Source organism: Perca flavescens, chromosome 12, assembly GCF_004354835.1.
Source record: "Perca flavescens isolate YP-PL-M2 chromosome 12, PFLA_1.0, whole genome shotgun sequence".
Taxonomy (NCBI): domain Eukaryota; kingdom Metazoa; phylum Chordata; class Actinopteri; order Perciformes; family Percidae; genus Perca; species Perca flavescens.
This window is the reverse complement of record NC_041342.1, coordinates 15,556,662-15,700,840: the sequence shown is the minus strand read 5'-3', so window position 1 is coordinate 15,700,840 and position 144,179 is coordinate 15,556,662. Positions and strand designations below refer to the sequence as shown.

The 144,179-nt window shown below is 39.7% G+C and overlaps 4 protein-coding genes and 1 long non-coding RNA gene across 10 annotated transcripts in view; 3 read left to right on the top strand and 2 right to left on the bottom strand.

Annotated features, from left to right (window-relative positions):
• The window catches only part of LOC114564823 (ankyrin repeat domain-containing protein 13C), a 9,835-nt gene extending 9,376 nt beyond the window's left edge, over positions 1-459 (bottom strand). Inside the window, exon 1 of the mRNA XM_028592415.1 lies at positions 1-459. This exon is cut by the window's left edge and continues 574 nt beyond it. The gene's annotated coding sequence lies outside the window, so the exon portion shown is untranslated.
• Positions 328-1,981, top strand: znf830 (zinc finger protein 830). The gene has a single exon (XM_028592417.1). The coding sequence runs from the start codon at positions 447-449 to the stop codon at positions 1,473-1,475; it is 1,029 nt and encodes a 342-aa protein (XP_028448218.1). The 5' UTR covers positions 328-446; the 3' UTR covers positions 1,476-1,981.
• efcab14 (EF-hand calcium binding domain 14) lies at positions 1,719-9,653 on the bottom strand. The gene is made up of 9 exons (XM_028592416.1): positions 8,868-9,653; positions 7,977-8,125; positions 7,680-7,825; positions 7,338-7,436; positions 7,124-7,231; positions 5,439-5,591; positions 4,767-4,866; positions 4,548-4,679; positions 1,719-3,209 (listed from the first exon to the last, which is right to left on the bottom strand). Exons 1-9 carry the CDS (start codon positions 9,041-9,043, stop codon positions 3,031-3,033), a joined length of 1,242 nt encoding a protein of 413 aa, XP_028448217.1. The 5' UTR covers positions 9,044-9,653; the 3' UTR covers positions 1,719-3,030.
• LOC114564826 (uncharacterized) lies at positions 8,875-12,115 on the top strand. 3 transcript variants are annotated; one of them, XR_003693846.1, is made up of 4 exons: positions 8,875-9,740; positions 10,490-11,208; positions 11,312-11,369; positions 11,533-12,115. It is a non-coding gene; the product is annotated as an uncharacterized LOC114564826 (long non-coding RNA). The 3 variants fall into 3 exon arrangements; XR_003693847.1 differs by having other exon boundaries at positions 11,283-11,369; XR_003693845.1 differs by having other exon boundaries at positions 11,312-12,115.
• Positions 12,116-50,299: 38,184 nt separating this feature from the next.
• adgrl2b.1 (adhesion G protein-coupled receptor L2b, tandem duplicate 1) lies at positions 50,300-136,039 on the top strand. Of its 4 annotated transcripts, none has more exons than XM_028592652.1 (22): positions 50,300-50,912; positions 70,424-70,637; positions 87,868-88,081; positions 91,735-91,844; positions 95,503-96,303; positions 106,383-106,679; positions 108,150-108,250; positions 109,917-110,102; positions 111,488-111,526; positions 115,382-115,565; positions 117,078-117,200; positions 118,461-118,666; positions 119,154-119,327; positions 120,600-120,809; positions 121,491-121,711; positions 122,475-122,541; positions 124,781-124,872; positions 126,008-126,176; positions 127,040-127,168; positions 129,158-129,254; positions 130,262-130,387; positions 134,024-136,039. In XM_028592652.1, the coding sequence occupies exons 2-22, from the start codon at positions 70,562-70,564 to the stop codon at positions 134,884-134,886; spliced, it is 4,485 nt and encodes a 1,494-aa protein (XP_028448453.1). In that variant the 5' UTR covers positions 50,300-50,912; positions 70,424-70,561; the 3' UTR covers positions 134,887-136,039. The 4 variants fall into 4 exon arrangements, with proteins under 4 accessions (XP_028448453.1, XP_028448450.1, XP_028448449.1 ...); XM_028592649.1 differs by lacking the exon at positions 111,488-111,526 and adding an exon at positions 59,279-59,307; XM_028592648.1 differs by lacking the exon at positions 111,488-111,526.
• The last annotated feature ends 8,140 nt before the right edge of the window (positions 136,040-144,179 follow it).

Below are 144,179 nucleotides of genomic sequence, written 5' to 3'. Positions count from 1 at the left end.
CTATCGTTACCAGTAAAAGGTTCGCTAGCTGGCCCACAACAAAAAATGAATACGGTGGGTGCGGCGATCAAAACAGAAAATAATGCTAAACATAACACACACGCACTAAATTAACATACAGCTAAGAATTAAAACGAATAACAAACGACTACATAGTTGTCTCTACCGCTCCTCAGATATACGTTTTAAAATGGTATAGATTCAGTTTGCTTTGCGGCAAAATTCAGGCGGACTAGATGGTATGGTCAAAGATCCTCTATACTAGACTGTAGCCAACAGAGCAACACATCTGTTAGCTTGGCTGCGTGCGGTAAATCTCGCGAGATTCTTCTACGACGCACAGCGTGAACGCGAGTTCATGCAGTTTATGTCATCTTCATGAGACGCATTTTGACTTCATCGCAGGCAAGTAGCTAGCTGGCTAACAAGCTGCGTTGTTTACAAGAATGGCATCCTTAAAGAAGGGAAAGAAAGTTGTAAATCAGGAGGAACTACGACGCTTAATGAGGGAAAAACAAAGGCAAACCACAGACAAGAAGCGCGTCGAGTCTCCTTTTGCTAAATACAACAGTCTCGGGCACCTCAGTTGTGTCCTGTGCAATGTGCAGGTGAAGTCTGAACTACTGTGGCCGGCGCATGTTCTTGGAAAACAACACAAAGAAAAAGTTGCTGAGCTGAAGGGAGGAAAGAGTCAACCAGTGACACCACAGTTTCAACCAGTAAAGAGGAAAGCACCGGACAACGAGGACGTTAACGGGAAAAAGGCGAAACCCTCGTCGGATGCAGGCCAGTCTGCGTCGTCAGGGCTGCCAGGAGATTTCTTTGAGAAACCCAGCGAAAAGGGAGCCTCCTCTACTCAAAAATCCGCAGGTCTGAGTCTGTTGGCTGAAGGTTATGACGAGGACGATGATGAAGAAGATGCTAAAGAGGCAGGAACCACAAATCCCCCTTCGCAAGAGGCTGAAGCTGCAGGACTACCCGCTGATTTCTTTGACAGCTCCATCCCATCAACTCCTGCCATCTCCCATTCAGGATCCATCCTCAAAGCAGACGTGCAAGAGAAAAGCACAGAAACGAAAGAAAACACAGCCGAGGCACTCCCAGAGGGCTTCTTCGACGATCCTGTGAGAGATGCTAAAGTGCGCAACGTCGACGCACCCAAAGATCACATGGACAAGGAGTGGGACGAGTTTCAAAAGGAGATACGACAGGTAAACACTAAATCAGAGGCCATCGTGGCCGAGGACGACGAGGAGGGCCGCTTTGAACGACAGATTGAGGAAATCGACGAACAAATAGAGTGTTACAAGAGGGTTGAAGTACTGAGAGACAAGCGGGATGTGGCAAAGAGCAAGCCTCTGCCCATTATGGAGGAACGTATGGAGGTAGACGCCAGCGATGAGGAAGAAGAGAATGAAGAGGAGCTGCTGGGGCTTTTGTCCCGGGACTGGAGGGCTAAAGGGGCACTGGCCTAAGTCTCTCTAGATCTCCTACAACTGGGAGAAAAAAAAGCCATGTGTGTTTCTTTTTGTACAAGTCTGTCAGCAATCCAACACTTGTAAATATGTTTGGTAAAAGCTCTTCACCACCTTTTTTTGTTGTTGGTATATTTCAGACTGGATTAAATGTGATGCAGTGATGCGCAGCGTTCTTGTAAAACATTGTTTAGACAGTGTTTCTCAGTTCATTACTTAAAGCAACCAGATGGACAACAAATCAAACCTTTTAACTTTGTGTTTATTCATTGGTGCTCACACAAACATTCATAAAATCTCCATGTACAGCAGCAGCATGGACCCAAAATCTGTCATGATGGCCAAAGCTGTTACATTGTCCTCCAAAAACAACTAGTCGACTATGTTAAGTTCATAAATAATTTGTTCATGTTACATTATAAGCAACATGCAAAGCACAACATAATTATTTAAGAAATGTTCAATGTTGAGATTAAGACAATAAAAGCAAATTTAACCAAACCCAACTCCTTTCACAAGATCATTTGTGAGAATACATTTAAACCATTTTTACAGAGTATAACAATGTTTAAGTATGACAAATTTTGCTATGTAAATACACAATTATTAGTCCCATTAAAAATGGAATAAAATGAATCAAGTAAAGAGTGATGGTCAGTGCTTCTTATACTACCTGTTACACATTGTGAGCTAGGTGTGCCTTCTGTCTACTGCAATTTTAAACAAGCAATATCTGTCATTTTGTTATTGCTACATATGCCTCATGAGTTACCACTTCAAAACTATTTCTAAATGATTCAAAGTTTTCATAGCCCTTCAAAACTTGTAGAACTGAAAGCTGCAAAAATGTACAGATGGACTAAACACATCAATCAAAATGTAGCAACTAAGTGAAAATAGAAGAAAAAAAAACAGCAGAAAGGAATCTGAAACCGTGTTGAGCTTAGAGATAATTTCTCACTCGTATGCTCAATTGTGTGTTTCAGTTAAAGTTAGGAATCGGTCTCAAAACAAAACAGAAGACTCACAAAAACAGTTTCTAGTAGTAATTTGTAAACATTCCTAAAATTCTATCTCAGGCTCTATAAATACGGTTCAGGGGAGTTTCATCAGGTGTTTTTGTTGATGGGCGAGGAAGTACACTGATAAATACAGCCTACAGAGAAGCTAAATAGACAGACTAACAAAAAAAAAACAGGTGCTTGAAAACAGCAAGTCAGAATTAAAGATGGAAAATGGGATTCAAAATAACACCTTTTTTCCACCGTTTATTTCATATAAATCATGGAAGTTGCTAAAATAAGAGCTGATTATTCCGCATAGAGGTACTCCTATAGCTTAAGTTTAAAATGTAAGCGTATGTTTTGTGGACGAGGAAGTGTTGGAATAGACCGGGGAGAGGGAGTAAGTATGGGGCATGCCAGCGCCACTGTTCCACAATCAATATGATAAATATTCAGTTCACAAAAGTGCAGCAATTACAGAAAAGGGTCCGGAACTTCGAACCCCCAGACCCTGCTGGGTATTCAACACTCTGCTGTCAGTGATAATGTGCTCACAAACCTACAGCAGCTCTTAGCTCCATCAGGGAGTACCTCTGGTCTCCATCATTGTCAAAACACTCCATGGTACGAACATTGGGAATCGATGTTCCAAATTCTTTCCTCATGCCGCGGTAGGTCAACCCGAGTAAATTACGTCCAATGCCTGCTTGCTGAAAGATGTCTTCCAAGTCTGTGAAAAGAACAGTTTTATTCAGAAACATGCACACAACTGTTTGTCTATGAGACCCTACCAATCATAAGGCTTAGGAGCAGCACCCAAGCTGTTTGGCTGATTTAAGGAGGACCCCTAAACCTCCCGCCAAATATGTGCACCTAAGTCTTCCATATACCTAGGGAAACCACTGGTGAGGGCAATGCAAGGGGGTAAGCCTCTCTCCACAACACGTGGCGCCATTTTGATGCTAACAAGCACTCACCCACTGTTAGCATTCCATTGACTGCCATTCATTTTGACGTCACTTTGACAGCGAATAACTTTACATCTGAAGCGTTTAAAGACTTTTTGTCCATTGTTTATTTCTAAAACACGACAATGTATAAAAGGCTCCATTACCATGTACCTCACGTTATAGCTCCGTAGCAGGCGTTTTTGTAAAAATAGGCTAACGATTGTGTCATAACCAAGTGACTTACTGTCGCACAGTAGAGGAATTACCGTATAGTACAGGAGAAGCTCGCAGGCAGTTTCAACTTACATTAGCTGTTTAAGTTTAATTACTAATGTTAACTAGCATTTTAGTTAGCAATAATTAGCCTGTGCTTATGTTATCTCCTTACTTACTTACTCCTTACGCTCTCCGTCTCTGCAAGATTGGGAGTTATTGAAATTTCTCTTGGCACAGCTACCAGAAGACTTACAACTTTCAGACAAGTTGCTCACGTCCTCGAGCTCAGTTGGAGGCTGCGCAGTTACACTCAGCCATCACCGGAAAAGTGCTTCTAATAGACTTCACTGGTCTCCGTCCAGAGCAACGGGATCTGTTGGTCCATTTCTTTTAATGTCTGTGGGGCAATGCCCTCTTGAAATGGCCCTTTGCAAAACTGAAGATATTCACAATACAATTTGCAGCCTTTCAACATTTTGTGAAATATACCCATTTGCTTTTTTGCTGAGAGATTGATACCACTCTCATGTCTGTGTTAAATATGCATAGGACTGGAAATCTGTCCAAAGGTACAAAAAAAGAAATCCTCCAATCAGCAGCTCTAAAGCTCACTAAAGAACCCTTTTCTCATTTGTTTGTATGTACAACTTGCAAGTTAAAGTGTTACAGTGATTTGTGTGCAGAGTATTTCTTCACCTGGAGCAATAACTTCCTGAAGTCTTGTCGTCACCATGAGGTTGCCAGGCAACCAGTGGAGACTTTATAAACTACAGCCTAATATTTCCTGGGAGACATGAGAGTTGTTTCGATATCGGCAAGAAAGCTAATAAGTGTATTTCCCAAAATGTCAAACTATTCCTTTAATGAAAGCTGAACTATACAAGTGGAGAGGTAATGTGCACCTTTTAGAGAACTGACACCGGGCAGGAACACCCTCTTTGGGCAAGTTGTCTCAGCATTTCTCTTAGAGCGGTTTGGATTTACGAAGCGTGGGCGTCTGCTTGTCTGAGGCTCTGTCAGTGGTGTGGATAGTTCTGGGGAAAAAAAGACAAAAAATATATTAAAATGTCACACTGGGAAAAGAAAACCAATGTAATGAACTGCTTTATCCTACACCGTACCGTGCACATCCCCAGGTGTTGCTTTGGTTGTAGTAGCTTCGTTCACCGTCACAGTCGCTGGACGTTCACTAGTGATTGCTGCTGCGTTATTGTCCTTTGGCTGTAAAGCAGACGGAAGATGAAACGTAAAATACATTTAGTTGTCTATTACTGTCTCGGCTAGAGATGGCCCGATACCATTTTGTGCTTCCCGATAACGATTCTGATACCTGAACTTGCGCATCGGCCGATACCGAGTACCGATCCAATACCAGTATTTCATATATTTTATCATGTTTTATCAACTGTATACTACTATCCCTGTATGGATGTGATATGATTTCTATCTTTGTTGTCTGTCTGGCTCAGGTTAAACTCTTTGTGAAACATGAACAAACACAAACAATGAATGCCACAGAGCTTTCTTTTATTATCCAGTTTGACAGTCAGTTATAACAGAAAAAGAAGATAAACTACTTTAACATAGATTTTCTTTAGGGCTTTATTACGTGGTATCGGATCGGTGCATAAACTTCAGTACTTCCCGATACCGATACCAGCGTTTTAGGCAGTATCGGAGCCAATACCAATACTGGTATCGGTATCGGAACATCTCTAGTCTCAGCCAGAGACTTCCAACCAACTTGTACTTTAAAAATGCAGAAATAAAGTGTGAAGCTTCAGATTACTCACGCTTTGCGTTGACCCGTTCTCTAATGACGCCACTCTCTGCTGAAGATCTGTGACCGTAGAGAGGAGGATTCGGATCTGCTCATCAGTCTGTGTAAGGTGCAGCTCCTCTGTCTTGTTAGCCTCACTCACTGCTTTTCTCAGGTCAGTTATGTCCTATGACAAAAAAATTTAAAATTAAAAAAGATTCACATGCACAGTAAAGCAACCTGCAGTTTACTGTTAGATGAGATTTTTAACAACAGCCTGTTTCTCAGCCTGAATATGAAAACTCTCTCTGCTTCTTCTGGGGGAATTTCTGAGTCTCAGTTGGCAAATCTGCCCATATTCCAAAGCCAAAAATTGATTGTGAACCCAAATTGATATACAGGCCGGATCTAAATCTGCAAGGGGCCGGATTTGGCCCGCGGGCCTAGAGTTTGACACATGTGATCTAGGCAATCGAAAGTTTCAAGAATATGGAGATCTCAGCCAGCTAGCAATTCATCACTGACCACATACATATTAAGGTCACTTTATAAAAATAAAATATCAAAGTGTATGATTATTTGCTGATCCTCTTTGCCCATCCTATTTTGCTTATAAAAAAATAAAGTGGAGAAAACATTCTGCAGTTGTCTCAGATATTTGACCTAGTTTCACTCAGCAAACTGAAGCATCTAAGCTCCCAAAATAGATTGGCACTGGTTTCATGTATTATGAATGAAAAGCCAAAGCATGGATCCAAGAAAGGACAGGACCTTCTTAACCCGACGACGCTGTCAATGTAAGCCTGACAAGAACTGCCAAAACATGAATGTGTGCGTGGGTAAACAAATAAACAAATTAATCTGGCAGTGGCAAAGTTCACCGCAGCTTCTGGTTTGGATTCCTGCCGTAGTTAAGCAGATCAACCAACATTTCATCAACAGACTCATCTTGGCATCTTGAACATTTGCCTCAATTCTAAGTGAGACAAATGTGCAAAAGAAAAACCACAGCTTAGAACTGAGACGTAGAACATTAGATACTGGCACGCCAAGTTGTTCAACTAATTTGCAAATGCAATGTTTTTTTAGATTATTTTTGGGGGGGCTTTTCCCTTTATTTAGACAGTGACAGTGGATGGACATGAAAGGGGGAGAGAGATGGGGGATGACACGCAGCAAAGGGCAGCAGGTCAGATTCGAACCCGCGCCACTGCAAGACTCAGCCAATATGGGGCGCACGCGCTTACTGGGTGAGCGCTGCTAACTTGTTTTATAAACACTACTCCCATACATCATGCATGAATAGTAAATGAAAAAGCAATATTTGCAGCGAGCATAGAGATGTAAATAAACAAAGACAAGCTGTCAAACTAAATAAGTGAAATCTAACTTTGACATCAACTCATGAAAAATCCATGGGTTTGCTGATGTGAAATACTAGAGCTTGCAGCCCTATATACTATTTACAAAGGAACACAGCTTCTGGTTTCTCTGTGATGTTTGTCATCTGCCCAAAACACTGTATTGATGTTTCAGTATTTTAATATGGATTTGAAAAATCCTTCTGAAAGGTATGGTGTGTATTTAGAGCCATGTAAAAGACTTTTAGGTTTTCTAGCCCTGCTATCCTATTTCATCTGAACATGTTACCATACCAAGAGCCAGCTGTTTGGTGCCAAAACAAGAAAGTGTTACAAATGTCACTAGCTTGAGTTTTACCATTGTCTTCTTCAACTCATCATCTTTCTTCTGATTTTCCAGAGCAGCCTGCATAGTTTTCACGTCGTGCTGTACACTTGTTAGTGTACTGCCAATTGTAGCGACACTCTGGAAAAGAAAAATACTCTCCGTGGTTATAATCAGTACAACAAAAAGAATATCAATAGATAGATTCTCAGTCAAATTTCATCCATCCATTTTACTTTGCCTTTACCTTTTGAAGCTCTTCAACTGTAGTGGGAAGGCTGATTAAGTCAGCAGCTGATTTTAAGTTGGTCTTTAAATGGTTTACCGCAGAGTCCAGCAAACTGATCTGCAGGAGTAAAATTACACAAACTCTTCAGTTATACCTCTAAGACAGAATAACTGATCTATTTAGCCACTGCCAGAGAAAAGTAAAACTTGCACAGCATTATGTTTGGACAAAGGTAACTCAAGTATGACCAACGCTGCCAGTCTAGATATTCTCAAACACATAGTCATGAGCATTGGTTAGTGTGTGACAGTGTGAATGTTAATGTGGCTTCAAAACCTCTGAGCAACGAAAACAACAGACCTTTTTGTTCATTTCTGTTAGGTTAGACCAGAGCTTGCTCAACCCCTTGTCCCCGTTTTCAAGATCATCAAGCTTTCTCTCCTTGTTTTTCAGGTCCTCGCTGAGTTTTGGTATTTCACTTGATGAGACTTTCTGGCTGGATTCCACTGTTACAAAAACATCACAACAACATGAAAGCAGTGTTAAAGACAAATTAATGCATATGTAACTGGGATATAACAGGTTTAAGTGTTCAAAGGGCAGTGAGCTTTTTATGAACCATCACAAGGTAACTGTGTGTGTGATAGTGAGTCTTACTGCTGTGCAGCTTTTCTTTCAGTGAGTCTAGATCTTCTTTCAGAGCAATCTGCATCCATATGAGTCCAGCACAGGCCATAACGCAGGCAGCAAGTATGATGAACAGAAACAAGGGGTAGCACACATTGCAGCACTGCGAGTAGCTTCTTCTGCAAAGAGAAGAAACATGATAATGTTAGACATTACAACTGCACAGTCGCTTTCATTATTAATGAAGGAGATATTTTCAGAAGACTGCATTCCGTGTCATGGGAATTACAAGGATTACTGTTAAATAGCGGTGCTTCGAATATGGATTATATCATCATATCATACTTATGCTGAATGTAGTATTGATTGTTTCTAATTTGGCTAATATCAATCTTCAGGAAGAAAAAGCTTGACCACCTTCTTAGTATGCAAGATGGGTCATACTGACCTAAGCACAGAAGAAGAGCTATTAACATCTGCACAATGACTACAATATAGATGTGCTCCACGGCAGAGGAAAGTGGGACTCTTTCTGCCTCTTTGATTCGAAAATTAAGATATTTCATTGTAATTCTCCTGCACATGTGAGTGATAAATTATATAGTATGGTTGCAATGTGTTGGCAACCTAATAATCTATCAAATTAAATCAGTAATAAAATAATCTACGAGGTAAAAACAGGAAAGTAACCGTTGTTTAAATTCACATTAAAAAACTGAATTCAATTCACATAGTTGATGTGAAGTGCCAAATGTTCACAAAACAATATTTTCAGCCTCCTTATTCCACTAACGTTAGTTTACTTTTGCTCTACATTTTCTTTGGAAATGTAAAGACAGTTTTATGCAGTAAATTAATGACTGAGTAAAAACACACTCATCATACCATATATTACACTTATTTATTAAACTGATCACTCACTTTCCAAAGCTAGCTCCGCTGCTCAGGTTGTTGAACTCGTCATCGTCCGAGCTGGAGTCGGACTCCGAATCCGGCGGTTCGGTTCGGAGAAGTCGGTGACCGGACCCCTTTTTGGTCTTCTTTCTCTTGCTGTCCCCGAGTCCGATCAAGGCATTCAGCTCCTTCCTCTTCTTCATCTTCTTCTGAGGGGTCAGCGAACCCGCCGAGCCCGATTTAAACCCGACTAAATCCAAAGTTTTGTCCAGTTTGATGGATGTTGTTGTTTATGTAGCAGCTAAGCTAGCTAACTATTCAATTGCTAGCTTTAATTTCAACCACGCAACGTTGCTAACGGATATAAACACATCGGGTTTTGCCTGTTGGTTTCCTTGTTGATTTACAACGAAAACAAACAAATGTTCAACAGCTGATCGGCATTACTTCACTTTCCCAAAAAAGCTTCTCCAAAACAACTTCGACTAGCTGCCGGGTCACATAGCTAGCTACGTTAGCTGACTAGGCTAGCATCTGACACCTTGCTAACGGTAGCTAGCTAACAGGCTGGATATCGTTACTGTGCTAGCTATCACATCGTCTCAGCGAGTTTTGAAAATACGTGCCTCGACATCGCTCATTTTGGAAACACTACAAAATGTCTTTAAGTAGACAAATAAAACCTGTCAATCGTAAAATCTAAGTATGCGGCACTGTATATTTCCAGCGATCTGTCTGTATTGTTTGGGCAGGGCGTCCAAGTAACCTCACAGCTGATTGGTGCAACGGGCAGCTAAAACTTCCTGTATTCTTTCTGGCAGGGAGCGACACAGAGCACAACACCGTTCACACCGGACAACTGTTTACATCGATGCTGCAGAAAGTCAAGAACAAATATAAGTAAGTTGAATTAGCAAAAGCAGAATGTGATGTATATCATTGAAAACATGTTAGATTTAACTAGCTAAAGACGACGAGAAGGGCTTCCGGCGTGCAACCGTGCAAATGAATTAACGTTACTAAACCATTTGTCTTTTGCCAAATAGCTAGCCATAGTCAGTCCCAAAGACAATTTTATTTTAAAGTATGTCCCCTCTCCTTTCAAAGTGTTTAATTATGAGGCTAATTTCAAGGTCGAGTGAAATAAAAATAAAACATAGTGAAAGAAAAGTAGGTAATTTGTATTGTTGTTTTCTTTCCACGTTTTCCTATTTGCAGTAATATAACGTTAGTTTATAGACTGTTTGTTTGCTGAACAATATTGTGATTATGATCTTATCATGTTACCGTTTTCCAAATTTCTGTTGTTTAGCTGCATTGACGATTCTTAGCAAAGAACAGAGTTTACATAACAGTGTTGTTATCGGAATATTGCTTTGATTATTATTTCACATGGGATTTAGCATGTGGTTGCCTTAGCTCCTTCGGAGCCTCTCTGAGTGTGAAAGCCTGGTGGCCCTAATTGATTTCAAATGAATCAGTTATCACAATTGCTGTAATTTCAGTACATTGATTATTTGACTAATCGTTGCAGCTCTAATTTGCACATTTGTAGCTATTTATATGTATGTGTATATAGGCCTAGTATAGATACAGGTTATCCCTCAGGTCTTTGTCATATTTTTGTTTCAATTTGCCTCTTCCCGCAGGGGTCTGGCAGAAATCCAGCTGACCCGGAGTGCCATTGGGCTGACCCAGCAAGATACACGGGCTAAGTCGAAGCAGGGTCTCTGCAGACTGGACTTTAGCTCTTTTTCAATGAAAATGGACTCCCACTGGCCTGCTTTTGGCTTTGCAAATATGTTCCTTTATTTGCTTTGCCCCCCATACTACCACACCACAATACTAATAATAATGACCCTGAATGAAAATCTCCACACTGGACCAATTTACAAACTCGCAAAGGAACATCTCAGTATGAGTTTGGTTATTGAGTTGCAAGAGATGAGGTCTGCTGCTGATGCTTTATTATCCTCAGAAAATAATTTCTCAAGGCAATGCTTGTCAGTTCACAAGAATAGCATGATGCCACCCACACAAATACAAAGCTAATCTGTCTGCAAGACAGATGCGCCTTCCCTTTTATTTAAGTGCATTAAACTGGGATGCAGCTACTGTATTGTTTTGAATCCAGCAGCGGCATGTAGGTAGCAGAGCAAAATTCAATCAGTAGCTCTCTCTACTAAGAACACCTGGTGAGGGGACAAGCATCACGCTGAGGGCCTGCGCAGACCCCCGCCAGCAAGAGGCTGCAAATCAAAGCATCAGAGGTGTTTCATCTCTTCGCTGGAGTCTCAGTTTTTCATCTGGGGTTAAGACTGAAAGGCTGACACTTAAACTTATGGCTCCTCACATCTACAGCCACAAGGTAGGGAGCATCAGGCATTAGAAGCCCATTACTCTGGTTACTACAAAACACTTGTTTTCACACTTTGTTCACAGCAGGTTTTTTTTTTATATATTCCCACCAGGAGTGATTCCTGCAACTCTCGGACAGGGTGGAAACTGCCTCGGGTGCTGACTGAGAATGTAAATAGTGGTGGTGGCATAATAGAAAATACTGAATAGAATTGCCTGCTAATTGAAGTCTTTCGTCTGACATGGCAGACTGTGTGAATACAGATTACAAGCAGTTGGAAGCAGGGCTGCTGTTAGAATACAAATTTCTCTTTTTTCTCTGTTTTTTATTTAGAACATTTTGACCATTATGTTGGATGGCTCAACAAGTAGACATGAAAATTTCATCATGAAATATATGGTGGCTGACCGATGAAATGGGACCCACATGGTATTGAGTGACACACTCTTGAACTTTTGAACTTCATCTCTGACAGCCGCAGACTGATGCTTTGTATGGAGACAAACGCATCATTTACAGAAAAGCATAAGATTTGTTTTTATTTCATAAGCTTTCAATGTTTATTTTTAATCCTTTTTTTCTTTCATTAAAGGCCCGCAAAATGTTTTCTTAATAATCTTCTTACTATGAGGAATGGGGACTTACACAAACACACAAATTTGTCCCAAAGTTAGAATCGTTTTGTTTCTGTCTGTGCTGTTTTGTCTGTAGCCTGGTTCCAGACCTCTGAATAACTGATCTCACCTCTGATTCGTTTAGCAATTCTAATAAGTATAGTATAAAGAGCCTAAGTCATGACGTCACATCTACTTTTCATATTTTATGATTACGACACATTTGCCATCATCTATAGCAGTTGCAATAAGTAATTGAAACCTTCATGATTTTAACTTAAACATTTACTTTGTGATCACGGTAAAACGACCGCTCCCATGAAAAAAAACTAAAAGCACAGCAGTGCAGGTACCTGCGCCATCAAAAATTGGTTTTGTCCATATCCATAAAACTCACCAATGCTCTTTTCTGAAGTAATTATTTTTTTTTTACTTCCTAGTTTTAATTTCAGCTGGACTCACCTCTTTTGTCAGGTGGCAACGTTTAGTCTGCAAACTAGTCTAAATAAATATTGTTTGTTAAAGGCTGCTAAAAAAAACATCAACACCCAAAGATGTTCAGGTAACTATCACATAAGACAAGCTTGAACTAGGTAACATTTTGCATCTCTGTTTGAAAAAAATACTTAAATGATTAATCGATTATCAAAATAGTTTCTGGTTAATTTGCTGATTGAAAAAAATCAATCAAACAAAACATAATAGCCTACTTCCACCTCTCCCAAATGACAATCTGCTAACATAAACACAATGGGAATAAAAAAAGTCACGTACTTCCATGTGTCAACCAGGATTTAGCAACATTTGAATCAAAATGTGATGACAGTTAGTGGTTGTTTGCTCATGTTGTCATGACCCCCCCCCCCACACACACACACACACACACACAGTCCTGATGGAGCAGATGAGCTCAGTTTCCAAGTCTTTTTCCACCCAAACTTTTTGATTGTGTCTTATTTAGTCATGAATATTTCATGTTATAAAGAAATATTACAGATTTAAAGTTTTCCGGTTGCTTTAATGATGCACTGAGAAAAGCACTGAATCAGTTAGTATGTTTTCATTATGTAATGAATATATTTAGGATATGAGTAAATTATTTAGACCACTCAAACTTCATTCTATATGATTTCTCCAACCATTTTGGTCTGGCGGAGTCCAATCATATGTCAGCAGCATATCCAGAACATGATACACTTGCTGCTGGAGATGAAACTCACATGACAAATGACACCAGAGTTGTGACATGAGAGTGAACCAAAAAAAAATTGTCAAAGCTAAGAGTGATCGCTCTGTGGCATTCGAGTGACCTCATCCCACATGTCTTCTGTCAGTCAGCTGGGCTGATGAAGACCTCTGATAGTGTACATCGGGGAATCAGCAGGGGGCAATGTTCTCACATCAAACAATCCTAGACATGCAGCATGACGGCAACACTTGAGTCAAGGACAGATGAGCTCAGAATCACCGGCCTGGCTCAATCTAATGGCTGCAATGCAAGTATCTTTCATATCCAGCACAGCAGTCATCATTGATATTTGTTGTGCTGTGATATTGACGGCAGCATCCTGTGCAGAGCTCTTACAATTGTAAAGGGCTTGTACACCTAAATATTTTACACACTGCCAGACTCAACGTTAGCCACATACATACACAGTTAGCAATGTTTAGGGAGCAAAAATGCATTTGGGATCATGTAACCATTAATAATTAACACAATTGTACATCCATTGTGGGTTGCCTGGAAATATTTTCAGCGTAAAAGCAAAGACGGAGAGTGAGATGACAGTTTGACGACTATTTGCAGCTTTTTTTTGTAACTCCCTCCGTGTAGAAGTGTCAGTTAAATGCCTTAAAAGTACAAGAACATTAGACATCAGACAGGAACATTATGATTTAGCCATTCATTCTCTGCCTTCTGCAAGAAATCATACTGTGGCGACACTTAACTGTATAGGCCGCCACTGCCGTGACACAGCAAAAGTCTGATATAATCTAAAATAAATTAAAGGGAATATATTAATATATTAAGGAAATAAAAGGGGCGAGAGATAGATAACTTGGACAGGGATAGCACTCTTTGATTGAATTTTGTGGAAAGTTCAAACCCTATGCGCAATAAATTCAAGAGGCTTCGGAGGTTATTCGTTATCGTAAATCTTTTTTTTTTCTTGGCGGTTCAATCTCAGGCTCCTCTGACCACATGTCAAAGTCTTCCTGAGTCTCGATTGAACCCCAAGTTTCTCCCTGGACGCTGTATAGCTGTCTACTGCTCCTAATACTAGGGTGGGTTAAATTGCAGAAATAAAATTTCACTACAATGTGTGTGTAAGTGACAATTAAAAATAAAGTGTTTTTTGTTAACTCGTTCATATATGTCAACGTGGAAGCTTATACAACCCATCTCAATGCTATTAAAGGACAATTCCGGCGCAAAATGAACCTAACACATGGGTACCGAGTCGACCGTTCTCTGGGATATGTTTTCATGCTAATCGAATGTGACCAGTTTTATCGCAAACCGCTAATTAGCCGAGTAACCAGTAACATAGCTCAAGCAGGGCGTTCGTCGTTTGACTGGTCATGACTGTTTTCCCACGATGGCGCCTGCCTGTATACCGAACTGTACTGTCTTTATTTACTATGTTTTTAATAAACTGTCTGTACACTTACAAAGTTCTCAATGCTTTGGTTTACATGTAGAGAACCTGTACCGTTATGATGCCTCTCATTATGCTACCGTGGAAGTGTGGTGCTATTTTGAGCCTTGTTAGTGATATAGAAATAGCGATTTCTTTTTACTTTTGCATGCCCCGACAACTAGCTTTATAAGCTAATTAGCAGTTTGGGCTAAAACTGGTCACATTCGAATTAGCATGAAAACATATCCCAGAGAACGGTCGACTCGGTACCCATGTGTTATTAACCCCTAGATTCATTTTGCACAAGAATTGTCCTTTTAATAAGCAGTTGTACTGATAGGTCTCCCATGTTGTGTAAAACAGCTGAGTATAAGGCAGAGATATCAGACATTTTAAATTCAATGAGATTTAAGGATTGGTTTCACAGACAGCCAGCCAAAGTTCTCTTTTTCAGTGTATTAGACCAGGATTAGTTTAATCCATGTCTGTGAAATAGGCCCTTCATTTTTCTGGTAACGTCTTCTGTGCACTAGGTGTCTTCTTCTCATTCTTTGGGTTGTGTGTTATTTGCTGAGGAGGAGAAAAAAATAGTGATATATCCAACATAATCACATTTTTGGAAATGGTTTCAAGCAAGTTTATGGATTTGCAAAATAGTCAAGAGAGGGCAGAAGAAGAGCAAAAGACAACAGAAGAAGAATCAAGGCAAGCAGTGGAGGAAGAATACATGTTGACATGTGAAGGAAATCAGGAAACGTAGAGCATCTGACGCGGAAAAATTCCTTGAAGTTTTGCAGATTTCATTAAAAACGTATGTGAGTGATTAAAGCATGACAGAGAGGGAATTGATTTTATTGATGTGGCAGCATGTGGGCAGATTAGGGGAAGACTAGATCAGGGAAGACAAGAACAACGGCTGTTTGCCACAACTGTTTCAATAAGGTGGAAGAGGATTTAGTTGATATGTACCTGCTTTTCCAAGAAACCCCTCAAAGTGCATGTTGGGGGTAAATTGTGGTAAACAGAAATACTGCTCTGGTCTAGATTTCTCACACAGCGGCTATTTCCTTAAGTACATCAAGCTTGCAGCAGACCAGGCTCCCTTTACTGCAGCTCATCTGTGACAAGGGCTGATGGGTTTTGTGCTGTGAAATGCAGCTATGCAGCAGTTGCTGTATTTTCAGAGATGGAAATTCTGTAGTTTTATTATATTGCTAGACGTGTGATGGTTGTATCACTTTTCACATTTCTCCCCACAACTCCTTGCTTATTTGGGTCCTCTTTCTAGAGTTTACCTCAAAATCTACTATTAACGGCTTACATCTGTCTGTTACACACCGGGTGGTTTTAAAAAAAACATCTACAAGGCAAATACAGAGAGTTATTTTTTTCCTCAAAGACAGGGAGTGAAATGTGACATCCTATCCCACACACTGTAATTTGTAAGTTGTATTGGCAGTTGAATACTTGCACACACACACACACACACACACAATCCTTTTGAGTCAGTGGTGGCAGTACTTAGATCTTTTATTTAGGTAAAAATAACTATACAACAGTGTTCTGTTACTCTGTAAAGTCCCACATTTAAAATGTACAAATGTAATACAGAAGTATTAACATCAAAATATGCCTAAAGTACCAACAGTAAAAGTACTTGTTATGCAGAATGTCTGAATCATAAATATTATATAAAATGATTGGTACATTAATGTGAAAGCATCACTTTGATGTTGCTACTGGTACAGGTGGGGTTAATTTTAACTACTTAACATACTGCTGGATAGCTTAATATATAATAATATATCAATGTGTTAATTCTATTTTGTATTAATAATCAGAATCTGCAAAGTAACTACAAAATAAAGTAATAGAGGAAAAAGTAAAATCTCTAAAAAATATAAAATAGAAATACTCAAGTAAAGTACAAATACCTTAAAATTGTTCTAAAGTACTTACTCTCTTTCCACCACTGTACTGTACTGTAACAATAACTTCAAAGAATGAATAATATATCTGTTGTGCATATATTGTGCATAGTCCCTCTAGATTACCTCTATTTCCTGTGTTTAACTTGCAAATGAAAATATGCCCTGTGTATGTAACTGTGTTGTGGCGTTAGTATCACTTAATCACATTATTTCCCCCTTTAAAATCTAGTTATCCTCATCTTATTTTAACAATTCCACTAACTCTCACACAACATGTGTAAATGTGAGAATTTCACATATATTACACTCTTTATTCATACTGTCATAATTTTGGCTGTTTTCTGTTTCATTCATAAAGACTTTACACATGTGGGGTTTGAACAATCAGGAACATCTGCTCAGTGTTAATGCAGCGCGCATCTGATTGGAAAAAATTGAGAGTGTTGGACCTTGACTGAGTAATGGTCTAATCACATCCATACACGTGGTCATGGAATAATGTCAGCCTATTACAGTATTTACTTTCAATTAACTGTAGTTTAGCCTGGTATTATTGAAGAAAACATCTAAATATCTGTTGTAAACCCAGTTATTTTATACTTTTTATTATATTTATTGATTTTCAAAAATATGTATGAATAAGATGAATCGTAGAAATTGTTCAGGATGTTTTGAGCAGGCCAGTTCGTGCTTCGTTCCATGTAAACAAACATGAAGTGGCAAAAAAAGATTTTTTTTTTGCCTTCTGAATGTCAGAAACTGATACAGCTGTGTTTGGGAAAGAAAAAGAAAAAAATCCCACAGGCGTTTTAAGCTTGTCTCCAACATCATGCGGTTCCTCTATCTGAATGCCGTACTGTGCTGTTTTTTTTTATTTCATTTTAAACAAACAAATTGAAATTTGCTTGTTTGTGGGCGACCCTTTCACTTTCTCTTTTCCTGCTGCCTCCCTCAGTCTCGGCCATTTATGAGCTGGGTTTCTTTCCCCCCCGAGCTATTGTTGACTGGAGGGTTTGCTGGTTGTCCAATGCATGAAAAGCGCAGGAGGGGTGTCTGTTTAAGAGATACTGGAACCATCATGCCTGGAAATGACAATCACAGCAGCACCCTCAGTGTCGCTTAATTTTACAAAGCCTGCTTTGTACTGCAACTCACAGCCATGTGCCTCTGATTTACTGAGAACAAGAAGTGTTTCATTTTCATGAATGTATCTAATAATACTCTCTAAACTGTTCCTGATCATTGCGAAGAGTAACAAGGAAGTGTTCCAGTTATGAAACAGTAAAGTATTATTGTTTTCTAAAGATAATGTGAAGAAATCAAAAGGGAAATTTGCAAATGCTGTTATGTACAAGCATCATTTCTCCTCAGCACATTGCACGCTAAATGAAATGTGCTTCCAACTTATGTTGAGGTGCAGGCAACGCTGTTTAGGCTCTTTGTGCTTGGCTGCATTCATCTACTGTCAAGCTGAAGTTGATCTGGAATTCTCTTTGTAGCAGATCCTCTCGCAGACGCACGAGGGAGAAACCTTGACGAGGCGCATGAGAGGAAAACCAGCACATTTGGGTATGTCTAAAACCTTCAAAGCATTCTCCGTCAGCCAGATCCTTTTAGTGATTCAGCCTATAGCACAGACTAGCACATGGAAAAAGATATCCTATATTTTTTGGCAGCATGTGTTTTTTGTGTTTCTCTGGACCTTGAGGTTCATGTAGCCCCCGCAAAATGAAGTGAGAGCTTGCAGCAGCTGCCAGACGGCATGTAATATGGACATACTACCTCCTCTGATGAGGTCGAGAGGAAAGACAAATTTTCAAAAGGAGAACGGAAATAAGAGGATTAGAGCTTATAATGTGTGTGCAACCTCCCACTAAGACAAGTGTGCCTTGTTGCAGATTACCTGTGACTCATGTAAGGGCTGTTTACAATGGATAGACAGTCACAAGACAAAGGAGGAGCATTTTGATTGGTTGGTGCAGACTGTGTTGGTGGCAGATGTGATACTTAAAAAGCTGAAGGTCATCAACAGTACCTTTTTAATGTTTTCCTGAAGTGCATATTTTTAATAATAAAAGGCACATTCTGAATCCCACTGTCACTGAACCCCTTTCCTTATTACTACCTAATTTGTTGTTATTCATTCTAAATTGTAATTAAATGTGCCGCAACACCTCGGCAGCAGATGGGCTCCTAAAGCGCACAGAAAATAATTAAAAGGGGATTTTAATGACATTAATAAATAACCTGTGAGTGTGAGAAATGATCTAAGAAATGTCGTTATCAAAGAAGATGTGCATTGTTGGCCTATGTTAGTCACCATGTGCAAAGGATTTACTTGCAATCTAGTGTTTGGAGTACTAAAACAAAAAAAAAAAAAAGATTAGGTTAACTTGGTCCGAATTTTGAAATTGAAGTAATTAGTAAAGAAAGTGGAACACGTTTATTTGCTCAAAAACACCAGACAGAGTAGCCAAATGTAGTGGAAGCAATGCCAAAAAAACACAACTGTTCCCACATTTGCCCTATTATCGTATCCAGGTTATAAAAGGTTTGATTGATGGAGACGTTGGCAGAGCAGCGAAAATTGCTCTCTTGGCATATTTACATGTGGTATATCACTGCCTACAGAGTGAGTGACTTGGCATTTGTGCCATCCGCAAACATTAATAAGACATAAATAAATAGAATGAGGGAAAGGTGATTATGTATGTCTGTTGGGATTTTGGAGCAGGATGCTTCTGACAAAAGAACAGGCTCCCTCGCCAAGCCTCTATCAGCTTCCTAAGTCATATCAGATGTTTGGGCTTTATTGGGACTTGAAATAGTTTTAAGCCTGAGCACCCGCCCTGCTGGATTTATCTCCTGCGAAATAAAGACACACACAATAATGAGTACCGCTTAGAGTGATATCTGTTTCTTCTTCTAATTTTTTTTTCTTTAAATCTAAAACTACACCTTGAATTATGACAGGCAGGTGAATGGTAGTTAATGTAACAGGCAATATATCTCTTGACAAGACTAGTATCCTTGAAATTCATTTTTTTACAGAGCCAGTCTTGTTACAACTGGACTGCTAAAATGTCTTCTTCAGTGGATTAAAGAAAAACCTCCATCAAACAATGTACAACACAGCCAGTGTGGCTCTGAATAAAAACCTCATTGCCGTCGAACAGTGTAGATGTTTTGCTCAGCCTGTACTGAAAACCTTCGGCAGCAGGGATTAGGAGAGAAGATGGAGCATTTATGCCGTCCACTGCATGTTTCCTAAATTACACTATGCGGGTCATTTCCATAGGGGGGAAAAAGTAGGCCTGCGGCGTATCTAATTTGTCTATAATACCAGCAGAAATAGAGAATCTTCTGCCAAGCAGCATCTCAACTTCTCCCTTTGTTTGACATCCCGTTGCCGGAATTGCAAAACTTTGCCAATCTCCTGCCGATATTCCATGAAATCAGCCGAAAAAAACAAAACAAGTCATGCACTGGAAAGATTGTTCTATAGATATCCAATGTGTTTTAATTTACAATTCCTGAAGTATTCAGTTGTTAAGTTTTTACTGCAAAAGTATTTCCAAAACACATTAAACATGAATTATTTTTACTATTTTTGTGCTACATCAATAATTGACAATTTACTAAAGTGGGTAAACATGTAGTTTTTTTTAGCTTTTTAAATCAACTGCACTAAATCTGATTATAAACCTGGTCAGCAGTAGAGTGTAAATGGCTGTGGTTGTACAGGTTTGAATGTGTAACTGTATAAAAGTGTACTGGGGACTTATATTTATCTTATTAGACAACATAAAACTGTATTCACCCTAATCCCAAACATGTGTGCCAAACGATGTTAATATAGCTTGTATTATTTAAGATATTTTTTCAAAATAATTATGAAGTGCACTAATGAAAGAGAATACTTAAAAATTATAAATATTCAGGCCTACTTTGATAAAGGGTATTTGATAATACTATTTAAACAACGTAAGGTTAAGTGTTTTATGTCTCTTTGCAGCATTTGTTTCTTTAATAAGGCTGTATGTGTGAAAACATCTCCACTCTTTTGTTGTGTGGCTCTGACATGTATGAATTTCTTATATTTCTCTCCTCCTGCAGTTGGTGTAATGCCTAAGAACAAATACAAGAAACCTTGGACTCCATGGAAATCCTGTTAATTGGCAACAATAAAGAGAAAAACGTTTTTTTCTCAGGAGGGGAAATAATAATAATAAAAAAAAAATTCATTCTTCTGCATGGTCAGAATCATTATTCAATTTAACACTGCTACAAGAGTGTAAAAATATTACTCAATAAGTACAGTGCAGTGTTCAGCCTGAATTTGTGTTTAAGAAATACGATCACTGCTGCTACTGATGCTATCACTGTTTCTGTCCTGTGGGTGCAAAGGGACAATAAACCTTGGCAAAGGTTTCTCAAATTGCAGTCAAGGCAAACTGCGCTAAGAAGCGTTTACCATTCAGGTGATGGTCAGAGGGTTGGATGTGCTTGACTATTTCAAATTGATTACAGGGTGATGGGTGTCTGTTAGACCTAAATTCAGGAACGCTTTCACAAGTGAGATCTGAGATTTTATACTTTTTTTTTCATAAAGGCTACAGTCAGACTGCTCCCTTTGCTCAGGGTTACGAGCTGCTTCTCTACTTGTGTTCAAAGTTAGGCACAGAGCACAGATCATACCTAACACACACTGACAGGGAAGCCAAAATACTATCAGGCTTTTGTCAAACTAATTTCGAATTGAGTTTTGTAATTTTCTAGGGACGTTATACATCTAATTGTCTGTTCTTTGATTATCAGTGATGGTGCATATTTCTGCTGTAACCTCCTTTTAGCCACAGATGAAGGTTAACCTCTGCTTGATGAGAAAGAAAATAAGAAGACGATACATTTTTTCTTCTGTTCCTGCTTCCTTTGTGTCCTAGTTAACATGTCTATTATAGATAAAAATAAAACCTTCCAAAAATAGACAAAATAACCTTTTGTTCTAACAGGTAAAACAGTTAAACACTTCAAGCCCTTATGACAGTGTAGAGTTCAACATCTACTGTAGCTGTTTCACGGTCTATTAAAATATAGTCGTGGTATTAATAGCAGTTGTACTTAAATTTGATGAAAATGAAGATGGAAATCTGCTAATCTGTTAATTAGAGCAGAGGCAAACTGTGTATCTGCACTCAAAGAAATAAATAAAAAGACGACATTACAGGAAATAAAAATCATGCTTTTTAATATAAAGAAAATGCAAAACTTCAATATTACGCATATAACCACAGTTTCTAAGACAATTGCTAAAACTTGTCACACTCCACTTTATTCTATGTACATATTTCTGTAAATATACACCCAATGCAGTCTACTACCATCATGAAGGTTATAATGTTGGAGAGATGTTGATTTATGTCATTTTGGAGGCTTTTTCTGGTATTGTTGAATTGCATTGTACTGAGAGGACACATTTTAATTTATGTTATGAAATGAGAGTTTGGATATAATTGTTTTCTGATTAGGTAATTATCAATTAGTGTGCCTTATCACCCACATCTAAATATCTACTTTAAATTTAAATATTAGGGTGCCTGGGTAGCTCACCTGGTAGAGCACGTGCCCATAAATAGAGGTTTACTCGGCCGTGGGTTCGACACCGACCTGTGGCCCTTTGCTGCATGTCATTCCCCCCTCTCTCTCCCCTTTCATGTCTTCAGCTGTCCTATAAAAATAAAGGCCTAAAATGCCCAAAAAATTATCTTTAAATATTGTATTTATTTCAAATAGCCATACTCAAAATATGACATATTAATAATTTCAAGGTGTTCAAGTTAGAATATTTCAATATTCGTTAACGTCATAGAAATGAATCTTTTGTCCACTAAAGTAAAGGATTATGTCAATCATTTGTTCATGATTGACATAAGCATAAGCCAGTGAGTTAATAACAACTTGGAGTTTTCAACAGTGGTAACAAAAACACAATAATTGTGATTGAAATATCTTTTGACACAATGTTTCAGGCGACCCAGGACTCAGCGCCATCATCCCTGCCCTGCTTACGTTCTTAAATGTGTTGCTGCTGTATAATTCACACCATGCCACTGCTGTGTTACATGTCATGTTGATAATGACACAACGCATTTGTCAGTTCACACCCTCTAGTTTGTCCCTCCCATCATCCTGTGTTTGGATAAACATTTGGGCCACTTAGAAAGACAACTGTCGGCACTGTAAACTGTGTTCGGATGCTCAATAGCAATATGCACAACGCCACTTAGCATTATTTAGCAAGACAAGTAGTAAACGTCAGCCACTAGGAGCTGGAACATGATCACTATAACACAACAACACCGTCCAATTGACTTATATTAGTATCAGGCCTCTTGTTAACACAACCGTGGTGGTCTGTTTAACCGCTGTGGGTGCAGACCCTATGTAAAAATCCATATCGCTGCATGTTGTCACCACATGTCTTTTTCACAGTAACGTAATTCCTATAATGGGTGTCTGGTAACTCTGGGTGCCGACTGTATAATCAGTACAGAAACATTCCTAGGTGCTCAGTTCATTGTATACAATGAAATTCATCTTGATATGTCAATCTCAAAAGAGTACAACTGGGCAGGGTTGTTGTAAAATTGTGGTTGTTACATACTTTCTGTGCATCACTCACTGTGGATTTCTATCACTGAAGAGTTCATTTTGTCACACTTCATGGTGCTTAAAAACAAGGAAAATATAATCTGCCTGTCTGTGGCAGTATGGTGCAGAAGGACCTGCTGCTTCCCAGTGCAAGAAAATTCAGACACGTAGAAAAAATCAGCAGAAGAAATCTGTGCCAGCGAGAGAAAATAACACATGTTGGTAGGTCTGATTCTGTCAGACAAGAAAACATAATGCCTAATCAGCTAATTGGGTCCAGAAAAAAACTAAATTAATTACCCGACTGTGTCAAAGTCAGGGATAACCATGCAATTTTGATTTTAAAAACATTGATATTTTGATGAGCGTCTGTAAAGCTCTAACAGATGTGGGCAAGCTAGCCCTCTTAATTATACTTACTTATAATAGATAACCCAGGGAGAAGTCATTCTGTGCACGTTGCCACTCTCTGCTGCTGTATTTGTCAATTTGAATTTAATTTGAGTCCCAAATCTGACAAAATATAGTTATTGTTGTCAGACAAGACAGTCAAAAAATACAGCTGAATACAGCAATAAATACTATTGTTACATAAATAATTGAAATTGAGGTATACACTTGCCCACACATTCAGTTGGTTAAAAAAAATGTATTATTACTTTTATTTATCTCTCACTAGCTATTTTTGTTTTTCCAACTCCTTCATTTTCCTATTTTTTCATTCATCATTTATCGATTCCCTATTTTCTCCATGCAATATTTCCCATTTTCCTCACCACATTCCCATTTTTCCTAAAGCATATATTAATGAGATGGGCACATCCATGTATGTCCAGAGTGATTGGTCCAGGGTTTACGTGTGTGTGTGTGTGTGTGTGTGTGTGTGTGTGTGTGTGTGTGTGTGTGTGTGTGTGTGTGTGTGTGTGTGTGGCTAGATACTTTAACTGATAACACTAGTGGCTAAAAAAACATGAGCACCAGCCTTTTCAGCTATCCAGCTAGCTAAAGCTAACTTGCATGCAGTGTTGATGCTGTACTGCATACTGCTGTAGCATTACTGTGTAATGAAGAAGCATGGTGTCTGTGAACCTAAATAATGTTCTTCCATTAGGTCTTTTTGACTTGTCTGATGAGCATTTACTGCATTTTACTGCTGTTTCAGGGCTTCATAAATATATATATATATATATATATATATATATATATATATATATATATATATGAAATTAGGTTAAACAAAACATACTTTTCAATTCAGCTTTTAGTCGTCCAAATTTCCACTTGCAATTGCACATCTACATATAATTTGGTCTATGTAAAATTACATTTTACTTAAAAAACTACTCAACTAATTTCCCAAATTGTTTACTGAAACTTCAAAGCCCCATTGAAAATAAAACGACAGGTTTCATCCTCTTGCTGTTTAGTTAGTCATGTTTTATGCTCTGCGGAAATCTAATTTTGCAATGAAACTCTTCACTTGATACAGATTCATCCAATTATTATTTTTTGCTGTATTGTAATGAATCAAGTTCTGTTCAATATTGAGCAAAGAGAGAATGTAAAAGAGTTTCATCTGTTCGTGTCATTAGGTTTGACAGTGAGGATTGCTCACAGACTGAAAAGTTGCATCTCTGTCGAGACCTCTGGGCATTACCATAAGGAGAAATTAACCCTGTCCTCTGCTGTTTGATGTGGTCGGATGATGTAAAGCGCCACAGTCAACAGTGTAAAGATACAAGCACCAGTCGCCATGCTTGTGAGTTGTGTGTGAGGCATGCGATGATGGCATATGAAGCATGCTCTCTGCTAGCCTTCTTCCTAACAGCTTCCAGCCACGGATGATGTCACTTCTTGCCCTGCAGAGGAGTAATCAGTCTCATGCATGCCTGAAGGGCCCCTTAGGAGTTATCAGTCTTTGATAGTTGTCTCTTTTGCAGCTGATTCAATCTGTAACACTTTAGGCCCTGCGTGAGCATATAACAAACATACTTAATCATTTCTGTCGTTAGATGTGCAGAAAGTCCTCCTAGTTATGTTCTAGTTGCAGAGTATTAATATCAGATCAGACAAAGTACTACGCCTTGCAAGAGGTATGATTACATACATGCACATGACAGAGGGAGACGCTGAGCGTCAGGTTCTCACACACACACACACACACACACACACACACACACCCGCAGGCTGATAGAAGCACACTGAGGCACACACGCACAGCTCAGTGTGCCACTTCCTCATCTCCTGCTGCTCTGTCCTTAAACCTCTTCACCCTCCATGCAGGGAGTAGACACTGTGCTCTTTTCTCTTTGTCATGGTAATAACACTAAGCCTAACTGTCCCCCATTTTGCCTGTCAACTTGCATTTATTTAGTTTTCCTTTTTTTCTTTTCTTTCTCCGGCATGTACTGTTAGGTTTCTTGGGGTACGTTTAAGTCCCTCCCTGCGTCATTCACTGCTCCTGGAACCAATTATATTATCCGGCCGGCCCTTTCAGTTCCTACAGAGGGAAGGACAGAAAGAAATCTAGATCTATTCTCTGTGCCGGCAGCATCACACCTTTTCTTAAGATCTCATTCCTCGCTGTGCTTTCTCTGTTCCTCTCAAACTCTTGCCTCCGTAGTTTCTCATTCTTTCCATGAAGCTTACACTTACAGTGTGAATAAGGGTCTTGTTGTTTGCGACACCAACATACTGCTGTGTGACACAGTATCTGCTGTAGTCTGCCATTCCAGCAGGATGCTTGCCTCAGAGCCTAACCGTATTGTCTGAGCTTTCACCTCACCCCTGGCTATCTGCTGTGCTCTGGCTTAAGGCTTATCCTCAGGCCTCTGCAGAGCTGCCGGGCCAATGAACACTAACAACTTTCCCTTTGTATGCTGTGAGAACCTCTCTACCTGCTCTGGCACATTTACTACTACTATCTACCTGTAATACTGATATTATTTTGTCTGTATATTAGTGGCACAGCAGCACATTGTATTATGTTGGATTGTTGTGGACAAGCCTCTCATTTCAATACATGTGGTGTTCTGAACAATTCATCACACATCTTGTTCGAAATCTCTTGAACAATGCAGAGCTGGTTGTTTAGATGAGATCACATCTCTTGTTTTTGATACCACATCTGGTGGTTTTGCAAAGTGATGCACACACTGCCTTTTGTTATATATGATGCAGAGAAATGCAGTCTCAATGGGTCAAAAATGATCTGTCTATCTACCATGGGCATTGATCTGTAGCCAAATCAGACTCCACTCTTCTGTAAAGGCTTTCCGCAAGATTTTGGGATGCTGCCTGCAGGGAATTGCTTTCATTCAGCCACAAGAGCATTAGTGAGGTCGGGGCACTGTTGTTGGACAATAAGGCCTGGCTCACAGTTTCAATTCATCACAAAAGGTGTTGAACGTGGTTGAGGTTGGTTGAGACTCTGTGAAGGCCAATTTAAATTCTTCCACACAATACTCAGAATATCATTTTTTATGGACATGGATTTGTGCACGGAGAAATTATTTAACTCTATCACTCTATCACTCTGTCTGTCTTTCTATCTATCTATCTATCTATCTATCTATCTATCTATCTATCTATCTATCTATCTATCTATATCATCCATCCATCCATCCATCCAGGGAGTTGATTTAGTCATTTTAGTCTGTCGAGCTATCTATCCACTATCTCTGTTTTGCAGCCCAGTGGGTGTTAACACAAGATGTGTTGCCACCGTAATGCCACAATGTCCATTTGACTCTCAGATGCCTCTCACATTTTTTGACACCACTTAAAGTTTAAAGCCATCTACCCCACATGCAGTGCTGTTTCGAAGGCATTGAGGTAGACATCACATGGTAAACTATTCTTTCATCTTCTCACTAGCTGCTATTGCAATCAGACAAGGCTTTGCCCGTATAATCATTGGCTTTGATAGATGCAGTTCCATTGAGATTTGTGTATTGTCAATTCTTTTTATGTTGCGTTTCTCAGCTGCTTGACATTGGTTTCCTTTGAATGCAAAGTGAAGCTTAACTTCAGATAGATTTCATATAAAAATTAGTTTCTGACTCTCCTATACAGAGAGGTGAGATCCTGTGTATACGACTGATTGAAATTCCAGTGCTACAGTCAAAGTTGGCCTCTGTTTCAGCTGAAAAGCAGTCCAATGTAATTATCCTAATCGCAGTTTTAAAAGCAGGGGAGCTGTCAAAAACTCCCATGCAGGATAATACACCTATTAGCTAAGAATGAACCACCATACAAGGACAATTATGTGTCAGGAATGTCATTAGCTGAAAAAAATGCCCTCCATTGTTGTTCTGTGACACCTGTGGCTACCTTTTTACAGACAGGCTATAATTAGGTGTTCAAAGAAAGATGTAGATTGGGAATATATATATATATATATATATATATATATATATATATATATATATATATATATATATATATATATATATGTTAATGTATCTACTTTATATATATATATATATGTTAATGTATCTACTTTAGTATTTTCAATTTATTTATTGTGGCTTACTATCTCTTATTATTGTTGTTGTTGTATGTGTGTCTGTTTTGTATGCTTGTTGCCCTGAAATGGCTTATTGTCATTGTTTGAAACCTTTAAATAAATACAAATGCAAAGAATGAATGCATTAATGCATACAGCGGTGAAAAACAATCAACTAAAATGTGGCATTAAAACCAGTTTAACATTCATAGGTAATTTAAATTCTTTTTATCTATTTCTGAATTTCCAGAAGCAGACAGCTAAACGCAGCAACCATGTTGGAGGCTCTGTGGCGACCTGGAGGTCAGCAATACTCTAAAATGTCCAGAAGACATTGCATTGATCTCAGCAGAAAACTATGAAATTTGCCCCTCCAAACAACTGCACCGTGATGTATAAGAAACACTGAGAAGGCTACTGAGAGGAAATATGGATACCTAGCACTAAATTGTGCTTTTAATTTAACTGCTTTTTATTAACAAAAAAAAGCTATAAAGTTGGAATCATGGTTCTTCACGTAGGCAAACGAACACTTTGATACGTTCTTCTATGTAGTATGGTTACATCTGTTTTCGTACTGTTTTGATCATGCCTCCCGACAGGAGTTGAATGCCCCATCACCTTGCTTCACATGCAGGTCCGCACAAAGCTTAGTTGAGATTTCTGAACTCTGCAAGCCACTTTGACCTACAGTTACCCATAACCCCTTCCCCTGTGCATGTTCGCAGATGTTTACGTGTATCTCAGAGAAGCATTATGCCAGTTTAACAAGAACATGGTGTAAAGATGATCTCCAGGGAAGGAGCTTTTTTTTTTTTTTTTTTATTGTTTGGAAAATGTTTACAATGGAATAATCAACCAGCCTATTGGGTTAAAGGAAGTATTTTTTGTGTTTAAATATGAAACTATATTGGCACTCGGAGAGTGCAGACCACCGCCAAGACCTATGGTGCATTCATGTGCTCCTCGGATGGTCCCATTACCCGAGTTGGGAAGTTGTTCATGAGCTTAAAGTTTAAAGCGCCCATATTATGCTCATTTTCAGGTTCATAACTGTATTTTAAGGTTGTACCAGAATAGGTTTACATGGTTTAATTTTCAAAAAACACCATATTTTTGTTGTACTGCACAGCTCTCTCTCACTGCTGCAGATCCTCTTTTCACCTGGTTTCTGTTTTAGCTACAGAGTGAGACCTCTTTTCATCTTCTTCTGTACTATCTTTGATTGCACTGCACATGCGCAGTAGCTCAGATGTAGAGCATGTCAGCTAGCTAACTAGACAGTAAAAGAAAGCCTGTTTCTCCAACTTTGGTCAGTTAGGCAGGATTAGCTGGGAGACTTCTAAATGAGGGAGCACATGTAAGTAGTTCTTTTGCAGATTATGGTGAACTTGTGTGTGTTGTAGCAGTGCTTTGCTATTGAGAACGACGTAGCATGCTAGCTTTAGCATTAGCGTTAGCATGCTAACGCTAACGCTACGAGCTAAGGGTTGTGGTTAGCCAGCTCATTTCAGACTGTGATTTCACAGTCCGAACTGATTTTGAACAGCTCACCAGGAGACTGAAGGCAGGACACATTCAGAAACCGTATCTCACTCAAAACAGCATGGATGGATTTTTTTCAAAGTTTGTATGTGTGTGGAAGAACCAGAGACACAAAAGAACACCCCAAATCCCAGAAAAAGTGTTTTTTTCATAACATGGGCACTTTAATGTGGATACAACATGGATGCTACAAGAAGATGTGTTGTGTTGCTCAGAGCTGAAAGCTGTTACCAGTATTTTCGTGACAATGAAGAGCAAAGCAAATTAATCAGGTGAACCCTAAAAAGATGAAATGATGATGATGGTGACAAACTTTTCAAATATTCTGAATCCACGTAAATGCAGCACAAATGCCCAATCTCAAATGTTAAAAAAGGTGAAAAAATGATTTGTGCATCCGCCCCGTGATTCTGGTCCACTCCCAAATGTATTGGGTTCATTCTTGGCCCATGCAAAAATGAAAATCTGACCTTTTCCTTAATCCTGCTGACAAACACACTGAAAAAGCCATACCAAAAACATAACTTACTTGGCAGAGGTAATAACTGGAAAATAATCTCTTCCAGCACCAGACAGACAGGCAGGCTTCTAGTAATGTTTGAGGTGTTTAATTTCAGACCTAAATGAATGATGCAAGATGCAGATGGGTTGGGAGGCGTGCAATACGTGCTGACTGAAGCTTGGTTGCTCATGCAGAGTGGTGCTCATCTCTGCACAGCATCCAATAGTGTATTGATCAGAAGGTGAAAAGCTTGTGATTGTAGGTGTTCTCATGACAAATTCAAAACCAGCTGCCCTGACAGCATGGGGCAAAACAGGCTCCTGGTGAGGTTTACAACCCCCCTGTACATACTTGGCCACAGAGCAGATTCAGCAGGAGCTGCTCAGGTCACTGTCAGTTCAGACTCCCAGATTTCTCGTCCTGCAGTGTGGAGCTGCTGCTGAGAGAGGAGGCACGGATAGAGACTATAGAGCTCTGCAGGCACAATCTTATTTATATTCAGTGTATAGATTTACCCTGACTCATCATGGTGCAGGAAGAAGTATTAAGAGTGCTGCTGCATATCACTGGAAGAAAAGATATCTGCTCAGTGATATCAAACTAACCAAAAGCAAATCAATCATTTACATATGACAGTTGGTTATGAAACAGAACGAAACTTGTGTTTGCATACTGACTTCACACATTGCTAAAATGTATATTAATCCCAGTTTTGTTTTTTCAAAAGCTCCCTCGCAAAATGGCAATCAGATGTCAGCATGGCCTCATGTTTATACAATATAGATTTCTTTAATAGCAACAAAACAAATGCGACATCACCAACTTTCATCAAAGCCACCTCAAAACAATCGGATTGCTCGACTGAGTTTGCATATCGTCCTGTCTGTCTGCTGCATCGTTCTCAAGTGGGATGAAACCATACTGAAGAGGGATGTTTCATCATATCAGAATAACAACTGTTAGTCCTGATGCCACAAGCCACAGTATAGAAAATTCACAGCTGCCTGTGTTTAAGGCCCTATTAATTCCAGCCATGACTGCTAAAAGATGAAACAGCTGGCTATAAACTATCTTGACAAAAAAAAAAAAAAACATACTTAGACAGTCTCTGTGTCAGTGATTTTTTTATTTCCTCTACCGTCGCTTGTGCTACATTTCCTCCAACTCTGCCAGAATCATCACTTCTTCAGAGGAAGGACAGAGAGCATATTTAATTTCCCAACAGTTCACTTAGGACTTTCTTAGGATTCCTCAAGGACTTTACAGGTTGCCTTTTTTCAGTGGTTTAGTGCTTGCTTTGTACTTCCACTGACATGAAAAATTAAATGGATCCTGCATGAAACAGTTGGGACTTACAGTACCTTGAACCTCTTGTCTAGATCCCTTGTCTCTCAAACAGCAGTACATCATAATGTGAAACTGTTGAAATCTAAACTCAGGCCTCATCAGCCTAAGTGGAGTTTATGTAACACACAAGCTATTAGAGGTGTATTTGAAGATTGGCCTTGAAGATGATTCCCCAATTCCTGCCATGAAGCCAGCACCTCTGGGGGGCAGTAGAGGCATCAACACTTCCTTTCATCTCATCCTGGCTGCAGGAAAAGGGGCAAGGTCAGAAGGGATTTGAGCTTGGCTCACCACCACATGTGTCTTTGCTTGCCCAGTCTTGCTTCAGGCATAGATTATCACCATATACCGGCTACCGTTACAGTCTACCTTAGTGCCTTGTGTGCCACACCAGATCCTGATTGGCATGTCAGGAGACTCTTCCTACCGTTCGTTTCATATTTATGCAACCAAAGCCCTTTCTTCACTTCACTGATAACAATATACAAACACATCAAACAAATGTAAATAGCCTCTTAAAGGATTTTTTTCTACCAAAATATACATCAACAAAGCTAGAGCTAGAAGCCATTTACAGAGTTTTAGCTGGAAATGCTTCACCTGTGTGGACTGAATGTTTAGCCCTATCTTTACTTCTTATTTGTGTGCTACTTCAGCAATTAAAAAAAAATAGAAACTTTGATACCATTTTCACAATTATGATTTCCAGGCAGGCATTCAACCGGACACCCCTTTAAGGACACTGCATGTGATAAAAGATTAATAAAGCTTTGGGAATGCTTGCGGTCTCCTTTGACGACACATTCTTTACATGGTCTGCATTTTTTCTTTTGAATAGTTGTATCATAAACACAATGAGGGCTCTCTGGGTTTGCAATGGTCTGCAAACTGGTAGCGTGTGGCTTGATTGTACTGATGATTTGGCAGGGAACAGGAGTGTCAGGCAGAGTGGGACTGAAAGAGAAATCTTCCAATGAGTGAAAGGAATTAGAAATTCATTATGTTTCTGGCGAGTGAGGACTGTGAATAGAAGATATGTGGGATGGAAATTAATAACTTTAGGACTCTCGCTACTTAACATGTCACCAATCCTGCCATTTGAGGAACAGGGTAAAATTGACAAATATAAAGGTCTGTAAAAGAAAATTAAGAATATGTCGGAAGAATTAGTTTTTTAACACCTGATATTGCTACCTTTACTTTTCTCTGTTAAAAGAACACGTGAATTTGATTGGTCGACAGACCATAATATACTCAAAATAAAAACTCCATTAAACTGTTGTTGTTTTATGGACTTATTCAAGTCTCATGAGGCCTCAGGAGGACTTTGCTTAGAGTCCCTGTATGGCGAGGTCGCAGTCATCCAGCAGTGGCCTCCGTCTGGCATTTTACCCAGAGCACATCCTGTGGGAGCGGGAGCTTTGGAGCCGGCTGTGCGACCACATCAAACAATGGCTTTTTGTTGTAAACAAAGCCAGGGCAGCTTGCCGGGGGCCCTTTCTCTCTCTCTCTCCTCCCGCTCAGGGCCGGATCCAGTCTGCCTACTATAATTCTGTACTGTCAGACAAATGTGCGTCAATGCACCACAAGTCTCTATTTGCATTTGTACACAAAGACCATAAACCTGGCAGTGAAACAGACAAATTCAAATGTGTTTGAAAATAGTAAAACACGATGAAAAGCAAAACTAAAGGTTGGCCTCAAGAGGATAGTTAAAACACAATCACCTGAACAGTTGTTTGAGTGCATGGCATGAAACATAATGTCCTTATGTTTGTTTGTTGTTCAGTATAACCACTGCTGCAGCCACTTTGTCCAGGGGATAGAGTAAAAGTTTTGCATAAAATGTTTTATTTGTGTCTGTTTTCCTGAGATATACTCTCACATATGCTTATTTGCAACTTATATATATAATATTTATACATTATTTAGAATTTAATACATTTACATATGCTATTTAATGGTAGAACATGAATTCCAATAGTCACTGCAGAGTCACTGCTACACTGCTACGTTACCTTTAGCAAGAGTTTAGCTGGGTAGTTTTTTTTCCATAATAATTGAATTTAGCTACTGCTTTATTTGGTTATGTGGAATACCTAATGGAATAACCAAGATGTTAAGGCTAGCTGTGGCTATCTCACCAGCTAGCTTTAGCTTGATAAAGCATTCTTACTTTAGCTGTATGTTTTTAGCTCTGTTTTCGTAGTTTTTGCAAATATAAAAACAGATTACACTTTTTTGTGCTATATGTCTTTTTTTAAATTGTAAAACCACTGTAAAAATGTCAGATTCAGGTCTTTACTCATTTTTGACCAACTATGTTGAGACTGTGTTTTGCCTCTGTAGGGCAGAATAGATTTCCAGTTAAGCTCAGTTGGCACACTGACCAGTGTAACGAACAAGCCACACTCACCATGAAATTACACTTAATAGCTACCCTAAGGTGCTGGACTACAATGTCACATTACATCGGAAAAAAAAACTTAACTTTTCAGGATCAGGACTGATTCAAAGAACTAGCAAATGCTGCATTGTGCTGCAACCCCTGCTGTTTCATGTTAGTGCCCTTACCTTTCATGCATCTGGCGTGTACTTGATCAAAAGTGACAATGCAGAACGTTTGCACAGTAGGGCTCGGGCTGATCCCAGTGATTAACACCATGTTATTGTCAGGGGTGTTGATTGCACTTGCTTGGTATATACCAGCTATCTTACCATAGCTATGATAATGAAAGGTTTTCCTGCTAATTGAAATGCTGGTGCAAAGCAGCAGCTGTAATGTGTGCTTTGCTATTAACACTACTAATAGTTTGGATCGGAAATGGAAACAGGAATAGGGAAAGGGGAGGCCCATCTCTGTGTCCCAGGAGCATCGGAGACCCTCCGAGGCTGTTTGTGTTTTCCTATTATGGCACCTAGTTATATATATTTTATCCAAACTGATGTTCTGTCAGCAACTCATGCAGAGTTGAATTTGGAGAGCTGGTTAATTGCAACGTTTGCAGATAATTGTTTCATTAATTCTAGCTGGCTCCCATTGTTCCTGGCCAGGCACATGGGTCCAAGTCTACGCAGAGCTTGGCAGTAGTTTTTAAATGAAGGGGAAATGGAACAACCTGCTTCACTGCTCCCGCTGATCCCTCGGGTTTCAGCTAGTTTTTCGTTATTCTCTCATACCTAGTTTGTCAAGGGCATTCCCCTGTTTCCAGGCTTCTGGAAACCTGCAGAGGACAATCATTGTAAAAGCTGGTGAAGGTGCGCAGCAGGGGACCAGATTTATGTACTCTCTCCATATTCCCTTCGACAGATTGTCCAGGACGTTTGTTCTTAATAAATACTAAAGCTTTTATAATCCTGTAAAATATTCTCTTCAAAGAAAATGTACACTGTAAGGTTCAGACATCATTTGTTTTGTTTTTGACAAAAGGAGGATTAGCATGCTGTTAACATTCATGTTCTGATTCTGCTTCGTATGAAGTGGAAATGATAATGGATTGAATTCTTACCAAGTATGTGCATGCTAATCACACCACTTTGCTATTTGAGATCCACATGGTGACTGCTGAAGGGGAAAGAAGCGCCTATTGACTCTATTTGAATCCATTGGTGAGCACATGTTCCAATCTTAACACTGAGAGCTAGGGTTATAAAGTGTGGCGATGGGAAGTACACCAGAGGGCAGAGGCCACTGGCTTCATTGCTGTTTGAAGCACTGCTGTGTGTATTTGAGGCTTGAAAAGTTTGAATTAGATCTGCTTCAGCACATCTCCAGCTGGGAACTATGTAAATTGACAGTAAGGAGCCTTATCTGTGCAAGAATAGTTAAAGCTCTACAGCTACGGGCACTAGCATTATATCCTCTACGCTGAGTGACTAGTCTATAGATTGTCATGTACCAATGATTGAATAGAGCTCCTCTTGTTATCTTGTGGCCATCAACAGCCAGAATGTAACCATATGAGCGTATCCTGCTGATAAAATCTATTTCTGGTTTGTTCTTTGGGACTGGACCTTTTTTCATTTGAGGGAATTAACCCAGCATGAAAATATTTTTCAGTATCTTTTTGTTCTTAAAGAAAAACAGGATGTCCAGGCTTTTCAATTCATGTGCAGTTATTCAAAATAAAGGAAGAATCCAATCCCTTCAGCGTGAAGCTTAGAAGAATACATTTCAACTTTGAATCAGTAATTTCTGTGTGCCGCAGGCTGGTGTGGCCTGTAGACGCAGGGCATGGCTCTACAGTGAGAGACAACAATCCTTCGTCATGGCTAGTGGACGTTTTGTCTTGAACTGCAAAAACACATGAGGAGCCGAAGTGCCTCTGTGTAGGAGAGAAAAAAAAGGATTTAATTTATTATTCAAATGAAATGAGGTCCAGCAGATGGTGGAAGAGGGGCCGTGGGCATGCAGCTGAAAACCTCCTGCTCTCTACCTCTGTGATTTCAGTCAGCCCGTAACGAAATAAAAAGTTCAAAGGGAATCAGCGATCGTGACGGATCTCATTAGCATATTTCCAATGAGCAACATTAGAAGCAGAGATGGGGGAGTGGAGGGGTGTATCCCATTCAGGAACTAATCAATGTATGTTGTGTATAATACTTCACTTAAATATACTTAATTTACTATTTACTGAGTACGCTATTTTAACTTTATCCTGTGTCAGATGATCCTTGGTTTCCAACAAGTAAAGGCAGTGTTGCATAAATGTAAATATTCTGATCCACGGTTCAAACTCGTGAAGTCAACAAGTTTTTAGTTATAAGGACTTATGCTCTGTTTTTGAATAGTTTGCTTTTGTCTATTTCTGGAAATTTGTAAGCATTTGCAACATCTATTGTATAAAATAGGGGCTCAGTTTTTCTTAGACATGAGTAGGGGGCGCGCCAAGGAAAAAAGGTTGGGAACCACTGGTTTAATCCGTACAAAAACAAAGTGTAAGTAACTTCATGGAGTCTCTGTTGATTGACTGAAGTCACTGTGCAAGAAATGGTCCAGCATAACCCGCAAGGCCAGTAGTCTCATTTAACACTTAGTTGTTTGTAAGCATTAAACAAAAAAGATATAACATATTAATTAGTGACAATAATTCATTTAGAGGTGCTGGTAGGTGGATTTTGTTACCTTTAGGTAGAGACAGTCATTATGCTAAGCTACATTAACCTGTTGCAGGCTCCAGCTACATATTTACTGTACAGATGTGAGCGTGATATCGATCTTGTCATCTAACTTTCTGCAAGAATGAGCATATTTCCCAAAATGTTAAACTATTCCTTTAACAAGCCTTGTCAAAATTGAGTTGAGTCTCCTTTAGGCTCTATTCATTTTTTCATTCTTTTTTTTCTCCAGTTTTTGACAACATACACAGTCCCTGGCATAACAACTTCAAAAAAGATTTATACTACACAATATAGTATACTGTACAATAGACACGCTAAATAGTTATGCTTTTTCAGAAACCCACAATAGCTCTATTCACTCATTGGACACTGTAGCATTATAGAGTGCAGTCGCGTCATGCCATTTGCCCGAGCACTGTAAAACACCGCCATGTGTGGGGTGAACAAACCAAGGCTGGGCTTGTAATAAAAAAGCAGAAAACTCTTAAGCTGCCCTTCAGACACATAAGACTTCAGCACCTGTTAAGGGGTTACTTAAGTGTCAGCCTGTGACCATGTGCACCCAGAAACCCACAGTCAGTCTATCATACATGGAGCTTCATGTATACTTTATTCTGTGGGAGGCCATTCACAATTCTTTACTGAGCAGAGTCCATCTCTGATTTGAAATATTGGGCCTGGAGATGCTCTTGCTCTTGCATCTCCAGGCATGACTGTTTCAAAAGCTGAAATTTGAGTGTGTTTTTCTGAAGTTCCCTGTGGTGCTGTTCTTCTGGACCACAACAGGCCACAGATCTGGCAGCAGTAGCTTTTTTTTCATTGAAAATATAGAGGAACATCTACCCATTAAAGCACAAGAGGAATTTGGTTAGAGAAGGAATGCAATAAAACATATAAAAAAAGCCAAATTTGACTTTACACAAAGGATCTAAGAATGTCGCAGAACCAAACGAGGGATATAAAAGGAACAAATAGATCACAATCTTTTCATTTATGGGTTATAAAGAAAGGGGCGGTCACATCCCGGTTTTGGTTATCGCAGATCATAGGAATGTTCTGTCTGCAGAGTAGAAAGAAAACTGATGTACATAAAAGCATGCAATTTGTTAATCCTAATTTGGAATTGATCGTGGAAACAGTGGGCTAATATGTTGGCAGTTTTACCACTTGTTATTTGCATACTAATTATAATAATTCAAACACAGTGCCCTCCTTTTTTAAATGAGTTACATTACATTACAAACTGAAAGAATTGTAATGGAAGTCTCTAAACAGAAACATTTGGACATTTGGTTTGGCATCACTTTGTTCCTTTGTTCAGCACAGATGAAAAGTGTCTTAAATACATTGCAGATTAATATAACAAAAATCCCATTGCTGGGAAAACACCCAAATCTTGTTTTATTGGAAATAATCATGGTTTTGAATGTCTGTTTTGAAGATTAATGACTAAGGCATTTTTTTTAAAAGAGACAAAGACAGAACAATTGTGGAGTAAATTGTAAGTCTTGATTTAAGAGGGACATCAGTGTTAGAAGCTCTAACTTTATTCTATCCACTTCCTGGTGCCAGATAAACCGAGCCCTCACTGCTTTTTGGAGCTCACACATGACATCCTTGCAGTTTGTGAATCTCATTCCTCTTTGCATTGTCACCTTGTAAATTCCTCCCCCCTGCTTTAAATCCATTTAGTGCTTTGAAAATCAAGAGACCACCATATGCTTGGAACATACCTTCGCTCGCAACAGGTTCTTCTTTTTTTCTGACTCCACTCAAACACTCAAACACTTGCTCCTCTCCACTTGGCGACCAGAATAGAAGCAGCAAAGCGACATTGACGAGCCCTCTGGGCCTGCAGGCTGACGTTAGCCCACCCTGGGATGAGGCTGGTGAAGGACCACCCCAGCAGGCTGGTAAGCCCCTGGTGCCTCGGACAATTTATGACACTTACAAGGTGAGATTGCACTTTAGAAAGCAAGTGGCTGAGTCATAGACCTGCTCATTGGCTTCCTACTTCCATTTAAGGGTTTATTGTTTATTATGCCAACAGATTTCTTTGTTGCCATTATTGCTATCCTGGCCTGCAACAGTCACATATTGTCTTTCATTCTTACTGTATGATTATTCATTTTCCTGTGCTTTTTTGGTCACTTCAAGCTCGAAAACCGTTTATGCTACATATACTCTTTGATTTATATCTCCTCTTACAGCTGCAAAGATAATTTTCTTACTAATAACAGTGAGATTTTTATGAATTATTAGAATTTAAAAACCATCCCATAAAGACATTGTATTCATATCTTAGCCACTGTTTACGATACCGACTCCATTGATATCTCTGAGCGCTCAAGATCACACACTGATCAAGTGTACATAAGCTCATTATGATAACATGTACAGTTTCTGAGTTGCCTAATGCATTACTGTCTATGGTGCCTAGTTCACCTCCATCTTTGTCATGGTAATTAGTACAACTCCACACAAATTTAAAAATGTTCAGTTTTCTGCAGTAATCAAGTGTTAATACGCTCATTATAAGGACATTTACAGTTTATAAGTAATCCTGAGTTGTATAATGGAGGCGCATTTAGTCCCGTTGTTTTCATAACATATTTTATTATTGACTCCTGAAATTGCAGTGAGCCTTCAAAGGTATATACAGTAATCAGAAGCACTCCTCAGTCTGACTGCACAAAAGCAGTGAAATTAAGACCAGACTGTGGACCAGGCTTAATCCACAGCAGATTCTTCCCCCTCAGCTTGAATAAAGCTTTGCAGCGTGGCTCTCCACCATGTCTGCCTGTTCTGGTAACAAGCCTCTTCTGTGAGCGGAGAGAAAAAATTCATAAGCAAGGCAAAGGTAGGGATAACCCCCCCCCTTCCTCTTCAAATACAGGCATGCCGAGCTTCACCGGGGAGAGTGGTGGTAGGGGGGCACAGAGGAGCATTCAAGCCCCTCTCCCCCTCACTGCTCAGTTTTTAACCAGCCTTTTCCACGACCCAGTGTGCACGCAAGGCAGGCCAAAATAGATAATGAGGAATGTCAGCCTAGAAACAGAAAATCACCTCAACCAAGACCAAGCTGTTCCAGAGGACTGGATTGCATTCCACAGCAACTCTGAGTGATTTATTACAACCAAAAAAAACAAAAAAACAAGTCCCCCAAAAAGACATCTAGCTACACAGCTGGTTAATGCCAACTGGTTGTGACTTGTGATGAGTAATGACATCCCTTTGAGTCCGTCGCTTTGTTCTGCTGCGTCTGGATGATGGATCATTCTTTTAAATCCGTTTTCAAGATGTGCAGATTGTCCGGTTCATAATTATTATTGTTTAAAAACGGAGCCCAGAACTCTAAGAAGTCATTTTCCCCTTCGTCGGGTCAGTTGTGTTATCACGTTTCTGTGGAGAGTTGAAGCCGTAGATGTCCACTTTTCACTGTGCTCATCAACAGTAGATCTAGGGTCCATACAAACCCAATTAAGAATCAATTTGAGCCAGTGTCAGACAGTCTGGCGCCTGGAGAGGGGTAAATGCTTTTAATATGAACATTTTATCGTTGTCTCACAGTCTTCCATCGCCTAACAGTCTGGCATGTGTAAAGTATCTGTCATGAAGCCTTATGCCTGAATACTACCACAGTAGTACGACCACAGACCTCCACACATGGCATGCATATGAAAGGAAAGGTAGAAACACTGATATGTGAAACAATCCTACTTGAAAGCCATAAATCATAAAATACTCCAGGACAATGAGAGTTTGGCAGTAGCCGTGATTGGCATATTTATTTTCTCTGCTTTTCTCTCTAACCCAGTATCAATGTAGGCCCAAGACAAATGTCATAGCATGAAATGCACTCTTGAATCATGTCAAACATATTTGACATGGGCCCAGATTGATGTGGTAGCCATGCTTTGAAAAACTGACACCTTTGCAACTCTTATCTTGCAAATAGCCTAAGTAATTCCCTCCTATGCTTCCTCCCACTTCACATCTGTGACAGTAAGACTAATGGAGTTGAGTATGTATGGATCTGCATATCATAGCATTTGTTGGTTATTGTCATAGCTTCATGGAAGCAAGCGTGGATGTTTATTTTTTCTTGATATTGTCAGTCAAAAACACAAAACATAAAAGCAATAATGACCTATATTTAGGTATAGGTATATTTATGTGTAGGTACAAACACACAGACACACACACACACACACACACACATACACACACACACACACACACACACACACACACACACACACACACACACACACACACACAGACACACACACACACACACACACTGAAGGCTTTGAGTTGCCAGTGCAGCATCTTTTCAGGGAGAGTTGTTATTGTTGTCAAAGATTTCCGATTTTTGTGTAGTGTAAAATCACAGATTTCAAGAAGAAATTTAAACCAGGAAAATGTATACTTCTAAGTGTGTTTTTACGCCACACATGCATTTATGATGGAGCTATTAAATCACTAATTTACTATAATTCTGCCTTTGCTCCCAACAGGTTGCACACTTACTATATGCATTTTCCATCAATTTGCAGCATTTCAGATATCAAGAGCCTGAATTTAGAGCACACGGCACACACCTCTCCCTGGCGGCTCTCTCCACACTGACATACCTGTGGCTGTGAAATGTCATGATTACTGTTTGATGCAACACTGTGCAGAAAGGAGCTGTGTAGAGATGTTGGCTTCTGAGTGTGGCTGGGTAGCTGAGTGGCAGTCAAGGAATGAGTCATGTTTTTTGACCTTATTCTGACCTGAGCATGAAGGTAATTTTTTACACAAGTCATATATAGCAGTAATTTTTTTCATGCCATTATTGATTCTTCAGTTTTGTGGCCCATTGTTGCTCTGTCTACTGTAGTGTTTATTGATATTTTGGATCAAAATGTTCACTATCTGAAAGGGTCTTGATGACCTACTGACAACACTCTGGAAAACCAACTTTCAGGCTTAGCTTGTTACAAGCTACAAGCGTTTTCCCATTAGTATATCTTTTATTGCTCTTTGTGGAAAGCTAAAACACAATACTGTGGTTTTCTGTCCATATTAAACACACATATACAAACACCTTTTGTTGTGTTGGCATTAAACAACTACAGCTTCCATGAGGCTTTGAAAATAAACCGGAAGAACAGGAAAACGTATTGTTATTCCAAGATGGTGACCCAGACTTGGCTAATTCTATAATGTTACTAGTAGTGGTTTGTTGTCAAGTGAAATCAGATACAAACAAATGGGGTACAAATTAATTAGCTATGTTGACTGAATTTAAGTTAATTGATTTTATTTGATTTTAGTTGATTTTGTTTTGATGTAATTGCTATCAGAATACCTAATATCTCTCAATCGAAAATACAGCTGGAATGTGACGACTTTTCCTACTTAGCTGCTCGTAACCCTAACCTTGAACGATGTGTGGGCTGGAAAGTAAGAATGGGATAGATCAGCGATCACATTTTTGGACGACTTAAGAGATAGTTGTATGAAATGGTCATGTGAGGGTTACATTTGTGCATTGACAGTATGGGGTTATATACTGTAACTTGAGTTTAATTACCTTGAACAGTGGACATTGGCTGACCTGAAGCATCCATATTTGTTAGCTTTTTCAGACATTAACACATTATTTAGCGTGTTTACGTGAACGGAAAGCGTATTGACAGAAACCTACATAATGCAGCATATGACTCATGACAAATGTTATTATTTAAAGGCCCTGCCAAACAACCACATCCACACACGCAGGTGTGCCTCTGTTCAGGTTTAAGTTGGGTGGAGCAATGTTGGTAATTACGTGAGTTTACTTAACCACCAAATAAAGGTAGTAAAGGTGTGATTTGTCCTACCTCAACAGGTGCAAGACAACTAGCAGGAGAGTGAGGTAGATTTCTATTGATACTAACAAAGCCCTGAGAAAATGTGTTTTCAACCTCCCAGTGCTTCAGCTTTTCAGAAAAAACAAACAATTACAGACACCATGAGAAGTATATTAGGTAAGTGGAACAGAAGCTAGGTTGAAATGGGGGAAGAACTACATTCAAAGTCCCAAACCACCCTAAAGATTGCTTGTGTTCCACTAACATCTATTCCTATGTGTTTTTGGATTTATTTTACCCCGTTCATCTTGTGAGCTGCTTTGCAAATTAATGACTTCCAACCAACCCTTGAGAGGATAATATCTTCCTGTTTGGTAGATTTATTATTTATTGCGTCTGTGTTTGTGTGAGGGTTAAAATGTATGGTATGCTTCTGAGCTCCATGTGCTAAAAATAGAGGCAGTCCCAGAACTCCTACTTGAGTGACAGGATTCCTTTTACTGGCACGCAAAGATGACCCATTTCCTCATTTCCTAAAAGGTTAACCACCACCTACTGCATTATGTTATGCGATACGTGTACTACTTCATTCAACTATGGTATTTTCTGGCAGACCAGTTGTTTTTAGTACTATATAGTTTATTCTTCTGTCTGTATTTCTTCAAAGAAAGATCTGACTTGGCAAGTGAACAGTAACAATGTGAAGAAAACTTAACTATCAGCTACCGTTGAATGGAATCAGGAGATGCTGTAAATCTTTTTTTTTCTTTCTGTCATTTTTTCTCTGCCTTTTCACGCTGGAACAATGAGCATCTGTTTCAATGTGTCAGTGTTTCTGCCTCATATGTGGAAGAGGGTAGACTCGCTGCACAACAACAGAGGAACAACACTTATAACTACACTTTAAGATAAACATTCACCATTGGAAAGTAAGTTAAAACAAATGTTCCTAAATGCTTTACCAAGTGCTTTAAAATGTTCAAGTATAGATTGAGATGCATTCTTCAGATAAGCTTGCTTTTGGACTGAGACACAAATCACATAGCTGGAAAGCAGTCACCCTAGTACATTACTTTTATTTGTTCAATGTTTCCCCCCATATAAGAGCATTTTTACAGATGTCTCAAGGACAGAGAAAAGGTGAAGTTCTCTGAGCCAAAAAGATCTAGAGAGGAGACAAGTCTGGATCCATGTTGCTTATCAGATTGTATCTATTGTAGAGAGTTGAATTCCCTTTCTGTGCTTGATCTAACTTCTGTCAGCAGAGTCTGCAGTCAACACAAGTCTCATGGGGGGAAGTGGAGGACTAACTTCCAGAAGGGAGAATATACTTACGGTTCGGAAATTCAAAGCCACCTCCAAAGCAACTTTAAAGGACCAAATTAATAATTGAGTATGCTGTCTATACTATGACTAACTATGTAGCTTCCAAATTAGGTTGCTTTTGCACTCTGCAAAACCAAATGCCTTTAGGGGACAAATAAAGTTAAAAGTTGAAGTTTTAGCTATTGTTTGAAAACATTTTTGTAAGAATATAGACTAGTACTTTTTTTTTGCTGAACACAAGACATGTCATTTAAGAAATAAGAATTTTCTGTGTGTCTTTTAGGTAGCCCTAAGATTGGTTTCACCAATTCAATGTAAGTTCAAACTTGTAAACTAGTTTTTACTAAATGTTAACACCCAGTAACTGCTAGATGTTACTGATGTTTAGCTAATGTTAGCTAAAACTAACCTAAGCTTGTGAGTGAGAAGTAAAATAAGCAATATGACACATGGTCAACATTCCTGACTTTAAACTTTGATTGCAAATATGTTAAAAAGCATTGTAAACTGGGAAATTTTAAATTACATTTCATTGAAAATTACAAAACATTAAGCTGATACCATCAGGCTAATTGTCAGTTACGTTAGGATACTTAAATATTTTCCACTCATTCTAAAATGCATTCACCGCTAACTCTAAGACACATATTTCTCCATGGATGCATGTATTATATAACAAAGTAATACTTATATCAAATTACTAAATTAAAACGAGTTGCGACACACAGAACAGTTCTTATGATTAGTTTTTACTAAATATTTCTTCCAGTAACTGCCAGGAGTAACTGTTGTGTAACGTTTGCTAAAATTAACGTTAGCTTGTGAGTGAGAAGTAAAAAAAAGGCATCATAAAATATGGTAAACATTTCTGACCTGACACTTTGATTTAAATTTTATTTTGAAACAGTATACACTGGGAAACTTTAAATTAGTTTTCACAAAAATAACACAATACTTCAAAGTCAAAATCGTTAAGCCAATAACATCAGGCTAACTGTTACTTTTCCGCTAATTCTAAAATACAGGAACACTACTAACTCTGAAACTTCTGGGTTCATGTTTAAAATAGAACAAAGTAATTTACATTTATAATAGATTGGCAGTTAGGTTTATTATATTCCTTGCCCCCAAACACTGTTATATTTGTAAGTTATGTTATGTCTGTTGAGTGTGAGGTGCTACAGATGTTTCCTGGTAACTGATTAACACATTGTTGCTGACAAATTCTTTACGTTTTTATTAGTGGAAACTAGCTGAGTCACTAAGTTTGAAACTATCTAGTAGTTCCTAAGAATTTAGGAAAGATATACACACAATCAAAGTAATGGATTTATGAATAGCTGGTGCAAACTAATCCTCCTGGTCCTCATTGGATTAAGTCATTGTCTTATCGTGAATGTGGTAGAGTTCACTTGTGGTTGAGCCTTTTAATCGAGCCCATTCCATCATGGGAACTGTCATTACAAGACCATCAAGATCATAATTCCCACCCTTTTTCATGCTGCCCTATGATTACAAAACTATAGAAAGCTACTCCATACAATAAGCTGGGAAATGGATGCCGCAAAGAATTAGCTTCCTCTCAATGCAGAAAGAACAGACAGTGTTTCTGTCTGTGAGCAACAAGAGCATTGTCAATTCCCATAGAGAATGCTCAAAAAACTCAGTTTCGATCCTTTGATTTCTCTTTTTTCAATACCCTTTAAGCTCTGAGATTGCCTTTGAATTTGTGGCTTTTGATCTTAATGAGTAAAACCACCTAATAATTACTCGAGACATATTTACCGCAGCATTCCCAGCTACCCTCTTTTTTACCACATGAATGTTTGTTGAAACACCCCACATTATTACATGAGGTTTTTCCCATAATGTGAACGGCACATTTGGAGGAAAAACACACACACAACGCACGAGAAGACAAAATCAAAAAGAACATGTAGAGGTGAAGGGACTTGAATTCTGACACTCTGTCTCTCTGTGGGGTCTCTGTGGCTGCAAAAATACCACAAAAACGCTACCCCCAAAAAATTTAATTATCACTCCTATAATCCAGTTTAACATCTGAAGTTTGGATTCACAAGAAGTGGAGTTGACTTTGTGTTTGAAGGCATGTGGGCTGCTGTTTTCTTGTGTTTCTGGAGCTTATTTTCAAGTAAAAGAATCAGCAACAGTATTATAATTCCAAAGCAAAAACGTAATAACCAATAAAACGAATAAACATCTGTATGTACATAACAACCTAACATAACCACAATGTATTCTCACAAATGTTGCATGTGTTGCTGAACAAGGTAAGCCAGTATGTTTATTTCTGTCCTACATTGAAGCAATAGAGAACTTTTCTCGCTTCGGTCCCCCTACAGGTTGGAAGCGGAATTGTCCATTACATTACATTATGCAAGTTTGCCAGATCGGTAGCAGATCTGTAGTTCGAATGAACTGGACAATGTAATGTAATGGACAATTCCGCTTCCAACCTGTAGGGGGACCGAAGCGTGAAAAGTTCTCTAGTGTTGCTTTAAGCTATAATGCAGAGAAAAGCATGAGCAAAGACAGGTGAAGTAATGTTTATGAATGGATGGTATTTATTCTCCCCAATGTTAATTAACACAAATTGAATCATCAAAAGCTATGGTCAAATGTGGAAGTTAAGCTTTGACAAAAACTGAGGGAAGTAGGCTATACAGTAAAAAGGGAGCGTGTTTTTTCGGCGCTGCTATAAGTTCAATGTGGATTAAACTGGAGGCTCATAAAGACCTATGATTTACAGAAAGGACTCTCTTCTAATGATGAAGTCTGATCTCTCGCAGTAAAATGTATTTACTCTCTTTAGATGAGTCAGCAGCAAAACTGAGTCTTGCTTTTTAGCTTTTTTGTGCTATTATTAGGGGTTTTGTTTGCACAATGAACGCAGACTAGAATGACAGGCTGAAGCAAAAAAGCAAAGCCAAGCATTTTCTGACAACTTCATCGTTCCTCAAAAAAAGAAGAAGACGAAAAAACAGAGACATGGGCCGGCTGTGTGTATTTACATATATACTGCATTGACCACAATGAATAAAACACCAGCAAACCAGGCTCTCCTGGGTCAGTTCAAATGAAATAGAGAGTTTACACTTTCAGTAGTAGGCCATACATAAACATTGTTTCTCTAAATAAGAATATGTGCCAGGGGATCAGCATCATTACATCTGTTTTCTTTTTACTCTTCTATTCTTTATTATGTAAAACTACGCCTCAGAAAACATGCGAGCTCTGCACTAATCCTCTCACTTTCCACCTGGTGAATTTGACCCAAATTCACATTTCCCCTATGCGGCCAGGGGACTGTTTTTTATTGAAGCCACGTGTAACGGAGACCACTGACCCGACTATGTACTTTGGCTCATGAGAGGAAGAGAAGAGAACTGATATTTAGGACATTAATACTTCCAAACTTAGAGATTATGTGTTTGTTCTTAGACATACTTTTCTCAAGCAAAATATGTCCTAGGGCAGAATTTGCACCAATGAGGTAGCTCTTTTATTACAATGCTGAAAAGTAACAATCTAAAAATAGGCATATTGGGGAAGAATGAAAGCTCCTACTCACAGTATAATATCATGTTCAAAAGAAAGCTGCATGGGGTGGAACTTTAGAAACCTGAGGAAAATGTTACCATAAACCTGCTTCCATCTGGGCAGATCATTTTCCTTCCAGTACATTGATTGTTGAGAAATGACAACAGAAACTTCACATGATATTTAGAGGTAAAATGACAGAGCTCAGACAGCAATAAACATTGCATGTCACATTGGCAGAAAGGCATCAGTGCAGAGACATGCTCACAATGAGGACACAGCTGGTAGTACAGCACAGGTAGACATTACTCCTTTCATGAACCATTAGTAAGCTGTGTTACTTTGGCTTATCACAGGTGTAATGGTTTCTAATGATAGCCTCAATGAGGTGACTGAATAAATCAGAACATTATGAAATACAGTACATTCATTTCTTAATGTTCTTTTGTTACAGTTATTCCAAGACAGAAAATATGTAGCCTGCAGCTGGCATATCCGGAGCAGTCAACAAATCACGACTAAATAATTGGGAATCTGCCATGCTTAAACACACTGTTGTCCAGTTTGTCATTGAGATTATATCATATTTGTTCACAAATGGCAATTTAATGCTAATGTTTTGCAGCTTCCAGTGAAATCCTAATGGGCTTTCAGCTTTGAAGTGTAATGTCATCGACAAACCCAAATCATTTCCAGCATGTTTTTTTGGGGTGCCAAGTCAGTTACAATTCTGGTCTCCATTCACAACCGTAATATCAGGATTCAATTTACCCCTTTTCCATTGTAAGCAACAGAGCGCAAACATGGTGTGCTTTAAAAATGAAGGCAGAGTCAGTGCAACAAAATTCCTATTTGCATCATGAATGATTTCTTCAGTTAAATACAAGCATCTGTGGAAACTGTTGCAATATATTGCGCATAAATATATCCATAATGGTATTCTTCCATTAAATAAGAAACACACTGACCAAAAATATAGAACCATAGTGTGAAAAAAAAATCTATATTCTTTAAATATTCCTTTGAAGACTTGTAATGTGCCTGAAGGACAAGATATATATTTCTTTTATCTCCTAATTATCCTTACAATATTAAAATAGGACATTATGCAGTTTATAGAAATGTCTGATCCACCAAGCCATTTTAAAGAATAAATATTAGAAACTCAACATCTTCCAGCTCAAATTCAATAGCTATGAAGTAGGTTGTTTAGGATGTTTAAGTACATATGTATTACCTTACATAAAAGCATCACATGTGAAACACAACCTGAATTTGGAACATGTTATATTTCAACACATTTGGACCCTAATATTACAAAATTAAATTTCTTTACAGTAAATTGCCATGCCATGCTTTTCATGGATTTTCATGTTTCAGCCCATTTACTACAAAAGCTGTACACTGTATATCAAAGCTAACCAATTTATAAAACACGCTACTGTATTTTAGAAATTGTAATGTATTCATTCAACCATTCCTGGCAGCCATTGGTTTCTATTCATATATATTCATATAGAAGTCAGTAAACAAACTCCTGAAGCTTTCTTTAGTTGTGCAACGCATCAGTCAACATTAAGACAGCAGAACCATTTTTCTTTACATCACATTATTGGTGAGCGGATTGATTTAAAAGTTTGCACTGCATTACCTCACAAAAATAATAACATTGGCAAAAATGAATACAGATTTGTTGTTGACTGTGATGGATTATTGCTCAAGCTAGGCTCAAGAGTTTGATACCATTCACCACGTACAGAAATGAATGGAAATCAATGGCTGCCTGAAACATTAGGAGAAATACAAACATGCATTGGAAAAATGTATAAATAGTTTACCTGATTTGAACTTTAGGAAGTAAAACTTGCAAACACATATGGTCCTTTACGTTTCCACATGTGAAACAAGTAACCATGTTTATACATAAATATACTGCAAAATGGGGGTATAATCATGAAAATGATATTCATAAATGCATTTTATCTGTGACGTGAAAAATACACTTTGATTTGATACATAAATATTAATTGGTGAGAGTTTTTAATGTATAGAAAGCTGCGTGTGTCCAAAAAGCTTTAGTGATTTCAATTCACAAGTGTTTTTTGTTTACATCCTTTCTAAGGGACTGTAAATTAAATGTATTTAAATATATCCATAAGATTTCAGTGGTGCATTGTGAAATTTCGTGGTCTAAATCCTGTTTCAGATGCTTTTCCATGTCAACAAGAATAACGTTTTAAGCGAGGCACTGAGCATTGAAATGTCTTTCCATTAACATATGGATGAACACTGAATGTTTGAACACAACATGTTTCAGCATCTGCTCCCTGATTAAATATCACTATATTCTAGAAGTTTAGCTGCATGTTTGTATGAATATGACTATTGGATTTATTTTGTGCAAGGTAAAGGTTGAGGGTTAAGCCTTGTGATTGTATTGCCGTTTTCCTTCAGCCAGTACTATTTACACTGTACATCTCACATACTTGGTTGCTGGTTATATTATACATGCCATAGTACTCTTTCTACACATCACACTTACATTACTGACATACCGTAGCTGGATTCATTTGTTTCATATACTTTGTATGTTGGTTATTGTTTATACTGTAACCTATATCAAAGTTACATCCCTTCTCACTGTCTCTCATTGGTTGATTCTGGTTGACATTTTCATTATCAACTAATCTTTAGTTTTTTTGTTTTTTACCAATTGAGGCATCATTTTATCTAGGAAGAGAAAAATACTTTGCACATCTATTACATGAGACAGGTGCGTGGGACGAGTAGGTCAAAAGTTGCAAAGAAACTTCTGCACACTGTCTAACTTGCAAAGATAAATTTAATGGCAACATTTTGGTACTAGACCTTCATTATGAAGGTTGTTAGTGCTTGTTAGTTGCAGCCCTATAATTTGGCATTTGCCTGATGAAGGTCTATGACCTTAACGTTGCCATTAAAGACCAAAAGCCCAATTTAACACCTTGAAATTGCTTGATTTGTCTGTTCAACACTCCAAAACCCAAAGATATTCTGTTTAATGTTAAATTAAGACAAATAAAAGCTGCAAATCCTTACAAGTAATAAGCTGGAACAACAGAATGTTTGACTTTTAAACAAAAACTTTTTTGTTTGGCATTCTACTTTATCTGTGGACTCATCCAATTAAAAAAAGTCTTTTTTTAAGCCTCATTATATCAGTGTTTTTATCATCATTATCAGTAACATGTTTTTTGGTAGGGTAATGAATGGCCTTGCACCTTTTTTGTTGCCTTCCTGATTAAACTTGGGGCATCCTGATTAAAATACTGTGCAACATGGGTTGGAGAAAACACAGCAGAACGTGTTGTGCTTATGCATGAAATCTGACCACACGAGATAACTGGGTTTAATTTTAGCTTTAATACGGTCTGTCATAATTAGCATTAGGATCCATTCCGTGCCTTGCCAGTAATCCGCTTCAGGTTTTGTGTGCCGCCCTCGACAGCCAGCTGCTGCAGAGCAGGGGACCGCTGCGCCGTTTCTCCTCGCCTTGTTTGCCTCCAGTCCGGCTGTAGCTCCGACTGTCTGCACGGCGTGTGGATGAGTCGCAGAGGTAACAACCGGCAGCGCACCGAAAGCTAGACTGAAGAAGTCATATTAGCCTATATCTCTTCGGGCTGTATGTGAACCAGGCCGCTGGAGACCTGCAGACAGACTTGACGTGCTCGGAGTTTGATTTTGTAGCGAGACTGGGGTGCATCTCGTCTCCTTCAAGTGCTCTTTTTTTTAAGCAGTCTATCCGTAGCGCTCCCGTCCGAAGGAGCCTTGGTGCACGCACAAGAGGGAGTTGGGGGGGGAGGTAACGATCATTACTTTTGGACAGACTTCTCGCCATGGAGCTGTTCGTCCGGTCCCGGGCGTTTTGGCTTGAAGAGGAACAGATACCTGCCACAGGAAAGCCCACCATCTGTCCACTGTGAAGAAAGTGGAGCATGCAGCCGAGCCCCAGCCGTCTTTGTGCGACCCGCTGCTTAGTTTCTGGGGGCCTCTTCTGAAAAAGGGAGAGGAAGGGGGCTCCTGTTGTTGATCTGAAATTTAGCCTACACTTCATACCGGGATCCATATTTTGGCACGGCGTACCACAGTAAGTAGCCTTTAAAAGCGGATGTTTTGAGTCTTTCAAGGGAGATGCTGGGTTATGCCTCTGCTGAATCAATACCATGTATTTACACTCAGGATATCATAAGGCAAATGTCAGAAAACGGGCCCGCGGGCTCCTCCAGCAGTTCAAAACTGTTGTTATGAGATCAATACATAGCATATAAAGAGCATAGTATACGATGTTATTCTGTAGCGTCTGGAGCCTCAAGACTTTTGATTAACATGAAGTAGCATGGCTATTAGGGTAATTCCATGTGGATTCAAGTATATCGCTATTTAATTTAAATTAAAATCCCACTGAAGGATGTATTCTTTTGTACGTGATAAACATTTGTGAAATGCTTATATTATCATATGTTCAAGGTGTTTTCAGGTTGGATTGGATTTTTTTTTAAATGTAAATTGGATTATTTTGTATGTAAGATGAACACTCTGACAAGGAAAGTCCTGGATATGGATAAAAAGGAAAACCCTGGATATGGATAAAAAGCAAAGCCAAATGGGAGTGGATTTATAAAATAATCAGCGTGATAAAATGGTGAAAAAAAGTAGAGCTCACACAAACATCTCCACCCAGTTTCAGGACACCAGGAGCTAAGTAGTTGGATGTCAGTTACTGTCTCCATTTACTTCTCCATTTTGCGGCTATAAAATAAGATCATTTCACAGAGCATGTATAATTCACAGAATTGAGCCAGCCATGTGTGATGATGACACACACACACACACACACACACACACACACACACACACACACACACACACACACACACACAGTTTTTACAGGCGAAAGGGACCATATCTCAGTCTCACGTTAAGCTTTTAGAGATAGGGCCGCATAGACTTCAGCTAGAAACCCCAGGAGATCATGACTGTGGCGGACTAAAATATCAAGGTTAAATAACATTTACACACAATCCATACTGTCAATGCCATATCTGGACAGTGGTGCAACCTTATATAAGCCATACTGACAAGTTAGGAAACTGAGCGCTTCCCCCCTGCATTTACTTATATAACAGCTTTCATGCAGGGAAGTATAGATGATGACTCTGTCCAAATCCAGTTGTTTTTGGACATCAAAGCAAACCAAAAGCATTTTTCTGTTCAGTTTTGATCTAAGAAAACGGCAACATTATATAAGACATATGCACAGTGTGAGACATTTCCTCGCCACCACACAAATCCGAGCATTTTCAGACCGTGGCAGGGAAGTTTTTCTGTCATGCCAGCCATTTTGGAGGACTAGATAAAAAAGTCTCCTTAGCTGGGATGATGTTGAATGTGGCTACTTGATAATGAAACGCCTGTCAGTGAGTCCTGAAGATGAAAAGGTCCCCCTGCCAATGGGCCATAATGGGATGTTTTACTGGTGAATGTAGATGTTGCACTTTGAAAAAAATCCTCCTCTGCATTTCATCTAAGTCTATTTCTTGAAGCAAATGCTGGGACAGTGGGTTTTAGGAATTCAAATAGAAGAGGGGGACAAATGTTCTCCCTCCCTCCTCCTCCTCCTTCTTCTCTCCACCCTCTCTACCTTCACTCCATCTCTCACCCGCCCCACACTTGCTGGTTTGGTCCATTTGTCTGTGTTGTCTTGGGAGGAAGTGCCATCTCATCTCACATTGCGCAAATGGTTTCAATGCATGCTAGTGTGAATTCTAGCGGGTTTTTCTAGCTGCCAATTTCCATATCAAAGTGTCTGCATTTCAATAGGGAGAACTTGAGCTACCAGCCCCCTTCCTCTAAGCAGTTTTGTTCTGATAGTGTTGCTGGTGGTGGTGGTGGTGGAGGCTTCTGACAGGATTGCTGGACACTGCAGTTGTTTGTGTGTGTGCGAGAGTGTGTGTGTGTGCGTGCGTGTGTGTGTTGTGTATGTGTGTGTGAGAAGCAAGTGTTTGTGTTGGAAGCAGATTTAGTGTGGATTGGTAGAATTTCTTGGCCAAAAAACACCAGAAGCCATGTATTTAGCGGAAATGTTAGACGCCGTTCAGGGACGTGGTTATGTTAAGACGATTTTGTCCTGTTAAAACATTTTCCCCAGTATTCCTAAGCAAGAGCATACAACATTAAAACAAAGAAAGGTCTGTATTGTGTTATCTCCAAGAATGAGAACCCACCGCGTCCATCGCGGGAGAATAAGCATAAATAACTTGATGAAAATCTGTTTACATGTTTTGACTGGTATTTTAAGCGCAGCAAATGCTCCAAAATAAATCATTCTTCAGGTGTAAAATAAATGACTTAATTCCACATTCAGTGAGTGTAGATGTAAAGACAGAGAGCATTCAAGCTTTGTGAGCGACTCTGAGTACCTAGCAGTGTCTGATTGTTTTTCTGTCGCAGAGATAATATTTATTCCCCATTCTGTGCAGCTGTTGTTTGTCAGTGAAAGAATGCGGCAGACACTGCTTATTTTTGATGGATTTTTTTGTTGTCTTGTGATACATGGCATAATATTGTCTGCAATTTTAGACAGGTTTAGTAGAAGAAAATAGTCATTTTGAGTGAGCACAAAGATAAACGAAGAATAAAAAGTGCTTTCTTGCTTTGTGTGTGCCCTTACTTTAGAAGTAGGATCCGCATAGGTTAATAGTGAAAGAAAGTGCAGCTTGTGACATGTTACATTACACAAAGACAGGGAATGTAAATGCCATTGGGAGTGCAGTAGGGGTCGGTGGTCCCTTCATGGTCCTGCTCCTGGGTAATAACATCAGCCAACTGCTCCCCACCCTGCTAAAGAAGAGAGCTTGCTCCTTCCTTTGTTCGGACAAAATAACATCACAAAACTTAAAAAAGAGCCAAGAAAACCCAGAGAGCAGGAAGGGGGAGAAAAAAAAAAGGACTTCACCTGCCATCTTCACTCACGGCGGGCGGGTTTGACAGCTGTCTTGTTCAGTTCCTCTGACATGCTCACCCTAAAAAGTTGGACAAATAAATGGACAGAGACAAGAAGTGATGAATAATGGTAGATGAGACATGATGATTGCAATGGTGTTAGAGGAGAAATAGTGCATTTTCTGATGAATTGTGTAGGCCTAATTCTTTTTCCTGACTTTGCAACAGTCTTCTTCTCCTTCTGACAAAGTCAAGACAATAGGCCTCCCTCTGCATTGTGTATGTGTAGGAGGATATGGCAGGAGCAATAGCAAGTGTGATAAGTATGTTGAGTCGAGAAAAGGTGAGTGGAAACCACGCTGTGTTGTGTTGGGCTAAGCCTCGTTGTTCAAATTATTAAAAAGCTGCTGAAGAGGAGATGTACATGCATTCTGCTCTGTCAAGGCTGCTATCGGTGCTGACATTGGCATCAGTCCTCCTACTAAGAGGAATTTCTTCCTGGGTGAGCGCAAAATGGTCTAGAAGGTAGTAGTCTGATTCCGGAGGGGCTGACACCAAACATGACATTTACATGCTGTGAAGAGGCTCCAACCTCCCAAAAAAAAATCTTTTAAATAACATCGAAGCTGTTCACATTTTGGCCTGATAGCCAGAGAAAGAAGAACAATACACAAGAGGAGTGAAAAAGAAGCAAAGGGCATTTTGTTTATTTAACATAGTGCTTCGGGGTGAGTTTCTCATTTAACTGCAAAAAAACGCCGTAGCTATTTTGTGTTTTGTCAGAAATAAAGAGACAGATGACTAGAACGAATGATTATGCGTTTGGGTAGTTAACGCGATGGGTGGATATATGTTCTCGCTTCTTTTAGCTGAGAAAATACATCTGTGTGGGGGGGGGGGAAATCTCTCCCGTACTACCACCTCCTGTGTTTAAAATGACAGTTAACTTTCCCCCACTGGTTTAAAATGGATGTTTAATGATCAACAGAGGTTTGGAGCTTAGGTCTAGCAGTCACGCTGGCTCTCATTGCAGAGCCTCTGCTTAGAAAGCTACCCCCTCTGTGTGGTTAAAGGACGCTCCTGCTCAAAAGGAGGCTGATTCTTGAGTGATGGATCATCAGAGGTCTCTTTGGGATGTGTGTTAACCCTTTGGTGTGTGCAGATCTCTCCCAGTTGGGAGCCGTTGGCAATGTGTGATGGATGTGTCCCGGGTCTTTAGGCTCCATATATCAGAAGATTAGCACTGACCTGTGAGTTGTCTGGGCCGCCCTCGGAGCTTCTTCTCCAACGTTGGCTGACATTAGCATATGAGGACACTGCTCTGTCTCAGGGGGATACAAAGATAGTGTGCTTTATTTGGTTCTGTCATAGTATAGGTCACAGGAAGTGTGCAGATTAAAGGCTGAGGGCTTTGTGTTGGTATTAGGTGTATCTGACAGGTCATCTGTCTTCAACTGAGGAAATGCTTCTCTCTTCTTCAAATTCCTAAATAGTATCATATAATTCTCCAGAAATTGAGGTTCAGGCCATCAAATGCAAATTATTCTGCTGATGTGGTGTAACATTGTTATTTCTCATTTTGTATTGAAAAGAAAGAAATTGTGTAATGTAACAGGTATACATCCAAATTCATGTTTTGTTTTCCAAATCCGGAGGGCCTCCGCTAAAATATTTCTATTAAATGGCTACACATGAACAGCTTAGGTACATTTGCTTCCTGAGGAACCAGTTATACGCTGTATTGAAAGGCTAAATTGAATATATTTTAAGTTTTATGGCAGATTCTCTGAAATGATCATAAAATCCTTCCACATTTAGTGCTCTCATGCACTGTCCACATACATATCCGTCACATTTGTTTAGTTGTGTCTTGTGTCTTGTATATACTGTAAGTAATACTTTTAATGACAATTTTCAGAGAGCATATTGAAAAAAGAGGCACAGGATCACCTGTAGTCTGCCACGTCTAATGGCTATTTGATGCCTGCTTGGTGTCACTTGGTGTCTTGCGATGAAGCCAATGTGTTTTCAAGGTGAACATATATTGTCAAAGCCCTTGAACGTTCCCTGGGCCTTGATTGGCAGGCATCACAGAAGATGAGAAGCATTGGGAGTCACACAGCAAAAAGAATCTATTACCTAGGATGGCAAGGCGTGCTTTCACAATGTGTCAGTGCAGTCAGCCATCTTGCTTTCTCTCTGTGGAATAGTCCCTCCTCGGCGCAGCAAGGGGACAGCTTTCAAGTTTAATTTTGGTGGCTGCCATAAGTAATTTTATTGATGTTTTATACTTCATACTATGATTAATTATCATGTGAATCCAAAAACATTTAAGTGTACATCAGCAGCGGTGTGTAATCCGTTTAAGATTGCTGGCAGTCAACATAAAAAAGGGCTTAATATTTCCACCTAAATGGCATCCTGGCAAAAAAAAGAAAAGCAATATATAGAACCTGGTATAGTTGTTCTGCTTTGCTCCATTTCGAGAGAGAGAGAGAGAGAGAGAGAGAGAGAGAGAGAGAGAGAGAGAGAGAGAGAGAGAGAGAGAGAGAGAGAGAGAGAGAGAGAGAGAGAGAGAGAGAGAGTGCAGGCTCTGTGAGTTGCAGTGAGAGAGGCAAGCTTGTTGTTGATCAGCCAAGCAAATCAGATCTTGATATTTGAAGAGTGGAGTTGTGATTGCTAATCACTCCACTGCTGAGTTTTAATTAGGAGACCTATACGCATTATGTTGTTTCTCAGCAGAGCATAGTCAAGTATCAGATGTACTTAAGAGAACAAATAATTTGTTTTCTTCCAAGTCAGGCCTAGAAAAACAAGCACAGGTTTCTTTTGTACTATAGATAAATTAGTTATTTGTTGTATGTTATTTTGTAAATAATTAATAATATTGCAGCATAATAGTGTTTAATGTGAGCTTGTGTACTTAAATAATAACCTTAAATCATATCATGACCTTAAGGAATACAAAAAAGGACTGATTTTGAGCACCACTGCCATTCATGGATGTTTTTTTCATGTCCAAAGAAAGCCTGAATCTAATCTTAGGCTACTTTCTTTGAGATGGTACTATAGATTGGACTGAGCTTATTGTCAATGGGTAGGTTTCTGTCCTGTGCTCTTAAGACCTTTGTTAGGACATTTTAATTACAGCAGAGGTGGATGTAATTGATCTAGGCTTAGAGGGATTTCACTGTCAATGAGAATGAGCCTGGGCGTTAATATAGCTGAGCAAATGCTTCCACCTCTGTGCTGCACTCACACAGGGCCGGTCGAGGCGAGAGGAGATGTGCCTTCTTGTTTACTTTCCCTTAATTCAGCGAGGCATCTGTCTTTTATGTGTAATGGTTAAATCAGCCTCACAGGGCCGGCTGACACGTCTTACCTCTGTCTCCACTTCAACATATCTGTTGCCGACATTGTCGCCACCTGAAGTGTCCCCTTACGGAGCACTTTCTTCATGCTTCCGTGTTGTCACCCACCATGTTTAAATTTTTATATTGCTGTTAGATAATGCTTCCCGATGAGGGTGAATTATTGATGGCCTTGTTCGTATGAGTGGGACAGGGCAGGCTTTTAACTCTCTGAGCTGCTGGTTCCCTTAACCGGTAACTAAGGGACACCGCACAAACACCCAAAGGAATGATGTACTGGAGGAGGAAAAAAAACGGAGGCGGGGGGCTGAAAATAAAATAAAAGAAGCATGCATCCTTTACACTACTGTTGGGCTAAGCCACACAGCACAAGGGAATCTTGGCAGCAGAGAAAGGCATTGCATCTACTGAAGCATTTTCTCAGCTTTTGAAGCATCGGATATGGTATGGTGGCTGTGTGTTGGTTGCTTATATTTGTTGCTTTATACGGGGGTACGCTCATCACTCTGGCTCTGCTTTTTTATTTTGTTCAGACAAATGTTTCAAGTGATGTGAAACTGTCAGGTGATTTTTGGCGGGTTTGAGTGGACAAATAAACTTTGTAGCCACTAAAACTGAAATGATAGTGAGTTTTGTATCACTGTAAACTGATATCTTTGAGGTCTGGACTGTTGTCACATTGGGCTCTGGGAGCTTGTGACATACATTCTTCTCTGTTTTCTGACATTTTATACAGTAACGGATTCATCAATTAACCGTAGAAAGATCAACAGATTAATTGATAATGAAAATACAGTAATTAGGGATGCACTGATTCATCGGCCGAACATCGGTATCAGCCGATATTCACCTCGTTGACTGCCATCGTCAGCAAATAAGATGACATTCACCAATTTTTTTAATCTGTCATTTTGTGTCTTTTTGCGGTTGGACTCGGACAAGAGTTGCTAGAATATATGCTTCTACTGCAGCTGCTGATTAGGAGAAGAATCCACTGGCTGGATACAACTTCAGCGTGACGTTAGAGGGCAACGGGTGCCGTGTGCATGTTACAAATAAAAGTGAGAGAAAATGTCAGCGTGTGGGAGTATTACACTGTCTCCGAGGAAGATCAGTGACAAGAATGTGGTATTCTGTATGAAAAATAAGTGAAAAGCGTTTATTAATTACGTTTAATTTATGTCGCACAGAATGATTATTTTCGTTGGGCTATGTAAGTACAGAACAATTATTCTCATTGAGCAGACAGGTGTATAGCAGGCGAAAAGAAGGTTTTGAAGTAGTTTTCAAAAAAGGAATCTTGAAAGAAGGTTTTTTTTTTAAGGTTTCATATTTTTGCATGAATCGATTTGTGCTTATTCAAAGAAATGCTACTTTTTTATTATAAAGAGTCCTTGGTGAGTTGTAGCCCTATACAACCGGATGTTTCAGAGCATTTACAGTTCAAGTGGTTTTCTTGAACCAAAAGCAGATTTTTTCCAGAATTTTAAAATCAACTTTTTTATTTATTTATTTATTTTTAATATGGTGTCTTTGTATTATTATTATATCTTTGGCAGCATGAACAATATTTAAATTTCTTGAAAGTAAGAAACAATACAGCCACAAGTGTAATCTGTTTTAAACAGTTTGACAATCATAGACAAAGAGTGAAACATGCTGCACACACAGTGACATAGCTGCGTTTCAGTAAAATCTGTCCTTCACCACTAAATGTATCCCTGTACACCCTAACAGCTGTCCTGATTCTTATAGCACGCACTTTCATCATTGTTCCAATTCAGTCTCCCTGCACTCGTATGGCCCTCCAGTTTGCATTACAATGGAGCGAGCAGAAAAACATTGTGGAAATGCTGGTAAAGCGTATAATTTGGTATGCTGAAATTCTTTTTAGATACATTGTAGGCTCCATTTTAACATTCATTTTAGAGATGTGGACTTTTTCTGCCTAAAATCCCTTCATTTGCCCTGTAAACAGTCTGTGTTTTGACAAAATCTCACACATTTGGTGCATTTATGACATGATGTCTGGCCAATGTTGCATTCCAAGATTGGACTGAAATTTCTGGAAACTTATCTAGTTGTTTGGAGGCTATGTTGTGTAATTGTGTTGTATTTTTGTCCTTTCTGACTTGTTCAGGTTGCACCAGTGAGGAGTCTGTAAGAAAGGTATGTTTCAGCTTTTTCTTTCACAGCAGGGATCAATCTAACTGCTATGAAGGAAGAGATATTTTAAGCCCACCGGTAAACCTGCAGTGGTCCATCTTTCAAAATAAAAATGAAGTGTTACAGCTAAATCAGGGGTAGTAAGTCTTAAATAATAACCCTGAGACTGTCACAGACAAGAAAGGAAGAGAACAAGTAATTATGGACAAAGAAACAAGAAAAACAAGTCCAACCAGTTCCCAGTTCCCATTTCCCACTGGAAATGCTGAAGACTGATGCCTATGTCTTAGTTTCCAAAGGAACAGACCGAGTGGGTGGACAAATTAATAGAAACCAATACTGAGAAAAATGACTTTGAACTGAAAACAAGCATGAAACCCATCCAGGCCTACAACGCACGTATGCATATTAAGTCCATGGCTCACTTCCAACTCAATACAGCCAAACTGTAGAGCTGGACAATATGGCTAAAGGATATTAGCTTGATATTTTAAGACCTGGTGAAATACTCTACAAAAGAATGTTTCTAATCAGAGCTGTAATTCAAAATAATCTGCCTCTAATAAATGCTATTAGATTTGAACAGGACAGTACACACATGATTTCATTCAAGAGTATAAAGTATTTTAATAATGTTTTGACAAATTGAATTACAATTAACATTTTGAATGAAACTAACCTAGTTATGTGTCCAGGCCAGTCCCTCCAGGATCTCTGGGAGTTTTTCTGTGATTATTACAACCCGCAATACCTGTACATGACCCAGAAAACGGAACACATCTACATATATGCTTTCTATACTGTATATGCATATAACATTCATATTTTGAATGTTCCACAATTCCCAAATAAGAGCACACACAATGACATTAGCTGCCACTACTCATATGCCATTATTTTCCATTTCACGATTGTCTTTTTTTTTTTAAATGTGATTACATTTCAGTTGCTTCTGTGGTGACTGTTGAAAAGTTGAATTATCAGATATCTGTCTGCTTCAAAAGTTATAAAAGATTTAAAGTGTCAATCCTTAAGATTTCAGTCCTGGTTTATTGGCAACACCAGGTGGTAACAGCAAATGTGGTTTAATACTACGTCCCAGAATACTGGGGGCAACAAAACAAACTATTGACGTTTTTAATAAAGAAGTCAGGCAATAATTAGCCTTTTTCCATCGTTCTGTGATCTGATTTGATGCTGCACATGGTATGAGTCTGCGAACAGTGAAAGTGAAAGTTAGTTACCTCGCTGAGAAGTGCAGCCATCGCCTGCAGCTCTTCATCTAACAGCTTACTGTGGCTCCTCTTTCTTGTTCCATTACTCCCTGCCAAGCGACAACTTTCGGGTCTGAAAAGTGAAGCCAATGCGGAAGTGCTTTAAACTTGTATTTTATCAAATTTCCAGCAGGGGGTTACTCCACTGGTTGCATAAAGACGTTAGATTGGACAGAAGTCTATGGGAAAATGACCCTACTTTTCACTTGAATTATTACAGTATTATTACATTACTCAGTAAAGATTTTCCATTGGTTACACTTTACTTAAAGGTATCTACATAAGAGTGATTTGACACTTTAATGAACGTGTCATAAACATTATAAACAAGTCATAAACGTTTATGACATAACGCTTCTTTTAGTAAGTGTCATTCGGTTTTTGTCATGACAAGTTATGGTTAGGTTTATGAGTTAGGGTTAGGGTTCATGTGTCATGACTTTGTCATGACAGTGTCATGTGTTCATGACACTCCTACGTAGATACTTTCAAGTAAAGTGTTACCCATTTATTTTTAAAAACGACAATAAAGCAGGGGATGCTTTAGGGCGGGGCTACGCGCCAACCTGTTAATCAGGAAAGAGGCTTAGCATATCTATGGCACTGTGTACATTAAAATAGCCGTGAACTTGTTTGCGTGGTTTCGTTTTCAAACCTTAAGCCTCTTACAATGTGTTTTCAGTTCATGAAAATTAATTGGAACATTTTGGTTGCCTAAAAAATTTCTTGTTTAGCATTCGGTAGCACCTGGCTAACCATAGGTAGCTAGCTAGCGCTAGCTGGTAGTTTAAGGAAAAGTCTGCCAACTTTCAACGAGTTCAACACTCAGCAGTAGAATAACTGGCAAACACAATAAAACAGCCTCAGATGAATAGCATTGCCATTACAAAGCATGCAGGTATTGATTAGGAGGGAGCCCTTTAGAAAACACTTTTGTCCAAGGCAAAAAAAAGAAATATACCTAGTATTAAGCAAAACACTGAGAAACAGAAAAAAATGAAATGGTGTTATGAGTTTTTTGCCCTTGTTCCTGCAACCTGCAGAAAAAAAATGTCCGCTGTCTATTGTTAAACACAGTCGTGAGTCCATAATAGCATTGGCAGCCATCCCATGGGACTCATTAGGACTGACAATTTCTCCACACCGTTGTGTAATAGCTAAGGTGTATGAGACAATTTTACTAATTTTACTGTAGCTGTAGCAGAACCATGTTTCAAGGTGGTTTCATGAATTAAATGAAATTTAAAATTTTAGAAAGTGTGGAGTTTTAGAGACTGTTGTGTGATTGTTGAATTGTGAATGTGTTTTCTTGTCAACAACATATTTGTATTAATATCGTGATATTGATTTCAGCCCTTGTATGTAGTGATTTGTGCTTTACAACTTAACACAACAAACATACGCTTACTTTATTTCACAAATTGTCCCTTGATGATTTTGTGTACAAGCGTAACACTCAAGCAACAATTTAATATTGTCACCATGTTTCTGAGTGCACATTGCAGTCCTGAATTAATGCACGTCAGGCACGAGTGAATAGAGACCACACAAACTGTCCACAGTTAGAATGCAGCCCATGTGCTGACCATGTATAGGTAATGCAAAGCAGACTGGATCTGGGACAAAAATGTGCTATACATTGGACAAAATCTTAAACTTTTCAATGAATCAACTCGAGGAAGATGATAAAACCAGGGTGTCAGTGTACGTGAAGCGAGCCATGAAGTTGTCATCGTGGAAAAACAGTCACAGCATTGAATTGTTTCCAGCTGAAAGAAACCATATAACTTTTAATAGCTTCTAAATCAATAAGATGCACTGAGTGTACAGTAAGTGAGTAACTAAGTGTAAATCAGAATGTCAGGAAGGCCGCAGCAGCTTGTTTATGTGATGCAAATGTCTGATTAACAGTAATGTTCCTGTGATTAAAAATAAAGTCTCCCTATATAACACAAACCATTAACTTAACAGCTGTGTGGCAGATCTTAATAATCTTAAGAGTTAATTGTATTAGGTGCTACATGAGTTTTCTACAAAAAATAACATAACTATTTGTGTTCAGCAACAATTGAATAAAATGAGCCATTGAGACTCTGATTGTTGGAGCTTGTACCTGCAGCCTAAGAGGAGGAGTTCAGGCACTACTCAAGCTGCACAGCAAACTCCTTTGCAGTTTTTTTGGGTAAGAGACAACAGTATATTTCAATTTAGCCCACAGTCAATATTCTTAAAAAAATGACAGTGAGAATGTGATGGGGCTGCAACTAACAATCATTTTCATCATCCGATTCATCTGCAGATTATGTTCTCGATTAATTGAATAAATACTTGGCCTATACAAGATCAGAAAATAATGAAAAACCACATTAACTCACTTAAGTCGAATGTGACGTCCTCAGTCCACAACCCAGAGATATTCAGTTTGTTAAATTGAATATAATCTGATTAATTATCAAAATAATTGCAGATTAATTTCCTGTCGTCCGACTAATTGAGGAGTCGGCAAAAAGTTTCAGCTCTGTGAATGAGGTCCCTATCAACAAAAACAAAATGTGGTTTTCAGTGGTGTTTAACAATGTGGGGATTTACATAGCATTTAATAAAATAAAAAATACCATTGATTTGGAAAGCTTAATAACCACTTTCATAATAATGTGTTATTTGATTGAAATAAATATATAGATACAGGGCCTTAGATCATTTGCCCCTCACCCACTTCTGAAGCCAAATCTACTTCCTTGCATACAATTAAAAAAAATGGTTACACCACTGACTAAGTGCTCCCCTTAAGGATTAATGGTGTTTGCTCAATTTGCATATATTTCTCAGTAAAAAAACTAACTGCTCTCCGCTTTTGGCAACAAAATGTCACTTTGTCATTGTACCAGTTTGTTTTAAACCCCATTTGGATGAGATTAGTTGTATGGGGGGGGGGGGGAGGTCAAATGTAATCGAAACTGGAAGCATGTCTGTAAATTTTGGTCCCATCTGAATCTTGCCATGTCAGTAACTTGTGCAGATTTTAGCGGCCGGCCTAACCAAATAGAGCTGGGCGATATGGAGAAAATCAAATATCACGATATTTCTGACCAAATACCTCGATATTGATACCGCAACGATATTGTAGTGTTGACTATTGGTGCTTTCACCAAATATTTACACAATGAGATTTTTGATGAATAATCATCAGTAATATGGATATAATAACTAAGTGGGCAAAGGCAAATAATAGAACAGCTAGAACAGCCTGGTAAATTCATAAAATTACATCACTTTACTGTAACGCAGCCTTTAAAACCAGGAAAAGACAACACCTATATTACAATATCCAAAATCTAAGACGATATCTAGTCTCATATGACAATATCGATATAATTTCAATATATTGGCCAGCTCTACACCCAAATAACCTCTGATAAAGCCTCAGCTAGTTCCATCCGAAATCACAACTCTGAGATAATTTGCAAATAATGTGTCATTTCTTGTGGGGGGGTGGGAGGGACTCTGCACACTCTCGTCTGGCCTTAACCCCAAACTGACATCACTCTGGTCCAGATGCAACCTTTCGTTTCCTTTTTCTATTTTGTCATTGTTTAAACAAGTTTGCTGTCAGTTGCGGAAATGATGTTTGATCATTATGATACATCTTTGTTGCGATGGCAGCCCATGAATGGAGACTGATGAAACACATTTGTCCTCGCCTGCGTGTTTTCATTAACATTAACACGTAATGTATTAGCAGTTACTTTATGTACATTTTGCTGAAAACTAATCCAGTCTGAATAGGGCTACAGTGTTTAAACATTAAGCATGGTGTCAATGCATTTCCCCCCAATAAGGTGTGAACATCAACACATCACCTGCTGGAAACGTGTTGAATTAATTTGGTGTGAGTTTAGGTTTGGGGTGATGCTGCTGGGCCACTCATGGTTTCTCTTATAAAAATGTGTTTTTGACATTTGAGAGAGCTGGAGGTATGCAGTGGGTGTGTGAATGTGTTTGTGTGGGGAGTGCTAGAATCATGTGTGGAGGAGGCGAGAAGTGAGGCTGTCAGTGCATTTATAAAGAGACTGATTGAAGAAGAGAAACCTCTCTTTTCCATGTCAGTTTCGAGCTGCTCTCTGCTCCTCTCCGGTGACCCTACTGCTTAACCAACTGCTCTGAGGTCAGCCATATAATTTCAATGCCAAGCCGGATTGGCTACTGAGCCCGGAGTATTAACCTGTGGCCGACTATTAGAGATTGAAACAGACATTTTAGTCATTTTCACCCCATACATTTTCAAATTTGTAATTCAGCTTTTTAGCAGAATACATCTTCAATAAGCCCAAGTACAGTTTGCAAAATGTTGAGGTGGAGAATCTAAAAATGAGTGTACTACCATAAAACATTTCTGCATTGCAATTGTTTGGTGTATGTCAAGATTACCAATGACTAAGTCATATATATATATATATATATATATATATATATATATATATATATATATATATGCCAGTCAGAGCTGAAACAATTAGTCGTTTAATCGAAAGAAAATTAAAATACTTAAATTAAAATTAAACTAAAACTATTTTGATAATCATTTAAATACTTTTTGAAGCAAAAATAGCATTAAATCACTGGTTCCAATTTCTCAAGTGTGAATATTTTCAATCTTCAATTATACCAAAGTGTATATTAGGGCTTTTGGATAATTTGAAGACATCATGTTGGAAAAGCTTATTGACAAAGCAATTATACAAATAAACAACAGTTAAACCGATGATGAAAATAATAATAAGTTGCAGCCCCTAAGTCATCCCCAATATTGCTTTTAATGGATGAAGTAGACAGAGATAATAATAGTAGTGAGTTTCATTATTCAGTTGACAGGTGATTTCAACTACAAACCTTGACAGAAACATCCACTTTGTGCCTTTTTTCAAGTGCCTGCTCCTCCGCACGGCTCCTTTTTGAAGACTGTAACACCCCACCCTCTCTTCATTTGGCTTGACACTAACCTGGTTGTTCAGTCTGGGTCGTCTTTGTTCTCCTCACTTTACTAAGCTTCTTTACTCACCCCTCTCTGTTTCTCCATGTCCATCTGCCCGCTGGCACTCTATCTTATCTACTGCCTCAATCATTTGGCCAAGAGCTGCTGAACACACCAACGGTTTTGCTCTCTCTCTTTCAATAAAATAGTGAATCATTGCACCTTTGAGAGGTTTTCTGTTTGGGCTTTTTGAGCTGCACTAAAGAACATTTTCTCTTTTCAGACGTCTTCGTTTAATGTAGAGCCATTTATTCTGAAAACAAAGAAGACATAAAAGCTGCAATTAGAGTTTTGCATATTTAAATGTTACAGGAAGTCATTCTGACCCACACCTAAACAGAAGATGTAAGAAGTTCCGTGATCTATTACCAGCTTATAAATATCTGTTGACACAAATTATTTATAGGCACTGAATCAGGCTGTAATTAAGAAGGAAAAAGTAGCACACACCAGCTCATACGAAGTAATCCAAAGGCACATTTCCCTAAAAATAAAACTAGAGCTGAATTGATTAGCCAATTAATCGATTAGTCAGTCAATGGGAATATTTACAGTTTTTCTTTAATAATACACTAAATATATTTTTGTCGGACAAAACAAGAGATTTGAAGATGTCACCTTGGACTCTGGGAAAGTTTTTCACAGTTTTTGTACATTTTAATCCAAACAACTAATTGAGAAAATAATCTGTTGATTAACCAATAATGAAAATATTTTGTTAGTTGCAGCCCCAAAGCAAACCATGCAACAAACTGTACATCAAAATGCAGCAAAGCAACATAATTTCTTATGACATCTCTAATCACGTCTTTTTGTGTTGCTATGAAAAGAATCATTCAAAAAGCATAAAAGGCTTTGTTTAGGATATATTTTTGCTCTCAAGTTAAGGACTTTTCTCAGTGAATCAATTGGTCCAAAAATAGAATAAAATGTCCAAATGTCAATCACAATTTTCCAAATTACAAACAAATGTTCAAAGTGCTTGTTTTGTCCAGTCAACAGTTCAAAACCAATTTATATATATCCATTGACTCAAAATGACATTGATTATCCAAATAGTTGTTGATCGATTAATCGACTACTCATTGCAGATCTCCTGTCATCAAAAAAGCAAAACAACAGGTTTGTTTAGGATATTGTGTTGCTCGTAAGAGTCAATTGGTCTATAAAATATAATTTTGCTTAACAAAATGACTTAATTTTCTGTCGATCATCGGTTGAGAAAACTTTATTGTTTCTTTGTGTGCTGTAAACCACAGTTTACCACCTGTTTATCGTAATGTGCGTGTCTTATCAGCTCTGTGTTGAGAAAACACTGCAGACTGAGCTCGGTGTTAGCCCATCTCTGTTTCTGGCAGTTGATGGCAAGTTCACTACATCTCTGGTGGAGCCAAGGAAATGACATCATGTCCCTGTAGGGGTTGAAAGTGCAGTCCTGACAAGACTGTCATGACAAAAGAGTTCCTTGGGAACATCAGGGTGCACCGAGGACAGTGTCTGGAGGCTGTATTTTCTTAGTTCTTGCAGTTCCCATCTCCCACTTCTAACCCATCAACCATTTTCTGATGTTTGAAATTCCCCTCTCACATGTGTGACGTTTTTGCCCTGAATGTGGTTCATGGGGGCGAGGCAGAAAGTTCTTCAAATTAGCAGTTATTCAAAGGGTGGAAGAAGAATCATTGTGTTGGCAAGTTCCAGCTCAACATCTCTATTTCACTTGTAGGTTTTCAGCTTACACTTGGACTTGCGCATTAGTTTTGTTTCGGCCTTACTTGATATGTATGTATGCGCTCTTTATCTCTCTCTTCTCGGTGTTGACAATTGAAAATAAATTAACATTCCTGGGCTTTATTTTTGTCTTTTCTAAGCCTGTGGAGAAAACTTGGAGGCGCACCCAGGAGGTCAGGCCATACTCACAGGCTGTCAATCCTCCACAGTGACCCTACCACCCCCTTTTTTCTCCCCCTTCCATTCTTCTCCTCCTCTGCTTTCCTTCTCCCATCCATTTAGTCCGTCCCGGCTTAGAAACTCCCAAACTCCCCCCTTCTCTCACTCGCTCTTTCACTGGACACCTCTCCAGCTTGAGTGAGGCAGACACAAGCTTTGTCAAAGGAGACTCACATTCATTCAGCCTGCTGTTGCACACAGCCTTGTATTTCATGTGAAGACATGTGGGCTGTCTCCTTCTATCCATTTATTTTAATTATGTTTTAATTGCTTTCCGTCCTCTTTTAAATGCTTGCTTATTATTTCTATCAGGCTGATGTGAAAAATTGGCTGTGGACTGTGATTCTCTCCATTATCTTAACTGATGATAGATTTCTCTCCTTGGGTTTCCACTGTGTATGTATGGCACACAAAAGAAAAACAGATGTCGCGAATGTTTGCGTATCATTTTTCATTTCATTGGTGGTTTTCCTGTGGTCTTGTTTCCAGAAAGACATACTGTTAATAGAGAGAGAAAACCTGGGGGAATATATACTTGTATTTTTTTTAGAGGAGCTGAAGGCGCAGTAGAAAATGAATAACTTTTATTAAGTCAGTGGTCTTCTGGTGTATATTAAATGTTTGAGCTCATTAGATTTAGTGTAGGTGGTGACAGTTACTCATAACTGTGTACCTTTTTTTTTTTTTAACAAATGTGCCTCATAATGATCATTATGCGAAGATCGCTGGCCGAGAAACAAGTAACCTCAATTCCCAGGCTTGGGGGGGTGGATAGTAGATAATTCCTTAGCACAATATTGGAGGGGTTAACGATGCCTCAGTTACCTCTTAAAATCATTTTCTGCTTGAGAACATCTTAGCCCCCCACAACCATCATCCCCCTGTCCCCTGATGTGAAATTATGATACGTCTGTCAGTGCTTGTGTAAAGCATCTTAATGTTAATCGCCTAATCCTTTTATCTCTAGTCCGGACTGATTCAGTGCAGAAATCCCACCAAACAAAACAGTGTTTTTAGGAAGATGAGCATGGCTGTGTCCTCCACCAGCTTAAGGGAGAAAGGAGACATGTTACTCAGCGGGGCAACGGCTGATCAGGAGAAAGAATCCCCGGGGTGGTGAGGGCAAGTCTGCATCCGCGAGGCCTGGCAGGCTCTCGCCCCCTGGTGTCTGGAGGGGCTGAGTGGCTCAGCAGGCCCAGCAGGCCAGAATGGCAAGGGATGTCCCCCCAACAGTTTCCAATCTCCTCCTGTCAACCACCATTATGGTTACTCCATGGCCCCAGGCCTAATATTTGCAGAAGATTAATGGCTAAGGAAGAAGTCATGTACTGTATGTCTATGGAGATTTTGTGCTCTGCCCAATATTAAACTGGTGGCAGTCTCGTTAGAAGGCTTGAGAGTGTGAGCAGCCTCAGTAGATGTGGTACGAGACTTCCCACACAGAAGAGCTTGCGCCATCCAATTCGGTCTTATCTGATCTGCTACGGCGCCACTGGCAGATAAACAACTGGAAGACAAATATAACCACAATTCCTATAAAAACCACCCAAGTTGTACTGATAAATTATAAGTTAGGTGTATGTGTGTTTCCTTGGCACAGACTGTGCTGCACAACTGCTCGGCCAGGGTGACCGCAAATGAAAATAAACAATCTCAGCCTGCTAGGTGCAGATCCAGTGGGCCGTTTTTTCAGCTATTATCCTCCGACCAGGTGTCAGTGATCTATAGAATCCATCCCAAAGTGACTAAAATTATTACTCAGTACGCTAATGTGAAAGCTTCCCATGTTTTGTGGGTTCTCATGTTGCCAAAAATATCCGAGCGCATTAGTGGGGCTCGGAGACCGATCAGAGCAGACTGCTGTGCTGCTAAAATTTAGGTTCATTATGAAGTAATCAGGGTAGTTGACAAGTGGCTCTGGAGGAGCGGCATTCAGAGACGGGAAACATTCACTCTCCTCTGCATAGCGACGGCTACCAAGAGACGGATCCTGTTTACAATATGTATCTGTGTGTGTGTGTGTGTGTGTGTGTGTGTGTGTGTGTGTGTGTGTGTGTGTGTGTGCATTGGGGAAATGCTGGATGGTAAGCACATGGGACTAAACAAGATACAATATATTGGTATGTGTGTGTGTTTACATGTAAGTGTGTGGATGCTGTCTCTGCATGTGTGTCCATGTCTTCAGAAGTGCATGTGTCATTGGTATTATGTGTGTGTGTTGTGTATGTGTGTGTGTGTGTGTGTGTGTGTGTGTGTTGTGTATGTGTGGCATTTCACATGACACAACACATCCCTCCTCGGTGTTTGACTTTGGTAAGCAGCTTATCTGTCTGGTGTGTTAGTCCGTCTCAGGCTCTAACCTTTTGCTGCTTTTGCACACAAAGGGCTGTTTTTGCCACCCCTTGATAAGGAAGGAGACAAAAGTCGCTCTCAAAGCAGCTGTGTCTCTAATGGCGTCCTGTGTGAACGTGTTGCTAGAGCGACAAGCTTTCTCCTGCGGGATCCGGGAGTAAATGAGGGAGGTGGAACATGGAAGATTGGGAGAATGAGGCAGTGTGAACATTGTATTGTAACGTTGCAAAGTGCTGAGAACCAGACACCCTGTCTGCTTTGTTTTAATGTCAAACATTTGTGATGAAAGTTTTAATATTTCTGTGAAACTTAAAAAAAAAGCTTTTGTTTTTTATATCAAACAGCAGTCAGGGATTTTGTTTTCATGGTGGTTAGATTCATGACTACATTTAATTTAGTGCAAGGCATACGTGTAGAATCCAGTTAAAAAATGGCACACCTGAGGCTGTAATGATACTAATGATAACCTTCCATTTCCTCAGTTTTTATGCTCTTTCCGCTCCCTTTTTTCCAGATGAGAAGATGACCTGTGATGCTTCTCCGAGAACTACTGATCGTTGACATCGCTCCAGATTTCCACTCTCCCACTGCAACACACTGAAACACTATTATTAGCCAAAAGGCTCCCTGGATTGTCTGCATACAGCGCACAATGGCCTCTGCACTGTGGAGGTGTCCGATGTTTCGCTGCCTCGTCCTCCTCCTCTTTTGCTTTCACTGTTCACAAGGTGAGTAACCATGGAGTTGAGTGGCAGAAAGTGTTAATGTGATTCTCGTCATACTTTCAAAGAGTCACTCATCAATCAGCTTATGAATGTGTGGAATTTAATCACACATATTCTTTGACGTGTGATAATAGTTCTTCTTCTTCAGTGGTTTTACCCTTGGAGTGTGAAAAATGTGTTTCAAAGACTTTGTACTGAACTCATTGAATATCGCTGCCAACCCACGGGCACTATCTTCTAATATTCACTTCCAGAACAACACTTAACTGTTGTGTTTGAGTGTACTTTGAGCTACTGGAGCCGTAGAGAATAGATGCATTTTTTTTTTTTCCTGAGCAGCCAGTGTACCTGAAAGCATCAAAAGCAATGCACTTGATTCAGTGCCAGACTTGGGAACTGGGAAAGTATGTGTCAGTGTTTTTAATTGTCTGCAATGAGATCCCAAGGCTCTTTTTTGGTTCCTTCCTTCACTTTTGATGAGTACATTTGGCTGTAATTACAAGTATTGTCACAAAACACTCCCGTCTGTTACATGCCCATCAAAACCACTGATGTTGGTATGTCTGCTTAATGATAATCATTACATTTTTTTCCCCATTCAGTCCCATTGTGCCGGGAAACAAAGTAACCCCAAATCACATGCTTGTGTGCCAAGCATTGATTACAGATAGATAGTTGAAGCACATTATTTTGGGGGCTTCCTTTTCAATTTGGATTTTGCCCTTTTTCTCCCTCTTGCTGTTTCTCTTCTAGTTGTATTTTAGGTCTGGCGTGGTGTGGTGTACAGTTTGTTAACAAATATAGAGTGCTATGGAGCAGGCCATCCCTGCAGTCTTTCAAGCAGAAATGCATTTTTTTTTGTAGATTAATAATTTTAGATAATATATAAAAGTCTTACTGAGGCATTTGAAGAATTGCCCTCTGATGTGGCCTGGCTTAGAAACTGAATTGAATAGTCCTGTTGGATTTCATAAAGAGGAATACTGCTTTGGTATGCAGCAAGTTCAGGTTTTGGGTTTCAGTGAATGCGAGGGCTCTCAGGCCTAAGAATGCATATTATTTGCCATCCATCAATAAAGGAATGCATGTGTGTGTGGGTCCCTCTGAAAACAATATCTGATTCTATCCACATGCCACTCACCTCCAGCCTGTCCAGCCCTAGGGCCTGCATCCCAGCGCTTATGATCTACGCTTCCATCATAGTGCCAGCACCGAAAACTACTTGATAATTACCTCCTGTCCCTCACCAGGAGAGAGTATAATCAGGTTATAGCTTTCACCCAAAACATTCCTCATGCTATGAAAATGCTCATTGACATAGCTGAAAAGAAAGGTATTTTTCTCTCTCCTGGTATTAACTTTCCTGGCTAGTTGGAAAAATGAACACCAGTCGGGCCTCTGTTTTGACTAACGTTATCAATTTGTGCAAAATTAAATGCTAGCAGGCATTCAGTTAAAGTTAAAATCCTTTAAGCGGCTATAGTCAATATTTCTATATTATGTATCAAAAAAGTGTATATTATGTATCAAAGAGTCATAGTGAAGAACCTACAGATGGAGTATCAATGAATTATCAACTGAATTTGAAGCTACCCTTGGTTTTATGGAGCTTTGTAGTAAGTTTCAGCTCATTCTTTAACTGTTTTGGTTCAATCTCACCACTCTCAAAGCGTTGTTTAAAGGTAGTGACACACCAAGCAAAAGGCAAAGAACTAGTGGCCACAATGCGTTGCCTCGCGTTGCCTTGCGTCACCTTGAAATAACTCTCCATGGATACATGCAACAATTCAGCGTTGACCCACCTGAATCAGCCAGCGGTAGCCAGGCCCCAAGGAAGAGCCCTCAGCTCTGCAATCAGTTTTGTCCAGTGGGAACTCACAGTATTGCAACAATAAATTTCCCTGCAGCCCAAAAAGGATTTCCCCATAGGCCACCATTGTAAACGAGACGTCTCTAAAACTGTTGATAAGGCACCTCAACCTGCAAACCAGGTCAGTTATGACTCTTTCTATTCAGAATTTTTAAACCATGGATTTTTTATATTTGAAAACTTCCCTCTAGCCGAAAAAAAGCGATTTAAAAACCTGTGACGTCACCACAATGTAAAGTCTATGGGCTCAGTGGGAACTCACGGGTGGGGCCAGCAGGAGAAACACTACTGCTCATATTCAGTGGGCCGTATATATACCCGGAAGCTTAGAAATTGTTTTTCCGTATGTGCCAGGCGAGCAACTCCATTGAACTGAATAGGCGCTATTTTGGGATCCGGTATCCAGTTAAAATAATACATCCATGGCGGTAGTGTGGATTCTACAGTCCCTCTGCCTCACTCCCAGCTGGGAGATGGCTAGCTAGCTTGTCCATCTCCCATGCTGTCATCTGCCTCTCGGCAAAGAAGTCTCTACAAAGGGACTGAGCAGATCGCTGTACCAGTTTTCAGGAAAAAGCTCTAAAAACCCACTGTCGCTGCCTGCTCAGCACAAAACAGCAGACCGACACAGTTAGCGACTAGCTGGTGAACATAGTAGAGCATTTAGCAGCAAAAGAGACAGATATTTCCCTCAGGAGTTGATAGTGTAAAAACCGAGCTAGAAAAGAGTAATTATTTGACTTGAATTCACCTTGTTGCCAGAAATAAGACTCTAAATGAATATTAATGTTGTTCTGTGTAGCTGCTGGAACTGTTTGCCATATCAACTTAAAAAGTGATGGTGTGTTGTTGTAAAAGCAGCCCTGTGTTTTGCCAGTTGAATGCTTTTAATGTGAAGTAGTAAGGTAGGAAATGTTCTGTTTGCAATGGCAGTAACTTACAGCTTTGATATGGGGTAAAGAAAGTGAGCAGTAAACAGTGATGTTGTTATCAATGAGATAACAGTAAAAACAGTAATGCTACATTACAATCTTGCTTCATTTTTCTGTTCAATCTTTTATGTGTGTGAAGGCAATTTGAATCCAGAACGAATGTCGGAAATGGGGTTGGATGGGATCAAAATATCTAACTTTAAAGACTGTATATATAATATAATGTATAATGGTGCAGGGAAAACATCACAAGGACACTTCTAAATTCTCCGTATATGCTATTTCTTGTTTTCAATATTTGCACTCCATTTCTTCTTCATCCATGTGCTGTTAAATAAGTATATAAAATGACGCTCCTGCTAGAGTAAACTAGGTCATGCAGGTATCAGATTTGTTTTAGATGTTTCAGACCGCCCAGTCTGCAGATATGAAAGAAGACGACCATTCAAAGGAAGCAGCCACAAAGGTGGGTCAAGTGCACAGGCACATACCTGCTGTGACTGAATGAGAGCTGTTATCTGAGTCTTTAAAGTAAAGAAAGCCAGATTTAGGGGGATTATGTCGTAAAGTCTACTGTCAACGCTTTTAGCTGGCTGTTGTGTTTAAATGCCAAAGAGAGAGCAGGCACTTTGGTTTTCATATCTAAATATTACACAAAAGGAAAATGTAAAAGATGAAATGGTTAGTCTCATATCTGCACAGACTGGGAACAGAGTGAAGAGGCAGTGTTTGTTTAGGTCTGAGAAAGTGTTCCAGCATGGGCAGAGTGGGCAAATGACGGACATTAATATGCAGTTTTTTGAATAATCAAGTCAGAAGAAACAGAATCATGTATAAGGAAAAAGGCAAAAAGGAGCAAAAAAGATTTTCTGCTCTTGTTTTTTTTTCTTTTAGTTTTGAGCCCCCCGCTGTTTTGGATAACACACTGCACATTTCTCTCAAAGGGAGATTGTGAAATATTCCTTGGTTGAACATACCAGCATGCTTGTGTTTCTCCCCAAAAGGTTGTAAAGGTTAACAATACGTCTCAGCACAATATTTGTCTCAAGCAGTGCCATACATTGTGCTGATGGAGGACCCTCCCTCGTGCCTCACTGGCATTTCCAGTCCTGGGGTTAACTGAATGGGGAAGCTATTGTGCTCTAACTCCTCTCTGGCCCCTGGCCATACACATCCAGTCTGTCATCCATTGATATGCTTCGCTTGCCATTTTATAATTCATATTGAATGCTGCGGATCTATGGCAGGGTCATCATGAATTATCAGCTAAACCATGGGAGATTCACAGATGACTGGTCAATCTATGTGTTAAGAACAAGCACAGAAAAACAAAAAAAATCTTATACTATATTAGTCTTGTATGAAATTTGCCAACTGGAAGTATGTCAAGAAATAAGGCAGGGGTTCATCATATGGATTGAATGGATTTTCTTGCCACATGGAGACGGATAAATCCTCACATTTGTTATTTTTATCTTCATTTCTAATACAGTTTTGTCGGCGTTTTGCCACTATCCCTACAGTATGCAGCTTTTCAGTTTCTGTACTGAGCACCAGATATATTTTTGCATAGCATTGCACAACAATATGCTGGTTTAATAATAACTGAGGACCTGGAAAGTTTTGAATCATGTGAAAACATGAAATTGAAATGAGCCAGAGTCACATGGATCTCCAGGATCAGTATTTCACTCAGAGGAAATGAAATACAATATCACCCTTGATGGGGTCATCCTAGATTTATTGCAACAGCGATTTCCTGAGTGCGTTTTTGGTAAAGTAAAAGCAGCAAGAAATGTTTCCATCCAATATGCGAATGTAGGAGCAAAGCTCTTTTTCCTTTAGGAGAAAAGCTTGTGCTTTATTGTGTGCTAAGACACGGTTGTTGCTATGCAGCCAGCTGATGAACAAACACTTAATTTAATGGGCGAGGAGCAACAGTTTTCTGACAGTTTGATTTCATTAGTTAAGCATGTTTTAAATCTCTCTTGCTTGGAGCACCTCGGAGCCATTCAATTCACACCCCTTATGGTAACAAATTGTATAAACATTGGAGCAGATGCCTACCTCACTCTTTCCTTTCGTGAATGATGTCCACACTTGTTTTTTTTTCTTCTCCAGGCAGCCTAATTCAAATAATAGATGAGTCCCGCTTACAACCACAAAGTAGTTTGCTTCAGGATCTAAACTTTTGGATTTGCTCGGTGTAAGTCTGCTTTACAGGAGGGTTCAGCTGTCATAACAAAGTAATGCATTTAATCTTGAGTGGAAGCAGAAGGGTTTCAAATAAAACCAAGTCTACACTATAGAAAGCTGTAGAGTTCCTTGTGTGTGGGGAGGCGTTTACCAACCATATAAATCACGATTGGAACAGAGACGAAAGTATTTACGGAAGCAACAAGAACCTGTCGGATTTCAGTATGCTTCAGTGTTCACTCAATACTTTTAAATAGCTTGTAGGCATGTCAGAACTAATATAATTGGAACAAAAAGCACAAGAGCTAAACAAACATGCAAAAGCAAAAAGAGATATAACATTTAACACCAAAATGACATTGTGCTAAGGCAATCAAAGCAGATTGTTGCTCTAAATAAATACCTGCGGCAGCACATTTTCTCTTTTAGCACAGCCTCTCCAGCTGTTTTTTTCTCTAATCGTGACATACATTTGCAAGCATTTGTTTATTAAAGAGAGCTTGATTTTGGAGAGACATTGTGTGTGTAAAAGAAGACGAAGGCCATTTGAACAAAAAGCCCCTCGCTGTTGCAAAAAGAAAAAGAGAGCAAAGCCTCAATTATACAGTATTTACTGTGAAAATCGTTCGAAAATGATGCGTTTGTCTCTATCTGTCCTCCTCCTTGCTCCGTATCAGAAATGTCACAACAGCTCACATTTTTGATTCTGCTGGTTATAAGTTACACAGTAAAGGCTGGTGGTAATAGTAATGTTAACAGTGGGGAAAGGATAGCAATCAGTTAAAGAAATGATGACGATGATTTGGTAAGTGTGCTTTCTGTGTGTGTGTGTGTGTGTGTGTGTGTGTGTGTATGTGTGTGTGTGTGTGTGTGTGTGTGTGTGTGTGTGTGTGTGTGTGTGTGTTTAGTTTTTCCAATGTGTCTGTTCATAAAACAGAGAGGGAGAAAAACTTACAGAGAGGGACTAGTGTGTAAATATAAGATGAAACTGTTTCCACTTTAGTTCATGTACCAATGGTTTCTCTTTCATTCCACTCACTTTTGCGTGGCTTATGGTCATGTATGATTCAAACCAGTGTTAGACTGTGTGTTGGGTCTCGCTCTTTGTGTCTGCCGGCTAGCTCTTACTACAGGCCATGAATGCAGCTCTGTTGCTTTCACTGTATTAGTAATCTCCTCAGGCTGAGAGGCTGTGCCATAGAGCATGACCACACATTTTTTGTCCAGGAATTAAATGTCACCTAAGGGTGGGTCACCTGCAAACAAAAGGCCACCAGCCGATTTGCAGGTCTAAACAGTCAAAGATAAGGAAGCCCTCTCCTGCCGTGAAGGAAATTGAATAAGTACGCAGCAAAAAAATAGTCTGAGAAACAGCAAAGCACAAAGAACGTTTTTGTTTGCCTTGCTCTATCGGTATTGACCCCCTCTTGTAGCATATATATCCCCATTGAGTGCACAAGGCACAATGGCCTCATCAAAGATGAAGGGCAGGAAACTGTCTGTCATCAAGATCTCCCCATCTGTGCATCTCTTATCAGTGCCCCTGTTTTCAGCTCGCATTGACCGGAATGCTGGTGGAAGGGAATGGGGCAAGGTCATCACGCTCAAGCCAATCAAAGTGGTCAGTGTTCCAGAGATAGCAGCGGGTTATTGCCAAAGAATGTGCCTGGATGTTTTTTTTTCATTGACTTTCCTGGTAAATCTCCGAGAGACTCCAAACAGAGCTGTATAAAAGCCCATAAAGGCCTTGCCTGTTGCACCGTATGTAGGGTCGCATGTGTAGTATTCATACACAGTGTGCTGGCATTGTTTTTGTATGCGTGGGAGACTCTCAACGGACCGCTCCGACCTAAAAATCAAGGTTCACATGCCGAGTGGAGACCGCTATCTGTAGGCTACCTTTTGGTAGTCTTGCTAGCTTGGCTACTATGGTACAGGAAGGTAAACATGTGACAAAGCGCATACCAACTGTGCTTAATTTGTTTTGTAAAAGTCTGTACAGCAAAGATAAAAATGCAAACCGTTGTTTAAGTTCTTTTACCTCTGTTGAGTTTTGTCTAGTGCTGTCAGTTAAACGGCGTTATTAACGGCGTTAACGCAAACCCATTTTAATGGCGTACATTTTTTTATCGCAAGATTAACGTTCTATTTGGCCTAGCAAACTTTGTAGTTTTTTTTCACATGCTGTTGCGACAACTAGTAACGTTAGAAAAACTACAACACCACACCGGATCTAGCTAGACCGGAAAGAAAACAGGCCGCACACACTTGTTTGGGTTTGTGAGCCGGCCAAAGAGTAGTAGGCTAACGTTAACGTTTAGAGTGGATGGCAAGCGCGAGACGCTGAAATGGATGCCAATAAGATTCTGAATGGAAAGTTTACTTTTAAAAAGTTGCCAAATGGTTCCATTGACAAGACCAAAGTGATCTGTGCGTTTTGTCGTTGTGAACTGAGCTATCATCGCAGCACGTCCAGTCTGAAATACCACTTGATGGCCAAGAGCACAGCTGATACGAATTCTCCGCCCCCTCGTCGAAGCCAGGCGACAAAAGCACAACACAAGCCAATCCACTTTTCTATGTTGATAAGAGCATTAAAATGAGAAAAAATAATGGGACAAAAAGAAATCAAGGGACATTTAGAATAGATAAAAATGTGCAATTAATTGCGAGTTAACTATGACATTAATGCAATTAATTGCAATTAAATATTTGAATCGTTTGACTTTTGACAAATTTTGATGTGAACAATGCAAACAAATGTATGGTTACAATAGAAACAAACCTTTTTAGCAAGGCAACCCCTTCCAATACCAATTTCTTAATTACTAATAATTCTTTAATCATAATTAATATTCATACAAACATTATGCCTTTATGTCATTTTTATTAATTTTATTTGTATTGTATTATTTATATTTGTATGATCACTGCCTGAGAACCAATGATTTCATTGGTATGACTGCTTCACTTTAATTGTTTTGCACATGACAATAAAGCTTCAACTTGAACTTGAACTACTTGATCAGATTTTGAAAACCACATTGAAGGATGCCTTCAAAATAAATTATTTTCCACTTTCAGCATTACAGTCCTATTATCATATTATTTCTCAAATGGTTTAATGTGTGGGTTGCTGTCCCCCAACAAAAAGATTCCTCTGTTCCGAATGACAAAGAGGTGACAGCTCAATGCCACTGAAGTAAATAGACAAACATCATTTTCAATACTCTATTCCTACTAAAATGTTTTTACTTCAACCTTTATTCAATAAAAGTCACAACACAAATCATCAAACCCACAGCCTGCTAGTTGTAATGCTAGCTAAGCTACCATCTGTCCCTCACCTTGCAGTTTTCCTTGTATGCATATATCGGCTCTATTGTCTTTGAAACTGGAGTGCAAGCGCAAAGTTTTTGAAATTTTGTTGACCAGAAGTCCAGTCCTGGTGCAACGTAGGCAGTCTAGAAAAAGGGGATACAGGAGGATAAATATTGTTAGCAGGAGCTTAAGATGTGTCCTAAAGCCATTCCTGATAGCCATCATCCATTAATCTAAGCCAGCACAGATGCAGTCTTAATAGCATTAAAAAAAGCTGAATTAGTATGTGCAATTAAATGTGCAGATGAAAAATGTATGTTAAAATTAAAAACAAACCATTGTTGTCTGTGCACCAACTAAAGCCATGAAAAAATCTGGGATGAAACACAGAAACACAATTTAATGCCAGAACAAATACCAGAATTGCACTGCGCCACTTCATCCGCATAAACACAGCCCCAACTACGCCACTTCATCTTTGGCACAAGTGGGTTTATTTGGAGACACGAAAGCACCAAAATGGACTTGTGCCCAGTAAAGTGATAGCACCATGCATTAAAGGCTACTTCAGGCTCTGCATAAAGATAAAGACCGTCTCTTATCAGAATTGTCTGTTCATTATCGTCTTGAGGACTTGATTTCTGTTCCTAGTCATCCTTGTAGTCTGTGGCTCATTATTCATGTAATCCGTGTTCCAGTTGCAGCTTCTCCTGACACCCTGTCTATGTGACGTACTGAGTAAGCCCCCTGAGCTCGCTCTGTAAAGGCAGGGCTGGGTGGAGGAGGGTTGATTAGGAGGGTGAAATGGGGAGACTCTGCCCCAGCAAACAAGAACAGAGACACAAGCATGTGATGGAGCCAAACTCACATCCTCCTTCTTTTCTTTCCCAACTTCATCCTCCCTTTTTTCACTCTCCATCCGCACCCTGAGGGAGGCACCTGACTTATTCTGAGACGTTTTCTTGAGCGGAAAATCCAGTGGGGGTTTAAGTGCAGGGGTAAAATATGGGCTTTATGGGGAGTTAAGCATCACTCAGGGTAGATCAAACCTGTGAAACTATAGCCCTGCTGCACTTGGGAAGGTTTCTCTAACACACCTCTTTCTGTGTGTTTCATCAACTTCCCTGCAAAAAGAGATGCAACAATATGTTAGATATTGAACAAGCAATGAACTAATTCTGTCAAAATGGATCTCCCCCAGGAGCATATAGGTTTTTCATCTTCCAAGTAGAATTTTTTTTCTCTCTAAAATGTTTAGCCTTTGTGACAGTTATTTGTATCTTTATGAAAGGGCTGTTTTCTCAGTAGACTATACAAGGTGTTGAATTATACTTTGCTTTAATCCGAGTGATGTGTCCATGGACCCGAACAAAAGAAGACGTTACATCTGGTAATGTCTCTGCAACTTAATTACTCTTGTCACTGTGACTTATATTAAGCACTGACCCTCTTTACATTTAAAGGATTATATGTGTTAGTGATGTAATGATGCTTCCTTGCTGGTTTTCTTTGATGTGCGCCCACAGTGTCAGGGATCATTCAACTAATCGACAGGGGAGAAAACCTTTTTTCGATTCTTGCGGCCTAATTAAGACACAGTCATTATAGCTCTGCACTTTCTGGCTTTTTTTTAACTTTAGTTCTCACTCCTTTGGGACACATTTTTCATTTGCAGTCTTCTCTGTAGCTGAGCTGGCTGTTATGTTGAACCAAAGTAATCCACCGTGTCGACTGTGCATCAGTTGTGGAAAAATGTCAACATTTTCTGTAAGTTGTGTAATTTCAGATGTCAAAATAGAAAAGCCTGTCCATTTCAAATATTTTGTGTACATTGTGGTATTAAAAGAAAATTCTGTTATTTTTCTTGTTCTGGGTCATCACTCTTGTAATATTTTGACTAATGAGTCATGGTAACTTTACGCCCGTTGTAGAGATTTAGGAAATGTGACTCCGACAAACAATATAGGCTATACTGGGGAACGAGCAGCACAAGCCTCCTAAAATAAAATTATTATTTTCAAATAATTTTTAAATTTACGCTAATTATTTCAAACGCTTGCCTTTCAGTCCGGCTAAAACACAGACAGTAGCCCTATGGATTAGCTAGTGTAGCTAGCCAAGTAGTTAAGTTAAGTTAAGCTAGCTGTTTTGTTAGCCAACTAGCAATTAACTTACATTTTCATCTGCATTTATTACTGATCATATCATTATGATTCTACTTTCAGAGAAAGAAACCTATATTACAAAATGTACTGAAGGTATTGCTCAGTAATGTAAAATGCAGTTAGATTTTGTTACCTTTGGACAGTGTTAGGTTAGCTGTATCCCCTGTTTTCCATCTTTGCGCTAATTCAGCTAACTCCCTGCTAGTTTCATATACCATACAGACATGAGAGAGGTATCAATCTCCTCCTCTAACTCTCAGCAAAAAAACTAAGCATATTACCCAAAATGTTAAAAGTATTCATTTTATATGATTTATGTGAAATTTAAGTTTACTTGGAAAGCTCAAGGAGACTTGTGCAGCTACTCTAATATAAATTGTTTTTCCAGAGTTGTGTTCCCTGAATCTTTACAATGAAGTTGCAAAGTTAGCATGACCCAGTAGTGGGTAATAAACACAATTATGAGCACGGTGCCATTTGCCGGGGGGATGCATGGGATTTCTCCCTTTCTGGTCTATATATCCCTGGCCTCTGCAGAATTATTTTTATCCCTAATGGGGACAACATTTATCCCCCCCTCAAAGTGATCAATACTACTGCACCAATTGACCATATATTATATACCTCAAATAGAAGTGTTTTAAAGCTCGTGAACAGTATATAGTGCGAAATAACTGACATTGTGGCTAATTTACCTATTTAACCTGGTTCCATTAGCCTTGCTTCATGCACGGCTTTTCAGAATGTCACCAAGCACAATTATGTATGTCATATTGAAGCGTGAAAACTATAGCTAGCTAACCGGGAAAATGAAAAGGTTTATAGCAGCATATCATCGTATTTTACAAGACCGTCACAAAAAATCCTAGAATTGCTAGAACTGAGAATTATACCACAGGTAGTATGAAGGGCAACATCCAACCTCAGGGGAACTCACAGTCCCAGGTGGACTCAAATGAACAAGAAAATATTAAATCTAAGTAAAAAATTGAGGACCCTCTGTGTGCTTGAGTGTGTGTGTGTGTATGTGTGTCTTTCAAATATCTCGAGAATCGTTCATCCGATCTACTTCAAACTTGGCTTCCTGTAGTAGTACAATGTTTTCCTCTGAAGTAGAAGTACACAGTAAAGCTGGATTTATGCTTCTGCAGAGGCTCCATGCAGAACTTTCGCTGTATCCTATGTAAATAGCCTGAAGTTTGTACTTGTGCGTTGGTGTGTGCATTGATGTGTGCGTCGATCTCTTTAAGAGAATAACAGGGCCTGCATTTGTGTATGCGGGGATTGGGTGGACATTAGAGGCATAGTGGGAGAAAGAAGTGTCTCCCCTGTGCTTTCTTACCACGGTCAGAAATCTCTAGCCAGAAAAGATAACCCTCTCCTTGATTTCATGTTGTTTATGGAGAAGAAGAACCAGGAAATGAGTAGGGAGAAATGCAACACTACCAAGCCACAGCCAAGCGACGTGCGACGCTGCGACATGTAGTTAAATTCTTTTGAGAGGTGCACGTCAGGCGATGGCAATATCTCCTCTACGTACCCATGGTGTCGATTTAACGCAGAAGCATAAATTGGCCTTTAGTCAGAAGTATACAGTGGGGTTGCATATTAAGTGTTTTGGGGGCCTTATGTAAGTTATTTAGCGGTAAAATAGTTCTGGAGAAAGCTACAAGCAGCAATGCCACAGGCCAAGTAATCGGCCCATTCCACACATGCCCGTTTTGAACAGGCACTGCACTAATACTAATAACTAACAAGAATAAATATGATTTATTTATATATATATATTACTGCAAATGCAGTGAAGAAGTTCAAATTCTGAAATTCGTGATTTATTTTCATTAATAAAAATGTCTTAAAAAATCCCTTCCCTCTGTTTTTTTCACAAATTACACCCTGATTATGAGAATGAGAATACTGGATTTGGCCTTTAATTTTTTCCTGCTCACCTAAAAGAGAAAACTTCGACACCTGGATTGGTGGTGATAGGATCGAGTTTTGTCCCACCTGAGGAGTTTAGAGGCAGCAGCAGGGTCTAGCTCACTTAGCCTCAGCAATATGACAAATCCTTACTCTTAAACCCCTTTAATAAGACATGCATCAAGGTGGAGCATGTGATTCTCTCCTTCCACCTACTGTTTTTTTTGTAAGTCAAGAAACATTCAGGAGATGAATCAGAGAAAAGGTCATGGCCATGAATACAAATGTTTTCTTTGGAATGTGAAGTGGCTACACTGAATTCATGTATCAGGAAAAAAGAGATATGACTCAGAGCGCTTCATTTAACCTCAAATGGACTGTATCTATGTGACTCCTATATTGCCAGTTTCTATTTTAGAATACTTATATCGTAATCAAGAGTGTCTGATAGCAGTTGTCTGGGAAAGGGGGGTGTAGCCCTGGGGTTTGTGGTCTTGCCTGACACCGTCTTTAGAAACAATTCCCAGCAAGGTGGACTAGAGCGGGGACTAAAGTGTCATGGGAAATGGTGCCATATGTCCAACTAGATTTCCAGTGTTTCACCGCATTTTGACGGTTGAAATGAAATATGAGCCCTTGTGGCAGAGTAAGTGAGTTCTCGGGGTGTTGTCTGTATTTGAAAAGCACGTGTTATTTTGTGAATCCCAAATCTCTTTTCTCATCTCCCACCTCGGTCCTGTGTGACTCTCACTTCTGATGGGCGGTCATGTACTACATTTGTAAATGTTAGTCACACATTTTGAGCAGCAACATCGGATGCCTTACAAATTTAGGGATGTGGGAATGGAAATTTTGAGTGTTTTCTTTGTACAGTGTAAGCCAAATTAGTCCAAGTATTTGTTTTGTCAGTTGAAAGGCATGTGTATGGACAGTAAAGTGTACTTTTGATTTATTAAATACATAAAATGTTTTCTGCAATCGTCTTTTGGATAAAAAAAAAAAATTTAAGATAATTTTATTCTTTGGCCAGCAAACAAAAAGTTCAACTGAACAGATTAGAAATACTGCAGTAAAGAACAAAGGAGCTGGAAAAAAGAGGTAAAACATTGATGATGCTTTGTTCCCGAATCTTAAGATTTAAAATGTGTGTTTCATTTTGTTATCATACTTCATGAATTCCCATTGAAAATCTTCACCAGAGCAAAACATGCTGTAAGACCACTCTGTCACTCCGGATATTGGATTACGAAGGCATCCCCCGCTGTTGGAGGAAAAGCTTGACTCTTAAAATCTGCGCATTCTTCCAAAGATGTTGGCTACCAGTAATATCGGGAATAAAACAACATAAAAAGACAAACAATCTTGAAGTACTCCTGCTGTGACCACGGTGGGGGAACTCTTATTTGACTAAAGGCTACACCCTCCTTTATGCTGCAGAGAAAGCGTCCCTGTCAAACCCAAGCCCAGAACAATGGGGGCCAGCCTTGGGGAAACAGGGCCATTTGCATGCAGCTGTTTGCCGTTTCCAGGACCACAAAGGCCAATCAAAGGAACTTTAATGGAGGATGACAAGCATCAAGCAACGCCTTTGCTCTCTGTCTGTGCCAGTTCTCGCCACTCTGTCTACCCTCCAAAAATGGCCCAGTTCTTTTTTTCTTTTGGACTGATCAAACATTCCTCCAGTTCTTTCTCCCACCGTCACAGTGGAGTTTGTAGGGTTAAAGGTCGGCCACAACTGCTAACGCATAGAGCAGCAAAGATGAACCTTAACATGTGTGTTATGGTCTGGCGCATGCAGTCCCCAAATGGCAATATCTTGACACCAAAACCTCAATTATCTTTTCGCTTCATCTCCAGGGTTTTAAAAGCCACCAAGTGTAACTCTGTGGATGGTTTCAGATGTGCCCATCTGAGCCACAGTAGCACTTCCAATTTCAAGGGTGTTGATAGAAAACAAAATATGTATTATGAGGGATTGTCGCCAGTGAATTATAGGCTGTCAACTAAAGAAAAAAAAAAAGAGAAACTCCCAGAATGCAACATATTTCAGTTCAAAAGACGGCTTAGCAGGCAGGTCAGGGGGAGGAATCTGAAAAGCTACTTTCCTCACAGTCACTTACTGACCAGAATGCATGATAAGGCTTCGTGTCAACAAGGCCAGGAATAGGGATCACAGCCAATTATGGCTAAGTCAAAGTGGTTACCATGGCAATTTGACTAAGTGGTCATATAAAGCATTATTCAATTCCCTCCCTGATTGTGTAATGTAAAGTTAATCCAAGGTACAGACAGAGAGAGCAGGCCATTCTCTTCTTCTTTTTACACACGTTGGATCGTGTTATGGATTTTTTCCTGCCGTTTTCCTGACACCGTTTTCCCTGCAGCTGGTGCCCTTCTGTCGCAGTCTTCAACTGCTGCAAAGTTGAGCAGTCAAACAAAGCACAGAACGCAAGATGAAAAGCTTTTCATACCTCCCTAAGACATTGACATTTGTGCACACAAACAATCTTACTCTCTTTTCCAAAATCTCTCAAAACTTGTTTAAATCGAGAAAATCAACACAGAAGAATACCTACATCCAGAAATCTTTGTTGTCACAAGGTTTTTCTTTCTTAGCTGTGATTAAATCCTAAAATCTTAAGCAGCATCTAGTTAAGTAAACCAAAAATATATTCCCTTGAATTCAGCTCTCATCCTTCAGAGCGAAAAAATATCCTTTATATTTATTTTAACTTTTTGGACAGATTTGTCATTACTTGCCCAATTACAAGTTGACAAGACAGTCATTAATGAGACCGAGACTATACGCAGTTTGGAGAAAAAGCAATTTATTCTGTAAGCTGCCAGTAGAGTCGAGATACTCCCCATAATTGATGCAGTGTTAGCCTATGACCAGATACAGCATCTATACAGGCGAGGGAGGAGCAGGCCAGCAAGGCACAGGCCCAATCAATCGCTGGATCTCCGTTGACAGCAGCATGCCATCATGGAAGGCAGCTGGCGTGTGCATGTGTGTGTCAGTGAGGGTGTTTTAGCCGGAAAACGGTCTCTCTCCGCTCAGAATTTTAAAACCCCATGAAATGCATTCTTTCTGTATGCTGCCGTGATAAACCCGTCACTCCTTCCATGAGGAATGGCAGCCGGGGCGATCATTAGTCTTTGCAGTAAAGCCGGTGACTCCACTCTGTGTTTTATCATCCACCATTCTGGACAGGTTTTCTGAAAGGTTTGGGTAATTGTAGTGGTTATTGGAATAGATGGAGTGACCCCACAGCCCTCCACTTATGGTTCGGCTACACTGACGTCTCCTAATGAGGTGATAAACAGTCCAGCTAAGCAGAATCTACTGGCCATTAGACAGATCATAGCACTATAATGAAATGTCTAATGGCCGAATGCCAGATAAATTATACCGTTAGTTTCATATTTTCTTATACTGCTACCACTACTAGTGCGTGCAGAAGTTTCTCCTAATATGAGATGACTCCAACATTATATTCTCAACAATGTTTCACAGATGTCTGTGTTTGCTAGTATGACATGTACGGACTGACATAGAATATCATTATAAGTGAGCCAGGCACAGCAGGCTGAAATGACTAGCAGACATTTGGGTCGGGGGTTTTAGGGTAGGAATTTCAAGCCGGAACCACTTCAACTTTGAGCAGTTCAAACAATGCTAATTGCGTCAGGCCCTGACTGTCAGAAGTGTGAGGATAATTAGAGTGAGGGGGCAAAGTGAACCCGGGGTGGTTAGTGTTAGTACATGACAATGCTCTGAAGCCAATGGGAGCATGGAAAAGGCAAGAGGCTGAAAGGAGGGCTAATTAGGAAAGAGCAGTGCAGAAAATACAAATGGTAGCTGCCCCCTCAGGGACCTACTAGTGCTGCAAACAACGGCGATTATTGACGGTTCCTGCAGCGCTCTGTTTGCGCTTCTTAAATGAAACACATTTGCATGTTCTACTTAGATTTTACCTAATTGTTTTCTTAGAATTGCAAAGACATTTTTTTTTTTTGTTACTTTGGATCATTTTAACCTCAGATAATGGATTTCTTATTTTCTTTAGTTTTTGTATTGCTTTTTCTCTCTTTGCAAATCTGCATATCTGTAGTTCCACCTTATTTGTGACATGACATTTTATTATTTAGAAAAAAGGAAATACAGAAGAATAACCTATTTCATTGTAATTTGTGTGGGTGGACAGATTTGAGCAAAATAGTTAATTTTCTCCAAAGTAGAGCTATTTGGCTGCGCTCCCATCTGCTGTGTTCCATGTATAGATTTTTCCTCCTGTGTGGACTCCAGACTCTTCGATTGCCGACACTGTAAAATGGATTATGTTACACTCCATTCTGCCGGGATTCTGACTTTTTCTCTATCTTTCTTTACAGAGCAAGTAAAGCAAAAGAAACAAATGAGGGGGCTTGCACGACTGTAAAACAAACAATTCTCGGTCCAGATAGGTTTGGCTCCGTGGTGGATGTTCTCTAGGTGGAGGCCTTCCTGATGCTATGTAGCCTTAGTGTTTGCTGAAGAATTTATGAGGTTACCATTGGTCTCCAATGACTTTGATTTGATGTCTTAGCCAACATCCAAGACCACAGAGAGATGGAGAGATGAATTGTTTTGTCTTTCTCCATTCCTGTATCGCGTGTAATGGCTCGTCTGTTTAAAACTGTGGTAAACATTGGACTGCTGTTGCCTATTTATTTTGTGCCAGTGGATTTTTACCGCATGATGTGTGGTCTTATTGTATTGCAGCAGTGATCCTTTAAATTTTATTATTTCTCTAAAAGTTTTGTCTCTGTCTTTGTGCCTCTGCCAGGGTTCATCCGTGCGGCCTTGCCTTTCGGGCTGGTCAGGAGGGAGCTCTCATGTGAAGGATATGCAATTGATCTCCGCTGCCCGGGGAGTGATGTCATTATGATCGAGACGGCCAACTACGGCCGAACCGATGACAAGATCTGTGACGCGGACCCATTCCAGATGGAGAATGTCAACTGCTACCTCCCCGATGCCTACAAGATCATATCACAAAGGTAAAACACTGGGGAGAGGAGGGATCTTATTTCACAAACATAACCAGGAACTGGCAAAGTATGGACCTTTTTTTGTTTTTACTTCTCCTGTTGCCTTTAACATATCTGCATACAAAAGAAACGTTTAAATTATCACGCTGCTCGTGCAGCCACGTACATACCGGACAATTAATCAACATCTGACATCTTTTCAATTTTGACTAAATCATGTAGGTGGCTTTTTGAAATTGGGGCACAGATTAATTCTTGACAGGCAGGAATTGACATCCGTGTGACAGAGCTCTTCACACCAGCTGTGTGTTGTTGCTGCTGTTTAAGTCGTAATCAGTGTAGCTCAGAGAGACTGCAAGTCACATGAACACCCTCTTAATTCCCTATTTGGAACATTAGGCTTGCTTTGTTCAAATACTTGGATACTGGATTGAAGTGACTTTGCCTCAGGTAGTGAGCAGTGCCCATCATCGTGCCTTTTATCCTGGTTACCCTCTCACAGGATGCTGCTTTGCTGTCAAATGACAGCACAGCAACACTTCAACTCGACTGCTGCCTACCCCTAGAGGGGTGTGTATTTTTAAAGGGCACCGGATGAACTATTCATAAATAGAAACCAGCACAGTTCATCTTCTAATGCTCTGCTCTATCCTAACCTAGCCCCCCTTAGGCTAGCTTCTGAGCATCACCACCCACCATCGTACTCCTTTGGGTTAAATCCCTCATTCATGTCTGTATTTGCTCCCATGAGGTACATCACTACAGAATAGCCCAGGAATAGATCAAGTTCTCCTGTCTTACTCTGTCTTTCTGAATTTACAGCCGAGTCCCAGTATTCTTGTACAGTAACACGCCGCTGAAAGTGTCTGTGCCCCTCGGTTTGACTGCAACATTGTGCACCACATCTGTTGACAAGTCAGACACTCACTTGCTGGAGCTGAACTTCAAACTTATCTCCATGGAAGATTCCCTGGAGGCAGTGTGTGAGCGAAAGCTTTGAGAAGATTCTGCACCACAAGCCCTAAGCTAGAATTATTCTAATGATTCAGATCAGAGGAAATGGGCTCCTGACCGTAATTAAAGTTGATGTGATAACCAGGGATGTTAAAGCAGTCACAAAGCTTTGGAAGACCGTAATCAGTCCTCCTTCAGTCTGCAGCAAACTAAAACAAGGAGGATGTTTAACCGGCAAAACATTAAGACACAGCTCTCTGCCAATGTTGGGGAAGATTAACAAAAGGCAATAGCACCACGGACAGATTAAAAAACACATTAAACAAGATTGGGGAGATATAAACAGTGGGACGTCTGCCACACAGAGTTTTGTTGGTTTGGAAATTGCGACAAAAGTATTCATCAGCAACCCGTTTTTCACAACACAAGCAGCTAGACAGGAATTAATTGGATTGATTTTCAACAACATCAAAGTGTTCTGTTAAGTAAAATGTTTGATTGTAGACAAAAACAAGTGTCTTGATGAAAAATGTATCGAGGAACTAATGGCAACGCAGGTTACTGGGGTTGTTTAATATTCTGGTGATCATTCTCTCAGAGATGTACTGTAAATAGACCGCATGTCCGACATCCCTCTCTGCCGACCTTGTTCCCTCTACCTCTCTGTTTTCTATTAGTGTAGGTTAAAAAAAAACAACACAAGAAGATAATCTAAATAAGGCCGTTTCGCTGACTTACATTACCTCATTTCAATGGCCACCGATTCTCTGACTCAGTGAAACTAACTGAATAAAGGTTGTTTTTCTGGTCAGAGGTGCAGCTCTTGGATAGAAAGGAAGCAGGATTCAAACACTTTACAACCATAAGATTGAGCTCAGGGCAATAGAGATTACATGCAGCGATTTCAGCGTCAGTTTAAAACAGAGGAAGCGTGACTAAATGCTTAGCAACAACACCTCCCTTTTCTCCAAAACATCTAAAAATTGCAGTACAATAAATGCCAGAGTGAATTCTTACAATGTGGAAAGATTAGCAGTGGCAGAATAATTATTTAGATTTTTTACTTAGATGCACTAATCAATATTTTCATATTAACACTTGCACCGATTGGGATATGTAAAAAACATAGTGCAGCATTAGGAGCTTAAGAGCCAGATATTTCCCTCAGGAGTTGGTAGATACCAAAACAGACCTAAGAAGAGAGTGAATATATTGGACTTACAGTCATCACTAGGCCAGAAACAGAACTCCAAATAAACACTAAAATTGCTCCGTATCTTCTGGATGTGTAAATAGGTAATTATTTGCAAACACATTAGCCACATCAACTTAAGAGGTGATAATATGTCAGTGTTTTTAAATGTGAGTTTAAGTTAAACTAGGAAAAAAATGAGTAAGTAAAAAAACCCTGCATTCAAAGTTTTACTTAATTAAAAACACTTAAGTATTAATAGTCAAAAGTAAAAATGACTATAATGCCGAATGGCTTAATTTAAGGTCTGTATTATTATTATTATTATTATTATTATTATTATGCATTTTATTATTTTATTATTATCACTGATGCATCAACATGTAAGCAGCAATTTAATATTGTAGCTGATTGAAGTTAAGCAAATATATATAAATGTCATCATAATAATACATAAGAATGCATTATAATAAATAACTAATATAAAATATGTATGTTAAAGGTTAAGTAAATGAGAAGTATCTGAAAATTGTACACAAGTACAGTACTTTCTTCTGCAGCACAATCCCATTTGGCAGCGACAAAAAGCCTCTTGAATTACTAATGATTCTTTGAAAGTCATTTCCAATGTTGAAATGTATGTCCAACTTGCATGACTGCTACTGACCTTCTGAAATATTTATCTCAGGCTTGCAAATTGTTGAATGTCCTATTTTGGTGCCAATTTCTTCTTGTTTGCTTCTGTTACTGCTGACATTATTCTCAATCCCTCGGCCTCAAGAGAACTTGATTGAAGTGGAGCCAATTTCACCCTATACAGTATTTAAACAAACTCAGTCGTCTGCTGTTCTTTCCCCTCCCACTATACAGTACTTGATTTTGTTAGCAACCAGAAACATCTGCAAACACACACACACACAAAACACACACACACACACACACACACACACACACACACACACACACACACACACACACACACACACACACACACACACACACACACACTAACTTTGCAATTCACACATCCGACAGAGGGACATTATTTCATACTGGATTACAATAACCTCTCATTAAAAAAAAGACACATTCACGCCCTGTTTGTCGCATACACACAGAGGAGCCGCTCCGTTTCACCAGGGGCCACCATTCCAGTCCACACGCATGTCACCGCCACCTGTTTTATGTGCTTTAATGAATGTCTTCCTTTTCAATAGTGGTATGAAGACGCTGTTAAGGAAATGCCATCGCTAGTTCCTTACATGCCTTTACCGGCTCGCTTATTCATTATCATATTCATTTATATCATTTATACGTCCTTAATGCTTTCATTCCTCTCTGTTTGCCAAGGATTAAACTAGAATGCATATGTGACAGTCCTGGCTGGGATTTCATCAATTTCTTTGTAGCTGTAACTATGCACTTCCCCCCCCCACTCTGTGCTGTTAATGTTTGCCGAGTGCTCTTGCTGAGGGTAGTCATGATGCAATCTCTGGTCAATCTTTTTTTTTTCTAGGTGCAACAACCGTACGCAGTGTGTGGTTGTCACTGGCTCTGATGTCTTTCCTGATCCATGCCCTGGCACCTACAAGTACTTAGAGGTCCAGTATGAGTGTGTTCCATATAGTAAGTATCGCCATCCAAATCTCATACTGAACTCTTATTGTGTGTTTTTTTAAGTGTCTGTAGAATAGACAGATCTGTAACCACAACCTGTATACTCTTCAGTTACAGATGATACTTCAACTGGAAGACTAGCATTAATAATGATAAATTAAGTTGATGCATTGAAGGGTTGCAGTCATTAAAAAGTTTTGGTTCACCTAAATTACAAAAAAATAAATCTCAATTGCCGCCAATGGAATCATACGTAGAATCCAACCATCCAGATAGTTTTGGTTTAATTTGGGCAGGTTTTGAGATATTCATCTTTAGTTTTGGGTGTTGATAGCTGCTTCCTTTTTTGATCTAGTTCCTGGTTGGCTTTTTACCCAAGACATTCTTATTGGACCTTATTATTAATAATAATAATACTAATACTAATAATGTATACTTTATAAATCCTACAAGGGGACATTACATTTGTTATTGTTATTAATGTTAATTAATGTACATTTTGTAATGTCTTAAATTAAATTCTGGTTGTTTTCTGTTTAATGTGCTCTTTACAAGCTAGTGTCAGCCAAAGATTGTTTGTAAGGGAGAAGAATCATCACCCTTTGACTGCGAGTAGACTAGGTGTTTTTGTAGTCCAACAAAACCAATTTCGATCGTCAGGAAGGGTTCTCCAGTTGTAAAAAAATAAGGTGTAAAATAAAGTAGGATACACCGGTTATACAATAAAGCTATATTGTTTTAGTGTAAGTGATAACAAATATAAATTGAATCTTTTAGTTTAGGTTATACATAACTTTAGTTATTTAAAAATGTTGAAAGCTAAACCTAATCAGGATGGAAAGGGATTAGAAATTATTCAAATGTGATAAAATGATTCAATATTACATTTGCATTTAATACAAGATACAAGATACAAGGTCTGAGATGTGACCTGTCTGCCCCGAGCACAATAGAAGTAAATGGAATTTGTGATTTGTAGTATGCGGTGCCCACAACATTAGAAAAATTGAAATTCTCAATGAATCTCAACAGCAATCTTCTTCAGAAACAGTGTTCCTGTTACTCTGGATAATCCAAAAGATTCTTTCTTAAAAAATTGATTGGAACAACTTTATACTTCAGAAAATCTAAATTCCATTCACCTCTATTGTATTTGGGTGGCGGAAGAAATCTCAGAGGCAGATATTTCCAAACCTGGGCTAATACAACCAAAACTATCTGCATGACTAGATAGCAATAGGGGTAACTGAGAAAATGTTTTTTTCTTGTAATTTGGGTGAACTGACCCTTTATATGGCTTTAATAACAATATGGTGCATTTTGCTGACATAATAAAGGACAGATTACAAAGAAATGGGTAAATGTTAAGCTTTAGTTTAGTAAAAGTACATTGTGTTCACTTATGTCCTGTAGAAACAGTGATAGCATAAGTGATAATAATCATAAAAGTTTAACCAAATTCCTGTAGTCTGTCACGGATCAGCTTTAGTGTTTGTCTGTGAACATGATTTAATAAAATCTACTGTAGAGTTGGTTAAAACCGGCACTATATTAAAGCCTGTTCTTTGGTATGTGATTTTAGTTAATCTACTTTAAAAGGGTGTTTTAGAGTAGTTTATAAGAGCAGCTTTAGGCTTCATTCCTGCCTGTGAAAGTACTTAGTATTTAAATTGATGAATTGTAAACATCTTCAGAAATATTCACCCTTTTTTTCCCTCTTCTTTCAAACAGACCTCCCTTTCACCTCCTGTAGCCCCCCTCCGACTAACCTCTGTGCTCTCATTTTTTTTCTACTTCTAATCTTTCACATATTGTCTCCAGCCTCTCCCCCCTCGACCCAGAGTCTATGCGGCTTCAACAGTCTACTAAAGAAACTCCATATTTGTCCGACTGCTCATCAGTCATCTCATGTGCTGTTGCGCTCTTTGGCTCATTTAAGAGTTTGTAACATTAGCACCGTGTCATGTTTTACGTGTGTGGCCGAGCAAGTTTGGAATCGAGTTTTGATTTGTGTTAATAAAGTTTGAATAAACTCCACCCTCAGTCAGTACATGCCAAACATAACTCCAGTGATGTTTCTCTAAGAATGTTATCCCTCTAAATATGACCAGGAGATGTTTTTTTTTTTTGCCACTTAGGAGAAGCACTTTTAGAGGGATTTATACTGCTTTTACATCAGCTAATGCATTATTCTGTTGGCAGTTAAAGACTGAGGACTAAGTAGGAATCAAAAGTTAAATGCGCTGGAAATCATGGCACATAGCCTGTCTCTAGCCATAACTTGTCTGTTTTTATATCCTAGGATGAGAGGCCGTTTCACTAACAAACACTTTTTTTCCCTAGTTCTTCCTCCCAAAGCAGCCCTGCAGTTCATCTCATGGTCATATTCTCCAGCTAATTCTTCTCTTTGTACCTGGTAGTTGACTCATGATAACCTTTCTCTCCCTTTTGCACTCTTTTATGCTTTCTTTTCCAATGCCTGAAATAGAAGTGGAGCAAAAAGGTAAATGAGTGGTCTGGTCCTCCCCGGCTCCTTGTTCTGTGGTGTTGAGTACAGCTCCCCTCACGTCTCCTCCCCCTCCTGATTGCCTCTCCTGTCAATTCCTAACCCCATAGGAGGATTGTTTGCACCCATGGAGTCCAAATGAATTTCAGAACAGAATTTAAATGACATCCACGGTCAACGGATGTAGTTTTTTCCTCGCAATTTCAAAGAAAACACCAACAGTTCGGTGTTGATTTGTTCCAGGGACTCTTGCTTAGCACTTTGTTAACCTTTGAAGAATGAGTAGTTCTATGTATATATTCTTATTTGGCAGTCTTAGTTTGCTTGGCCCAACTTCTGCTGCACCCATAGCACGTGATGTGAAATAGCTGTGATGGCTGAGTGAGATTGGCACAGACAAAAAAAAAGTTTGAAAGGAAAACAAGAATTCATTGTGTCCCTTTTTAGCCAGAACCAATTAATTTAAAACCGTCTTAATGGGAACACTGCCACGGCCTCCCTCAACCATCAGTGGTTACTCTTGTGTTCTGCCATAGAAGTAGCCTAGTGAAAATCCTTTACCAATGTTGTTCGATCTATTCCCCAACCTCCACTTTCATTTTACCTCTGCTTTGCTGCCGCCACCACCATTGACAACCTGTTGTTCACTCTTATCACAAGAGGTGAAGTCTGTTCCCTTTTCATTTTGGTTTATGATCTCAGTCATGTTAGAATGCATGTGCTGTGTGTTCATATACCCAGCTGTTCATGTGGCATTTGACGTCAGAGACAGGCTGGTATTTAAGTGTGAATTCTACTTCCCCCATTTCCCATGTCTTTTATTTGCAGGATTTTTTACCCTTTCTGTTCACATTTTGTTTTGTTTTGTCCCTGTTAGGATGTAGCAGCAGACCCTTGAGATGCAAGTTCTCTTAACGTCACACACATTTCTCATTCCAAATAATCACTATGACACGTCCGTTTATTTTCTTTTTTTCCCTATCCACTAGCAATAATACAAAAGCACTAGTTAAAACATTCCTCCAAATTCACAATCCCTGATCTTTTTTTATCCCGTACTTTTGTTGTACAGCAACAAGAATGATGCGTGTTAAATGTGTCACGTACGTTCAAAATATTTTACCTTACTGTATTTTCTTTCACTCTCTTCTCTGTCACTAGTTTTCATTTGTCCCGGGACTCTGAAGGGTGTAGGAGACGCCACCTTCCTGTTTGAGGCAGAGCAGCAAGCGGGGTCGTGGTGCAAAGACCCGCTGCAGGCCGGTGACAAAGTCTTCTTCATGCCCTGGACTCCGTACCGCACTGACACCCTCATCGAGTACGCCTCTCTTGAGGACTTCAAAAATGGTCGCCAGACCACCACCTATAAACTGCCGCACCGTGTTGACGGGACAGGCTTTGTGGCCTATGATGGGGCCATCTTCTTCAACAAGGAACGCACTCGCAACATTGTCAAGTTTGACCTGCGCACTCGCATCAAAAGCGGCGAGGCTATTGTTAATAATGCCAACTATCACGACACCTCACCTTACCGCTGGGGTGGCAAGACCGACATTGACCTAGCAGTAGACGAGAGGGGCCTATGGGTAATCTACGCCACGGAGCAGAACAATGGGCGCATTGTGGTGAGCCAGCTCAACCCATACACTCTCCGCTTTGAGGCCACATGGGAGACAGCATACGACAAGCGCTCTGCCTCTAACGCCTTTATGGTGTGCGGCGTGCTCCACGTGGTGCGCTCGACCTACGAAGAGAACGAAAGCGAGGCCAGCAGGAGCCAAATTGATTACATCTACAATACCAAGCTGAGCCAGGGCGAGTACACTGACATCCTCTTCCCTAACCAGTACCAGTACATCACCGCTGTGGATTACAACCCCAGAGACAACCAGCTATACGTGTGGAATAACTTTTACATCCTGCGCTACGACCTGGACTTCGGGCCACCGGATCCTGCTGAAGGTGAGAGCTGCTCCCATTTTTGGTTTCATTCACTTTCTTTTTTTTCTAATTGATGTATTGTTTGGTTGCAGCATGGCATGTCACAGATGACTGCTTTTTAATTTTGGATGCAATTCAGAGGTGATAAAGAAAAGAGGGTTGTGTTAGTCTTGGGGAACGGGCTCATTTGCAGACAGAAATTCCAGGTTCACCTTGGAATGAGGGATGAGTTTCTTTATTACCATGAGGCAAGCTCAGGCACTCACTTCAGCTGAAGCTTGGACCCGATCAAATCCTTTATTTTCTGGCTTTATCTGAAACCATTATGAATATATATATTAGGGCTGGGCGATAAAACGATAACGATATGTATCGCGATAGAAACATAATCAATATCAATAGAAAATGCGGTCGATAAAACGTTTGATAACTTGTTTTTCTTCATCAGAAGAAACCAGAGGTTGTGAATCAAGTTTGGTTGCATGAACAAAGGCCCTCACTCTCTGGCAACCTAGCAACGTGGGGAGTGACACTCTAACAGCCAATCATGTAACAGTATCAAGTTTGGTTGCGCCACATCGCTGTCTCGTGTTCTTCAATAACAGAACCGGCATGGAGTGGAAAGTGAGTGCCGCAGCGAGCGACAAAATCGTTGATAAAACAGGAAAAGTCAGTATGGCAGTTTTGGGGATTTTATAAGTCTGACCGTAGTCAGACCAATGTCGTCAGACCAACACTGGTAATACCATAAACTTGTTTTACCACTTTAGCCGCGCTCACACTTTCGAGCACAGCCGTATTCGCCATCAACGTCCAACAACATCTGCAGCTGCAACACGGCACAAGCAGCAGACCACCATGGAGAGGTACTCTGCATCAGCACCTTACTAAACACTACAAAGAAATAACGGAGGCAGACATGCTGAGCACTGTCCAGAAGCCAGGTTACCAACCTAGCACTAAACCTGCAGAAAATAGTTCCTTCTCAGGTTTCTTATATTTAGCTAACACTTTGCACTATTTTATGACACTTTATTAAGCACTTCTTACTTATTCTTTAATTTTGCACCTTAATGTTAAGAGATAATTGTTAAGTGTTCATTGTGATTTTAGACCTGTTTACATTTGAATTATTTGAGTGTTTTCCATGGTTGTGTTGACATTTCTGCTTTTACAACTGAGGGGATTATAATCAGAGCAGGGTTAAGTTTAAAATAAAAATGTTTAAATTTTATATATTTTTCTCCTGGTCCTTATTTTAAATAGGTAATAAAAAATATCAATAATTATCGATATCGACCGATATGAAAAACTTATATCGTGATACAGTTTTCAACCATATCGCAGCCCTAATATATATATATATATATATATATATATATATATATATATATATATATATATATATATATATATATATATATATATATATATATATATATATATATACAGTTTAAATATACATTTGAGAAGTATTGTGCACAGAGGTTATGCTCCCATTACCTTGGGGTTTCAAGTTGTGTTGCCATGGCTACCTCATCAATTTAGCATATATATATATATATATATATATATATATATATATATATATATATATATATATATATATATATATACACACACACCCTGTTGTGGCCAGATATTTTTAAAGCACCTGGCTGAGTGTGTGAGTTGTGTACCACATGGTGAATCAGTGTAGAAGAGTAGCTGGAAAGAGAGATCAATTACAGTGAAGAATTGTGTCAGGCGGTTCGAGAGCTTACATTAATCTGTGAAGAGTTGAGAGGTGACATATGTCATCAGACAGGGACCTTACATTAAGATGATAATAGGCTTCATTACCTGACTGCAGCCACCTTATCCCACAGAGAGTCTCCTGTGTGAAGTGGGGGAACAAGGATCTTGACTTGATCTCTAGTTATGTTAGAAGCTCAGGTTGCCCCAAGCACTGGTCTGAAGAACGTTATGATTTTTAACTTCTGGATATTCGGGAGGGGTGGCCAGGGGGAAATCTGATTCTTGACCTGAGCTGTTGAAGGGGGGTTAACATTGATGTCTCAATGGCGGCTGTGTGCTCCTGAACTCTAACCTCTTGTCAACAAGTCTGTTTGTTTTCCTGCCATTCCCTGGAATCTCTCCAGCATGATAACTCGATACCCAAGGGGTGGGGGGGGTCTGTTTGTTAGAACAGATGAGTTTGTGTCTGTTCTGCTGAACAACCAAAGCCTCAATTAAAAGTATGTTAGAGGAGATATGAAAAATACTCAAACTTTAATGAGTTCTCCATGCATGCAAACGGATGCTCAACTGTTCACATCCTAATGTATGTTAATGTAATTAACAACTAATTATCATAATTACCCTCCTTGTCTCAAAAGAGGCTCAGGGAGAGGAGGAAAGTGGCCATCACAGAGCATTTTCAATGAAGGGTTTAATGTGCTCTCTCAGCTAGCGTAAAGCCTCGGTAAACATTAATGCCACATAGGCTTAGCGTTGCCACTTGCATCAGGAACAGTGTGTATCAAGGAACCCAACAGAACATTGATTTCACTAATTATTTATTGGGATCTAATCAGAATCCTTGCAGCAGAACTTGTCACGGTGTATAATTAAGTGTATGGGACAATTTGAAATGCTGTGATCTCAAGAAGGAAAAATGAGTCATGACTAGATGCCATGTCCAGCAGTAGCACACCAGGCTTTGTGAATGGCACTTGAAAATAATTGGTTCTTGTTTATTAGTTTTTTTTTTCAGATCTACACCTTAAACTTCTTTACTGTGTAGCTATTAGAATTTATTGCTGCCTATGATATGGCGTTGAATTAAACAACCTATTCTGCAGGGTAATCTAATGGTGCTGAAATAATGTCTCTCTCTCTGAAACTGAGGAGCACTTGAGGCGTAAAGGAAATGAATTGTGCCCATTAAGATTCATCGACCACAGAGTGTTAACCGAACACCAAACCCAGTGTATTTGTCTCCTTTGTAGAACTTGTATAACACAATGAGTGTCTGTGTCCTTTTCTGTCAGAAGCATCAACCTTGGCTGTAATGCTCATCCAAAGAGGTGCTAAAGTGTCAGCAGGATTAGGGGTTTATAAGGGAGTTTTAGCAAAGTGATCAAAGCAGAAAATAATTGACCTTATCAACTTGTCTGCAGTTTCCTTTACCTTGTGTACAGTGTTTGTAACACTGCAGGTTTCTTAATTCTGTCCCTGGTTGAGGTGATTAGCTAAGATCTTTTCCCATATTGATCTTTCTGCTTATTGTTCCAAACAATTCACACGCATTTAAAGAAAATGTCTACCCCCTGCTAATGCATTGTGAACACAAAACAGCAATGATCAATACTTAAAGAGTCCACCTCCTTAGAGGTGCATGCCAATAAAAAACACACCAAAGCGCCCGCCGTTACAAAACTTAAGACACCAGTAATGTATTCTCTGTGATGTGCAAAGGCATTAACTGATTTCAGTCCAATGAATTAAAAACAAAAACAATCAGAGGAGCCGGCAATCACCGAGAGTATTTCAAACTAACAAGGAGTGAAAGGAGAAAATTAATTTGTATTTGAGGTAGCATTGATCTGAGGCCTTAAAGACAAGGGGCATAAAATGAATGGCTTTGTCCAAAAGGCTTAGCCCACTGCCGTAATCTAGTAGCAGTGAGCACAAGTGGGCTCTACGCTGAATTGAAATGTGAAGCAAAACTACTATTTCATATCCTGCATGCCACATGATAGATATCTATCATCACAACGCAGTTTTTTGCTCAGCCATTTTGTGGCTAAACTCAGCTGTGCACCTCGCTGCACTTTGGCATGCTTTTATATCCCTGAACGACGTCTCCAGGTGAGCCGTCAAGACAGAGGACATTTATAGATGTATCATGCACTAAGCCTGTGTTCCACCCTCTGAAGCATGATGTTCGGCAGCAGAAATAGAGGCTGAAGTAATGCAGTCAGGAGATTTGCAAGAGCTCTAATTGTTCTGCTTCTCGCCATGCATCAACGCTGGCAAGATTATGGCAGGAAATTGTTTACGTTAGACGTTATAGGCCTAGACGACAGTTTTAGGGTGTCTTTGCTCGGTGTATTTCCTTATTTCTGAGTGTATTTCTGTCTGCACATATATCTTTCTGTCTGCATGCGTCTTTATTGTGAGCCACCTTCCTCTGACTCGGACCGTCTAGTTGTGACTATGCTATGTTTGCTGCTCCACAGTACCCAGCTTCAGGCCTCATAAATTAACCGCACAGACACAGGATATGTCCGGCAGAGCTTTTTCTGTCTACTGCTCTTTAAAGAACAAATGTCAATTAAGCAGTGAGGCCCGCAACAATTTCTCAGCGGCTTGAGTTTTTTCATTAAGCAGAAATAAAGATATATTCCACAGCTTTGGATAAGAAATGGCAGATGAATTGTCTTGTGGCCCTGCACCTTCTATGCCAAGCCTTGTACTCCTATCACGTAGGCCTGGATGAAGCAGAACAGCATGAGCGCGTATAAACAGCCTAATGTAAAATTCATGTTTTCTCTGTCATTAATTACCAGCACTGGCTCAAGGTAAAGAGGCAAAAAAGACCAACTGTAGCTCTCACACAGTTCTTATCCTCTGATACAGTCTTGTTATTAAGTAAAGCTCAAATGCACAATGAATAAAGATATATGAAGACCCACACACATGGAGTCACACCATGTCTTTACTTGTTGTGGTATATCGGGCTTGTTTAAATCCGTCCAAAAAACGTAGTGCAACAACCACAATTCACTGTTTTACTGGGGGGTTATGTTCCGGATGTTTTCTTAGCTCTGAGCAGTTGCCAGACAACCACACTACAGAAAGAAACTGTGTCTGGCCAGGAAATGTTACGGCACATAACCCACCATAAAACGGTAAATTGTCATTTTTACACTTTTTGTACGCAATAAACAAACAATGGGAGTTTTAGAGGTACTAATTTAGTTATCTTTGGACAGAGCCAAGCTAGTTGTTTCCCCATTTCCTGTTTTCCTGTCTTTATGTTAAGCTAAGCTAACCAGTTGCTGGCTATAGCCTTATATTTTCCATACATACAGTACCTTGCTCTATTGTTGTTCCTGCATTTGGTCAAGTTCACAGCAGGCACGGCGTTATGGGTGGGCCTGACGGGCCTAGGCCCACCCACTTTTCAACAGGCCCACCCAAAACATTTCCTCAAAAAACATTAATGAATTAATATATTATAATTTGGTGAAGAATTATTAAAAATCGGCAAATAATCTCATAATTTGTGCTAAAATTGTCTAAATGTTTAGTTTTCAAAAACAATTTAAAAAAACTGGTCATGTCTATTTTTATGTTTCTGCGAAAGTTCAGCAGACAGTGAGGTTCGGATCGGATGTAGCTTGTCGGTATGCTAGGCTAGCTCCCAGTGATCTGAGAGTGTGAAAATCATTTCTAATAAAGGACAAGGTTGCAACAGTCGTTGTTTAGGTACCTTAAACGTGCACGAACGGTCTCAAAGTCATCGCTGCAACCAGGAGATGAAGGAGAGCTGAGATCCACAACGCCTAGCACATCTTTGTCTTAGCCACCGCAGGATGCTAACGCGGCTAGCGCGGCCAGGGCCAGCGCGGCCAGCGCGACCAGCGCCGGTGCTAATGCTAATGCTAATGCCTTTGCCTCTGCCTTTGCCTCTGCCTCGCGTGTGGATGATATAGCCCCTATGGATATAGCCCTGTGGATCTGTCTTCCGTGGATGAGCCCGCAACTCAACCAGTGCTAAAGTTTCCGGTCACTTCTTCTGCTGAGTTTAATTGTGTAGGACCGCCAGAGGATAACAGTAAGGTATGTGGCTACTCTGCCTGTATTGTATTATGTTGTTATATGAGATATATGGATTAAAATAATCAATTCATAACCCCTTACAGAAACTGCAGGCGCAGTTCTATTTCTATAACAGCTTGTTACTGTTGTCAAGTTGTTGTTCCCTCATGGTTTTCTCTTGTTATGGCCAATAATGCTTTAGGGCTATTAATGCGATTTATTTATTTTTGTTAAACATGTTTATAACATGAATCATCACAATAATGTAAGGAAATAACTTGAGTCTTGTTTTACATGACAGATGACGTTGTCAATGAACACGTTCTGTGGCCGAGTATTGATTGAAACTGTCGGGCAGTGTTGTTGATCTGTATTGTTGAAAACTTAAAACAGTTGAAAAGAATTGTGAAATATTCGGCCTCATGTTATACGAGCAGAACTAAACTATGTTTTGGGGAAATATTAGATTCCTGACCACTTTTACAGTCTATAGGCCTTAGGTTAGGAGAGATGCGCTATAGCGCAGCCAGGTATGGTGCGTAATGGAGATTCCAAAGCGCTCTTCTTTTGGGCAGAACCAAGGAGAGCGATCGCGGATAGGTCCGTCCTTTGCACCGAAACTTTTTACAATGCAACAACATATTTAAAGAGCATCAAGCTATTACAATCTTTATTATGTAAGCACATATAATATATATAACAGTATATTAGCCAGTCATTTGTATTAGGTTAAACAGGGATTTGATAACGTTTTTAATTTAAGGCCCACCCACAATGGGTCTGGCCCATCCAAAACTGGAATCCTGGCGCCGTGCCTGGTTCACAGTATAATGGAAAAAAAACCTGTCACAGCTGTTTTTTTTCTTTTTAATGTGGATCGACAATAGGAAGTTCTCACCATTGTTATCACCATTTCATACAGTTTAGATAGTATGCAGCTCAATCTGGTGCTTTTCAGTTCAAGGACAAATTCCAAAGGAAAAGAAAGGGGACTGTATAGCGCACATTGATTGATTTTCACCCTTTAATAACTGAGCGCTGCCTATTCGATATTTCCTTTCAACTATATGTGTCTATTTGTCATTTTACTGGGGGGAATTAGCCTTGTAGGTGATTTATCTTCAAAAATGTAAACCAATTAAGAGCAGCTTGATTTGGCTGCAAGTTGTCATTGCTCTTTAGGTGTTAGACGGCTTATGATCCATTTATCCTGGCGTTTAAATGGACAGTTAAATAATGTTTATTGCTCTGACTGTGTGTGTAATTTGAGATAACATTTTCTTTTAGTGCAGCAATGTAAGCTGCAAAAGCAAGGACAAACATAATATCTAGACTTCCAATCATCTGATTATGGTTTAATATTTTTTGTCATCTTCCTTGCAGATGACTCTGGGGGCTATGAAGTGATAAAACTAATTCTGCTTCATCTCTGATGTCTTGATTGATGATCTTGCATAATGGTTTTCCTTTCTTTTAGTTCTGTTTTAATTTACACACTCTGGTTTTGACTCTGGTGACAGCCATTTGTCAAGTGTTCAATCTTAAACTCTTCCATTATTTATAAGAGGTATTATTCAGCATATGGCAACATTATGCCTTTGGTGTCAGATTGCCCATAAAGAGTGACTTCACTACCTCTTGAGAGAAATGGCAGCTAATTGGTGCAGCCCTCTCTTGGTTGAGTGCCATCAGAGGACACAAGGATCGCACTGGAGGGGAATTTGCTTTTCGCAATCAAAAGTAAATTGTAGCGCGCATGGTGCAGAGACATCAAATAAACCCACATATGCTTCGACATCTGACAAGCACATTACTTGATGTTGTATTAAATAAATATGATGTTCTCGATGGCCTTAACAATCACACTCTGATAACCCAAGACATGCTGACTGTAAAAAGCCACAACGATTGTATCTGGTCTCATCGACATTTGAGTGCCCCTCCTAATTAAAGTGATATGATTTAATGATTCTGCATATTTACTTATGAAATAAAATCTGAATTTTTCTAAAACTAAAATGATCATAGAATATAAAGCTCATTAGGTTTTATCTCCATTGGATTGTGTGAGTGATTAAGGGAATTAGGACTGCGGCAAACTACTATTTTCACTTTGGGTTAATCTGCCAAATATTTTCTCAATCAGTAGATTAATCTAAAATGTCAGAAAATAGTGAAAATTGCCTACCACAACATCCCAGAAACCCAAGGCGATGTCTTTAAATTATTGTTATTTTGTTCGAGCAACAGTCTAAAAAAAACTAAAGATTAAATTTAAAATTAAATAAAGCTTCATCCGATTGTTAAAGCTAGAAGAGGAGAATTTTTCTTGTTTTGGTTTTAGACTCTTGTTGATCAAAACGGTCATTTTAAAGATGTCTCATTGGGATCTGGGAAACTATGATGACATTGTACACAATTTTGTGACATGTTATAGACTAAACGACTAATCAAGAAAATAATGATCAGATTAATTGATAATGAAAGTAGTAATTTGTTGCAGCCCTAACATGTACTGCAACATCTCTGAATTGATGAAACTGCTAATTTTAATATATGCTACAAAAATATGAACAAAATATGTCTCTGTACGGTATGATAATTTATGCTGAAGTGTGGGTTGTAGAGGGCTTTGAGCTCATGAGTTAGAGCAATGTGGTCTCAGGAGCAGGTTATTCAGGTGATACAAGCAAGCTGTTACAGGCAGATGCATATTAGGGCTCATATTAGCCAGTGAAAAAGCAGGAGTTTGCTCAGGTATGGAGAGGTTTAATATTCTCAAACCCAATTACACTTGCCCTTGTATTGCATTATATGTTTATATTGAATCAACAGAGTCAGCCTATGAATCATCTCTTTTTTCCTGAGTCAATAAAAAATCTTCACTGGCAATACACAACATATTTGAATATTTTTAAACAAAGTGACTTATTTGTTTATTTAGGGGGAAAAAGTAATTATTTTTTTATCAAATTTACTTTAGTATACTTTATATATCTTCCTGCTCGTGTTAACCGCACATGTCAGCTGTTACTTATGCAACCATGCTGGCCAACCTGTGAATGTGTGGGTGACAGACACACAATGACTTGAGTGTAAGTTAATTAGCTAGGGTTCCTGCCAGGGGAAAAGGTCATTGAGTAAAATGTCACAACTCAGCCAACACTGTAGGGTGGTTTGGGGTTTATTTATTTTTTTTATAGTAAGCATCACAGGAACATTGTTTTCTCCCTGCTGTGGCCTCCAGACCTCATCGCCAGAAATCAGCTTTGTAATAAACACTGGAATGAAAAAGCAAAGATTTTCCTGACTGGTGGATTAGTGTGAAACATGAAATGCAGGCTTGTGTCACCGTTTTCTCTCAGGAAATGGAGATATGTGTTAGATGATGGAGTGTCAGATAGGATGATATTGCATTTTCCCAGAAGCACCCAGGGAAGGTGAAGACAACACTATAGTGCCTTTCACAACAGCAGACCTCATTGTTGAAAGCTGCTTTTATCTCTAAATATAATCAGGTGGTTGTGGGTAAAAATGTATGATCATTCATACAGAAGAGTTTATACAGTACAGTATTATATCCATGTAGACACACGCACATACAAACATTCACTGTTTTCTTTTTGTATTCATATTGGATATTTATACTGTATAAAATGTATAGATTTCCTATTTCTGCTCTCATTTCCTAGTTATCTCCAGGCTCTCTGCAGCAGCCATCCATCTGTGTACACCCATTGGTTTTAAGCAGGAACACACCTTAGCAATGGAGCAAACACAAGCACTTACACACGTGCATGTGCACATTTACACATAGATTTGCTTCGAATTGTAGACGTGGATTGAATACAGTGGAATCGCATTATTGCTGATGTATGTTTTTCGCTCGGAGCAGTGCAGTTCTCCTTCTGCACACTAGCTTTATCGAAGTGAGAGAGATGAACTAGGCAGAAAAAAGTAAAATACAGACAGGCTTTGTCTTCATTGTTGACATTTAATCATCCCAAGGTACTGATTCTGTTAGAAGGAAATCAGTGTTTTGTCAAAGCATGCCCGACCACCACTTGTCTTATTTAGGGGCTTAAGTAAACTAAAAATAGCAAGAGATAGATGTGTCGAGCTGCACGAAGCTTTTAATTTCCAGGAATTATGGGCAGCAGTAACTCTAGCAATACCAACAAGCCACGGGACTCTAAACAGTTGCAGTTCCCCTACTGCTGGAAACAATGGGAGTTCAAGGCAAGGACATTTATGACTCAAGCTCTAACAGCCTCACTCTTCTCTCACTCTAGTGCCAACCAGTGAAGATTTCTCGTTCTCGTCATCCATACCCAAGACTATTGTGGTTACCACCACCGCTGTGTCCACTGTGAAGAGTCAGGGCGACACCACTGTAGCAGGAGCAGATCCGAGAGAAGGGAGGGACCCGTTTGAGGACAATCGTGGCTCAAGTACAGCAGAGCCCACCGTCCCTGAGCTGCCACCAACACCCAGACGCTTCTGTGAGACGACCCGGAGGAGAGCCATCGACTGGCCCCAAACCCACACTGGAAGCACTGTGGAGAGGCCCTGCCCCAAAGGGACCAAAGGTAGGCCCACTATCTGTGTGTTGGTGTTTGTTATTACACGGCTTGGTTGAATACTTGATCCTGATTCAATCACGGCATTCTGCAGTCTGCTAATTCTGTATAATAGACCGTTGCTAAGCATAACAGACCGTTGTCATGTATAGCAGAGGGTTGCCATGGATGCAGTTCTGATCACTTTGGAGGACATCCATCAATTGGCAAAAAGAAATCCAGTTCATTTATCAGCTGTGTAGGGAAAACCCCACGTCGGGGTCCTGCATCACCCTGTCGGGGTTGTATTCGCTATAATGACCACCTCGCTCTACATTATCCCTTACAAACATACTGTAGCGAACTACGTGGAAGAAGTCAAAGAGCCAGAGATATAGAACTCTGTGGACGTTTATTCAACCGCTACACACACTACCCCAGTGTTTCAGTCATGGTAACCTGACAAATGTAAATAAACATGAATGCATTATCAAGACTAAAACCTACGTAACGTAAATGCATAACAAAAACACTAACAGAACATCATTTACCCACTTAAACTAAACACTTAAACCACACTAGTAACCTAGTACCATGATGCTTTGCACTGCCGTGCAGAACAGTCAACACAATGGCATCCTGCCGGCCGTTACAACACTAATGTTATAACTTTATGTAAAATGTTCATTAAACTTGCACTGCATTCCATTAAACCTAAATGTGAACCTTTTTCTCCCCACTGTTCTGCATGCAGGATCCTAGCACTAAATAGAACATCCATGGACTGCTTATACTACAGCTTCTGTCATTGTTGTCATAAAAATATAGTACCAAAGTCCAAAGTTTACTTATTGTCTGAATACTTTCAGACAGTGTATTCACAGTTATGTCTCACATTTAATATAACTTTTGGAAGTGTAGGAAGTCTGCAGTAAGGGAAGCATTGTGCTGTTATAACCCTTCAGTTGACAATGATACTCACACAGGAATCTCTCATGAGATACCTTAACACCTCATCACAGAGACTGACAGAACTGTCAAAATATAAAGCGGGGCTATTGGAGGAGGAAAGCTAAAAAGAGACAGTGTTTTGACTGGGGGTGAAAAGGGAATGAGTCTTGGATTACATACAGTACAGTATGTTGTTGCTGTTGTCAGTAGGGGGCTTCATTAGGACTATTTTTTATTTAGACATGCATGGCATTAAAAATGTTTCCAGACAATAACAAACCAGAGTCCACTGTTTTTTTTTTTTTCTGTCAGTTTTGTCCAAGCTTTGTAGCAACCTGACAGTGTTTTAGTATGCCTCCTATAATTTTTTTTTGTTTTATTTGTGTTAATTGTACAAAGCAGCCTTTCAGATTGTTGGAAGTGGTTGTTCCTGGCAAACAGTTTCCTGCACCAAAGAGTCTATGTGAATGAGGGATCAGCAGAAAGAACTGTATTTGAGCAAGGTTTTGGCTTCTCTCCAACTGTTGTGTTTATTGTGTGGTACTGCAGGCATCGCCTCCTTCCTCTGCACTGTGACAGGGACCTGGTGCTCCAAAGGCCCAGACCTCAGCAACTGCACCTCCCACTGGGTGACTCAAGTGGCACAAAAGGTAAAACAGTAATGTGTCAATTGCAGAATATAGCAGCAAACAAACATGTCACACGCCTCAAATCAAACATCTAGTAGCAATGTTTTACCCGTTCGCTTGCTCAGTTTATTTTTCTTATACCAGCAGAGAACTGGTCAAGGGTAAATATCATGAAAATACTTCAGCTTTTTTTGTGTGGCTTAAATACAGTGTGGTAGCAGAGAGAAATGAGCTATCAGGAGTAAATGCCAAGTTCTGCACTCAGTTACTGAGAATCAAAGACCCAGAGCTGCTTTCTTCACTGACTTTTTTTGCTTTGATGTTCAACTGTCATGCAGGTAGAAATCTAATGGACGCACACAGATAACAGTTTCAGAAGCCTGAAACGACCATAATGCAACACAAACGCACAACATATTGAATTTTAAGGAAGAGATTTCTCTTGAACTGAAAAACACCTTGCACACTCTAAAGAAATAGGCAGTATCCACAGCAAATCAGCTTGATTCTTTTCATATAGAAGCTATTCAGAGATGCAAAACATTCAAATAAATCGATGTAAATAAATTAAATTGGTGGTGTACATACAGCTTCAGAATGATATTTAAAAATAATCATTTATTCTTTGAAAACACATCAATACTGCATCCATTCCATGTTGGCACAATGGGAAGAATGGGAAAATCTCATCTTATTCCAATTTAGGAATCCTCAGTTATTATTCCAAGCTGGTTACACCCATTGCTAGCCTTGTAGTGGCAGAAGAGAAATATTTGCTGCTCATTAACAAGTGAAACCAGATTCAAAACCGTATACTTGGCTGCATTGATTGTATTAGCATTGATACTGAATTTTATTTAGATGTTATTGCCAACATTGGAAGTGTTGCAGCCATTATGCCACTTGACACTTCTGTAGTTCTTTTTTCGCTGAGTTGGAGATATCACAGCTGCCAAAAATGTCTGATATATCTGACTCGGAATTACACTTTGGAATCTGAATGGTATGCATGTTGTCCCACTTAGTAACTCGTAATTATGGCTTGTATGTTATGACATGAATGCTGCATTAGCTATCTCTTTGTGAAGTTTAATTGGCAGTGCTATTCCAAAGTCCTATTTTGATGTGTGTGTGTGTGTGTGTGTGTGTGTGTGTGTGTGTGTGTGTGTGTGTGTGTGTGTGTGTGTGTGTGTGTGTGTGTGTGTGTGTGTGCGTGTGCGTGTGTGCCTGCATTGCTTCATTTCCTCTGAGTACAAAATGGACAAGTTCATTTTGATTGTTGATTTTTTGTATACTAACTGCAAATGCATCATACCATGAAAATAAGTATATATAGTATACAGTATACTGTCTATACTAATGATGATGTAGTATGGGGGGGAGTGACAACACTTATAAAATAACTGGTGGAATATACTGATCACACATGTGAATACAAACACTGACAGCTTATCATTGTTCCAGAGTTTCTTCAGCTTGTGTGTTACAGTTATGCTATTGTGTTCAATCCCAGTGTTTATATTCATTCTGCACACAATGCCTTTCTTTCCTTCTGAACAAGCAATGGATTATGACTCTGTGGTGTGTGTGGGATTCATTATTTTAGCTTCAGCTTGCAGAACCATCTCAGACCTTCTTCAGTGATGCTTCACTGACACCCCCTTGTTTTCCCCGTTGCTGTTTTTAGATTCGAAGTGGCGAAAATGCTGCTAATTTAGCCAATGAGCTGGCACGCCACACACAGGGCCCGGTGTTTGCCGGAGACGTCAGCTCCTCGGTGCGCCTGATGGAGCAGCTCGTGGATATCCTGGATGCTCAGCTGCAGGAGCTCAGGCCCAGCGAGAAGGACTCAGCTGGTCGCAGCTTCAACAAGGTACTGTGAAATTGCTGTCTAGCGTAAACTTCGTCCCCTGTATGCCCCAACTCTGTGTCAGCATGACTCAGAACATTCATTAGCAGGACACCTACCAATATACACAAACACAAACATGCTCATGTTATCACACACACACATTCATCAAAACACACAGTCTCAGGGGCTAGTGAGGCAGGTCTAGCCCTGAGGAGAAGCTCATTCCTCTGCAGCTCCCTGGTAATTACCGGCTTTGGAAACACAGACTCACCTGGCAGTTCTACCTTAAAGGAGCTAATGGCCATGAGCCCCCCGCCAACACAAAGAATAACTCTTCATTGCTGACAAGTGTGGAACTGCTCACTCCTGTCAAGAAAAGAGTAGGCCCAAGACTTACTTACATCTCTCAGCTGCAGGCAGTCTCATGGAGAGATGAGTGACAGTTTGAAAAATTACATTATTATTCAAACTTTCTTGACAGCAGTTGTTCTGTAAACAAGGTTATTTTCACCGAAATGACGCCCGTTGTTTGTGCCTTTTTGTTCAAGATAGCTACAGTGCTGTTACGCATATGAAGATAAGAGCTTCCAGGTTTCTCACTGAGTTGTACATCACAATAACAACAGCGTGCGATTGGCTGATGACAAGCAACAATGACAGAAGTTAAAGCACCATACCCGTGGCTTTGCAAGTTTTATTGCCTGTACTAGAAATCATACACACATGATTTGTGTTCAAGGAGCTAAAACACTGGTATGGTTCTTAAAGTTAAATGCAGCCTTTTCCCACAAATCGACAAGTGGTAAATGGTGGTGTCCATGGCAGCAATCTTGTCTTGGTTGAAGAAACATTTTCCTGTGTGTGTTTTCAGGAGGTGTTTATGATGTGGCGGTTGTAATCTGGATACAAAGAACATTTTATCTCTTTGTTGTGAGACCTACAGTATGTGATTTTCTCCACTTTGACTCAATTAGGTAGGAGAAGGTAACTTATTTAATGCCAAGACACAGACAAAGGGTTCTACAAAATAGCTACTATATTTTGCTCTCCATGCCATGAAAAACAAATGACCTTATCCCTCATTGTTTATCTTCTCATTGTATTTTAAAGCATCGCTAATGGGGAGCATCAGAATCTAGTCTCAGCATTTTTTCCTCCACACTACTGTGTATTTCTCATCCCTTCCCCTCACTATTATGTGATCCATATTCATATTTAGAAATCCCCTGAAAAGCATTTAGAGCTGTTAGATCATTTCAAGGTTGTAGTTTATAGACCTGTGCGTTTCCTTCTTTTCATTAATTCTGTTCTTTATGGTAAGTGGCATGATTTAATGCTTCCTGTGTTCTTACCACCTCTTTCTACAATCTTTCTTTTGTGCTTGATCCTCTTGTTGTGTGGAAAAGCTTCAAAAAAGAGAGAAGACATGCAGGGCGTACATGAAGGTATAACTACTACTGTAGGCTTTCCGTGTTGCTTTTGTACCCCGATTCCCTAACGCCTGACCGGCAGCATGCAGCACTGTCTGTCTCTATGTCAATGATTGTCTTGTTACAGTATGTGCCTGGTGAACTGCTTATACAAGATGTAGCTGCTTTCTCGTCTGACTCGCTGTCTGTTTTCCCGTCATTCAGTCTGTCTGAGGATGCCACCGTTAATATCACTCTGTCTTTGTCTTGTTTCCCCTCCTCTGTGTGCTATCACTTGTACATCTTTCTTCCATTTTTCCCTCTTCTCCTCTTCTTCCTTCTCCCACAATTCCTCTCTCTCTGTCTCTCTTGTCGGCTCTTCATACATTGTGTGAATAATTGCCTTCCCACGGTCGTAATTGCGTCTCCCTGTCAGCCAGAAGTGTGATCAAAGTGGCAGTGTGCTTAATTTTCACTTGCTTACATTGTACAATTTCTAGTCTCCCTTGTCCCCTTAGCAAAAAAAAAGTCTCCTCACCCCTGGCAGTCGTGTTTTATCTGTGAGATTAATTTCTGAGCCCATTAATATGTTTGTGTTCCATTCTGATTTTTCAGTCTTTCCTCCAGACATTTTGCATCTCCTCTGTTGTGCTGAGTATTTTTCCTCAGCTAGGTTCTGCTCAAAGACAAGGCCATGGTGTTAACACTGGGGAGGAGATGCCTTGCATGGCATAACACAATTCAGTGGCTCATGGGGCTCCCTATAAAGTTGAGTTGTTTTCACTTGAAGTCTCATTTTACTGAGAGAAAAGGGTATTGTATTTCCCTCAGCTGATTTAAAGAACGTCTGTTTAGCTGTGTTAGCGGCATGGCTCTATGGATGGTCATATCGGCCAGTCTGTCAGTACACCACTTTGGTCTAGACTGAAATATCTCAACAACTGTTGGATGGATTGACATTCAATTTTATACAGACATTCATGGTGCCCAGAGGATGAATCCTAATGTATTTTTTGATGCCCTGACTTTTCGTCTAGCACCACCTTGAGGTTGACATTTGTGGTTTTAAAAGAGTGCTCCACCGATTTAGCATTGCACTACTATAACAGTCACAAAAAAGTATCAAAACCAATGCAGCAGAACTAAAACCATCATCTTTTTATTCCATGCATTTTTCGTCCTCGTCAAAACCTGGCAACTACATTAGCCACAATGCTCAACTGCCAACAGTTAAGGCAGAGATTTGGGCATATTATGCAAGTAGCGGCTAATGTAGCCTTGGGCTGCTAGCCTGATGCAGATATGAGGAGTGGGCTACAAAGGTCTGCCCCAACCGATAGTGACTCAAGTGACATCACGTGAGGTAATTTATCAAACTTTGCGCCACTTCCTCTGGAGACACAAATGCTTTGTACAAATTATTTTAGATATGCAGTAGTACTCCCCAAGACCTGTAAACAGACTTTGATGTGTAAAATCGGTGGAGTTCCCCTTAGCATAAAATATCTCAACTATTGGATGGATTTCCATAAAATGTGGTGCAGACATTCACGTCCCCCTCAGGATGAATTGTAACTCTGAACAATAACCCTTAACTGCTCATCCAGTGCCATGATTAGGTCAAAAATTGTATTTGTCCAAACTGCAAAACTAATGACTTTCCATCAACCTCAGCTGCATAGATATATCTACATAGATACCACATCCAGCAGACTCATAGAAAAGCATAGACTTTTGTCCTGCTTTTGGATGTTCATGCGAAAGAAAAGCCAAAACTTAGCAACAGCGATGAGTTAATCCCCATAAACCCCCGTCTGAAAAAAATCCTAAATAAGCATTTCTAACAAACAAAACAATCGTTTACAAATTTAGCGAGAAATTATGGGTTTAATTGTGGATAGACCACTTGCCTTGATAGACAAACATGCATTAGGAGGTGCGGCTACTCCGGACCAATATGGCGGCCACATCGATCGCTTCACTGAACAGCAGCGGTCAGCGCTGTATCTACGTAAATATGTCTATGCCTAAGCTGTACCTTGTGTTTAGTACTAATTTAGTGCTAACAAGCCATACTAAGATGGTGAACACGGAAAAACATTACACCTGCCAAACATCAGGATTTTGTTCACTGCTGTACCTACATTAAAGCTGGTGTAGGCACTTTATTTTTTTTGCCGTTGTTGGGCAAACATCCATAATAACCTTTCAGCATATTGTAATTCAAGTGGTATGAGAGAAAACTAGACTTATGCACCTGCTCTTGGCTCTGTTGTCAGGTTTTAGATCATCTAGATGTGACGGGAGAGCTGCTGTTGCTCTTGAAGTCAGTGCTGTTCGCCAAGCTCATTTCATTTCTTTAGCTAAAGTAAGCTATGGGGGCTCCTCTAGTAGCACCCCTGTGATTTGTAAAGTGACCTCCACCCAGGCGAGAATTAAAGAGGATTCAGTCCGAACACAGATTCTTTCTGTGCTACGCAAATTAGAGACAGACGACCTTTTATTCTCCTTTTGGATTCATGGGTCCTTTGAGGATGGCTCAAGACCATTTAGTGTCTGTCTGGTTGTAATGGTTACAACCCTGTAATGGCCACTGCTCTCTTTCCTGCAGAGAGAGAGAGAGAGAGAGAGAGAGAGAGAGAGAGAGAGAGAGAGAGAGAGAGAGAGAGAGAGAGAGAGAGAGAGAGAGAGAGAGAGAGAGAGAGAGAGAGAGAGACTCTTACCTCCCATCATAGTCGCAGCTCGCAGGCTTCCAGTTGCCTGCAAGGTCAGAGCCACAGAGATTGATTTCTGTGCTCGGGTCGAGATATAAAGACACGCTAAGAGCCCTGTGTCTGGATACAGTCATCATTGCTGTGGTTGATATGAGCTCAGTGGTCAAATGTTGTGGTTAATCATATATTGGTGCAGACTTTGGTTGATCCCCTTTCTTGTTATTCCAGGCGCACAGATAATCCTGTCTGTAGTCAATTAGTGTTGTGGATAATCACAGCTGTGGCTAATTGGTACAGTGAGTAAGGGCTTGTTGTGGTTAATTACCGTTATTGTGGTGGGCATTGCTGTGGTTAATGGCACCTATGGTTAAATTGTCACTCTGATTTACCACACCAAGGGTTGAGCTAGATTCTGAATCTTACAACTGTCGACGTTGTGGTTGTTGTGTCAGGCAGGAGTCATGAACTCTTCCAGGGTCAAAGGAAACTCTTGTTTTATCAACATATGATACTTGTGTGGGTTTTGTGGAATGTTTTGCTTACTTACTGCTTATCAGAAAGCAGGAAATGAAAGGATTGCCATTGAAAACAAGCAGAAATGTTCCCCCATCTTGACTCAAACTGCCACTCTGGGCATGGATTTCATGATAATGCCCACTTTTCTCCAGGAGAATAGTGTCCAAGGCCATTGTGGGCAGATCATGTTAGGAAAATAAGACTATTGTTCATTGTGGTAATTGTTCTCTTGGAAAATCAAAACCAGGAATTGAGAAGGCACCATTGTATACAGTTTAATCCAGTGAAGGGAAAAAACATTTCGTTTGTATTTCCTCTTCCCCTAAAGCACTTTTACATAATTCAAAAAAAAAAAAAAAAATTGGTCCAAAAGAGACTTCCTTTGATTAGGCTTATTTTTCGTGAACAGAATATTAAACGATAAATAATGCATTTTTTTATCATCATTATTATTTTAGTTACCCTTGACTTTCTTGAACCCTTGTGTCTTTAGTCAGAGTGATCTTGATATTTCAGTGTAAGTTGTTGTTGCTGCTGTCACTGTTGGCCATGCATGCACCTTTTATCATTTGCTTCCTGGTCCCCGCTTTTTTGTTATTACACTGAAGTTATGATGGGAGGAAACAGCAAGCTGACATTTTACTTGTCTCCATGGATACAGGCAATTGTGGACACTGTTGACAACCTCCTGAGGCCAGAAGCTCTGAAATCATGGAAAGACATGAATTCCACAGAACAAACGCATGCCGCCACAATGCTACTGGATACCCTGGAGGAAGGGGCGTTTGTCCTTGCAGAAAACCTGATCGAGCCGGCGATCGTAAAAGTGCCCGCAGAGAATATCAGTAAGTTTCTTTCCAATAACTATAACACAAACCAAAACTACAGGCACACATCTGTCAGTGACAATATATGATGCTGATGGTTATTTTCTTTTTGTCTGTGCACCACCTCTCAGTAAAATTGTTTCTGGTAAATTTGTCTTCAGGGTAATTCTTTTTTAGCTATTCCCCAAATAGAATATGATTTCAGAAATGGCCACATCTTGCTGATGTCACAATATCTAAAAAAAGCAAATATGTCCACAAATATATATATATTCTTACAAGCAGTTATTAGCAACATGATTGATTATCATTAATTTAAGTCAGCTTGGTGCTGTGACTTGTCATATTTCTACTCATGGCTCTTTGTTGCTATGGTTATGGCCTCCTACTCACCCTTTTTGTCTTATACCTCATTGATTTTTAATCTTTTTCTTGCATAGTAAAGTCACCGCATTGAATGTGTGCTTCAAGATGAACTGTCTAGACCTCTGGGGGAAAACAAAGAAACCAATTGAATGGCATTGTTCCATTCATACAGCACTCTATCTGTTCTCTCCGAGCCTTTCCAATTTAGTGGTAGTTAGCTAAGCTGATAAGGACTAGTTGCTCCGTCTCTATTAAAAGAACTGATTATTACATTGTATAATATGCTGTGTATTGGTTACTTAATCACTGCATTGAGGCAGTTGTTATGAGCTTGTCAAACTCTCACTTATCTGCGCATTAGAGATAATATTCCAGCGGAGAAACATGAAAACAGCCATATGAAGAAACATACAACCTGACCTCCCTTGAAGAGTTGGAAAAAATGTGAAAACGATTGTTGCTCCTAATTAGCAGTTTGTCGAAGCCAAAACGGCACCTCCAGGCAAGCAACAAGGCCAAGACGAGGGCATGGGCAGGAAGAGCAAAGAGAGAGCTTGAAACTAGACAGGGGGAACAATTCCTCATCTCCGTCTGTCAGAAGCCATCTATCTGAGGAAGTGAGGCTGTTTCTGACGGGAGGGAGTGTGCTGATACGTGTGTCCTCCTGACCCTTCAGTAATTTCACACATCAAAGGGAGCACCACCCGGCAGCTGGCAAACCGGCGAGAGGGGCTGCTGGAATTTGAAAGATTTTCAGAGATTTGCTCGTCGAGCCCAGAGTTATCTGAACCCACAGGGGAGAGAAAAAGTAAAAGCTCAATGATATTTTTGATCCTATGCATATTTGACATTCATGCTGCAGTAGGCTGCATGCTTGCATTTGCTCATCTTCTGTCACCATCCTTGTTGTTATTTCTTCTTTTGCTCTTGCCTAGGAGGCTTTCACAATGCTAACCAACAGCTTAGTGACATGTTTTTTTAAGTAAATGACACTCTACGGGGCCTTGCCAATAAGATTAGATTCTGTTTCTGGTACAATGAACCTCAGGTCTTTACACATACCCTGCTGGGCCTTAGCGGTAGAGCGCTATTAAACACTTTGTACCGCCAATGAGTAATACATCTCTCTATTTCTATCTTTCTCTCATTCCCCTCATCTCTCAGTGTTGGATGTGTACGTGTTAAGCACCGACGGTCAAGTGCAAGACTTCAGGTTTCCTCAGACAAGCAAGCGTGCAGCGTCTCTTCAGCTTTCCTCAAACACGGTCAAAGTCAACAGCAAAAATGGTGAGAAAAAAATAGTTGCTACAAAAACATTTAATCCTGATTAATTTTCAGCTTTTGTTTTCCTTTTTGGGTTGTTTCAGTAATTGACTAGTTGTCTTTTGTGCAATAAAGATGATTGCTGTCACATCAGATAGTTCTAATGGAGAAGTTTGGGAAACACGCCTCAAATGTTTTCAGAAACACATTTTAGTGTAGTGTTTTAGCTTTAATTTGAGAAAGTTTGTGACCCGACCGCCATTTCTTTTTCTGCTTCAAAACGTACCAAGCACCGCCCCAACTTCCATGTGTCATTCAGTGCTTTGTCGTTTCGTTGCTCTGATTGGTTGTAGGTCTATTCAGAGGCCTTTGGGTCTGTGCTGTTAAAAATGAACTGAAAGGTTCCAGACTAATACATAATTGCGAATAAGTCTGGTGATGCCATACCTCAATTGGCAGCAAAAATGGCAGCAAGGCAGCTTTATCCAGGACTGCAAATTTATAATGGGCTCAATGCTGCCCCTATAGAGAGCCGAAGTCACGCCCTTCTACTTCCGGCCAACGGGACCTATCTTTTGAAAAACTATGAACGAAGGTCAATGGAGAGATAATAATTATTTTTGGATCCCATTTGAATTGAGCCACAAATAGGATGTTCGTCAATTTAAAAGATATTTTTTCAACCGAAGAAAGTCTCAGTTTATTGTTAAACTGTTGAAGTATAAGACTGTGAAAATACGTAATTAGAAAGACTACACGCTTCATGGATGACGTCTGGCTGAAGCTACGATGTCTGTGTTTATCGTAGCCTACCGGAGATGTAACGTTACTCTAATGAGTAGAGGATCTTGCTTGTTCTTTTGCTTATCTGCTAAAAACACTTGACTGGATAAAACACAGCAGTTAAGATGACGTTACATGTGTTGTTTAACAGAGCTAAGCTAGCTAGCTAGCGAGCAAGCCGAGCATCGAGCTAGGTGAGGTAGATTGTGTGAGACGGGAGATGTAGTCCACTGAGCGGTTTCACACTAAAAGAGTAAAAGTGAGCCAACAAAAAAAATCGAATTACTTGCACTTAGACAAAAAATGCATTGGCCCACCTATCTACAGCCAGGGTAGACCGTGATAAGCCCTATTTCAACAAACGGTGGCGTATTCCTTTAAGGTTTGTGCATTCATACGTACATTGAATAAAGATGTTAATTTTCACTAAATAGATTATTTGTAATTCACTTGTTTATGCTCCCTCTGTATGTCTGATGATTGTATAATTGCCGGTTGCAGGTGTGGCCAAGCTGGTATTTGTGCTCTACAAAAACCTGGGTCAGTTCCTCAGCACCGAGAATGCCACACTGAGGGGAATGGTGGATTTAAACAAACGCAACCTCTCTCTCACAGTCAACTCGCACATCCTGTCAGCTTCTATCACAAAGGAGTCCAGCCGTGTGTTTGTGGCCGACCCTGTGATCTTCACACTGGAGCACCTGGATGTAAGCCTCCTCCTGAGATTCACCCAGACCACACTGTAGAGCCAAGCTGTTAAAATACTGAAACAGCTGCACAAGCTTTTGTAGTGAAGGGCAATTGCATCTTTTTTGATGGATCATTGTTGTAGAAAAACTGTTGGAATAAAGAGATGGCATCTATATATTGCTGGTGTATCATAGGTGGTGGTGAGACTACTAGATTTAGAGAAGCAAGTTGAGCTTTTTCTGTGCTTGGAAACTGCCATAGTAACCCTTCAAACATTTCAACATATTAAGATTCTTTACTTGCACAGATACTAATTGGTAAAGGACACATACGCACAATCTACACATCAGGTACATTGACATCCTGTTTCTTGCAGTTAGAGAAATGAAATATACAAGATGTGTTTGTTTATAATCAAGCATTTTGCTGCACATGTTTTATATATACAGTATAAACATATATGTTTAAGCATATTTTTCTTTGTGCGTGTGTGTGTTTTTGTAGAAGGAGCACTACTACAATCCCAACTGTTCCTTTTGGAATTACTCAGAGCGGAGCATGATGGGCTATTGGTCCACTCAGGGCTGTAAACTGCTGGAAACCAACAAAAGCCACACCACTTGCTCCTGCAGTCACTTGACCAACTTCGCCATCCTCATGGCTCATCGGGGAAATGTGGTAGGTGACCCACTCCTTGTGGTTTGCACAAGCTCTTTTTGTGTCTCAGTTACCTGTTCTTCCGTCTCGCTGACAGATTTGTGCACTCACGGCAAGAACAAGAATGCCATTTCAGTGGAGATAATTAGATTATTGCTGGAGGAGAAGGTAAAGGTGGGGGAGGAGGTGGAGAAAAGGGGTGAGGGCTGTCACTTTAAAAGAGCGAGATTGTGGATCAGGATAGGAAGTGCCGTACCATCATCGGAGGTAATTATTTTTTACCTATGGGCCGTGTCTAATATTCCTTCATGCGTATGTCCCTGAGAATTATGGGAAACAGTGTAACCTCAGCTTTAACTTGTGTTTCCACCCCTCTTGAAGTGGTGTAGGATCCATTTGGTCGCGAAATGCAATTACAATCCAATTACATGATAAATAGCATGTGTAGCGAGGACCTAGCCAGTAATAAATGTGGAGGATAAGTTTGTGGTTTGTTTAATACTATGTCCCATTTCATGAACTCTGTCCCTGTCATCTGTCGTAACCTCAACCTTAACCACAGCTTGAAACCAGAGCCCCGAGGCTAGGCTTAGCCTCACACCAATTCCCTGCACATCACCTCAACTGCAACTCCTGCCCTCAATAAAATTACAAATATCACAGGAGGAATTGCCTCACTTTCAGGCCAGCATGTCCTTGTATGATATTTTGTATGGTCAAGTCTGCTGTTTTCACATTTGCCTGCTGCCCATCTTGAAAGACGCTCAGTTTTAGATCTTTGGAAACCGCGTGATTTGACCTCAAAAAGGGGAACCTTACATGATTGCGGTTCTTTGTGGTAGATATTTAAGCTGATGTCGTTTTTTGCCACATGGGCCCCATAATGTGATCTAAGCATGTTTGGTTTCAGCGCCAAATCTCATCAGGTACGATCAGGATAAAGGATAGGTTCCCTGAAGCTAATATGAGGCTTAAACAGTCTGAGTTAGTCAAGTCAAGTGGATATCTTCCAACGATATTGTCTTCTTATTAGTATCCTTCCACTGCAGCTCAACAGGGAAACACTATGGAAACACAAAGAGGGATTTTGTGCCAAAAAGACAAAAATATTGTAAAAATATTTATACGTCTCACATAAACTGTGTTTTTTTGTTCCCCATCTCTTCCATTGAAAGTGCCTTATGATTTTTTAAATGCCCAATATGAATGAGGAATTATTAGCATTATTGTCCATATAAGAATGTTAATAATTATGTTAATTAACTATTTCAAACAATGTCTGTTTGTCTGTAGGGGGAGGGGAGCGTCCACGACCTTCTTCTCACCGTTATCACACGGATGGGTATCGCCGTGTCTCTCGTCTGCCTGGCCATCAGCCTCTTCACCTTCTGCTTCTTCAGAGGTCTGCAAAGCGACCGCAATACCATTCACAAAAACCTCTGCCTCAACCTCTTCATTGGCGAGCTCGTCTACCTCGTGGGCATCAACATGACAGAACCAAAGGTACCATGGAAATTGTACTGCAGAGGGTTTTAACCTTTATACTGCTGATGGATGGCCTCATCTGCTGTGGTTAACCTTTAAATACTTCAATGTATTGTTCAATTTTCCTTTAACTGACTTCACAGTTAGCAAAAAATCCAAATTAGATATTTATTAGGTATTTACCTAATAAATATTCTGTATCTGCTTGTTGCAACACTTAAAGGTCTATGATGCTGACTCTGAGTGAAACATTCACTCAGAATGATGTTTTTTTTAACGTTAACATTTTTACCATATATGCATTTTCACATATACTGTAATCTCATTCCTGAGTTGTTCGGGAAATTAACGATGCAATACATATGTTTTAAAAAATCCATTTTATCACCTATTAAAGGTGTTATGGCAATCGTGATTGCAGTTGCCTTTTTACACATCCAGCAGACACGAAGCAACGTTAGCATTCATTTGGAGCAGTGTTTCTGCCCACCTGATGATAATGATAATAATAACATTATTATTATTATTATTATTATTATTATTATTATTATTATTATTATTATTATTATTATTATTATTATTATTATTATTATTATTATTAATAATAATAATAATATTAATAATAATAATGAAACAACCCCAAACTATGCATAGGAACAACCCTTACCTTCATAATGTCTGCATGTGTCTTCCTGTCAGCTGGTGTGCTCCATCATTGCCGGCGTTCTCCACTTCTGCTTCCTGGCTGCGTTCGCCTGGATGTGTCTGGAGGGCGTGCAGCTGTACCTCATGCTGGTTGAAGTTTTTGAGAGCGAGTTCTCACGCAGGAAGTACTACTACGTTTCCGGGTACCTCATTCCGGCAGTGGTTGTGGGCATCTCAGCCGCCATCGACTACAGAAGCTACGGCACACAGCGGGCGTAAGTGTGACATCTTTGTAGAGATTCTTCTTTTGTGGGATAAAAATGAGGAGCATTAGTCATCCCTTCTCCCCATCAGCCTGCATGTATGTACTAATGATAGTAATATCACAAAGAGTAGTCCATCTTTGCCCCTGGTAAATTTAAACCCTGTCACTGAAATTTCAAGAGGCTGTGAGCAAAGCTGCAGCATTAATGAATGCGCTGGCTAGCAGCACTGACCTGCTGGGTTTTTATTCTTTGCATGTAGATAATTGCCGCCCTTGTCAGTTCGAAGTTTATACAGTTATCCGCTGGTCTTCATCCAAGCAGCAAGCTTTATGCTTTGTAAAACTGCAGTCCTCTAATTTATGGAATTTAAGTCAATGCTTTTTTCAAACTCTATTTTATTGCTGTAGTCTTCACTTCATTTCTGTTTCCTGGTGATAAACACAGAACGAGGTGCAATTCATTCTTAAACTTGTCTACAATACATTGTTTACTGTTCAGAGTCTTAGGTATACACAGTCAGACATCCCACATTTGTAGACTGTGAAGTCATGAGTCCAATAACCGCTGCTTTTTAGACTGCAGCTTCTCATGGCACAGGGCCAGCGCTCCCTCATGGTCGGGTTTTCTTCTCTGTGGTCAGAGGAGTCTCTATTCTGTTGCTGTGGCGTATTATCATCCAGCCACCTCTGCTGGGCCCTGATCGATGTGACACAACTTTGTTTTGGCAATGAGATGATTTAATGAACTGCATATCATCTTTTGCACCCTGTAGGTGCTGGCTGAGGGTTGATAACCATTTCATCTGGAGCTTCATTGGACCTGTAACCTTCATAATTGTGGTAAGTTGTAATGTTGTGCATGCGTGTGATAACTTTTTTTTGTTTTTTCTTCAAAGAAAATCTTTATTGAAAACAGTTTATGGATTTTCTCTCACTCTGAACTGGCAGCCACTTAGCTCTGCTTTCTCAGATCAATTTGCATGAAAGGAAAGTGGTCCCATTATAGCTGACACGAGGACATCAGTGTCCACTCAGCTATGAAATCCTCTGAAATCAGAATTGGTGCACAGACACAGCTTAAAGCTGTTTGGTCCTCTCTGTACATCTAGAGAATACTCCCCTCTCGCAATCAGGAAGAGAAATCGTCTCAGGCATGAAGGTCATTTGCTCAGTGGAAAAACAAGGGTGATGGTGGTGGTGGAGGGGGGGGGGGTGAACATGAAGTAATGAGTGGGTGGGCCAGACAACCATTACCACAGCTCATAGCCCTGCTGAGGATCATGACACGTCCCCAGCCAACCCCTGCACACGGACATCTCCATCTTCACCTTTTAATATTTTATGTGGTGCACTGGGTGTTCTCAATGCACACCCACAACACATACATGCATGCAGGAATGCATGCACACAGCCCTGAACAAACACTCTGCATATCCATATAGGCGTATATGGCAACACACATGTAAATCTGTCCATAGACTGTAAATACATGCAGAAACTGGGATAAATGCTGCGTCGGCAGCGCTGTTTTTTTGTGCTGTATTTGGCAGAGAAGTGAGAGACCTTAATATTGTGGTGGACGGCCCCTTGGAGACCGGGCATGAGGCGGGAGTCCATATGTAGTTTGCCTCAGTTTTCTGCAGAGTGCCTCCCTGCCTGTCCGTCCGTCTGTCTCATTGGATCTGTGTCATCACTTGCGGCTATGTTAAATGCATCTCCAGCCACTCGACTCATGCGGATGTAAATCGGCCCAAGTGGCTGAGAGACAAAACTCGGCATTACTCTAAGCTGTGATCTAAAAGCCTCTTTCTGTCTTCTTAGCCACTCCTTTTTCTTCCATCTTTCCCCTGACGTTGTTGGTTTCCATCTGCTTTCCACTCACACTATTATTTGTTTCCATTAAAAGACTTTTTTTTTTCTGTTGCCTTGCAGTGTTTCAAAATGCATCCATATGGGGTAATAATCAGGATCCTTTTTTGCTTATTTGTGAATGAAGAATTTAAAAGGAAGTATTTGATCAACTGAGACTACACGGAGACCATTACGCTTTGTTTTCTTGCCAACTCATACTTTTGTTGTATATTTTCCTTCACGTACAGTCGATTGGTCACGCTTTCAAAATGCACGCTCAGAGCAGATACGGGATAGAAGTTTTTAATAACATAAAAATCCGGACGTATACTTGTTTTTCATTTCAAAGGTTTAATATGGTATCAGGGCAGACTGAAGCACATCTCTTCCCTTTCCTTCGGTGGCGACAGGCCCTCTGGTGCTTAAAAGAGACATCCTGAAAGAATATAAACCTCTCTGGGTGTACTGTATGGCTTGAATAAATGTGTTTCCTGGCTTCAGTAAAACTTGTTTCTAATAAGTTTTACTTATTCTTTCCTTTCCTCCGTTCTTTCCTTTCTGTATTTTCTGGGGCTTTTGTCCACAGTACATCAGGTCTGTTTGGCCTCCATCTTGTATACTATGAGGATTTGCACTTTGGAAGACAAGAAACTTTCAGTGCTGCTAATGTTGAAGACCAAAGCTATATGAAGTAGACCAAAGAAGTTAACCTCTCTACGTTTTTTTTCTCTTTTTGGAAGTTGGTGTATTTGTAAGATCTGCACCGAGGCAATACATTTTTATATTCCTCACGGTAAAGGTATGCTGGTATTGAAGCTCACTATAGAGCCTGTAGATTAATCAATATTTTTAGTCAATAAAACATAACCACAGGTGGTAGCAACAAGTGAGTGAAATGAGAATGTCGCCTTTAAATAAAATGATTAAAAATGAGCTCTACCTCAACCAAACTACACCAATAAAATGTTGCTTACCCATTAATGGATGAGTGATAATAATGTAATGATATAATATATAAGAGTTTTATTTTATTTCTCTTAATACTTTGCATTTTCCTGATTATGCTTTTGCTGGACTTTTACTTGTAATGGAGTATTTATTCAGTGTGGTATTAGTACTTTTACTTAAGTAAAGAATCTGAGTACTTCCTCCACCCGCTGTCAGCAACAGGAATTGGATGCCTTTCTAAGTGCAGGCTGTTAACCCTGATATGCGTCTGTTTTGACAGGTCAATGTCATCTTCCTGGTGGTGACGATGTTCAAGATGGTGAAGCACTCCACCTCCATGAAACCTGACTCGTCCAGGCTGGGGGGTATCAGGTGAGGGGTGTCACTCTGGGAGATTCGGTGGCCGCACTGTGGTTTGCTTGCTCTGAGACTGTGTGGGTGTGTTTAGTAGGGGGTGGGGGTAATACGCACCCTTACGGCTTTTGCTTCCCTCCTGGAATTGTAAAATCCTCATTTGACCAACACGTTTATTTGATTTCCTCTTTTCCTAACCCCGACAGAACCAATATTTATCCCTTTTAGATTTGATTTCTCTCCATATAGAGGGTGCCTTTTTTAGTTCATTTTATGATTTCACTATTTGCACTACGCAGGGTTATATTGCCTTTTTTATTTCTTCACAAGTGCATTTCTGACATTTTGGTATCTTTTTGCTTCTATGCTGGAATAGTTTACAGGCTTCCTTGGAAGACAGCTTCAACCACATGCCTCGTAGATTTTAAGATGGTAAAAATCGAAAAAAGCCCCCTCCCTCATCTTTCCGCTTCAAGTGGGCTGCATTTGCTCGCTAAAAAGACAGGTCCTCTGTCCATTTCTGTGCCTGGATTCTTATTCAACAATGTGTTTGAGGGCAGGCCAACATATATTATGTGGGATTTTTAGGCCGACATTCTGATTCTGGTGCAAAACAAGGCATTGAATTGGCTTTCTGGTTGTTGTTTTTTAGCACACAGAAAGCCCACATTTGTGGAAACTTATTAACTGTCATGAATGAGAGTCTACCTCAGATCCACTATGTATTTAGTTTCTGTGTCAAATGGAAACTCGTGAAAAAAAAGGTGAAATAATTGGTTGCTCTTTGTGTGATTAATAAGAAAACAATCTATACTTGTTTAAAAAGCAAGTCTAATCAGCCATCACGCTCATCACAAACTGTTGCCCCATTTCTTCCCTCCTCACCGTGGCTCCCTTCTCTCTTGTGAATCAATAACGAATGGCCATCGTCATTGAAACTGACTGTGAAGTTATCTTATTTCCTCTAGGCTTTCCTGGAAGCCTCCAATGAAAAACCTGCTGTGTTTGCAGTCTCTTTAGCCAACCACTCCAGTGAAGACCAGGGAAACATTTTTTGACTCTGTGTCAAATACAGAATGCACATTCATCCTAAAACCAAAATGCAACTTTGTTAGTTTCACTAGTTAATATCACTCTTCTTTCTCTTTCGCAGGTCGTGGGTGTTGGGAGCGTTTGCTCTACTTTGTCTGATGGGGCTCACATGGTCCTTTGGCTTGTTCTTCCTCAATGAATCGTCCATTGTTATGGCTTACCTCTTCACCATCTTCAACACTCTGCAAGGGATGTTCATCTTCATCTTCCACTGCCTCCTCCAGAAAAAGGTAAGATGTTGTTCTGCGCCACACATTATTAGTTGTTTAATTGAACAACAGATTTTAAATGAAGAATTAATCAACAAGTTGTTCATTAAGCAAAATTCAAAAACAAATAGCTTCTTCCAGCTTCTTAAATGTCACACACCTGAGAAATTTACAATTTTCTCAAATTTAATTGATTAAAAAATTAATAAATTAATGAAAAAAAAAGATAAATCTACAGTATAATGGGGCCGATAAATCAATTGGTCAATAGACAGAAAATTATTCTGCAGCTATTTTCATATTTAAATTAATCATTAAAGCCACACACTTTCTGCATTTCTTTGCCTTTTAGTAAATTGAGGTTTTGAGGTTTTAGACGTTTTGGTTTAACAAAACAAGACATTTGAAGATGTCACATCACCTTATATTTTTTCTTTTTTTCTTTTTTACAGACAAAATAATTAATCGATATAGTGTATGAAAGTGCGAAGTGCGAATAGTGAAAGACAAAATAATCTGTAGATTAATTGATAATGAAAACTATCATAAATTGCAGCCTTACTATCATAAAATACTAAAATGACACTGCCAAGAATTTCCTATTTCTTTCCAAATCTATCTAATCCTTGTACTGCAGATGTGGATCTGTAAATATTTATACTGTAACATTTTGAAATTTTACATGAGGCATTTCATGATATTTTATACATTTTTACTTAGCAAAAGTAACATCACAGTGCTTCCTCTCTGCAACATTTCAACATGTTATCATAGTTATTCCTTTTGCCATTTAAACAGTTGTCAGCTGGATGGCATTTGATAAAGATTTGTTGGGGGGGGATGCCTGTGTGATCAGTGGGTCCTGATCTTTTGTTCATCTGCAGGTCCGCAAAGAGTACAGCAAATGTTTCCGTCAGTCCCAGTGCTGCGGCACGCTGCCGCCTGAGGGCCCCCACAGTGCAGCCAAGACAGCCACGTCTCGATCCACGGCCCGCTACTCATCTGCAACACAGGTACGCGTACCCCGCCAGGAATCCGACATATTGGGGTTTAGGATTTTGAAAAATGATGTGTGAAAGGATTTGGATGTAATTATTATTATTAATTCCAGCAGCCCCCTCACTCTGAAATCTCTCCATTTGGGCATGTATAGTTCCTGTGTGTGTGTGTGTGTGTGTGTGGGCATGTGTGGTGTGTGTGTGTGTGTGTGTGTGTGTGTGTGTGTGTGTGTGTGTGTGTGTGTGTGTGTGTGTGTGTGTGTGTGTGTGTGTGTGTGTGTGTGTGTGTGTGTGTGTGTGTGTGTGTATTTCAAGCCTGTGTGTAATGTGTGTTCTAACAACAGAGTGAAAAGAAATTGTAATTTCCCTTGTTTAAAAAAAGAAAAAAAACTGATATACTATAGCTTCTTCTGTGCCATAGAGCTCCATTAGAGTTCAAAAGCTGGGTTTTTTCATTATCATCCACACTGTAGTTTATTTTGAGTCGATCCCATTTATACAAAATTGGATGTGTATTACTTTGCAGCTGAAAATGGTCCCCAATAAATGCACCATTTACTCCTACTTTAGTAATGTTTGTTAAAAACTACGGTGCCCAGATGTTTTAGGAAATGACTTAACATTGAGTATGAGTATATATATATTCATGACCCATCTTTAAAGATTTGTCCTTAGAAACAAATGGCCTTGTGGCTGAGAGCCACAGAGAGCCGGGGGAAGCTGGAGAGTATTGAGAAATAAGAAACCAACACATGTTGGTTTTGGTCTTTGCACAGGATTTGTTGACAATAAGAAAAGTATAGGCTGTCAGCCTTATCCTTTAGTAAATGCTCAAAACAACCTACTTTGCTCCGCCTAGGTTACAAAATGAAAATAAATATACTTATTAAGTGCCTTTTTATCGGGAATCAACATCACGTTTACGCACGTATTGTCGAATTTCTTTGATTTGAAGCGCAAATAAACGCTTCAGGTTGCGGCTACGCTCGTGAGACGCGAGCCTGCACGAAGACAGCTGCATAGATAAAAATGAGAGCGTATTTTAGAAGCGTTTTTTATATCCGTCACTCGCCTGTCTCACCCTTCCAACACCCCCACCCCACAGCATGTTTTTGTACCTTTTACCTATATTTTAGTCGCGTTTAGTATGGCGTAATCTGCATAGACAACTGTTTAAATTACACAATAATCCCGCTGTATATGTGATTTGAACTCTTTAACCAGATCTACATTGATTGGTGAAGACTCCCAGTCTGTCTGTGAGTCTTATTCACTACAGGCAGATTCCTCTCAATCGCTATGGTGGGCTGGGAAATAAAATCAATGAATTAATACAAACGCTATTGATTTCTTCCCATGCAGCCAACATGAAAACTAATTTGGTCGAGTATATTTCTTCTGTCAGTCAACCTGGCGAAGGCAGGTTAGCCAGCCGCTGTTCACTCAGCTCCAGGAGCTGCTGCTGACAGCCCTCGAACATAGGATGGAAGACAGTCAATATTAAATGCATGCCTGTAGCTTTCACTAGCAAAAAAAATATGGAATCCAAAAAAAGAAAAGAAATACAGAAGCATCACATGAGCGCTGTGTTGTGGTGATGCGGTTATCGTCACAGCCCTACATAGGTCTCTAATCTCTTCTATTGTGCCTTTGTCAGATCTATTTTAAGAACAGTTTTAGGAATTTGTTGCCAGTTTCTGCTCAAACTATCCTAAAAAAAAAAAAAACTGCTCTGGGCCGATCTCTCAAATTACAAGCTGTAAGATTCTTGGAGTATCCATTTTTGGTATCAGTTGGACCAATAGCACGTGCTGGTCTTTGTTTCACCTTAGCAAGACAGGTTGATGTCATCAAGCAGGGGGTTAGTTGAATCTTGAATCTTCTTGAATACAAGTGTAGGGTCACAAAACCCACGTAGCTACTCAATCCTCAGGGCCAGACGTCTTGAATAACATAGGGCACCATGTTGAGTCCTGATCAATGGTTGCTTTTCTCTCTACCCAGAGCCGCATCAGGCGGATGTGGAACGACACTGTGAGGAAGCAGTCGGAGTCCTCCTTCATCTCAGGAGACATAAACAGCACCTCCACCCTCAACCAGGGTAAGCAACCGTTTGTTCCGCCGCCACCAGAAGAGACACATACGCCGTTCTATTTGTGATGAATTCACAATAAACACTTCAATGGATGCAGCTTACATGGCTCTGTGGCAGCTGGGAAAGATAAGACCCGATTTTATGTTGCATTTCTCTTAGTGTTAAGCAATAAAAAAAAATATGTACTAAATGTACTAAAGTTCACAGCATTTCTCCTGCACTTTCCTGCTCGGTGGGATCACATATAAGGCGAGGAACAGAGATAGAAGAGGTGTGATATTTAGTGTGGAACAAAATGTTGCTTATGAGGACTTGAGATGAAATCCCAGCAACTCTGTGCGCCAGCCTCCCTAACCCGTTTTCACCCCAGAGTGATTGTCAGGATGGAAATAGAGGAGATGAGCAAAGTCAGGCTGAGGTCAGAGCAGGTTTTGGGAGTGATCCCAGCATCTCAGGCTGTAGACTGTGCCAGCGCAGATTTGGCTGTAGTTATGAGTTAATTTCATTTTTTTCTAAAAAAAACAACAAAAAAACAAGCCAGCGCAAAGTTTCTCAGGGCTCCAACCAAATGAGGATAGTTATTACATTCTTGAGATTAACACAAGCATGCTCAGGATGATAGGGATACTGTATTATTCATGGCAGGCCACTTAGACATGGTTTGTCTAGTGTCTCGACTGGATGAGTTTGTTTAGATGGATTTGTTTCACGTAAACACTGGAGTTGATTGTGTTGCAATGCTTTGGTCAAGACTTGTCGTGGTGATATTGTTTGTCAGTTACATCAGCTGACTGTTTGGACCAACGTTTCTATGGCAGCTTTGTGTCCATAATAGAAGGCAGACGGATCGTGGCTCATAAATCTTTCGCGGTGTCAGATTTTGGACAGCAATTGTCAGTGTTTGTTTATGTCGACAGCTACCCAGCGCACCACCACAGACCATGAAGTACAGTACCTCAAGCTCTTTTTCCTCAACTGTTTTGTTTCCTCTCTCTCTCTTCCTGTTATTTCAGGGATGACTGGTAACTACCTCCTAACTAACCCTCTCCTTCGAACCCACGACACTAACCCTTATAACAACCTGCTGGCAGAAACAGTGGTGTGCAACACCCCCTCTCCACCGGCCTTTCACTCCCCAGGTGCACATCCACTCTCCACTTTTATTCTTACATTTGTGTGTGTGTGTGTGTGTGTGTGTGTGTGTGTGTGTGTGTGTGTGTGTGTGTGTGTGTGTGTGTGTGTGTGTGTGTACACTTATTTGCTTTCTCGGAGAGAGTAAGGTGAGACGATCGATACCACACGTCTGTTAAATACAAGGCTACAGCCAGATAGCTTAGCTTAGCATAAAGACTAGACAGCTAGCCCGGCTCTGTCTAAAGGTAAAAAAAGAAATTTGCCTGCCAGCACCACAATAATTAACACGTTATTTCTTCTTGTTTAATGCATACAAAAACAAGAATTTTCCATTTTATGTAGGGGGTTATGTGCTGGACTATTTCTTGGCTCTGAGCAGTTGCTTGGCAACCAACAGAAACTCAAGAAATTTACTGGCCAAGAAATAGTCCAGCACGTAATGCCCTGTTAAATGGCGAATTATCATTTTTACACTTTTCTTGTATGGATTAAATAAACAAGATTTAACGTGTTTCTTAGTGGCCAGGTGTTTCCCCCTGTCTTTGTGCTAAGCTAAGCTAACCGGTGGCTGGCTGTCGCTTCATAGTAAACAGACAGATATGAAAGTGGTCTTAATCTTCTCATTTAACTCTCAATTTTAAGTGTGTTAGATGTATTAAATACATGAAAAATCTCAAGGTTGTGGCTCTGACACAGCATGCATTATGCTGAGAGTAATATTTTCTAGATTTACGATTTTTTTCTTCTTCATTCACACCTCTGTATTTCCACTAGGTCTTATCTAAGCTAGTTTCTCCTTTGTAAACACAGAAGGAGATAAACTTACGTCAATGCTATCTTATCTCTTCTACTGAGCAGTCATATGGGAATTCCTCTCTGTTGAATATGAGCTTTACACAGCGGTTCGGATAATTTATGCTATTTCCCTTAGTTCATGGATGATATCTTAACAACATGTTTAAATTGTCTTTAGCTTACTGCCAATAAGATCCATTTAAATCACATCAGTGCTTATGGTGACCTAGTTCACTAGCAGAGCAAAAGAAACCCAATCACAGAAGAAGAAAAAAACAAGCTCATGACGCAATGCGGGCAGAGTCATAGCCCTCAGATATTTCCAGGCATTTGATGATAAAAGAGAATTTACAAAAACAGCAGTATGGTAAAAGTGTGTAAGGAGAGGATATGCAGTAATGTATAGCTTTAACCCACTGCGGTCTTCACGGTCTTGTTTTGTGCTGCAAGCTCGCTTAAAGCACAATGGGAGCACTTCACACTCAGAGAGATAACGAAGCAGGGCTGGGACCAAACAATGTCTGCAAAGAAAATCAAAGACTTCTTTTTTTTCTGTCTGTGAGCTCAGCAGCAGGCGAGCGGCTCAGATGCAGAAGTCAGTGTGTGTGTGTGTGTGTGTGTGTGTGTGTGTGTGTGTGTGTGTGTGTGTGTGTGTGTGTGTGTGTGTGTGTGCTCAGACAGCTTGTGCTTTATTGCCCAAACATGTTTACCTGCTTAATCATTGTACTAATTACATGTTAACATTGGAGTATCAGAGACAGATAAAAGAAAAGTGGTGATATTTAATTAGCGCGTAATATGAAATATCAGCATAAACACCTCCTTTACCTACAGAAACACTTCTTCTCCCCCCTGAGGCAAGCCACTGTGGAAGCAGTGACAACCAGGGGGGAAAAAAGTAAAGATTTAACATATGGAAACTAGTTTGAGGATAGCAGGCAACAGCATGACACACAAATGTCAAAACCTGGTGTGAAGATCACCAACCAAGTATGAAATAAGCACAGAGAGACTCTGTCAAGTTTAACATGAGCTTTTAAAAAAATGTTGCCTGCTATAGTCATTACATTTAGCTCCTGGAAACGGATGAGCGTGTCTTCTATTGTAAGTGTATTAATACTAAGTAATGCTCTGCAGATGTTCATGTGATGCAGTAAAATCGGTAAGAAGAACATCTTGGATGAATCTCTGCTGGAACGGTTCCCAGAGTGCAGCTGTCGCCGCGTCCAGTTGAATTCTGTTCACATGATTTCCCCCTTCTCCCGGTAGACAGTACCTGTCTGTAATAACTGCCAGCGCATAAACAAATGCAAATTTGGAAGTATGGTCTATTCAGAGAGGTGTCTAATAATCCCCCCCCGCCCTCCTTTTTTTTGCCCTTTTGCTCTCTGGGCTCTTTTCACACTTTTTAGAAATGACTTTGATGTTGTTTTTGGAGCTTTTTTTCCTACGTTGTTATCATGCGTTTTCTGACAAGTTCATTTGAAACGGAAATACTACAGTTTCCTCGTGTTTTTTTTTTTTCTGCCTGTGACTGACAACATCCCCCTCACCCTGCTAAGTGTCAGCCTTTTACTTACAGGCTCACAGTGTACCCAGTAAATGAAATCCTCATATCAAATCAAAAGAGACATCGGACTGAACAAAATTAGACTTACTGTGTGTGTGTGTGTGTGTGTGTGTGTGTGTGTGTGTGTGTGTGTGTGTGTGTGTGTGTGTGTGTGTGTGTGTGTGTGTGTGTGTGTGTGTGTGTGTGTGTGTGTGTGTGTGTGTGTGTTTTGTTGACATAAAATTGATGTACACTTTAAAAAGGGAAAACTAATTGGCATTCAGAAAGAAATATTTTCATTAGGAAATGTTCCTTCTTTTACTGTAGACTTTTTTTCTAAAAACACCTTGCTTGCTGCTAAACCCTTTCACCTGCTGAGTCCAGGATTCAGTTGTCCTTGATTTTGTCCTTTAGCTCTCTCCAACTGTTAAACACAGAATTTTGCTGTCATTCTCCATCCACCTACAGTAATTTGAACAATGCATCACATGGGCTAAATTATAGTTAATAGCAAGGACACAAATAGTTGGATTGACTGAATCCAGGCTGGATGTTACAAGCTTTCCACTTTGGTCTTATTTCAGGGATTTTATTGTTTCTGCTGCAATTGAAAAAAAGCATCTGTTTTACTTTTTTTGCACATCAGCTGTTCTTAGGCCAGATAGCCTGAGCAGACACACTTGATGTGAGTGTTGGCAAAGTGAGTCATTGCACCGTGCCTGTCTGTCGTGGTGTGTGGGGGTTGTTGCTGTGCTTGTGGGGCCCGAGTGCAGAGCGGTGGCTGGCCATCTGTGTTCGACATTACTCTTTTGTCTTGCCTTTTAACAGGTGGAATGTTTTATCCATTGTTAATGTCGCAACACTTTCTCATCAGCTTGTATTAATTTATTTCTTTTACTCTCATTCTATCTTGTTGCTTTTTGTATGCTGCTGTGTTGTTACCTGGTCATCAGCTACTTTATAGCGTGTTGCTGTACTATATTTTTAAGTTTCAAGTCATCTTTTGTTCTCATTTCTCCAATATTGTTCAGGATAATCTCTAAGATTGGCTTTGATGATATTCAGCCATAATGAGGATGGACATGGTGGGGAGCTGATTGGGGTTTCCTTTGAATTTTAAAACTTTTTGTATTTGCATTAAATTCAAATTAACCCAGAGATCAAAGAGCACAAGAGTGAAGTGTCCTGAGCAGTATCAAGTTGTATGTGGATGGTGTAGTGGAAGCTGTTTTGTTCTACACAAAAGGCAAAAAAAAAAAATCTAAATCTCACGCGCTCTTTTTGCCTTTCCTTGCAGGACAGCACTCTCTGAGCAACAGCAGGGACATCAGTGCCATGGACACCCTCCCACTCAATGGCAATTTCAACAACAGCTACTCCCTGCGAGACGACGACTATGAGACTGTGGGCGTTAGAGCCCCGGGTGACCTAGGGGGCCTCAACCTGGATGATGTCGCCTTTGAGAAAATGATCATATCTGAGATTGTCCACAACAACCTAAGGCCCCGCGTCGGCCATAAAGGTCGCGACGCCCCGAGGGAGCACGACAGAGCCTTGCCTCTGCAGACCAGAGTGACAGTGGACCGCGGTGGGGGTGGGAGTGGCAGCGAGGATGACGCCATCGTGGCGGATCACGCCGAGGCCTCATCCCCCCAGAGAGGAAGTGGAAGAGGAGGCCACGCCACCCTGGAGCTGCTCCTGCACCCCCACCACAAGGAGGCGCTGGAGGCCCCCCTCCTGCCCCAGAGGACTCACTCCCTCCTCTACAGCGCCCAGGAGGCCCCCAGGCGCCTGGAGCAGCAGGGCGGCCATGGCTCCGAGACTGTTACTGCAGTGGAGGACATGGGCTCCCATTCACCCAACAATAATAGAGACTCCCTTTACACCAGCATGCCAAACTTGAGAGACTCACCCTCGCCCCCAGCTTCGCCATACCCCCCCGAGGAGGAGGAGGAGCTCTCCCCCTCAACTCGAAGCGAGAGCGAGGACGCGTATCATAAAAGCATGCCTGAGCTCGGCGATGCGCCACCGCCCCTGTCCTACTACCACATAAACCGAGGCACCAGCGACGGATGCATCCTCCCACCCGACAATGAAGACTGTGCACAGGAAGGAGAGGCACCCAGCGATGGACAAATGCAGCTTATTACCAGCCTCTGAACCGGCACTCTTTGTTTGCACAGGTTTTAACAGATGGGTACTTTCAGTTGATGTCAAGAGAGCCGGCAAGTCTGGCTGCACACTCCACATGCCCTTCCTGTTAGGACAGGAAGTGAAATGTTGTTGGGTGGGAAAAGGAATGAAGAAATGACTTTTGCGCACAAATCCCATTAACACACAAAACACATCCATCCGAGGCCAGACAAATGTGGACTGTGAAAGCTCTTCAGTTGGACTAAAGAGGTGCAGAGAATAACACACAGGCCGCTGTGTCAGAGACAAGTCTGGCATTTCTATTGTACTGTGCTGTTGAAGAATAAGGGATGAAAAATACTCCAAGCAAAGAACTACGAAACTCCTGACATATTCTTGGGGGCCTTTGCAGAACCAGGGTCTTTTTAGTCATGAAGTACAGAACAAGAACTAGTGTGGCTCCACTACACAGTCAGGACTGTAAAGTAAAGAAACCACTAATTCAGACTCAGGCCTTATATTTTCTCTATTGCACATTTAACTGTTGTTAAAGTAACAGCTAAAGAAAATATATTTTGCTGTACCACTAGTGTAAAAAGTCAACAAAAAGTAAGAAAAAAAGAAGAAAAGAAACGGCAACCATTCAGTAGTTAAGCCCTTTCAATGTTAATAAGATTCTTCAGACAAGGTTAATCAAAATGGTGGAAATGTGCTTTTTCCTCTCACACTTGACTCGTTGTAGTATGTTTGAATATGAAAAAAAAGTTTTGAGAGATATCAGTCCATATGAAATCATGCTCACGTCTCTGCTTGTGAAGTGCTTTTGCTTTCATGAATGATGAGTTTTTGCCAGTAGTATATTCCTTAACACCAGGCCATGCACAGATTTGGAGTGAATTCGAAACTTGTGTAATTTATTTTACTTGAAAGAAATTGTCAGGTTTAAAGACTTATGTGCGCGTCACTGCGATATTGCAGTTTTTGCGGACATATTTCATCCTTTGACACTAATTAATTTATTAACTGAACTATACAGAAAAAAAACATGGTTGGAAAGTGTGAAACGTTGTTGCAGCACTGATTAGGTTCATTTTATTTCTTTTGTAAGAGCCCATCATCAGCTGATATTTAATTCAACTCCTGTTTGATATCAAATAAATGTGAAATTTTTTCTTGTTCACAGACGTCTGGCTGCTTATTCACATTTTGCATAAAGATCTGCTATGATCTAAACATGTGGGGAAATGGCGATAATTAATGTTTTTGTTACAGTCAAGAAAATCTCATAAAAAGACCAAAACTAACAATGTGTTTGTCTATCCCGACTTTCCCCAAACTCACCCGTTCCTAATGGATACGTTGATCTTTAAAAACTGGCCACCAATACATACTTTCATTTAAAAAGAAAAAAAAAGCTAAATCATTTCTTTACTCAACAGTTTGTTTTTTCGCAAACTTTACTCAAACAGGAATAAATTGTGTTTCTGTTGGGGAATATTTTTAGCTGCGCTAGTGAGGAGTTACAGCAGCAGGATACAATCTAAATAAACTGCAGTGCCCATGTTTATTGTAATGAAGGAAAATATCACACCATTTAATACTGAACAGCACAACACTTAATTTCTAATAACTACCATCACTACCACAAAAACAAAATGCCCCTTAATCATTGCTTAAGCCAAGGCGGTAAAATAATAATGTATACTTTATTAATCCTGCAAGGGGAAATTACAATGTTTGTCGAAGAAAAAAATGTCAAAGGAACTGTCAGTACGAAGTTTCTTTGTGTCAATTCTCATTGAGATTTTAACACAATAATAACGTCAAATATTCTCTACAGCTGATGAATGATGTTAAATAGGGAAACAGAAAATGAACAGAAAAAAACAAATACATGTACACAATACAATAAATTAATTTAGAGTACAGGCCAAACGTTTGGACACACCTCATTCAATGCGTTTCCTTTTATTTTCATGACTATTTCATGACATGAGATTCTCACTGAAGGCATCAAAACTATGAATGAACACATGGAATCATGTACTTAACAAAAAAGTGTGAATTAACTGAAAACATGTCTTATATTTTAGATTCTTCAAAGTAGCCACCCTTTGCTCTTTTTATTAATAAGGGAAAAATTCCACTAATTAACCCTGACAAAGCACACCTGTGAAGTGAAAACCATTTCAGGTGACTACCTCATGAAGCTCATTGAGAGAACACCAAGGGTTTGCAAAGGGTGGCTACTTTGAGGAATCTAAAATATAAGACATGTTTTCAGTTATTTCACACTTTTTTGTTAAGTACATAATTCCATATGTGTTCATTCATAGTTTTGATGCCTTCAGTGAGAATCTACAATGTAAATAGTCATGAAAATAAAGGAAATGCATTGAATGAGAAGGTGTGTCCAAACTTTTGGCCTGTACTGTACATAAGGAACTCAGTTTTGCACCCTGTGGTGTTAATGTGGTTTAAAAAATGAGGTGTTACACCTGTAAACCAAATTTGACAGCATGTGATAGATTGCAGTACAAATGAAACTTGTCACTAATTGAATGTAATGATTCATCTGTTGTTAATTTGTTTTATGACAATACTAAATTAATTAAACCTATGTCACATTTATGTTTCAAAAGTCGTGACTGATTTATGGACAGTAACTAAAATATACAATATCACGGCCTCATCCTTTAACTGCCATTGTACGAACACACTATGCCAGTAATTATGCAAGTTTAACAAGATGTACCCTAATCGTTTCTGATCGGTGTCTAAATCATGCCATGTGCTGAACTGTAAGCACATCATCCAAAGAGGAGGCAGAGTGGATGAGAATGACATCAGAGATTTAGCAGATTTAGCGCTTGATATGTCTTTCATCCATGGCTTTCCAGGAGTGTCCCGCTCCAACTGACCACACACACACATTCAGCAGACAGTACAGTACGTGCAGGCGCTGTAGGATCTGGGTGGTGCACTTTATTAGTTGGAGCTGGTTGCCAGTTTGCTGTCAAGAGACTTGACGCAGAGGCCAAGGCAAAACCCTGAGTCCACTATGGCTGTCTGCCTTGTTGTTTGAACATCAGGCTCTCGGTTTACACAGAGCTATCCAAAAAGTCCGGAGAGACACCAAACCGGACTGTAAATTATACGGAAACTTGGCTTCTGTTCAGATCAACTATAATGCAAAGTCGATGACCCGCTCACGATTCACTGGGAATGGGCCAGGCATTGTCTGCGAAAGCTTTTTTATTATAAACACTGGAGAATCGACATGGCGGCTCATAAGTGGCTTCACATGAGACTATCCCTTCGGGGGCGTGTGTGATGTCACTGCGAAGAGGGGAAGTTTCTCCGTCTGCTTTTTCATAACAGACAACATCGTGATGAATGAATGTGCTGAGGTCCTTTTGTCAAGCATAAGGATCGGTTTTGCATGATTCATATATATTGGTTCATTATCGATAAGTCACCTGTGCTCTGTATTAGCTCTCTCAACATTATTATCTTGAAGAACATTGGATTCTGAAAAAATATATAGATGATCACCTCCTTTCCCCCAATAAGACTGGAGGGGTTCGTGATACAAAGATCCGCATATCTCATGCTCTCCTTATCCTGCTGGGATGATTTCCGGCCATTCATCCTCTTCAAAAGATACTCCCTCCTCCACCTTTGACTTTTCATTGGGTTGCTGAATTACCATCTGTGATTATGTGATTATATTATGATGCAGCATATTAGCCATGCAGTGTTTGCACTGCGAATGAAAAAGTTGTCAAAGTTTGTTGGAGATGAAAGTGCCTCATTTATCAGCTCATCTTTTATCTGTGCTCCGTCAAAGCCCAGCTTCCATGGGGCAGTGGCAAATGAAGGCGCAATAAAGCGCAGTCCGAGAAGACATTACCGTGTTTTCATTTGAATCTGTTTGATGTTCCAGCCTCTGGTGATTTGGACATTATTTCATGTCCATCATCAAAAAGACATCAAACAAGATGCAGCATTCAAATCAGATCACAGAGCCTCGGCCAAAACGTGGTGTGTGTTTGTGTGTGTGTGTGTTGTGTGTGTGTGTGTGTATGTGTGTGCAGACTGCATGGAGCATATATATACTTGTACTGTGTGTGTGTGTGTGTGTGTGTGTGTGTGTGTGTGTGTGTGTGTGTGTGTGTGTGTGTGTGTGTGTGTGTGTGTGTGCACACCTGAGCTATACATATTTTTTTCCACATGAATTATCCTAAACTTTGCTCAAAACTGAAATTAATATTATGTTTACAGAATCAGCTTCTTGACCTGCTCCACCTAGGTCTTGCTTAAAAAAAACAACATAATTATAATATTATTATTAAAATGAAAAGGCGTTCTTGCAGACAATGTTTATGTTCTTAGATGGCAATCTTTTCTTTAGCTGGTGCAGGATCTGTGCATAATTACATTAGCTTAGCCACAATGCGGGAGTATTATATTTCCTCAGGGCCTCTGGAAATGTACAGCTCACATTCCTCTACTTTTCACTCTGCAGCAGGAAGATAAAGAACATCTGAATCGCTTCTGCTCTGCTGCCACCGTCCCACCAAACAACACTGCACCGCCTTGGCTGACTCGGTTTCTCAGTGTGTATTTAAAGTTCAAGCAAAAAAAGAGAATTCCTGCCTTCAAAACAAGCCAAAATCAGGCTCCCTCGTATTTTTACAGCTGTGGCGCATAATGGGTAGCACTTATAGACTGTGTTATAGTATGAATGTAAATGTGTGAGCATGTGTGTTGAGGAAATGCTGCACAAAGTAACCACATTATGTTGCCCTGAAAATCCTGCTGCGCTGTTAGAATTAGCTTTGTGTTTTTGTTGCATAATCTCCCCATGCAATTACTGCAATTTAACTGTGCAGCAACTATTTTAATTTTAGCCTTATGGCATTTGTAGTTTGTTTTACTGGAATGCTTGTTAGGATATCACAACAACTAACCTCCTCCAACATCAACAGAGGGCTGTTTAAAAAGAAATATGGGCTTCCTCCTCAACTTCCACAAAGAAGCCTATTATGAGAGATTAAGACTTCAGGCTTAGAATATGCTCAAGAGTCCTCTTTGAGTCCGGCAGAGAAAGACTTGATATCATTTATTGCCTGTGTGTGTGCGTGTGTGTGAGTGTGTGCGTGCGTGCGTGCGCATGTGCGTGCGAGGAAATGAAAGAAAGAAAAGGCGAGTGTTTCAGATAGAGAGGCAGGAGTGGAGAAAGTGTGAGAAAGAGAAGTAGAGAGATTGTGAGACAGACGGAGAGTAGCAGCAGTCTTAGATGTCAGAAACGATCCGAGTCTGAGCCCCTGTAGTTGTAAAACTGTCATACCTCGTATGAAACACCAGCAGTGACCTCAGGATTGAGCTAAGGTAGCCTGTCACACCCATTATACAGTAAACACTCAACAGAGGTCCGTGTTTTTGTTGGGTTGTCTCTGTTCAAATAATCGCAATGCATTCCCCTGAGACACAAACATAACATACTAGTGCCATTAGTCAAAAGCTCAGGAGAGGAATTTTCCCTTATTTAAGCAATTGGTCCCACCATTTTTGGCCATTTCAGACAAAACGTAATGATTGCAATTTTAAAGATGCAGGACTGGGAGGGGGGAAAAAAAGTGAATGTGAGAATAAATTCCTGTCAGGCATATCCAACATGACTTCAAAAACACATTTCAACATCAAATATGGTCATTTTTACTGTATGTCCCACTTCAAAGCACCTTTTGATATTCCAATTCAGAGAGACAGTATTGTCAAAAACAGCTTGGACAGTAAGATCTTTGATCAATAAAGAAGAGATGCATCTTGTCCTGGCTGAAACTTGTATAGTATAGAATATAAATGTTTTATTCAGTGTTTTTTTAGAGTGATAATTACAGATTGTTCTCACAGATGTTTTTCATATATCTCTAAAACTGCATACCCATTACTTTCACGGAAAACCCACCTATATACAAACACATCTGTACCTATTTTAGGTTTTCAATTTATCACAAAAAAGGACGGAAAAGAGACAAAACCTCGAAATGAGGCACAGACTGCTGATTTGATTTTTTTTGCAATTTACTGCTTCAAATTTAAAAAGCAAAACCGAAAGCTAAATGTTATATCAGTTTTGCTGCAGGAATAGCACATAAGTAATTTCCTGTCTGGCAGTGTCGCTCTTTGTAATTTTTGTTGTGTTGCCACCGACTTCACTGTTGGATCACTGTGAAAATGTTTAGCATTAAACTGCAGGTAGTCTTCGACTAATGCCTAATTTAAAAGGCTTTTATTCACAGCTAATTTACTTACAGTTATTATAATCCCTGGCCCAGGATATACGGAGTGTCTGAATGTGAAGTACAGCGGTAAAGTAGCATGTGGAGATAATTATGAAGCTAACATAATCAATGTCATTCCTGAAGTTGCATTCAAAAGAAGTCCAAAGTAATGTTTTCTTGGGCCATTGGTTAGAAAATCAAAGTGACGGGTTCTAAAAAAAGAAAAAAGAAATAAAGTTGAGAAACTACTTTTAAAACCGTGATGAATTGAACTACTACAAATGGTGACATGTTTTATTATTGCTTTCTTGTAGTTGCTAAATGACCTCTACTACAGACTACATCAACAGAGGTTTACATTTCCTCAAAATATTTGGTTTAGGAGTTAAGACAGACACATGCTCCAAACCACCCACACATATACAAAAACAAAAAAACACTCAAAAAAAAAACCTAGAATAAAATAACTAAAATGTTTCATTGTGACATTTGTTTTGGGAAGGATTTTGCTATCTAAACAATGTTAGAAGAAAAGAAAAAAAATCATAAACTTATTCTGACTCATAACTACACTAAATATGCTTTACTTTTACGCTCTGGAAAAATTCCTGACACTTTTACAGAGGTGGAGATCAAATTTCAGAAAGAAGCTCTTCAGCTGTTTCAACTTCCTACTATCAGCGTGTCCTGAAGGCATCTTTCCAAGAAAGTTCCAACTGGGGACCGAACCTCACGTCTAGGAACCCCAGTTCTGTGAGCCAATGGGAAGAGAGAAGTTTCCCCAGAAGTAAGATGTGTCACTTCCCTTTCTCACGCAAAAGTACAAGTAGGCTACTAGTTTAAAAAAAATAAATGTTTTAATCATTTTAGCTCAGAACAAGAGTGTTACAGTATCTTCTGCATACAAGTCAAAGAAAGCCACACAAAGAGTGAAATGTTATCAGATATAACTTTGTCTTTAGGCTTTCATAACTAAAGCCTAGCATAAAAAACACAATGCTGATATTAAATGCTCTTAGTCAGCTAAGGTACTGTTAAAGATTAGCTTGTTGCATTTGATAATTTTGTGGTTGTCAATGAAGTAATCGTACATTACCTTTTTATGCTGAGCAGGATGGCATTAAAACATACTTTACTTTATTTCTATATTTTGTGTATATGTTTAGAAGACAGTATAAGTTTAAGTACACATACTTATACTAAAATCATTGTATACAACACAAAATGTTCTTTTTTTATTTCAGAGGTATAGTATATTACAATATCTTCACATGGTTTTATAGGGCTAACACAAACTTCTATGTATGAATATTAATGAGTGCTGGTAAAAAAAAAAAAAAAAAAAAAAAAAGGCACGCGCTCAAACAGACAACAACCAATAAATACAAGTGCAAATATCTGCTTCTCTGTATTGTTCAGACAGTTCTTCTCTTTCCATTTGTGCAATGTTTGAAAGACAACCATTCAGAAGTTGACAGTAGACATTTTTTTGTGGAAAGTCACTCTGAGCTGCAGCTCTGTGTTCTCCCTTCTGTAAGAGATCAGACTAAAAAAGCTTGAGGCAACATGTGAAATCATCAAGTTTTCACCCCACACCTCCACACACGTCTTTCACATTTTAGTTTATAGAGAGCACAGCGCAACACTTCCTGCTTTGGTCACATCCAAGGCCGAAATCTTCGGTCAGACATTTGAGGAGACCAACCAGTAAACTACAGGCCCAGTATTCAAAAAACAAGTGACTGAGAGGAACTGAGATAAACTGAGATCACCGTGACAAACACGCACACAGATGTGTTTTACAAGTAGCCTAACATGCTGGTTTATATTTAACATGTGCATTTGTGATGCTGTGGGTGATCAACTGTGCATGGCTGTTGTGTTCACTGTTATTGGTTGACATGAATACTCACATGAAGCAGGAGGTGTTCAGTGACCAGCCAGTGTTTTGGAGTCGTTTTACCAATAAATATTGAGAAGAAAAAATTAGCTTTAGAGCAAATTTAATCATTGTGTGAATGCTGATTCAGCAGCATTATATATATATATATATATATATATATATATATATATATATATATATATATATTATTGTTACCGATTCTTCCAGATGACTTTCGGTCGCCTACTTTCAGCTACAGAAAACATTCAAATATCTAAATGTTGAGCTCTTTAAAGACATTCGTGCTTGTATTCGACTTTTTTCTACCATCACCACCATCTTACTTTTTTAAATATTAAGCTTTATTTCTTTTTACATTGAAAGTCATTGGAGAAATCTTCAAATCCTCTTCAGGCTTCTTCCACTTCAAAATGCTACTGCTCCCACATACTTTCAACTACAGACATCATTCAAACTTTAAACTATTCACAAAGCCTTCAGCTATTGTAACATTATTCAAAGCTTTTGGTTGTCACTGTTTAAGTTTAGCGCTTCTTTCAGGCTTTTTCTGCGTTTATAATGCGTGTGCATTGCATTACCTAGACTTTGTGTGAAGTTTTCATGTTCTTTCAGACTTTCTTTGACATGCTATACTATAACTTTTTATGACGTTTGTCGACATGCTACACTATGACTTTTGTATCATTTTTTTTGACATACTATACTGTGATGATTTTTGACATACTATACTATGTCTTTTTGTCACTGTTTACAACATACTTTACTATGATGTTATCACTTTGTTCAAATATATGACTTTTTATGATGTTTTTCAATACTATACTATGACATTTTCATCACTTTGTTCAACATACTATATTATGACTATTTTCAACATACTATACTATGACTATTTTTATCACTTTTTTCAACATACTATGACTTTTTCAACATACTATACTACGACTTTTTATCAATGTTCTCAACATACTATGCTATGACTTTTTTCAACACACTATGGTATAACTTTTTTATAATTTTTTCGACATACTATACCATGACTTTTTTAAGACTTTTTTCGACATACTTTACTATAACTTTCTCGACACAATGTACTATGACTTTTTTTATGACTATTTCGACATACT

Coding starts and splice junctions, on each gene's coding strand:
- znf830 (XM_028592417.1), top strand. CDS start 447: ATGGCATCCTTAAAGAAGGGAAAGAAAGTTGTAAATCAGGAGGAACTA.
- efcab14 (XM_028592416.1), bottom strand. CDS start 9,043: ATGAAGAAGAGGAAGGAGCTGAATGCCTTGATCGGACTCGGGGACAGC. Junction 7,826..7,976: donor GAAAGAAAAGCTGCACAGCA/GTAAGACTCACT, acceptor TTTTTGTAACAG/TGGAATCCAGCCAGAAAGTC. Junction 4,867..5,438: donor AGAACGGGTCAACGCAAAGC/GTGAGTAATCTG, acceptor TCTGCTTTACAG/CCAAAGGACAATAACGCAGC.
- adgrl2b.1 (XM_028592652.1), top strand. CDS start 70,562: ATGGCCTCTGCACTGTGGAGGTGTCCGATGTTTCGCTGCCTCGTCCTC. Junction 108,251..109,916: donor TGACTCAAGTGGCACAAAAG/GTAAAACAGTAA, acceptor TGCTGTTTTTAG/ATTCGAAGTGGCGAAAATGC. Junction 115,566..117,077: donor AGTGCCCGCAGAGAATATCA/GTAAGTTTCTTT, acceptor CTCATCTCTCAG/TGTTGGATGTGTACGTGTTA.